The sequence below is a fragment of the Macaca thibetana genome, chromosome 9 (assembly GCF_024542745.1).
Source record: "Macaca thibetana thibetana isolate TM-01 chromosome 9, ASM2454274v1, whole genome shotgun sequence".
NCBI classification, from domain to species: domain Eukaryota; kingdom Metazoa; phylum Chordata; class Mammalia; order Primates; family Cercopithecidae; genus Macaca; species Macaca thibetana.
The window spans coordinates 114,726,878-114,871,056 of record NC_065586.1 but is presented as its reverse complement, the minus strand read 5'-3'; the positions used below and the strand labels follow the sequence as shown (position 1 = coordinate 114,871,056).

Here is a 144,179-nt window from a genome sequence, read left to right as displayed (position 1 = left end):
TGCCTGTCCCTCTATATGGAATGAAATTCTGAGAATAAAAGCCAGTACCAGAATTTTCAGAGTCCCTCTGTTGCTTAAGTTGTCCTTAGTTCATTGGACCCCTCCATGCATACAGTGGTGGTTGGGGTCTGATCACTTAGGTCTGAGAACCAGGTTTCTCATCATGGTGGCAGCTGTGTGCCTGGTAGGCCCTGCTTGATTGGGAAGAGGTCACCAATGGAGGTGGTTAGGAGTAAAAGACGCAGACCAGGAACTGGCTGCTTCCAGTGCTAGTACCTAGGAGGAGAGCCAGGCTGTGCTCCAGCTTGGGCTCAATGAGAACTAATTGATGCCAGTTGCAGTCCCTGGGACCCAGGTGGTGCCCATTATGCAAAGGAACAAAGCCAGCTCAGTAGAGAGTCTGCGCTAGGCAGGGCTTGTGCAGCCAATAGCTTTCCCTGGTAGCAGTCTGTGTGCGGCCTTCTGTCTGTCCGTCCTGACCTGCATTCATCTTCAGATAGACAGAAGCAGCACAGATTGGATTGGCCTGGTAGGGTCTACACACAGGGTGCACGCTGGGCCACTTGGGCTTTGTTTACGGCAGGCTCCAGTCTGAAGGGAGCAGGTCTGGCAGCTTCTAGGAGAGGACTCTCATGTAACTGGCTAGTGTGCTCAGAGCTTTACATGAGGTTATTCTTTCAGTCCTTGACGGGAACGAGCTCCCAGTTCCAAGTGTTCCCATGCTGTTATTCTCCATTACAGTATACTATTTGCTATGATGATTTTGTGTATTTATTTGCTTTCTTTATCATCTCTTCCCCATTGGGCTTCAAGTTCCATGAAGGTCAAAGTCTTACCTTTTTCTCCATATCTTCAGCATAACATCATGCAAATAGCAGATGTATAATAAAAATTTGTTGTTTTTTTTTTTTTTTTTGAGATGGAGTCTCATTCTGTCACCCAGGCTGGAGTGCAGTGGTACAATCTCGGCTTACTACGAACTCCACCTCCCGATTTCAAGCTATTCTCCTGCCTCAGCTTCCAGAGTAGCTGGGATTACAGGCGCATGCCACCAAGCTCAGCTAATTTTTGTATTTTTAGTATAGATGGGATATCACCATGTTGGCCAGGCTGGACTTGAACTCCTGACTTCAAGTGATCTGCCTGCCTCGGTCTCCCAAAGTGCTGGGATTATAGGCTTGAGCTATCACGCCTGGCCTTGTTTGATAAATTCTTGAAGAAAGACATTTTAATTTTTTATTTAATAAAAGCAAAACTGAAGTTTAGCAATGTTGGGTAACTTACTCGTGGTTACACAGCTAGTAAATCTTAGGAACTAAATTCTAACTTGGGTTCAACTGACTGTGAAACCTGTGAGATTTTCTAAAGCATGAGGTAGGTACCACCTGTGGTAGGAGAGAGAATTTAAGTCCTGCACAAGCACATTTAAAAAAATATTAAATTATAATGCATAAGTCATTTCCTTTCCATTTATCTTTCAGTTCTGATTATTTCAAGAAAATAATTTTTCCAAAAAGGAGCAGGCCTCGAGCTCAGAGCCAGGCTAGAAGAATGAGGTTTGGCTGTGAGAGGCAGAAAGCTTGAAAAGAGTGGTGTAAGAAGATAAAGTATGTTTCTTTCTCGTGTAAATGAACCAGAGGCAGGCAGCCTAGGGTTGTAAAAGCAGTTCTATGATTGTCAGCAATGTACTTCATTGCTCTGGCATCCGCATTAGAATCTACTCTATAGCCCGAGATGGTTGCTGCAGCTCCTGCCATCATGTCTACTAGCCATCAGGAAGAAGGGGAAATTCCTGCCTTGTTCTTTCAGGACCACTTCCTGGAAGTCATATGCAACAATTCAGTTTATAGTCCTTTAGCCACTAGGAGAATTGAAAAAGGAAGGAATGGAGGGAGGAGGAAACAATAATTATGTTCCCATCACTGTATTAGGAGCCTGGCTTTCATAAGGCCCATGGGCTTGTTGCACTTGGCAGAGTCTGTAAGCTGGAAGCTTTGATCAGAAGATCAAGAAGTGCTTGGTTGTTGGACAGTCTGTACGCTGGGACTTGCCCTGTGGTTCTGGGTCCGAGACTGATGAGGAGAGGAAGTCACTGTACTGGGCCTTGTGAGGGAGGAGCAATTTCCTTTTCTCCCCAGGATTTATATGTGGGAGGAGGGGCTGTTCCCCTTATTATGCCTCTAAGCCCAGTGAAGGGGGAAGATTGCCAAAGAATCCCTATAGAGTTCAGGGGTACCCTCAGGGGGCAGAGCCTGGTACTCCATCCCAGTCAGATAATGCCCAGGCCCTGGACTTGCTGATCTCTGAATGCGCCGACCTCTGGATGGGCCTCATTGAGCAGGGGAGAAGAGGGCAGACAGTAGGCTGGGGCAGACACTTGTCCACCCATGTGTGGCCCTGAACACCCATATGTGTGAGTTTCCCAGGCGTCCAAGGTACATGGTGGAAGGTTACATCCACCAGCAAGAGGCTATGGGTGTAACTGCCAGTGAAGATAGCTCAGGTGTGTGGTGGAATAGAGCTAGATTGCTCATGTTAGGGAATTAGGCAATGGAAGGCCCCCCTTGGATCTAGGTGAACTCATGTCTGCATCCCGTAAGGCACCAGCCTCTGGAAGCTGCCCCCAGTAAGGGTTAGCCCTGTAAGCAACACCCACCAACCCTGAGGAGACTGCTGTCCTTTATCCTGAATTTCTGGCTCCCAGCTCCTACTCCTAAAAAGCCGGAGAAGAGAAGGGGAGGGTTGTCCCAGAGACAGACCAAGCTTCCCTCCACCCCTAGGTCATAGAGGAGGAAGACGGGAAGGCAGATTGCTTGACCTCGTGCAAAACCCTGTAGCTGCGAGCCCATCTGTGGTGGGGAGGGGGGTCACCTTGGAGTCAGATAAGAGATTAGAGTTCTAAACCAGACGGGGCTGAGCTTCAATAAGGAAAGGGATCCGAAAGTTCTGAAATCTGCCCAAGATCTTGTGAAGTGATGGGAAAGGAAGGGTTAACAGAGACTGGTTCATTCTTTGATTTGCCAAATGTACTTGCCACATACTATGCGCTAGGCACTGCCAAGGGCACAGGTCTCTGCCCTCATCAAGCAGCAAGAGAGACAGATGATGAAAAATAAACACACACTCCAGGGTCAGGGAGTGAAAAGTGCAATGAGGGACTAGGAAGGGCATGGAGGGAGACAGCCACCTTCCCAGGAAGGGGTACTGAACAAGGACTTGAGTGAAGGGGGAATTCCTGTGACTGCTTGCGGAAAGACCCAACTAAGGTGGACATTTGCACTTTCTCCCTTTTCCCACTGGAGGTGGCCCACCCAGCCTGGTAGAGTCTCCCTGAGTGTGTCAAAACCGGCTGGTAATAAGGATCTCAGATTCCCAAACCCAACCCTGGGATTCTGACCCAGTTGCATAGGGGGAAGAGGCAGGAACCTTTCCCCAAACTGCTCATCTGAGTCTGATCATCTGAAAGTCCAAGAACCACTGATTGACTCAATCATCACATCTGCTACTCACTAAGCCCCTTCTAGACTGAGGAGGGAGTTGGAACCATTGGTACCGGGAGCTCTTACTGTGTATCAGGTACTCTATTAAGCACTTTATCTGCATTATCTTTAAAAAAAAAAATCATTGTGACAACAATGAGTACTAGTCTACCCATTTTATTTTTATTTTTTAAAAACACAATTAGTACATTGATTATTCTATGCATTTTGTAGCTGAGGAAACCGAGGCTCAGAGACATTAAATAACTTGCTTGAGATCACAAGGTGACATGGTGGAGCCAGGTTCTGACCTGGGCATCAAACTGTGGCCCAAAGATGAGACAGAGATGCACTAAGGAAGGAACCAGCCACACAAGGCAATAAATTCCAGGTGACAAATAGGACAACTTAAGATTCCAGAGGACAGAAAGAAGCCAGTGAGGTCTGGATGTTCAGATGTGAGGGCGGGGCCATCTCCAGTGGGGAGTGGAGTACAGGAAAGCAGAAGCAGGCAGAAGATGATGGTCTAGATCCAGAGTGTGTGGAACAGTTGCAGGAGAGAAGCAGAGACCAGAGACCATGTGGGCCCTGGATGGGGAGGTGGAGATAGTGAAACTGACCCAATGTCCCATGATCTTTTATTTTATTTTTTATTTTTATTTTTTAATACATAGAAATGGACCCTTTTGGTCTTAAAGCTCGAAACTTACATTTGTTTTATCTGAGTTCCTTCCTGAGGAAATGACCTTCAGGCCTCTCAAAAAAGGTATCAGGCCAGGCACGGTGGCTCACACCTGTAATCCCAGCACTTTGGGAGGCCGAGGTAGGTGGATCACTTGAGGTCAGGAGTTCAAGACCAGCCTGGCCAACATGGTGAAACCCCGTCTCTACAAAAAATACAAAAAAATTAGCCAGGCTTGGTGGCGGGCGCCTGTAACCCAAGCTACTCGGGAGGCTGAGGCAGGAGACTTGCTTAAATCCAGGAGGCGGAGGTTACAGCGAGCTAAGATTGTGCCACTGCACTCCAGCCTGTGCAAAAAGTTCAAAAAAAAAAAGAAAGTAATCAAGAACTGAAACTCATCAGATCACCCTATCCAGACAAAAAGACTCCAGGCCCTTCATTCATCATGATTGGTTCCTTCCCCACCTACTTCCTGTTTTCTTACACAATGTTACATTTATTCCTCACTGTATAAACCCCTAGTTTTGGTTGGTCAGGGAGACGGATTTGAGCCTGAGCTCCTATCTCCTTGGCTGCAGCACCCGATTAAAGCCTTATTCTGTCATCCGAATGATTGACTTTCTGTGTGGCAAGCAGCAGGACCTAGACTGAGCCCCTGATGTTTCTGTAACAGTAGTACTTGCTTTGGCTCCCTATGGTAAGAGACAAGGATCCCTGTCCTAGGGTGGAGAGATAAATGGAGGCTGGGGACCAGAATTTTCCTGGAAACTAATAGGAGACACCTAACCAGAGGTTTCATGTTCAACGTAGCTAAAGATAGGAACTCAATGCAAAAACCAAAATGGTGAAAGTTCTCTGCCTCTATCTTTGTGGCACCTCCATGGACTGGTACTCAGGGACATGCGTCTTCTCTGCCCCCCACCTCCCTTTGCTATGCCTCTGATCATTTGCAGGAGGCTTGGAGGTATTTTGTTTTTCTGCCTCCAGCATTCATGAGATCTCGGTAGTCTTATAATAAACCCTGCCTTCTGCTTCAGTTAGTTTAAATGGTTTCTGATCCTTGCAACCGACATATCCCTGTCTAGAATAGAAATAATGGGGAAAAAAAGAATAGAATAGAAATGACAAATATGGTTTCTGATATAGGCAAGTTGAGATGCAGGAATGGACCATACATGTGGAACTCTACCAGGAAGCTAGGGATTGAGTGATGGTTCTTGAGTGATGCATTAGTTAAGATAACACCAGGTGCTGTGGCAGAGAAAGCCTGAAAACCTCAGTCGCTTAACACAAGGTGATTTCTTGTTTGTACCACAAACGTGGCTATTTGTGTTCAGGCAGCCTTCACCCAGGAAGCACATCCTTCCTTCTTGTGGCTCCTCCCTCCCGTATATAACCTTGGAGTCCTCTGCGGTCAACTATGCCTAGGCCAGGCCTGTGGGAAGCATCCTGCCCAAATGTGACAAAGATCCCCTCCACTCACTTGCCATTGGCAAAAACAGGTTTTCAGTCACATGATCCCACCAAAATCCAAGGGAGCTGATGCCATGGAAAATAATATGGCTATTCCTCAAAAAGTTCAATAGAATTACCATCTTGACCCAGCAATTCTATTGCTGGAAAATTCTATTTCTAGGTTTCCATCCCCAAGAATTGAAGACAGGTGTTCAAACAAGTACTTGTACACCAGTGTGTGTAACATTATTCACAACAGCTCATAGGTGAAAAGAGCTCAAGTGTCCATCAGTGATGAATGGATAGACAAATTGTGGTCTACCCATGCAATGGAATATTATTTAGCCATAAAAAGGAATGAAGTGCTGATATATGCTACAACGTGGATAAACCTGGAAAATATATTAAATAAAAGAAATCAGGCACGAAAGGCCACATATTGAATGATTCCTTTTATAAGAAATATCCAGAATAGGTCAATCCATACAGATAGCAGTTTGGTGGTTGTTAGGGGCTGGGGAGAAGGAGGACTAGGGAGTAATTACTTAGTAGGTATAGGCTTTTCAAATCTTGGAGTGATTGAAGGTGTTTTGGAAGTTGATATAGGGAGTGGCTGCACAACACTGAATATACTAAATGCCACTGGTTGGCCCACTTTAAAATGGCTAATTTCATGTTATGTGAATTTCATCAGAATTTTTTTTATTTTTATTTTTATTTTTTATTTTTATTTGTATATTTTTTGAGACGGAGTCTCACTCTGTGCCAGGCAGTGGCACAATCTCAGCTCACTGCAACCTCCGCCTCCCAGGTTCAAGCGATTCTCCTGCCTCAGCCTCCCAACTGGCCGGGATTACAGGCACCTGCCACCACGCTTGGCTAATTTTTTGTGTTTTTTTTTTTCTTTTGAGACAGAGTTTCAATCTTGTTGCCCAGGCTGGAGTGCAACAGCGCAATCTCAGCTCACCACAACCTCCCCCTCCCAGGTTCAGGCAATTCTCCTGCCTCAGCCTCCTGAATAGCTAGGAATACAGGCATGCGCCACCATGCTTGGCTAATTATTGCATTTTTAGTAGAGACAGGGTTTCTCCATGTTGGTCAGGCTGGTCTCGCACTCCTGACCTCAGGTGATCTGCCCTCCTTGGCCTCCCAGAATGCTGGGATTACAGGCGTGAGTCACCATGCCCAGCAATTTTTTTGTATTTTTAGTAGAGACGGGGTTTTGCCATGTTGACCAGGCTGGTCTCGAATTCCTGACCTCAGATGATCCACCTGCCTTGGCATCCCAAAGTGCTGGGATTACAGGCGTGAGCCACTGCACCCGGCCCATCTGAATTTCTAAAAAGGTAGCAAGAGGGCTGGAAAATGTTGTCCCTGGCTGGACAGCTGCTGCTTCCTAATGATGACCCCACAATCCAGAAGAGGGTCACGTATCTTTGGTGACCAGCTAAATATCTGTGTGCACATATTTGCCTCACACTGTCCCCAGAATACACACCTTCTCCCCAAAGGAAATATCTCAAAGACCTCTTAGGTCATATCCAGCTCAAAGCTGAGGATGTGCAGTCCTCTGTTGAGTTTGGATGCAGCTTCTCTTGCTTTGGTGACACATAAACTAAAAGCACAAGTTATCCAAATGACTCCCCACTGCCCCCACCTCAACACCCAGCATACGGAGGCAGAGTAGAAACAGCATGATGGCCCAGTGCAGTGGTTCATGCCTGTAATCCCTGAGCTTTGGGAGGCAGAGGCAGGTGGATCACCTGAGGTCAGGAGTTTGAGACCAGCCTGGCCAACACGATGAAACCCTGTCTCTACTAAAAATTCCAAAAATTAGCTGGGCGTGGTGGTGGGCACCTGTAATCCCAGCTACTCGGGAGGCTGAGGCAGAAGAATTGCTTGAACCTGGGAGTCAGAGGTTGCAGTGAGCCGAAACCATACCACTGCACTCCAGCCTAGGCAACATGAGCAAAACTCTGTCTCAAAAAAAAAAAAAAAAAAAAAAAAAAAAAAAGAAGAAGAAGAAAGAAAGGAAGGGAGGAAGGAAGGAAGAAAGGAACAGCCAGCATGACTACTGGCCGGGCGCAGTGGCTCACGCCTGTAATCCCAACACTTTGGGAAACTGAGGCAGATGGCTCACTTGAAGTCAGGAGTTCAAGACCAGCCTGGCCAACATGAAGAAACTCTGTCTCTACTAAAAATACAAAAATTAGCCAGGTGTGGTGGTGCACACCTGTAGTCCCAGCTACTTGGGAGGCTGAGGCATGAGAATTGCTTGAAAGGGAGACGGAGGTTGCAGTGAGCCAAGATCGCGTCACTGCACTCCAACTCCAGCCTGGGGGACAGAGTGAGACTCCATCTCAGAAAAAACAAAACAAAACAAAACAAAAAGGAACAGTGCAACTACACTACACACTTGAATTCAGAAAGGAAAGAATGGCAGACAGCAGCCACTGGCTATGGCAACTGTGAGATCCTGCAAAGGCAGGCACTGGGGAGGTGAGACCACTGATGGAATCCCTCCATTAAACCCCATTCTGATTCCTAGAAGAAGCACCCGAATCCATTGTTCTTGGTGGCCCTGACCCCACCCTTTGGGAGATTCCTCCTTGATCATTATTTCTTGGGCCACATCTAAAGTTAGTACTGGGGAGTTTGCCCCTCTTAGAGAGTGCACAGTGTGTGTAAGCCAACTTCCTGCCTGTGCAATCCATGGGGCCCAAGGATTGTTTAATGCTTGAACAGTCAAAACCTTTCCTAGTTTCGACTTGTCTTTTCTTTGGCAATGAAATGCCCTAAAAAATGTAGTGGGCTTCTTACCACACACAAAACGTACATACTGTATTATTTTAGTTATGTTCAAGAATGAGCAAAATTAATCAATGGTGACATTTTGTGCAATGCCAAGCACTTTCCCAGAAAGAATCCCTTTGATTGGAATCTTATAGATAGAAGAGAGAGGCCGGGCACGGTGGCTCACGCCTGTAATCTCAGCACTTTGGGAGGCTTAGGCAGGTGGATCATGTGAGGTCAGGAGTTGGAGACCAGCCTCACCAAAATGATGAAATCCCATCTCTGCTAAAAATACAAAAAATTAGCCTGGCGTGGTGGTGGGTGCCTGTAATGCCAGCTACTCAGGAGGCTGAGGCAGGAGAATCGCTTGAACCTGGGAGGTGGACATTGCAGTGAGCTGAGGTTGCGCCATTCCACTTCAGCCTGGGCAATAAGAGTGAAACTCTGTCTCGAAAAAAAAAAAAAAAAAAAAAAAAGAGAGATTCAGAGGGACTAAGTGACTTGCCTAAAGTCACAGAGCCAGTTTGAGCAGAGGCAGAACTGGAACCCACATCTCCATATTTACAGCCCAGGGAGTTCTTTCACTCTTGGCTGTAGCAAGGAGTGTACAGACACAGCAGTTACCAAATACAGCTTTTTCTTTTGGTGCTTTTAATTAGCACATATGAAATACGCTGCCAATCTAATTTAATTATAATTAGGTAACCAGAAGGCTGATTATGTTGTAAATTTAGATTAAAGAGCTGTTGTTTTCAATTAGGCTTGATTGTAAAGTGCTTTGACACTTCTCCCGGCCTCAAGGAAAGTTCATAATTTCCCACTTACTTTGATTTTGCCCAGGTTTGGGGTGGTAATAACTGGACTCAAGTTCCCAGGGCATCCCTAGTCTGGTACAGATTTAGACCTGGTACATATCTTGGTGGCAAGGGCCCCCAGATGCTGCTGGGCTGTTTGGTCAGGTGTTTTCAGCTGCCTGTTATGGAAGATCCAACTGAAAATGGCTCAGTCCTCAAGAGGACCTAACATCTAATGTAAGAAGCGTGGAGATAAGGGAGTTCCAGGGTTGGTTAATCTGCTTTCAAAATGTCCTTAAGGACCTAGACTCATTCCATCTTCCTGCTCTACCAACTTCGGCATGTTGGCTTCTATCCTCAGTCTAGTCCCTGACTGGTGGTATGATGGTTCTTGCAGCTCCAAACTTTCCCATCCCCCCAAGAAGAGAACATTCCTTCTTGTATCCCTTCAGCTTCTGGTAGACTTCTCATGACTCTTTGGCCACGATTGCAGCACAGACCTGTTCTTAAGTCAATCACTCTGCCTAAGGAATCACCATGACTGGCTTGAGCAAATCAAGATTCATCTTGTAGAGTCTTTCCTGGTGATCATGGTTGCCTGATGCCTGCCAGCACATCCGTAGAGGCCACAGGGGCAGGGAGTGGCTGTTGCTAGGCTGCCAACTGTCCATACCTGGAACTAGTGTGGCCACAACCTCAGCAGGTCTGGGTGAGCCCAGCCCAAGTCTGCAATACAATCAGAGAAATCCAGCTGCAAATAATTGCTTCTTGACTCTGCATCAGATATCTGCCATCTCTATGTTTCATAGGGCTGTTGGCAGAAAAGTCAAACTCTGTAAAATACTTGAAGAGATTTATTCTGAGCCAGGTGTAAGGACCATGACTCATAACACAGTCTTACAGGTCCTGAGAACATGTGTCCAAAGTAGTTGGGTTCTAGCTTGGTTTTATACCTTTTAGGGAGACATAAGACATCATCAATCAATATATCTAAGGTATACATTGGTTCTGCCTGGAAAGGTGGGACAACTCAAAGTTGGGGGCTTACATGTCACAGATGGATTCAAAGATTTTCTGATTGGCTTGAGAGAGCTATGCTATTATCTAAATACTTGGAATCAATAGAAAGTAGTGTCTGCGTTAAGATAAAGGGTTGTGAGACCAAGGTTCTTATTATGTAGATGAAATCTCATAGGTGGCAGCCCTTAGAGGGAATAAATGACAAGTGTTTTCTATTCAGACCCTTAAAAGGTGCTGGACTCTCAGCCAATCTCTTCAGGATCAGAAGAAGACCTGAAAAGGGAAAGGGATTCTCTATAGAAAGTAAATTTTTCCCACAAGAGAGATATTTGCAGGGCCATATCAGATTATGTCAAATAAATATATTTTGGGGTAAAATACTTGGAATTTTTTCAGGGCCTGCTATCTGTCATGTGATGCTGTAGTAGAGTCAGGTTGGGATTCGGTATCTTATTGCTACCAAGAGTCTGTTCTGACTGTCTTCAGATCGCCCTTTTAATGTTAATGCTGGTCAGTTGTGCCTGATATGCCAAGGGGAGGAGAGTATAATGAGGCACGTTCAACTCCCTCTTCCCATCACGGCCTGAACTAGTTTTTCAGGTTTCTTTGAAATCCCCTTGGCTGAGAGGAGGGGTTCATTCAATTTGGTTGTGGGGCTTAGAATTTTATTTTCGGTTTACAGGGCTAAGCTTTAGCATTGCTTTTAGGTAGTGTTGGCAGCATAAGCCATAGATAGGTGGGGAAAAAGAATGGTAAAAAGAGGAGAAAGAGAGGACCTTCTAAAGATGAAGAAGGAGGTTAGCTGATGGGAAGAAGAGAAGTACAAATGGCTAGGGAGGGGCCAAGCCCTCCCACCCACACCTGCATTGTCTCTGGGGAATATTGGGAGAGGTGCCTCTTGGAAAGAGGGTATCAGGAAGAAGGAGACAGGCCCTCAGCACCTCAGGGAACCCTCCCAGCAGTTCTCAGAGGTAAGTATTATCTGTCTGACCTAAATGCTATTGTCCTATTGCCCCAGGCTGCCTCCGGAACTGACCATCCTCCTGCTGGCCAGCCACCTGCGTTTCTCCAGGGCATGTGTGTCCCTCTGGGCCATCTGTGGACACCTCCAGAATGGGGGGTGGGGGACACCTACTTACATTCCAGCTCCTAACCTCTGACTGTGGGACTTTCCTTATGGTCTCTTAGCCTCGGCTTCCTCAGCTGTAAAAACTCTACCTCATAGGGTTCTAGTGAGGATTAAATAAGATAATCCATAGAAAATGCTTAGCACAGTGTCTGGCATGCAGTTGTTAGGAATAAATTTTCGGTGCCACCAAAGAAATAGCGCTCAAACATAAATTTAATTTTCTTAGCAAAACAATTTTTACTTCTATAGAAGGGTGCGACTTGTGGATGGAGCAACGGCGAGAGCATGCCTGAACAAGGGAGGGGAAGGGGTTCTTATTCCTGATGCAGGTAGCCCCTCCTGCTGTGTCATTCCCCTCTTGGCTAGGGTTGGACTACAGAGTCTAAGCTAATTCTGATTGGCTATTTTAAAGAGAGTAGGGGTACAAATCAGAGTGGAGGGGTGAGTAGCTTCGATGGGAAAGATGGTTATGGAACAGGTAACTAAAGGTGACTTAGGTCAGAGCAGGTGACCAGGCCGGGCACGGTGGCTCACGCCTGTAATTCCAGCACTTTGGGAGGCTGAGGCAGGCAGAGCATGAGGTCAGGAGATCGAGACCATCCTGACTAACATGGTGAAACACTGTCTCTAAAAATACAAAAAATTAGCCGGGCCTAGTGGTGGGCCCCTGTAGTCCCAGCTACTCGGGAGGCTGAGGCAGGAGAATGGCGTGAACCTGGGAGGCGGAGCTTGCAGTGAGCCAAGATCGCACCACTGCGCTCCAGCCTGGGCGACAGAGCGAGACTCGTCTCAAAAAACAAACAAAAAAAACCAGGTGACCAGTATGAGTCAGGACAGAGCAGGTGACCAGAGGAACAGATGTGAACTACTGATTAAAACTGGTGGAAAAGGTTGTTTACTGAAACTATGAGGAAGTTAAACTTTAAAATGAAGGACAAAGAATAGGGGAGCTGAACATACTAATACATTGGTTCCTCGGAGAGGATCTCAGAACTCATTGTACTTAACAATCTACAGGCTAAAACCTTTGAAGAGGAATTTATTATATCCTACATAGTTAACATGCAGTGAATGTTTGCCATTGTTATTATCATTGTTAGTAGTAGCCTTAATATTACTAATATAGTCATGCACCACATAAAGGATGTTTTGGTCCACAACAGACTACATGCATAACGGGAGTCCCAAAAGATTATAATGGAGCTGAAAAATTCCTGTCACCTACTGATGTCTTAGTGATTCTGACCCTGTGTAGGCCCAGCTAATTCTTAGTTTTTAACAAAAAAGTTTAAAAAGTAAAAAATAATTTTCAAAATAGAAAAAAGCTTTCTTGTATGATATAAAGAAAAATTTTTTTTGTTTTTTTTTTTTGTTTTTTTTTTTGAGACAGAGTCGCGCTCTGTCATCCAGGCTGGAGTGCAGTGGCGTGATCTCAGCTCACTGCAAGCTCCGCCTCCCGGGATCACGCCATTCTCCTGCCTCAGCCTCCCAAGTAGCTGGGACTACAGGCACCTGCCACCACGCCTGGCTAGTTTTTTGTATTTTTTAGTACACACGGTGTTTCACCATGTTGGTCTCTTAGCCAGGATGGTCTCGATCTCCTGACCTCGTGATCCGCCCGCCTTGGCCTCCGACAGTGCTGGGATTACAGGCGTGAGCCACTGCGCCCAGCTGAAGGAAAATATTTTTGTATAGCTGGACGACGTGTGTTTTAAGCTAAGTGTTATTACAAAAGAGTCAAAAAGTTAAAAAATTAAAAAGCTTAGAAAGTAGAAAAGTTAAAGTAAGCTAAGGTTAACTTATTGAAGATAGAAATGTTTGAAAATAAATTTAGTGTAGTGTAAGTGTACTGTATAAAGTCTACAGTAGTGCACAGCAATGTCCTAGGTCTTCACAGTCGCTCACCATGCATTCACCGACTCACCCAGAGCAACTTCCAGTCTTGTAAGCTCCATTCACGGTAAGTGCCCTATGCAAGTATACCATTTTTATCTTTGATACCATATTTTTTGCTGTACCTTTTCAATGTTTAGGTATGTTTAGATTCACAACACGTTCCAATTGCCTATAGGACTCGGTACAGTCACATGCTGTACAGGTTTGTAGCCTGGGAGCAACAGGCTGTGCCACATAGCCTAGGTGTGTAGTAGGCTGTGCCATTGAGGTTTGTATAAATACGCTCTATGATGTTCCCACAACAACAAAATTGCCTAACAACTCCTTTCTCAGAATGCATTATCATCAGTAAGCAACGCATGCCTGTATTATTAGGCATGGTGCTCTGGGCCACATGGAAAAGCTGTATAATGCTGTGGCCATCCTCACCCTCAGGCTCCTCAGTGTTGGTTTTAAGGGTAGTTCTTGTCTAAAGGAAAGGCAGCCCAGGCTGGATGAAGAAGCCACTGGTATGGGCCAGGCACCCAGTAGCTTTACAACAGCTATCGGATGCCTTCCCTGCCTTAGCATTATACAACCAAGTCAATGACCTTCCCATTTTCAAACCTTAAGGATGATGCTTAAACTCTCACCTCGGAGATATTGTGCCCCAGGAAAGAATTTTCTGTTTTGAATCTCTGATGACTGCACAGGAAGGCCTCTGTTTCCTTACAAAACATGCCTCTCAAAATATTGGGACAACTGAACGGTTCTCATAAAGCTAAAAATAGTATAAAATTCTCAATGACAACTGTCCTTTCCAATAGTCCTTGACAGTACTTTGTTGCCTTTGAACTTAATTTTGTTCTTTACTTTGCAATGAAACACATGAATGACTGGCTGAAGTCCCATGAATGGACGGATAGAGATTAGAATGCCTGCTTGCCTCCTCCCAATGGTTTCTATCTGTGTCTAAATCGGATTAACTTTGTAGATTTTTTTCTTAATCACTGGTATCAGATCATCCAGTTTTCCATTTTCTACTCATTTTTATAAAGTAATGAGGCAAAGCATGCAATTTTTATAAACATATAATATTGACCAGATACATAGAGGGTTGCTGCCAAAACTGACCTGTAGGCTAGCAGGAGGCACCTCCGTGCCAAAGCTGATGTTTGGGTTTAGAATATGAAAGGTGATTTGAGGTATGGTGTATGAAAGAGCTGATTGTGTGTGAAACAAGTGAAGTGGAGACTCGTTTGTATCTGCTGCCTCTTAAATATGACAAGATAGATACCAACTCCTCCTGGATGATTAGTGTGGCCTTCAAAAGACACGCTGGCCTCTACCCAGGGTTAATCCGTTGAGAGTGTTGGTGCCAAGATCGAAGAACCAGGTGTCTTGTTGCTCACAGTTGCCAACCTCAGATCTGCCCCTGGCACCTGGCAGTGATGGCTGACAGTGGAGATCCAGTCCTGCATTTCGGTGCCAGGAAGGGCCTCCCTTGCAGGCCACAGCTGAACTGTGTTAGGCCCAGGTACCCTCTTCCTCTAAGACTCCATTGGGATTGGACACCCTGGACCACTCAATGTTGTTTCATCACCCAAAGTACAAGCAATGACTTTTAATAAACTTCTGAGTTCCTTTTTTTTTTTTTCTGAGATGAACTTTCCCTCTTGTCACCTAGGCTGGAGTGCAATGGCGCGATCTCGGCTCACTGCAACCTCTGCCTCCCGGGTTCAAGCGATTCTCCTGCCTCAGCTTCCCAAGTAGCTGGGATTATAGGCATGTGCCACCACACCTAGCTGATTTTTGTATTTTTGGTAGAGACAGGGTTTCACCATGTTGGTCAGGCTGGTCTTGAACTCCTGACCTCAGGTGATCCACCTGCCTCGGCCTCCCAAAGTGCTGGAATTACAGGCATGAGCCACTGTGCCTGGCAGCACATTCTTTGATGTATTTTTTGCTTGAAATATTCCCTCCAGGTTCTTGCCTTAACCTGAGCTATTCTCCGAGCACTGCCTCCCTTGTGACCTCTGAAGGGCACACTGTTTTCTCATGTCCTATATTCCTCTGATAGTGAGGTGGTGTTGATGTCTTCCTTGTTCCCACACTGCTTCCATTTCAGTCCTTCCCTTCCCTCTTGTGAGCGCCGCTGAGGCTCTCACCATGGACGTTTTCCACCTCACCTCCTCATAGAAACGATTTCCTGCTCATTATCAACCGCCCCCCCCCCCCACTCTTGTTTTTTCTATCCAGATAGAGTCTCACTCGTCTCCTGGGCTAGAGTGCAGTGGTGCGATCTCAGCTCACTGCAACCTCTGCCTCCAGAATTCAAGCGATTCTCCTGCCTCAGCCTCACGAGTAGCTGGAATGACAGGCGTGCGCCATCACCCCCAGCTAGTTTTGTATTTTTTGGTAGACACGGGGTTTCGCCATGTTGGCCAGGCTGGTCTTGAACTCCTCACATCAAGTGATCTGCTCACCTTGCCCTCCCAAAGTGCTGGGATTACGGGCGTGAGCCACCGTGCCCAGCCAACCTCCTCTCTTTTGTTCCTGGGTGGATTTAATCTCCATGCCAACTCCTGCCATCATTCATTCTCTTGAGGGAAACGTCAACATCCCCACAGATGGCTCTTCCAGGCCTCTAGCCTCTTACCTCCCTGGCCTCCTCACCAGGCCTAATTCTAACTTTTGCGTCACAAGTGCAAATGGACTCATTTGTATGTCTAAATATTTAAATGTTATACATACAGCTAACAAACTGCTAAGTAACATACTTCCTATCTTCCTTCCTTGACAAACATACCTTCAGATGATAACAAAATAAAAAATACATGTAAAGTTATGGTAAAATAACAAGGATGACTGAATGGAACTATTATTGTGTATCTCTGGGTGTTCTTTTCATGGACTGGCAACATGTGGATGAGTAATAAAAAAATACATAATTCATAAATTATATGTATTTTATGAAAGTTAATTTTCTTGCCATCTTTTAAGTAAATTACCAATTATGTTGTTATAATCAAGACTTTTATGTAATTTGTGTTCTATTGAGAGTAATGACAAATTAGGCAACCTTTCTGGGGATATTATGGTTCTTAGGGTGTTTTTCATTAATTTGAAAATGCAGAAACTATGTTCTGCTGAGGTCAGAGCAACTGGAATTATCAATTAAGTTCTTAAAGCCATACTTAGATGGGAAATGAACTATAAATTTAATATATCATGCTCAAACATTTTAATGGGGTTAGGCTGTATATAATCAATTACTGTCACAGAAAATAGTACAAAATATTTTAATTTCATTATACAAGTTTCTTTTTTTTTTTTTGAGATGGAGTCTCACTCTGTCCCCCAGGTTGGAGTGCATTGGCATGATCTTGGCTCACTGCAAGCTCCGCCTCCCAGGTTCACACCATTCTCCTGCCTCAGCCTCCTGAGTAGCTGGGACTACAGGTGCTGGCCACCACACCTGGCTAATTTTTTATATTTTTAGTAAAGACAGGGTTTCACCATATTAGCCAGGATGGTCTCGATCTCCTGACCTTGTGATCCACCTGCCTCGGCCTCCCAAAGTATTGGGATTACAGGTGTGAGCCACTGTGCCTGGCCTCATTATGTAAATTTCTATCACTAATATGAGTTTCACTGTCTCCAAGCAACATCAAGATCAATACAGTACTTTTAAGTATTTTCCTTTCAAATTCTTTAATGCTGGGATATAATAAGAAAATTGACAACAGCAGCATGTTATTCAATTTATTAAAATCTTTTTCCAGATGGTATCATGATCTAAAATGGCCAAAAATATTCTCCAAAGAAATTAAAGGAAATTTTTTGAAAATCGTACATTAATTTTCTTCATGGTCATACAAACATGTTTGTTTCCTTTTAAATTTTCTTTAAAAATTAAAAAAATTATGCCAGGTGCGGTGGCTCACGCCTGTAATCCCAGCACTTTGGGAGGCCGAGGCGGGCGGATCACAAGGTCAGGAGATTGAGACCACGGTGAAACCCCGTTTCTACTAAAAATACAAAAAATTAGCCGGGCGCGGTGGCGGGCGCCTGTAGTCCCAGCTACTCAGGAGGCTGAGGCAGGAGAATGGCGTGAACCCGGGAGGCGGAGCTTGCAGTGAGCCGAGATTGCGCCACTGCACTCCAGCCTGGGCGACAGAGCGAGACTCTGTCTCAAAAAAAAAAAAAAAAAAAAAAAAAAAATTAAAAAAATTATTCAAGAAGTAAATTCAAGAAGTAAAATAGACAACTCTAGTTTTTTCTTGTAAGTGACAGTTCACACCAACTGTGGTTGTGCAACTGTGGATAGTGCAAATACAAAAGTAATTTCATTTTCCACTAAAGACCACAATTCACTCATACTTGAACATCATTTATTGTTTCACTGAACTCTTCCAGTGTGTCTCATCTATCTTGTCTAACTTAAACTGCTTTAATGCAGCGAGTAGCTCCAGGACCCTGCATGAGAACACAAAAATGGTCACTTGGTGCAACTGAGAAATAAGATTTTGCTTTGCAAGAATCTACTGCATCAATGCCAACTGAAAAGGATTTGAAAAGTTAGTTTTCTGTCTCTGTTAAGTGCTTCTGTTGTTCAGATCCTCTCTGCACTCTGAAGCAGTTTCTTTCGTTCATATGACACCATCCAGAAACCTTCAAGGCCTCCAGATGTGGTTGCTTTCTGATTTGAGGACCAAGAGTGCAGAGAAGCACTTAATGGGAGCTGCATTGTGTGAGGCATGGGAGTGAATGTGTGGGGTGTGGTTATGCTGCACCAGCTCTGAGCACTGAATACCGATGCCTGTATGCCCTTGGTGAATTTACTGTGTGTAGCATACAAAGGGCACATACAGAGCTCTTTAAAATGTGGGGCCCATGGCAGCGGCCCCTTTTGAGGTGAGGTCTCCTCCCACCCAGGGACTTTTGCTTCCACTCCATCTTGGCCAACCACTCCCATGGTCCCACTATACCTGTCTGTGTTTCTGGTTGCAAACAACAGAAACCAATGCCAGTTAACTAAAGTAGAAGAGGAATTTATTGCAAGGACATCGAGTCTGAGGAAACTGGCCTAGAACACAGACAGAAAGCAAGGAAAGCTGGGCAGTTGAGAATACAGCTGAGGTCATGCCAGAGGGGAAGCTTGGTTAACACATTGCCTCTAGTCCCACCCTTACTGTGAAACCTGAACTCTGCAGATATCATGAATCATTTCCAGTGATTCCCGTGGTTTTGTATTACTCTCTTCAGACTCAGATACCTTGGCAGAGGGATCTGGTTGGCTGAGTACAGCATGTGTGCCCTTGCTCTTGATGGTAGCGTATGGGGAGAGGGAATGTCTGGCACCCTTTGGCTTCCTGGACCACAGTAGGTGGGGACTTGCCTAAGCAAACAAATGTGAATGTGTACAAATAGGAAGGAAATCAGGCACTTGACAGACAAAAACAAAGGTCAATGTCTGCTATTCCCACAGTAGGTCTTGTCACCAGCAGCAACCGCAATACCTTTGAAATCATGAATTCAGCCTAACTTTGGGTTATGACCCAACCTGCTAGTTTCTTGCTTAAGGACAGATGTCCCTTGCAATAGCTCTTCAACCTCACGGACACCTCTCATCCATGAAAAACTCTACCTTCTCTCTACCCATCTGCTCCATCTATCTTCACTTTCTTATTCAGCTTGGAGTCCATGGCTGATTCATCATTTCCATTGCTCATTGAACTTTGCTTCCCTTGCATGCATCTAATAAATTCCCAGCTTTGAATAGAATGTGATGCTCTATCCCGGTGTATATCAGAACGAGCCATCCTTGAAACCTTTCCCTGGCCCTCAATGTTGAATCTACCATCAAGAACTGTCCATTCTAATGCCAAAATCTGTAGCCTCCTGGTTCTCTCTATATCCACTGCCATCCTTCTAGTCCAAGCCACCATCATCTCTTGCCTGAAGTATTGCCACAATTCCCCAGTTAGTCTCTGTTTTCACTCTTTCCTTTCCTACAGACCATTCCCCTCAAGGCAGTTAGATGTCCTTATCAAATGTAGGTCACTTCCTATGCCACTTCTCTACCTCTTTTCCATTCAAACAGAAACACTAAATCCTCAACAGGCCTTACAAGGACCTGCATGACCCAGCCGTGTCCTTTCTGCCTACGCCATTCCTATCCACTCCCCTTCAGGCTACTGCAGTCTCATTGCCTTTCTTTCAGTTCAGAGATGATGTCAAACATTTTCCTTATGTTCTCCCTTCTGCCTGGAATGTTCTCTTCCTAACTCATTGTCTGGCTCTCTTCTACCCATCCTTTCATCTTAGCAGAAATATTCTTTTTCAGAGAGGTTCTCCTTGATCCTCCAAAGTAAAAGAATTCTCTCTGTAATGCCCAGTCATGGCATTCTTTCGTAGCGCTTGTCATGCCTTGGCTCATATGGTTGTTTAGTGCTTGATACCTCCATGGAATGGAAACTCCATGAGGAAGAGTGCTTTTTGTCTGTTTACTTTTTTTTTTTTGAGACAGGTCTCACTCTGTCACCCAGGCTGGAGTGCAGTGGTGTGATCTTGGCTCACTGCAGCCTCCGCCTCTGAGCTCAAGTGATCCTCCCACCTCAGCCTCCTGAGTAGCTGGGACTACAGGAGCACTCCACCATGCCCAGGTAATTTTTGTATTTTTCAGAGAGACAGGGTTTCACCATGTTGCCCAAGCTGGTCTTGAACTCCTGGGCTCAAGTGATCCTCCTGCCTCGGGCTCTCAAAGTGTTGAGTTTACAGGCGTAAGCCATGCACCCAGCAATCCATGTACTCTTATAGCCCCTGCACAGTACCTGAACACAGAAATATTGGTGAATGACTGAGTGAAAGGGATAGGCCTGCAACGAGGTGTCGACATAACTCCCCGTCCCCTGCCTGCTTGTTTTCTCCCGACCTCCTTCAGCCTCAAGTAATTTCCTTCAGCTCCTAAACTCATCAGGGTTATGAGAGAATCTGCATCGTTTTCTCTGTTTCCCTGCTAGGATGGAATTCAGAATTCAGATGTTAAGACGTAAAAGGAAGGAATAAAATTGAACATGGAAAGAAATACTGAATACAGAATACTCCCCCGAGTGGCTACACATCCTCACTGTAATCCTTAATCTCAGTGTGCAACTGTTGAGGCTTGAGTTATTTACACGGCTCTAATCCTCTTACCTTCCAATCAAGATCATTCCAATAGCTCTGCAGTTAGACTTCCAACTGCATTATGCATTCACAAATTATTTCTTTGTCATGCTGTATTGGTACAATTCTAATCTCCTAGGGATTAAACACAAGTATTCATTCTTCTTTATCCTAATATAGTTTATCTCCATCAAAGTTGAGTTTTTCAGTTTTCCATGCTAATTCCTTTGTGTAATTAATAGTCAATTTAAAATGAATAGCAATTAAGAGAAATCATCTATATGTCTGTATGTTGTCTACTACAGTCTTTTCTGATTCAATGAGTTCTTGACTGCTTAGAAGAGGCATGTATAATTTTTGGATTTTTCACATATATTTTTACTCCTCTTCTTTCCTCTTATTCACTTCGGAGCAATTTCATCCTTCACTAACAATGCCACAAATGCCAGGTTGGAAGGGTAGATGAAAATAAATAAAAATTGCAATAATACTTTCTCTTAGGGACAAATGTATCGCATAGTACATGCTGTGCTGTCAGAGTTGACTAAAGGACAAAAGTCTTTTCAGCCAGTCACCACGGGCCACACCCATAATCCCAGCACTTTCAGAGGACAAGGTGAGCCCAGGAGTTTGAGACCAGCCTGGGCAACGTGATGAAGCTTCATCTCTACAAAAATTAACTGGGCCTGGTGGTGCACACCTATAGTCTCAGCTACTTGAAAGGCTGAGGTGGGGGTACCTCTTGAGCCTGGGGGGTCAAAACTGCAGTGAGCCATGATGATGCAACTGCACTCCAGCCTGGGCAACAGAGCAAGATCTTATCTCAAAAAGAAAAACGTCTTTTGATATAAAATATGATTTCAAGTAGATTTAAGCTAGTCATACACTTATTCATTAAAAAGTATGGAACAATTACAAATAAGTATTGTGTGGGAAAGTGACAATGTATTTAAAGTCATACAAAGACTAATCCTGAGTCATCAAGTCTCTGTAGCACCCCACCCCCATGTTTTAACTATTTGAGACAATTGGCCACATATGCATTTCATAATTAAAGAAACATGGATTATGTCTTTCTTTTTTATTTTTATTTATTTATTTATTTTTAAGATGGAGTCTCACTCTGTCTCCCAGGCTGGAGTGCAGTGGCATGATCTCAGCTCACTGCAACCTCTGTCTCCCAGGTTCAACTGATTCTTCTGCCTCAGCCTCCTGAGTAGCTGGGACTACAGGAATGTGCCACCACGTCCAGCTAATTTTTGTATTTTTAGTAGAGACAGGGTTTCACCATGTTGGCCAGGCTGGTCTTGAACTCCTGATCTCAGGTGATCCACCCGCCTTGGCCTCCCAAAGTGCTGGGATTACAGACATGAGCCACTGTGCCTGGCCGGCTATGTCTTTGTTGATTCTAATCAGTACATACATAATTTTGCATAGATATATTGATTAGGGAGGCATTTATGAAGGGCAGGTAGTGGAGAGGCTGGGGTAAGGTTAGGTAAGAGGAGTTCTAGGAGATTCCATACTTCAGCCTATAATGGACATTGTAGCCTACCCAGCACTTATTTAAACCTTCCAGATTGACTCCAATATTTGTTCTTCTATCCACTCCTTCCCCTCTCAGCCAATGTACTTAGGGAGAAGCTGATCCCATGCTGAGTTCCAGGAATGGGCCTTATTTTCCAGGAATGAATCCATATGCTTTCCAGTAAAGGGCTCTGGAATCCAGGTCTAAGTGCCATGTGATTGGTTTAGGAATGGACCATTGACACACTGTGAGGAAGTTTGCTGAGGGCTTCTGGGAATTTGCTCATAATAGAAAGCTACTAGAATTTACAGGCCCTTTTCATCTTGACCTTCTTGTACATGGACATGAGGCCAGGGGCTGTGGCAGGCATTTTGTAGGCAGTCTAAAGGTGAAGCCTGCACAAGAGAGACCGGGACAAAGAACACCACAGAGAAGCAGAGCTCAGTAATTGCTGAGCCCTGCCTCACCTCTGCCATTCCTAGACCTTCTCAGTCTCTTAGCCAATGAACAACCTTGATTTTAAAGCAATTTTTATTTGAGTTTTCACTTCTGGAAGCCAAAACAAACATTTTAATCTATGGAATCCCAATTTATACTTCCTTAACATTTTTGTTTATTTGTTAATCTTTAAGTTTCAGAATTATTTTCTGATTATAAAAATAATACATACTTATTGTAGAGAACCAAGAAAACATTGAAAGATACAAAGAAGATTAAGACCATCCAAAATCTCATTATCCCTAGATAACTGCTATTGAGTTTTGAGTTAGTTTCCTCTTTATGTATCCAAACTGACACAGAAATTGTACACATATATTTATCCTGCTTTAATGAAATTCACAGCCTAGTGGGAAATAGAAACAAACAAACAAAAATTAAACTAATAGATGAATATCTGTGACTATGGAAGGTCATAGTGGCTATTAACCTGTGTTCACTGTTTTTGGGTCAATGTTGCCAATAACGTTATACCCCATCTCCACAACCCAGAACAAATCAAAGATTTTATGTTAATAACTATTAAAGTATAATATGCTCTTAAGTATAACAATGTCTTACAATGCCACAAAATCAACCAGTTACCAATATGTTCATTTGGTTTCCTTTCAGTAGGATTTCTTATAGAAAATTGTCCCCTGTCAGTGACTGGTTTCGCTCAACTGTCATTAGGTCTTGTCACAGTAGTTTAATTACAGCAAAAATGAGTGTCTTATATTGATCATTTTGACAGCACACATATAAAAGGTTTAGTATTCATCAGTGTGCTGGGTAAAAACCCTTGGAGCAGGGCCCTCAAGAGGATGTAAGTTATATTGCTATGATAGTACCAAGCTTAAAAAAACCGACATCAATTCTCAGTTCTGGAATCTAGAAGTCTGAAATCAAGGTGTTGGCAGGATGACACGCCCTCCAGAGGCTCAAGAGGACAATTTGTCTCTTCCAGCGTTTGGGTGGCTGCCAGCATTCCCTGACTTGTGAATGCCATCACACCAATCTCTGCTTCTGTGGTTACATTACCTCCTCCTCTTCTCTGCATCTTCTCCTCTTCTACCTCTCTTTTATAAGGACTCTGTCATTGGATTGATGGCCCACTTGGATAATCCAGGATGATCTTCTCAAGAACTTTGATTACATCTGCAAATGCCGTTTTTCCAAATAAGGTCATACTGACAAGTTCTAGGGATTAGGATATGGACATACCTTGTGGGAGACCATATTCAATTCACTGCAATTAGAGAGGGAGTGAAAAATCACCTACTCTGATGGTAGACTTCTCTGTCTTCTTATACTTCTGTTCATTTTTGCTTAATATATTTTGTGGCTATATGGTGGCTATGATATAAATCCTTAGATATGTAAAGACTTGCTTTATGACACGGTATGTTAGAGACACTTTTTTGACTCTACCCTGTATATTGGACTTTTTTTTTTTTTTAATGTAAAGACCCTTTATCTCATCGCACGCACCCACCCATCTACCTAGAAAGTGTCTGTTGATGATAAATCATCAGTTGTCTGAAACAGAATGTGCCTTCCTTCTCCCTTTCTTTTGCCACACATGTAATTCTAAGGTTTTATGTTTTCCCCTTCAGCATACCACTTAATTCTCTTTTCCCTTTTTTTTTTTTTTGGAGACAGTCTCACTCTGTCACCCAGGCTGGAGTGCAGTGGCGCGATCTCGGCTCACTGCAGCCTCGACCTCCAGGACTCAAGTGATCTACCTCAGCCTCTGGAGTAGCTGGGACCACAGGCACACGCCACCATGCCCTGCTAATTTTTTTTTAGATACTGGGTCTTGTTATGTTGGTCTGGCTGGTCTCGAATTCCTGGGCCCAAGCGGGCCTCCCCTCTCGGTCTCCTAAAGTGGTAGAATCACAGGCCTGACCCACTGTGCCCAGCCCGTTTTTTTTTTTGTTTTTGTTTTTTTTTTTTTGAGTGGAGTCTCGCTCTGTCGCCCAGGCTGGAGTGCAGTGGCACGATCTCTGCTCACTGCAACCTCTACCTCCCGAGTTCCAGCAATTCTCCTGCCTTAGCCTCCCGGGTAGCTGGGACTACAGGCACATGCCACCATGCCAGGCTAATTTTTGTATTTTTAGTAGAAACGGGGTTTCACCGTGTTAGCCAGGATAGTCTCGATCTCCTGACCTCGTGATCCACCCACCTCGGCATTCCAAAGTACTGGGATTACAGGCGTGAGCCACCGCGCCCGGCGGAAGCCGGCATTTTTAAAAGTTGGATTGTTGGTCTCAGTGCATACAAGCGTAAAGGAATTTTAAAAACAAGCATGAGTAACTCCAACGCATTTCTTTTTTGGGCCATCCTGCTATGTGTGATTCGGTTTTTAGTCTGGGTTTTGTGTTTGTGTCGCGACAGCTGGGGACCAACCCAAGGAGCAGTCGGACCACAGGCCGCCCAGGGCGGTCTCATCCGCTTATAACCTGCGACCCCGGGGTCTCTTGTGGCCCCGTATCTCCGTCCCAAGCAAAAGCCGGGGCACTCAGACACTCAGAGGTGCGAAGGCCCGGTAGATTTCGAGGACGCGAGAAAAACACCTCCGGTAAGTCTGGCCAGTCCACAGCTACTGCCAAGACCGCTCCGCGCGCCCTCAGGAGCCGGCCGGCTCCTCGTAGTCATGGTAACCAGATTGCGACCGCGCGTGCGCAAGACAAACACCTTTGTCACGTGAGGCCTGGCCGGGGGCGGGGCCGGCGAACGCCCGTCAGGACCCGTCGCGCCTCCCTTGTCAGTTCCCTGCCAGCCGAGGCGGGGCGAACCTCTGCCCTGTTGCGTGGGAGTGACTCACAGCTCCCGCCCCTTTTGGCTCCGCTTTCTTGCGGCCAGTCCCTCGCACCACGTGCCCTCCTGGCCGCGCCCCCAGCTGCCCTTTCCAACTGCCTGTTGGAAGCCGCTGTAAAATGTCGTGAGGAGCGCCGCTGCTTTACGGCTGCCTCTCCCAGACTAGAGCCCCGGAGCGCCCACCGCCGTCAGCCGCGTCTCCAAGCTAGTCGGCCCCGTGGAGAGCAAGAGACCCTGCGCACCGCAGCCCTCTCCGCTGCGCCCATTCCTGCCCCCGGCGATGTGAGCTCGGGGAGGCAGCGGTGCCCGCTGGCCCGGGGTTGAGACGGGCGGCAGGTGCCTGTGAGGCGGGCGGGTGCCGGGGGCCAGCAGGATGGAGGAAAGCATGGAAGAGGAGGAGGGGGGCAGCTACGAGGCGATGATGGACGACCAGAACCACAACAACTGGGAGGCTGCGGTGGACGGCTTCCGGCAGCCCCTGCCACCCCCACCGCCCCCCTCTTCGATCCCGGCCCCTGCCCGAGAGCCTCCAGGGGGGCAGCTGCTGGCGGTGCCCGCGGTCTCCGTGGACAGGAAAGGCCCCAAGGAGGGGCTCCCGATGGGGCCGCCGCCACCGCCTGAGGCTAATGGGGTGATCATGATGTTGAAGAGCTGCGACGCGGCCGCCGCCGTGGCCAAGGCGGCCCCCGCCCCCACCGCCAGCTCCACCATCAACATCAACACCTCCACCTCCAAGTTCTGTGAGTCCAGCCTTTCCCAGCAGCCTTGGCTTTTCTCCACCTCACTCGGACGCCGTATCCACCCCCTCTTGGAGAAAGCCCCGCTTCCTTTGTTTCAGGCCTCGGTCTTTCCTCTTCTCCCGTCCCCCTTCGCCTCCGTGCCTCCCTCCCCCTCACCGTCCCCTCCCCCTCATTTGGTGTCTGCGGCCAGCGCCTGAGCGGCCCTGGCTTCTTGTATTACCTGGTCTAGAGAGGCAGCCTGGTACACACGGAGCCCCAAGTTCTACCAACGCGGTCCCTATCACAACTGGCAGTCTCTCAACATTGGGAACCGCTTTTCGCACCCGTCTTCTCTTGAAGTTTCACCCTCAAAGTGAGGGGAAAAGAAGGCTGCCTGAGTCTCGTTAGGGAAAGGCCTTCAGTCTTTTGCAGCCAGAGAGAAAAAAGAAACCTGGCAACTTGTGTTCTTGTGCTTTTGGCTAGGCCGTGTTAAACAAGTCAGGACTTTGAAAGTTGACCTATATCTACACCTCGTTCCTCCTCTTCTGTGTTACACCTTTGCATCCTGCTAGGGTAATGTGTGAGTTACTTTCCTACGCGGTGGCAGCTCCGACATTGTTTTGAAGCTAATAATGCATAAAATCACTCTTCAGAGCTTACACTCATAAGAATAAGCCTTTCAGGATGGGTTATGTCTTGTGTCCAAACCCAAGATTAGGTTGCATGTTGAACTTTATGTTAGTGATCTGTCTTAACGCTCAATTGCAAGCAGAAAGATTTAAGACCAAAATCTGTTTTGTAATCCGAAACTGCCTCTGACCAGGATGTATGTATGCTTCCATAGCTAGGAAAAGAATGTGCTTTTACTTTGGGGGGGGGGTGTGTGTGTGGTGTGGTGGTGGTGGTGGTGATAGGATGTTGAAAATGAGTTGTGACCATCACAGCCAGGTTTTTCTCTCCTATTATTAACTGCAAGTTTTGAATGGCATCTGGTAAGCAACTGGAGAGTTCATTTCTAGCTACTAATTTTATCAAGCTGTACTTGTCCAGTTAGCTGTGCAGAGAAAATATTTGCCTTGATGCAGATAGTCGGAATCTTACACACTGTGTGTGGGAACAGCGTGTAATTTTATTTGCCTCAAGATACTGCCTTAGTCAAAGACATTGATATGTAGGTTTGGTAAAATTTATATACGCTTTGTCTCCTTATTCATGATAATCATGTTTGTATTGTATAGTTTGTGTGTTGAAGGCTGTGTTGTGGAACCAGACCTTCTGTAGAGTGGCAGAATGACTTCACCTGAGTCATGAAGGAAGCTTGCTTTAGTAAAGTTCATTTGAAGAGTTCAAAAAAAAAAAAAAAGCATAAAGTTAGGAACAGAAATCAGTAAAATTGAGAACAAAAGGATTTGTCACACCAAAAGATTATTTTTGTGAAAAGTTTAGTAAGCTAGGCAGACCTCTGATAAAATCGACAAGAAAAAAAGATGCCAATAAATGAAAAATGGAAAATAACTACGAATATTAGATAAAAAAAGAACGTCGTGAACTTAGGCTGGTAAATTTGAAAGCCTAAATGACAGAATTCTTAGAAAACTATTAAATGTGAAAATTGGTATCAGAAGAAATATCTTGAACTAATAAACTGAAATGGTAAAGATCTCCCTTTTTAGAAGCTCTGGATCCAGATACTCTGATGAGTTCCATCAGACTTTAACACTTAATTCTTTTTGCAAGTTGTCCTGGAAAATGGTGAGAAAAAACACCAAGTTCATTTTATGAGGCTTGTGAAATCTTGATTCTAAAACAGATAAGGACGTGTAAGAAGAGAAAATTATAGGTCTGTTTTACTTAGATAGAAATGAAAATACTGCAAAAAAAATACTAGCTCATCAAATCCAACAGTGTGTTAACAGTCGTGATCCATAGAGTTAATCCTAGAGATGTAAGCGTGATTTAACGTCTACTTTGTCGCTCTGGAAGTACAACTATTCCACTGAAATCAGGGAACCCCTTTTAATGGCAGTATTGCCCATCTTTAACCCAGAATTACAAGGGACAACCACCACAGCATTTTTTTCAGTAATTATATTTAATTATTTATATATTTTTCAGTTGGTGAAGGACCTTCTCAGAGCACAGTTTAGGGAGTAAGAGTGGGTTAGAACATGACAAATTCATACTCCTTTCTTCATATGTCTGGACTCATTTCTCCACCTACTAAGGCATTTCTATTCTGACCACCTCTTCCTGACTCTTCTTCCTTTTCCTCTCCTCTTTTTCCTTTGTGTCCATTTTCTTCCTCCACACCTCTTCTCCTTCTCTTCCGTTCAATAGAGTGTACCCATTTTAGGTGTGCAGTCTAATGCATTTTAACCCATGTTACCGTCTGGCGTGGAGTTTGATTTTACCCTACTAATAGCTAAAAGGTAGCCTATTACAGTTAAAGGTTGACTATCCCTCATCCGAAATGCTTGGGACCACAAGTGTTTGGGATTTCAGATTTTTTTGGATTTTGGAATATTTGCATTATACTAAATGATTGAGCATCCCAAATTCAAAATCCAAAATTTTCCAATGGACATTTCCTTTAAGCGTCATATTGGTGCTCAAAAAGTTTCAGATTTTGGATTTTTGGATTTAGAATTCTCTACTTGTATTACTGGGCGCTGCTGACATAAGCTGGGGGACTCCTGGGTGAGAGATGAAGGAATTTATTTTTCTTACCGTAGCACACAGCATGAGAATAGCTATATTTGCATAGGTTCTCCCTTGCCCCAAGTCCCAAGAGGGTGACATGCTATGGCCAAGATGGATGCTCTCTCAGTGGTTTTGTGTTGCAGCTGAAGAACATCAAACTTGGGGAATCCACTACTTTTATAGAAAGCAGTAGCAAATCTGCTCTTTGTCTAGGGGGAGATGTTATCTCGTCTTTCAAGGTTACCAGGTACAGAATGGCCCAGGTTCAAGAGTGATTGGTCATGGCCTTGCATTCCTGGCATACTCAGTAAGACATGTGGGAGTGCGTGTGGCCCACGGAGGACTGTCCAGTGGTAACCACCACAACAACCAGGATAACAGTTCTGTCACCCTGAAATACTTCCCTATGTCTCTCTCTCTCTCTTTTTTTTTTTTCTTTTGAGACAGCATATCACTCTGTCGCCCAGGCTGGAGTGCTGTGGCACAATCTTGGCTCACTGCAATCTCCGGCTCCCGGGTTCAAGTGATTCTCCCACCTCAGCCTCCCGAGCAGCTGGGATTACAGGCACACAGCACCATGCCTAGCTAATTTTTGTGTTTTTAGTAGGGATGGGGTTTCACCATGTTGACCAGGCTAGTCTCGAACTCCTGGCCTCAAGTGATCCACATGACTCGGACTCCCAGAGTGCTGGGATTACAGTTGTAAACTACCATGCTCCGCCTTCGCTGTGTCTCTTTGCAGTCAGTTAACCCTGCCTGCTTCCCCCAGCCCCAAGCATTCCTACTGATCTGCTTTGTGTCACTGTAGGATTTCATATAAATGAAATCATACAATGTGTATTGTTTTGTGCTTGACTTGTTCCTTCTTATTCTGTTCTTGAGATTCTTCCATGTTCTCACATATGTCAGTAACTTATTCTTTTTTCTGGCTGAGGAGTAGTATTTTTTTTTTTTGGATATCCCAAAGTAGGTTTTTTTCTTTTTTTTTGATTTACCAAAAAATCATTAATTTGTTGGTCATTAGTTTGATCATTTAGGTGGTCTCTGGTTTTGGCTGTTATGAACACAGCTGCTGTAAACAACCATGTACAAGGTTTGATGTGGGTAAAGGTTTCATACAAGTGGAATTCCTTGCTTATATGTTATTAACATAAACTTTATGAGAAACTGCCAAACAATTCTTTAGGGTGGTAGCACCATTTTACACTCCCATCAGCTGTATATGACAGCTCCAGTTGCTCCACTTACTTAATTGGCACTTGTGCTGGTTAGGTTCTGCATTCTTGGTATTGACAGTCTTTTAAAGTTTAGCCTTTCTAGAGCATTGGTCCCCACCAGGGACCAGTTTCGTGGAAGAGACGATTTTTCTGTGGACTGGGGGATGGTTTGGGGATGAAACTGTTCCACCTCGGATCATCATATCTTAGAGTCTCATAAGGTGCGTGCAACCTAGATCCCTTGCGTTATAGGGTTGGCGCTCCTTTGAGAATTTAATTCCTGCACTGATCTGACAGGAGGCGGAGCCCAGGTGGTAATGCTCACCGGCCCACAGCTCACCTCCTGCTGTGTGGCCTGGTTCCTTCCAGGCCACCGACCGGTTCCCACGACCTGGGGTTGGGGACCCCTGTTCTAGAGGATAAGTGTAGTATCTCTTTGTGTGTTTACTTTGCATTTCTCTTTTACATGTGCCGTTGTTTTTTTCATGTGATCATTTGCTTGCGTTATAATTTTGTTTGTGAGCATCGGCTCACATCTTTTGTTGTTTGTCTTAATGTATGTAAAGAATTCACTGTAAGTTTTGGATACAAGTTTTGTCAGGCATGTATTATTACTGTTTTCTCTCTCTGGCTTGTCTTTTTTTTTCCTTAATGGTGTCCTCTGAAGAGTAGCTGTTTTTTAATTTTGATGATGTCTAAACTGTCAATTTTTTCTTCTCTGGCTGTTGCTTTTTGTATCCTAAGAAATATTTGTCTGCCCCAAAGTCAAGATATTTTCTGTATTTTTTCAAGCAGTTTTATGGTTTTAGCTTTTATGTTTAGGTCTGTGATCTGAATTACGAGTTGATATCTTTATAGTGTGAGATAAGGATTGAGGCTCCTTTTTTACATATGGATATCTAATTGTGTTGGTACTATTTGTTGAAAAGACTATCCTTTTCTTACTGAGGCAACTTTGTCCGAAGTAACTGATCATGTATGTATGGGCGTCAGTTCTGTTTCATTAATCTTACTTAGTCCATCATATTTAGGATTGTTGAATATCTTCTTGATGAATTGACTGTTTATCATGATGGAATGTCTGTCTTTATCCTTGTTAATATTCCTTACCCTAAAGACTACTTTTACTTGTAGGCATTCTAGGTTTTTTTTAAAGGATTGTTGTTTGCATAGTGTATTTACCATCATTTTACTTTTATTTGTGTAAAGTACATTTCTTGTAGACAGCATATGGTTAGATCTTGCTTTTTTAAAATCCAGTCTGACAACCTCTGCTACCATTGTGTTTAATGTAGTTACCAATATGGTAGGGTTTAAATCATACTGTCTTGCACTTTTGTTTACTCTTTGTCCATCTGTTATTTTAAAAATCTTCCTCTTTTCCTGTCTTTTTTTTTTTTTTTGGAGATGGAGTCTCACTCTGTGGCCAGGCTGGAGTGCAGTGGCACGATCTCAGTTCACTGCAACCTCTGCCTCCCTGGTTCAAGTGATTCTCCTGCCTCGGCCTCCCGAGTAGCTGGGATTACAGCCCTGCACCAACACACCCGGCTAATTTTTGTATTTTTAGTAGAGATGAGGTTTCGCCATGTTGGCCAGGCTGGTCTTGAATTCCTGACCTCAGGTGATCTGCGCACTTTGGCCTCCCAAAGTGCTAGGATTACAGGCGTGAGCCACTGTGCCCAGCCCTTTTCCTGTCTTCTTTTTTGTTATTTTTATGATTCAGTTTTGTCTCCAGTTTGGCTTATTAGGATGGTTGTTTTGCTCTTTGGGGGTTACTCTAGGATTTATGATTATGAAAGTTTTACTTATAACAGTCTACCTTTAAATAGTGTTAGACTACTTACAATATAAAAACCTAATAGCGGTATACTTCCATTTATCCACTCTCGTCCTTTATGCTATTGTTGTACATTTTACTTTAATATATGTCATAATTCCCCAAACACACTGTCATTAATTTTGCTCAAAACAGTCATTTATCTTTTTTTAAAAGTTGGAATAAGCCAGGCATGGTGGCTCATGCCTGTAATCTCAGCACTGTGGGAGGCTGAGGTGGGTGAATCACGAGGTCAGGAGTTCAAGACCAGCCTGGCCAACGTGGTGAAACCCCGTCTGTACTAAAAATACAAAAATTTGCTGGTTATAGTGGTGCGCGCCTATAATCCCAGCTACTCAGGAGACTGAGGCAGGAGAATTGCTTGAACACAGGAGGTGATGGTTGCAGTGAGCTGAGATTGCACCATTGCATTCCAACCTGGGCAGCATGACGAGAATCTGTTCCCATCCCGGCCCCCCAAAAAAAGTTGGAATGAAATTTATGTAACACACAATTAATTATTTTAAAGTGAACAATTCAGTGGTATTTAGTACATGCCCAGTGTTGTGCAACTACCTCTGTCTATCTAGTTCCAAAACATTTTCATCAACCCAAAATAACATTCCATGCCCGTTAAGCAATTAGTTCCATTTCCTCACTTCTCCCTGCCCCTGGCATCCACCAGTTTGCTTTCTGTCTCTATGGGTTTACCTATTCCAGATCATTGTGTGTGTGTTTTGTTTTTGTTTTTGTTTTGAGACGGAATTTCGCTCTTGTTGCCCAGGGTGGAGTGCAGTGGTGTGATCTCGGCTCACCGCAACCTCCACCTCCCGGGCTCAAGTGATTCTCCTGCCCCAGCCTCCTGAGTAGCTGGGACTACAGGCATGCACCACCATGTCCGGCTAACTTTGTATTTTTAGTAGAGATGGGATTTCTGCCATGTTGGCAACGCTGGTCTCGAACTCCTGACCTCAAGTAATCCGCCCGCCTCAGCCTCCCGAAGTGCTAGGATTACAGGCATGAGCCACCTTGCCCAGCCTCCAGATATTTCATATGAATGGAATCATACTGAGATTTCTTTGAAATAACAATAAACTGGAGTGTAAATCTTTTGTATTTACCCAGATAGTTGCCATATCTGTCCCTCTTCTTTCCTTTGTGTAGATGGAAGTTTCCACCTCTTATTTTTCTTCCCTCTTTAGGGAAGAAAATATTTTTATAATGTAGTTATATTATACATTTTTTTCTTATATTTTTAATATTTTTTATAATGTAGTTCTTTAATATTTCTTATAATGTAGTTCTGTTGGCCTTCAATTTATTCAGCTTTTGTCTGCAGAAATCTCTATTTTATCTTCATTTTCTAAGGATATTTGCTGGATGTAGAATTCTAGCTATACAGCTTTTTTTTTTTCTTCTATAAGCACTTTAAAGATGTCAAGATGTCTTTCCATTGTCTTCTGACCTGCATTGTTTCTTTTTTCTTTTCTTTTCTTTTTTTTTTTTTTTTTTTGAGACGGAATGTAGCTCTCATTGCCCAGGCTGGAGTGCAGTGGCACGATCTCAGCTCACTGCAACCTCCACCTCCCCGGCTGAAGCGATTCTCCTTCCTCAGCCTCCTGAGTAGCTAGGACTACAGGCACACGCCACCATGCCCAGTTAATTTTTTGTATGTTTAGTAGAGATGGGGTTTCACCGTGTTAGCCAGGATGGTTCGATCTCCTGACCTCGTAATCCACCCGCCTCAGCCTCCCAAAGTGCTGGGATTATAGGCGTGAGCCACGGTGCCTGGCCACTATCACAGTTTAAAAAATTTTTTTTATTTTGAGACAGAGACTCACTCTATCTCCCAGGCTGGAGTGCAGTGGTGTGATCTTGGCTCACTGTAGCCTCTGCCTCCTGGGTTCAAGAAAATCTGGTGCCTCAGCTTCCTGAATAGCTGGGATTACAGTCATGTGCCACCATGCCCTGCTAATGTTTGTATTTTTAGTAGAGACAGGGTTTCACCATGTTGGCCAGGCTGGTCTCAAACTCCTGATCTCAGGTGAGCCACTGCACCCGGCCTTATTGTTTCTTTAATAAATGTCTGTATAGTCTTATCTTTGTTTCTCTCTATTTATGTCCCTTTTTTCTCTGGGTACTTTAAAAATTTTTACTTAATCTTAAGTTTTCAGCAATTTTTTATGTTCTTTTTTGATGTTTATTTTTTGAATTTGTGGGGTTTTAGAATTTGTCAAATTTGGAAAATTATTCATTATTTTTTGTCAGAACCCCCCTGCCACTAGTTACACATATGTTATATCACTTATTATTGTACCATGTGTCACTGAGGTTCTTTCTGTTCATTTTCGTAAAGATTTTTATTTTTATTTTTTTTACTCTCTGTGCTTTAGTTTGGATAAATTTTAATGCTATGTCTTCACGCTGACTGATGTTTTCTTTTTCAGTATCTAATCTGCTGTTAATCCTGCTCTTAATCAGTGAGAGCTCCAAGTGTTTTTAATGCAGGCTGACAGTCCAGGTTTCAGTTAACCAAGCAAACTGTTAGAACTGTACCCAGCTTCTTGAAGTAGTATAGTGAAAAAAGAATCTTTAGTGAGTGCATTCCTTTTAATGACTTGTCTCATCTAAAGTTCTGTCTTCATTATTCAGCACCTTCCGAATCCATTCCCACATGTATTCCCAGATTTCTGCTGTATAATGTATTAAAGTCTTATAGTTCTTTTGGAATGTAAGCTGTCTCCTATTTATTGAGGGTTGGTACTTATTCCCTTGGGAAATCTGATTCTAGTTAGAGATCTAGAGACAGTGAGTTCTGCTTAGAGAGAGAATCTTTTTTGTGAGGTTTCAGGTAATAATATGGCAAGGTCTTCAATCAAGTAAAGTTAGTCTCATGTTGGGAAGGAGGGGTGTGTAAGCAGGGTTTCATGAGGTCAGGGTTTTCAGATTGATCGTACTCCACCAAACTGGCCCCGTTTGTGCTGGGATTACAGGAGTGAACCACTGTTCCCGGCCAAACTTCAGGATCTTATTGGAGATCTTGTCTTGCTATTTTTTGACCTGCATCATATAAAATGATGTTGATGAAACTGTAAGAGAAAGCCATTTTAATGTTTACTTAAGGCCCAGTCCCAAATCTCTAAAGAAATTGAATACTGTTTATTTACTGTAAACTCTGTAAACCGTAGACCGTATGTATTCACATTGTAAACTGTTAAGCACTATGTAAAAGTTGATTGTTGATATCCTTTTATGGTATGTCTTGACAGGGCAAACTGGCCTTCATTTTTCTTCCTGCTTCTGTGGACATTTGGTTATTAACCTCTATAGATAAAGTTGAATAGATCTGTAATATGTAGTTGCAGGTATGCTGATTCATCATCTGAATGGCATTTTATTAAGTGTTTATTGTATGCCAAAGTAATATTTTAGCCTCTGGTAATGAAGAGACACAGTTTAATGTGGGAGATGACAGAAAGATAATTATGATACATTATGATTAAATGCTATAAAAGAGTTATGTATTTGGTAGCATTCAGGAAAGAGAGTCTTTATAAAAATGAATAGAAGTTGGCCAGGAGGATGGGGGTGGGGATGGGGAAGCTGGACTGGAAGAGACTTCCTTGCAGAGGGGCAGCCTGTGCCAAAGACCCAGAATTGAAATTATTTTTGGAATACAGAGTATGAGGAGAGAGTGGCACAAATTAAACATGGATAGATAGAAAAGGCTAGATAGTGAAGGACCGTGTTAGAGGAAGGATTTTCTTCTGTAGTAATGGGAGGTTTCAAGGGAGAAATTTGCTTTAGTGTGTTAATTTAGAGCGGAGAGAGAATGAAGGCCTAGAGGCTAGTTAGGGGTGTTAAAATTTCTGTAGTCTAGACAAAGATGAAGACTTGAACGAATAAAATTTTACAAGACAGGAGGTTTAGGTTTCAATTTGGAGATATTTAGGGACTAGAATCTACAAAATTTGGGGGGTGAGGGAAGGAAGATGAAGATTAAAGATTGCTGGTTTGGATGACGGGTAGCTGTCAGTGCCTTTGACCCAGATGTGAAGGAGTAAAGGTGTGAAGTGAGGGTTTGTGTGTGTGTGTGTGTGTGTGTGTGTGTCTGTCTCTTTTAAGGTGTCTATGGAACAGTCAGATAGAGAGGTCCAGAGGCAGTTGGTAAATTCTGAGTTTTCTCATTTCCTTTGCCTTAGAATATTGGAGATACTATGAAACAAAATTTATCCTGAAACAAAAATTTAATTTCAATAGATTTTGCTTTTCCATTTCTGAGGATTTGAGATTCACCAGACTCTTTGTACTTAAAAAACAAAAACAGTACTTTGCTCTTATTAAAATAATACAGGTTTATAATTTTAAAACTCAAATTATGCAAAAAGACACATAATGAAAATCAGTGGTTCCTTTCCCTACCCCTTCCCATTCCTAGACCTGTTACTCAAAGTCAGTCATTTAATTACGATTCATTTAGCTGTTTCTTCTGGTATTAGCCACGCATTTCAATGTGGTGATATTGTTACTGCTTAATTTATCATTCTTATATTGTCTATTGACTTCCAGGATTTAATTCTTTTATACCTCTAACATACCTTACCTTTCTAGTTCTTTTACTATCACAGTTTTGTTTTGTTTTGTTTTGTTTTTTTTGAGATGGAGTCTTGCACTGTCATCCAGGCTGGAGTGCAGTGGCATGATCTTGTCTTATTGCAAGCTCTGCCTCCCAGGTTCACCCCATTCTCCTGCCTCAGCCTCCTGAGTAGCTGGGACTACAGGCACCTGCCACTACACCCAGCTAATTTTTTGTATTTTTGGTAGAGATGGAGTGCAGTGGTGTGATCTCGGCTCACTGTAGCCTCTGCCACCTGGGTTCAAGAAAATCTGGTGCCTCAGCTTCCTGAGTAGCTGGGATTACAATCATGTGCCACCATGCCCGGCTAGTTTTTGCATTTTTATTAGAGATGGAGTTTTGCCATGTTAGCCAGGCTGGTCTTGAACTCCTGGTCTCAAGCCATCTGCCTGCATTGGCTTCCCAAAGTGCTGGAATTACAGATGTGAGCCATGGCACCCGGCCACAATTTGTGGTTTAATCAGTAAGCCATATTTACATTATATAGCTATGTAAATATTTACTGAAGGGCCTAAAGTGTACTCAGTTTACATTTTATTTTACATAGAATGTTGTTAGTTGCCTGATTTGTATTGGCATAATTATTGTTGAACTTAGTCTTTTTTTTTTTTTTTTTTAAGATGGAGTCTTGCTCTGTCACCCAGGCTGGAGTGCAGTGGTGTGATCTCAGATCACTGCAACCTCCGCCTCCCAGGTTCAAGCGATCCTCCCACCTCAGTCTCCTCAGTAGCTGGGATTACAGGTGCATACCACCACACCCAGCTAATTTTTTTGTATTTTTAGTAAAGACGGGGTTTCACCATTTTGGCCAGGCTGGTCTCGAACTCCTGACCTCAGGTGATCCACCTGCCTCAGCTTCCCAAAGCGCTGGGATTACAGGCATGAGCCACCGCACCCAACTGAACTTAACTCTTAAAACTTCTCAACAGCTTCGTTTGATTCACCATGTACCTGGCACTGGTGTTTTTGAAATGCTCGAACAAATCAGCTTTTTTGTCTGTCTGTGAAGCTTAGTCCTCTTGTTTCTGTTTATTGCTTAGGGCCAGTGCATAGTTGCCACTCAGGGACTTCCCGGATACTTGGAATGATTGCTTCTTCGTCTTCATTTTTATTGATGAATTTCCAAGTATGTGTATAGAGCATATCTTCTAGTCATTTCCTGAGAGTGTGTGGATAAAGTTTCAGGTCTTGGCATATCTAAAAATGCTGTTTTCACACTTGATTGATAGTTTGGGTATAGAATTCTTAACAGAAAATAACTTTTCCTTGGCATCTTAAAAGTATTGCTTCATTAACTTTAAGCACGCATATTACAATGGAGAAGTCAGGTGCCATTCGTTTTTTCCCCTTGAGAAAATTTCTGAGATTTAAAAAATATTAATGTGTTAATATTTCTCTCCCTTTACGTTTTCTTTATTCTGTTTTCTCTGGAATTATTGGTAGTCAAATGTTGAATTTCTGTTTTGATCTTCTAAGTCTGTTAACCACATTTTGCTACATCCCCTTTCTCATAAAGCTGTGGGAGATTTTCTTGGTGTTGTATTTTTAACACTGACTTTTTTTTTTTTTTTTTTGAGACGGGGTCTCCCTCTGTCGCCCTGGATGGAGTGCGGTGGAGCAATCTCGGCTCACTGCAAGCTCCGCCTCCTGAGTTCACGCCATTCTCCTGCCTCAGCCTCCCGAGGAGCTGGGACTACAAGCGCTCGCCACCATACCCGGCTAATTTTTTTTGTATTTTTAGTAGAGATGGGGTTTCACTGAGTTAGCCAGGATGGTCTCGATCTCCTGATCTCGTGATCCACACGCCTTGGCCTCCCAAAGTGCTGGGATTACAGGCGTGAGCCACCGCGCTCAGCCTTTTTTTTTTTTTTTTTTTTTTTTAAGAGCACTTGGGGCTGGGCACGGTGGCTCACGCCTCTAATCCCAGCACTTTGGGAGGCCGAGGTGGGTGGATCACAAGGTCAGGAGATGGAGACCATCCTGGCTAACATGGTGAAACCCCGTCTCTACTAAAATTACAAAAAATTATCCAGTTGTGGTGGCACGTGGCTGTACTCCCAGCTACTCTGGAGGCTGAGGCAGGAGAATGGCGTGAACCCGGGAGGCGGAGCTTGCAGTGAGCGGAGATCGCGCCACTGCACTCCAGTCTGGGCGACAGAGCGAGACTCTGTCTCAAAAAAAAAAAAAAAAAAAAAGCGCTTGGATTGCTTGTTTTTTATGACACGGTTTTTAATTTTTATCTTACCTTTCTGAATGTAGTAATTATAGTTTTTAAACAAGTTCTATTCTCTGGATTATCTTTGTTTTTAGCTTTTCAAATTTTGTTTTGATCTCTTGTCCGAGACTTTCTACAAATCTTTCGTGATTCTTAGTTGTCTATTCATATTTAAAAGTGAAAAAAGATAATTGCTAGCTCTGTGTTTATAATGAGCCTTGTCAGGTTGAAGTGTTGGGCTTCATGTTTGTTAGGCTGATTGAATGCAGGGCTGCTATTTTGTTGAGGAACTGCCAAATACTAGTATGTGAATGTCTTTTCTCTGGGACTGTTTAGTTTCTCTAGAGAAGGATCTTCCACTCTGAGAGAATGGCAGAGTGGATAGGTGGAGGGGGAAGCAAAGCATCTTTTTCCTGGCGCATAGCATTCTGGAATGAAAGGAGTGGGGCTAGATGTTTGAGCATTTCTTATGCTGATTTCTGCTTAATCTGCCAGCTCTGTGCTTCTCATTCCCTCACAGTCCTGACCCGCATGTTTCTAGGTCTCAGAGTCCTAACCCTTTGTCTCTCAGTTTCTCCACAGAATAATCCTCCTCTTTTCTTTTTACTATTTAGTCTGCAAACTTTTCTACTGCATCTGCCACCCATTTCCAAAAATGCCTTTTCATAGTATTCCATCTTCAAGTCCTGACCTTTTCAGGGGCCTACAGGGCAAGGTTTGTTTATCCACCATTGGTGTCCACCTCAGCACCTGCCTCAGGCTACTGCTTCAAGGTTCAGACTCTACTGGGCTTTTAATGCCAAAGAGAGATTGACTTACTTAAATCTTGGAAGACACCATTAAATTTTAAAACTGTGGTAAACCTGCAATTAGCATAGTTTACACCTATGTAATCTCAGTTGGGCAAATACTTTTCTGTTTTGAATTTTGAGTACTTTGAATTTTATGAGATTTTGGATTAGGTGGAGTTGGAGCCAAATTGGATGTCTTGATAGCTCTTGAACTTTTTGTATGTGTATGTATGTCGTAACATGTCCGTTTTAGGAACTGTGTCACAGGCTCCTATGGATGTTGTAATGGTAGAACCAGTGTTGTACAGTAACTATTCTAAAGGAACATAGATCTCAATCTGCTGGTAGGCTACAACAGCTAGGCCTTTTTTTTTTTTTTTTTTTTTTTTAGATAGTAGTGATGAAGGAAGTTTCTAGTATTTTATTACATTTCCTCTAATTGAAAATTGTGTAGATTTCTAAGCAGTAAAACGGTAACCGTGTGTTTGCTTTACAAGTTTTACAGTGTTTTGGGGGACGAGGCACTTCATTTGAAGCAAGGCAAAGGAGGTTTTATACAGCTTGTATGTTACAAGGCTTATCTGGACCAAAATGTTGTCTTGTTATGGGGTGGGGGGCACAGAACCCTTAAAGAGTATGTTAATGGGAACTTAGATGAAATGAAAATAAGACATCAGTGTCATCTGGTTGTTTACGTGAATGTAACCATACAATGAGGAATGACTAACTCTTGATCACAGTAGACATTTTAAATTGTCCATAGTGTTTAAACTGAATTATATAAACCATAAACCCTAAAGCTTAGAAACTTCCCAAACAAATACCTGAAGCACACAACTTTCAAAAGGCTTTAACTTACTTTAGAAACAATTGCTGCCCTCTTGTACTGGCAAATCAAAATATACCTGAGTAGATGGTACAAGTTTTTTTCCCCTCCTAATAAGGAAAAGGATAAAGTACAGTTATGCTTTGCTTAACAACAGGGATACATTCTGAGAATTGTTTTGTTAGGCGATTTTGCATACTGTGGGAACATCATGGGGTATACTTACACAAACCTAGGTAGTATAGCCCACTACAACTTTAGGCTATATAGGATATAGTCTATCGCTTTTAGGCTACAAACCTGTACGATGTGTACAGCATGCTACTGTACTGAATACTGTATGCAACTGTAACATAATGGTATTTGTATATTTAAACATAGAAAAGGTACAGTAAAAACATGGTATAAAAGGTAAAAAAATGGTACACTTATATATGGCACCTATCATGATTGGAGCTTGCAAGACTGGAAGTTGTGTGGGTGAGTGGGATGAGTGAATGTGAAGCCCTTTCTGTATATTGCTCTAGACTTTTTAAAAACACTGTACACTTAGGTTTTACTAAATTTACTAAATTTATGTAAAAATTGCTCTGGCCAGATGCTATAGCTCACGTCTGTCATCCCAGCACTTTGGGAGGCTGAGGCAGGCAGATCACTTGAGCCCAGGAGTTTGAGACCACCCTGGGGAACATGGCAAAACCTCATCTCTATCAAAAAAAAAAAAAAAAAAACAGAAATTAGCTGGGTGTGGTGGCACTTGCCTGTAGTCCCAGCTACTCTGGAGGTTGAGATGGGAGGATCACTTGAGCCCCAGAGGCAGAGGTTGCAGTGAGCTGAGATTGCGCCACTGTACTCCAGCCTGGGCGACAGAGTGAGAGAAGCTGTCTCAAAAAATATATATATAATAATAATATAATAATAATAAATCAACCTTAGCTTCCTGTAACTGTTTTACTTTATAAACCTTTTAAGTTTTAAACTTTTTGGCTCCTCTGTAATAACACTTAGCTTAAAACATAAACACAGTACAACTATACAAAAATATTTTCTTATCCTGATAAAGTTTTTTCTGTTTAAAAATATTTCTGTATGATTTTTACTTCTTACACTTTTTATGACCATTCCTCTCCTGTATCTACAAGGTCTTCCCTTCCATTCCTCAGGTTATGTTCTTGGCCTTCAACTGCTCTGAGTCCGAATCTTGGAAGAGTTCAGTCGTCCCCCTGTGCTGGAGGGAGCAGAACATTTTGCTGGAACATTCAGCCAGATTTATTGGATTGTTATTGACAGATAAGCATAATCTAGTGACAAAAAGTCCTATTTTTCTTTTAGATAGCATACATTAACTAGCTGGAGTTAAATAGGTAACAAAGGGCTCTTTTCTCCTTGTCCGTTCTGATTATCTAGTTGCAGTTAATTATAATTAATCTAAAAAGTCATTTATAATTTAGCCTTTTAAATTTGGCTTAATTATTTATTTTATAATTGCAGTTACTACATTCTTAAAGATTCTGTTCTAAATGAAGGTGACTTTTGGTGGGGAGAAAGGATATGGAAGAGTTTTAGTGAATCTTTGGTAGGAAGACAGTTCCTAGCTACCTTTTTAACATTTTGTTTGATATATTCACACCTTTATTTGACTCTTCAAGTTGTTGAGAACAGGCAAACCATATATTAGCAATTGAGGAAAGAGGAACACCTAAGTGAACCCTGGCTGTCCTGAGCTGCTGAAGCATTAGAATGTTTTTCAGACTTTAACAGGCGTTAAGAATTATCTGGAGGGCTTGTTAAACAGCTTCCTGGGTTCCACCCACCCGTAGAATTTCTGATACAGCAGATCTGTGTTGGGCCTGACCGTCTGCATTTGCAGCAAGTTTCCAGGTGATGCTGCTGCTGCTGCTCTGGATCTACACTTTGGAAGCACTGATAGAAAGTAATGATCAGTCTCTACAGTAGACCTAGTATGAATTCATAATGCTTACTATAATTTCTGAATTTATTCTTCCCTTATAAAACAAACAAACCTTAAAAGGATTATATAGTAGGGCTAACCTGGTTTGCTTTAGCCTGTGTGAAATCACATGTGATTTAAGCTTTAATTCCAAAACAGCTAATAAGCAGTGCATCTTGTACTGTTTTTCTGTTCAGCATTTATTTTGCCTCACTAAGTTAATTCACTTTACAGATGTTATTGAGTACCTACCAGGTGTCATATCCTGTTTAGAGTTGGGGTTCTAGCAGTGAATTCCTTCTCCATGGGGCTTACGTCTAGTTTGAGGGAGATTGACAATAAATAATATGTCAACTTATTTGGATTAAAAAAGTGTAAGAGTTGAACATATTTATTCCTGCCTGGTATGAATTATAGACCTCTAATGGTTTCCTGTTTATCAGCAACCCGATAATATTTCCTGAATGAAGGTTCCAGCTATTCCATATGTTTTAGACTTGGTTTCATTTTATCTTAGTAAAGGTCAGTTAAACTACTTTCTCAGTGGAATTTAGACTGTGTGAGCTTGTTATTTTATAAATATGTGTTTCTAGGTTTAAGCCTTGTGGCATGATGTTTTTACATTTTTTTTTAGTAAGTGTTTTAAAATTTCTTGAACTTCAATGCCTCTAGAGGGCAACACACATTCTGCTGTTCAATAAAGCCCTCACCACTTTTGTTATTCTTGCACCAGGCCTGCTTTACTTGTTTATGTTATTAGCATGGCTCTTGTAGGTGTTTGTGCCTGTAGTGCCTTCTTTAAATAGCTTAAAAAGTAGTTCATTATTTTCAAGCTGAAAATCTAACCTAGATGAAATTTAGTAATTTAGTGGTAACTTAATTTTGTTTAGATTTCATACTTTCATTTTGGCTCTTACTTGCTGATAATGCTCATTACATACAGAAAAGGAATTTAGTTAATTATCTAAAAAGTAAAATTCAAGGAATTCTTTAGTTCATTGGATGTCTGTATATACTCTTTAGCCACATATAATATACATTGAAAAGACTGGCACAATACACTGGCACAGCCACAATATACTGGTGGTGAGATTATGAGTGATTTTTTATTTCCTCCTTTTGCTTATGTATTTTCTAATAACAGGCTTAATACTGAACTATAGAAATCAAGAAATAAAAAGTTGAAAAGTATTGTCTAAATAGGCAGCCCTGCAGATCTCCTAAGATCTCATCATGCTGCTCTGATCTTAGCATTCCCATTTTAAAGTAGTAAATCAGCTGTCTTCTACACATAGCATGAATTTTGGCTACTCTTTTGTGTTTTGTTTCATTTTTGAGACAGTCTTGCTTTGTTGCCCAGACTGAGTACAGGGGTGTGAGTGAACATGGCTTGCTGCAACCTTGGTCTTTGGGCTTAAAAGATCCTCCTACCTCAGCCTCCCGAGTAGCTGAGACCACAGGCGTGCGTCACCACGCTCAGCTAATTTTTTTTTTAATTAAATTTTTGTAGAGGTGAGGTCTCACCATATTGCCCAGTGTAGTCTTGAACTTCTGGGCACAGTCGTTGCTCTCGGCTCGGCCTCCCAAACTGCTGGGATTACACACATGAGCCATCGCATCTGGCCTTCTCTTTCTTTTGGTCAGTGTAAACTTTTCTGTGGGCAAAGTTGAAAGTAATTACATATCTCTAATATAAGGATCTAGTTTTTAAGTTCAAGATTACACACACACTCTGAGACTGTATGTGTCAGATGTTAAACTGAACAAATAGCTAGGAGTTTTTGTTTTTTAAACCAAGGATTGGGTTGAGATAAGCAAGTAAATAAGTATCTTAAAGTTTCCTGCATTGTCATTTTAAGTGTTCACTGCAGATTGTTATGAAGAACCTTCCTGGGAAGAAATGTTAGCTAGCATGTAAGGTCACTGAATTGGCTTTCTATTAGTTATTCAGGTAACATAGATATGTATTGTATATAATAATATGTGTGGAAATAGAAACAGCTTTTTTTTTTAATGTGTGGAAATAGGGTTTTAGATTCTCTACTGTGACACATGCCTTTTTCAATTTGGTTTTAAAGTCTCTTTTCAAAGATATGTAAAAGCATCAGCAGTCACTGTTTCTGTAGTGAGTCCCCATTTTGTACTTAGAACTACAGGACTTTACATTTTGGTTTCTTTTTCCCCGTTTCTTCATATCTTTGACTTGGTGATTTGCGAAAGTGCGAAGCCTGTGCTTGAGAAGTAGGAGTGCTCCCAGATGGAGCCATAGCATGTGGTTTATTGAACTAAGCATTTTAGGAGCCCAGGAGATTGGTATATTAATTACTGGCATTACTACTCATAGTTTTCTTTTTGAGCATGTTATCTAAGCTTCAACTCTCAACTTTTGGTGTAGAGAGGTATTTCATGTGGTTTAGGTGGTACACTGATAAGGGATTCTCTAACTCAAAATCACATAGAATGTAATTTCTTTTTCAGTTTTTTTGAATCCTAAGGATTACAGAAATACAAAGGTCATATTCTAGAGCTAGTGTGTAACACTTTTCAGTATCAAGTGCAAGAGGGTGACCCTGGGAAGCAGCTCTAGGGGGATTGGGGAAGTGAGACAGGGAAGGTAAGGAAGCCAGTAAGGTAAAGTCACCACTGCAGGCAGCTGGAGTTTAGTACCAGTGAGGAGCTCTGGGAGTCAGTGTAGCACAGGGGCCTGAGAGTCATCTCACCCAAAAGGAGAGGGAGCTACTGGGGTAATGACACTGAATCTTCAGTAGTCATTGGTTGAAGTCTGCTCTGGGGTTGTTAATTCGCCCACAATTTCTTACCTGCTCCTTCTGCAAGCAGAGCAAGCTCTGGCAGCTGGACAAAACACTGAGAGAAGTAGCTTTAGGGTATGGATGGGGTAAATGGGTGGGTGGGGCACCAACAGTATCTGCTGTGCCCCCTGGACAGCTAAGCTTTTTGTGCAGTCTTCCTCATTTTAGTAAACGACAACCCCATCCTTCGGTGCTCAAGCGAAAAGCTTTGGAGGAGCCACTGTTGACCTTACTTTCACATCTCACATCTAATCTAACAGTGAATCTTGTTGACTCTATTTTTAAAATATCTTCAAAATCTGACCTCTCCTTATTGTCCTCAGTGCCACCCTCTGGCCCAATCCCATATCAGCTCATAGCCTCCAAACTGAGTTTACTCTCAGCACAGCTGCTGGAATGATCCATATAAAACCTAACCCAGATCATGTCACTCCTCTGCTCAAAATCCTCCAGAGAGGCCTCCATCTTAGAGTAAAAGTCAAAGTCTTTACAATGGCCCATAAGGACCTACATGGTCTGGCCTCTTCCTACTGCATGTTTGCGCACATGCATGTACAATTCTTTTTGTCTTTAGCTTTACATTAGTCAAAACACTCCTTTATTCACCATTCCCTTCAGTGTGGGTTATGTGATTCATTTGTAATTAGGTTCGTTTTGTTGTGTTTTGCATTCTGTCTTTACCACTACAGCTTTGTTGGTTTTTTTAAAATTTGCATAGTCATTTGATATACAGTTCTGTTGGTGTTGACAAATGCGTGAAGTGGTGTATCCCCCACCACAGTTCCATGCAAGACAGTTAATTGCCATAAAAATTCCTTCATGCTACTGCTTTATAGATAATCCTTCTCCCCACCTTCCAGCCCCTGTCGACCACTGATCTGTTTTCTTCCCTGTGGTTTTGCCTTTAGTAGTATCATGTAAGTGGAACTCTTAGACTATGTAGCCCTTGGGTCTGGCTTCTTTGACTTAGCAAAATGCATTTAAGATTATGCCATGCTGTTTTGTGAACATTCCTCAGTAGTTCATTCCTCAGATGTCCTATGAAATAAAATTAAATAACAGAAGTGAATCGATTTAAAGAAAGTATTGAACAAAAGTGATATAGATGGTACATAGAAAAAAATCTGGAACCTGGATGACGAAGGTGTGGAAATCGATAATGTGATAAAAAGACGCTGGGAAGGCTTTGTTTTACCTGGTATCTCTGACAGTAATGAGTCTTGTGTTCTTGAGTCACTTAACCTCTCTGCTTCCTAGTCTGGTAAAATAATGAAATACCTGGTCTCGTTGTTGTTACTCCTGAGGTAACTGTGGTTCATGACACAGAATATAGGTAGGTTCTTCTGGTAGCTCTTTTTAAAATATTAACATTTCAGTGCCGTGAAGCAACTGTTACCTGGATTTCAAAGCTGTTAGGATCCACTGTACAAATGCTTTGTGAAACCTGTAGTGTGGGAGTAAGAGCCTGTCTGTAGGAGTGAAGTAAGCCTCAGCACAGGGTGCCAGTTCACTGACTTCTTTTCTGTTGGGCTTATCCAGTTTAAGATAGTAGCAGCCTGAGTTGGAGCTGTAGTAATGATGAAGAGGTGCTGGTGGTATTGTAAATCTCAGCAAGTTTTCCAGCAACCTCTTTGTGACTGCAGCATTTGGACCTTAATCCTCATAGTCCTGTCCTTAGGTACATTTCCTCAAGGATGTCTACAAAGATTGATTGTTGGTGTTCACAGTTTCTCTGAATTTTCCTGTGGTTCATTGATAGGTCATTTTGTCACATAATTGACTGTGTATCTGAGGGTCAGAGCATGTTTGAGACTGCTCCGCTGATGACAGAGGCTTACAGGAAACCCAGAAGGAAACCAGTGATGCTTGCTTGTTGGGTTGTTATTTTTAAAGATGGACAGGTTCATACTAATTCCTCTTAAACTCATGATTAATGGCTGCTTAACATCCTTGACCAGGTTGCTTTTTTTGTTTTTAATTGAAATAGGAGAGTCAGGTGATAGAGTGTCAGTGTAAAAGCAGAAGAGTAAGTGAGAGGAATTTGAGAGTGCAAAATGGCTGTGATTTGTGTTTGCTGCACATATAGCATGTAGTAATATTTATTTTACTTTTTACTTTTAGTAATGAATGTTATAACTATTGAAGATTATAAGAGCACATACTGGCCAAAATTGGATGGTGCCATAGATCAACTTTTAACTCAGAGTCCTGGTGACTATATCCCCATATCCTATGAACAGATATACAGGTAAGTCAAGATTTAATTTGCTTTGGTTTGAAAGGGTGTACCGAGGTTCAGGGCACTTGAATTATTCTGCACACAAATATGTAATGTAGAAAACGAAAGATGAGGCTCTGTGAGTGTTTTATGTATTCCACACTTACGGATTGGAGAGTTTGGTTTATACTTTTTGATTGAAAAGTGGTTTTCAAATTATGACAGAGTAAGCCTGCCACCTCCACCATACAAAATGCAGACACTGTGGAAGTCAGCAATAAAAGCAAGAATGACGGAAGTATCTGGCATAAAAATTGTATTTTTAGTCTCAGAGGGAGACCTTAGTTTAATCTGTTGGTGTTTATTGACATGCAGTTCTAACTCTCTTCGGTTATTTTGTTTCCCAGCTTTTGGTAAATGGAAGCAGCAAATTAGGAAGTGGGGTGGGATATGAGATCAGCACAGTGAAAGGAGGAAGTGGCAAGTATGTTGTTCCACACAGCTGATGTACAAAGACGTTGTATTGCAAACACTTCCGTGAGTTAGAAACCTCTCTTTACTGATTATCAATCACTCTCTCTTCCTTATTTTGACATTCATTTAAAGAGAGAGAGAACCTGGTTTATAAGTAGTTATCATATTCAGACCTTAGATTCTCACCTAATGTTAGATTATCTAGTACTGATTAAATGTGTAATACACTACTTAGAAGAGCATATTGACAGCAGATGGTACTATCTTTTCCATCCGAACACTGATGGGGGAGGATGAATTTTTTATTTAAAAGTTGTGATTGGTTACTTTTTGAAGGTGTGAATTATTGGATCTGTGGCTATATATCAAAAGTGTGCTTTAAAAACTTGGTCTGAGTTAAGTGCGTTATGATTAACTTGGTTTGTGGGGGTTTTTGTTTGTTTTACAGTTGTGTGTATAAATGTGTATGCCAGCAGCACTCGGAACAGATGTATAGTGATCTGATTAAAAAGATAACTAATCACTTAGAGAGAGTCTCGAAGGAGCTGCAGGTAAAGAACTGATTGTATTGATTTTTGCTTCCTTGGGTTTTCCTGACTGGTTGCAGTTAGCTTGTCTAATACACATTTGGAAGCTTGTTAATTTGATTATGATATAAATTTATAAATGTTTTCTAGATGAATGTTGATCAAATCATGTAATTTTTGGAATAGATTATTAATTTGAAAATTTGGTATAAATTGTGGAAATTTTTGGATTAAATATATTTCAGAACTTAACTGATTCCATTGATTACCATGTCAACATTTCTTTTGTTTAAAACCTTATGTTTTTCAGTTAATGTCAATATTTGGTGACTTTTATGATACAAAACAAAATATGTGTATGTTTTAACTTTTTTTGGAACTCGTATTATCATCTTCGAAGAGTGGTTTGCCTGCTAATTTATAATGCCTTTCAATATGAACAACTGAAGTAAACACTTTATTGATAAACCTCCTGTAAATAGGCATCATCTCAGCTCTAAAGTCTGGGGCAGGTTGCAGAAAGTCTTCTGTTTAAGGGAGCACTTAGCTTGATCCTCCCCCTCCCCACTTCAGTAAACCTTCAGTGCTTGAAGATCAGGTATTATTAAGTTGGTGCAAAAGTAATTGTGGTTTTTGCCATTGAAAATAATGACAGAAACCTCCGTTACTTTTGCACCAACCAAATAATCTTTATACCAGGGCTTGATCCCACTTTGCTTTTGGTATGGAAGTAGAACAATGTCTAGAAAAATCGCTCAGCAATCCCAGCACTTTGGGAGGCCGAGACGGGCAGATCACAAAATCAGGAGATGGACACCATCCTGGCCAACATGGTGAAACCCCGTCTCTACTAAAATACAAAAAAATTAGCTGGGCGTGGTTGCACACTCCTGTAGTCCCAGCTACTCAGGAGGCTGAGGCAGGGGAATCGCTTGAAACCAGGAGGCAGAGGTTGCAGTTAGCCGAGATTGCGTCACTGCACTCCAGCCTGGCGACAGAGTGAGACTCCGTCTCAAAAAAAAAAAAAAAAAAAAAAAAGTCACTCAGCGATAGATTACCAGGGTCTACACCACAATTAGGAAGCACCCCAGCAGTTTTGAAATAACCACAGTTTATAGCATATGCTGGGTTGGGCTTTGGGCTTTGAATATTGTTCTTCACAACTTGTGGTCTGAGACAGTTTAGTCTTTTTTGTCTTTTTTCCCCCAAACAGTTGTTGTACTAAGTAGCATTTTGTTTTCTTTTTCAAATGATAGAGCTGTGTTTTGTCATAGTCAAATGTATACTTTTCTCGTTGTTAGTATAAATTTCTTTCTTCATATTTTTGCCGCCAACTATAACATCTTTATTCATTTAACACATGTATTTAGTGCCTAGGCATTGTGTATAAATTGTTGATGAAACCCTAGGTCTATGCTTTATAGCTTTTGAGTGATTTGCTTTCTAATTCTTCACTCCACCATCTACCTGAATTCCCACCTGAATCCAATTTATGAACTTCTGGTCTCGCTGTGGACTCTGTCCACTTCTGTTCACTTGCCAGTACCCTAGTCAGGTTCATCATCATTTCTCAAGTGTTTTACTGAAGTAAATGCTTATCTCAACTGCCATACTTTATTGATATACCTTAACTAGTTTTTGATTGATGAATATTTAGGTTACTTCCAGTCTTTGGCTATTACTAACAGTGCTGAAGTGAATAGTCAGTCTTGTAAGTAATGTCGTTTACTAAGTCCATATTGTGGTTCACAGAAGTTGTATCAAGTTGCATTCTCATCAGTTCTGTGTGTATCACAGTGTCTATTTTCCCTCACCCTACTAATACAGACTATTATGAAACTAAATAATTTTTAGTCTTATATTAATATAGGAATGATTCTTATTAATGATTAAAACGTAAGTCAGGGTGATATTTCTTTTGATGTTAGTGTTTTTTTAGTTTTTTTGAGATGGGGTCTCACTCTGTCTCCCGGGCTGGAGTGCAGTGGCACAGTCATGGCTTACTGCAGCTTTCACCTCCCTGGGCTCAGGTGATCAGCCTCCCCCGTAGCTGACACTACAGGTATGTGCCACCATGCCTGGCAAAATCTTTGTGTTTCTTGCCTTAGAGATGGGGTTTTGCCATGCTGCTCATGCTGGCCTCAAACTCCTGGACTCAAGCGATCTGCCAACCTCAGCCTCCCAAAGTGCTAGGATTACAGGTGTGAACCACTGTGCCCAGCCTGATGTTAATGTTTTTAAAAGGGGTAATATTTAGTTTGTTTTTAGAATCAATACATGTCCCACTTTGAGTTCAGCAATATGCTCTTATGAAAAGTCTAGCTTCAAAGTGATTCCTTTTATAAGATTATAAAGTCTGTAACCATTATTAAATAGCAGTGGGGAGTAGTTTAAAACATGGGGATCCGGGGCTCTGTTTTCAGCTCTGTCACTCAGCATTTGTGTGTTTGCCTCTTTATTAAACATGCTAATATATATCATCTTATACATTTTCTTGACACTGAAATGAAGTAGATTTACTAAAATATCTTGTTCCTTCACACTAAGGTGTAAGGTATTTTCTCGACATTAAAAGGAAGTAGATTTACTAAAATATCTAGTTCTTTACACTAAAGTGTAAGGTATTTTTTTCTTCTGCTTCCTGCCTGGCAAATGCTTCTTCATTCTTTTCTCAGGCTTAAACTCATTTGTGTCCATCTATGTAAAGCCTTCCTGGAACTCCTGCACTCCTCTTTAAACAGAACAGACTATTGGCATTTCTTCTGTGGATCCATAGCAGCTCAGCAATAAGAACTCTATTAGGGCAGTGATTGTGTTATTGTTTCTGCTTCCCTATCTGGCTACTTCACAGGCCCTCCCTTGACGGGGATGGACTCTGTCTTGTTTGTCTTTTTATCCTTAGTGTCTGCCACAATTACAACTCAGCAAATGTGTTTTGGCTGAATGCTGAGTAACTAAATATGAGCTGTGCTAATGGAAAGAGTAGCATAATTAGCTTCAGATGACCGCTACTCCTATGCTCTTTAGATTTGTGGGCATTTTATTTATTTGTTCAGTGTGATGTGTGTGGCCTGATGTAATCTTTATTTTATAGAGACCTTAAGGCAGTTTTCATGGGGGACAGATCAAGAGACTGTGCCAGGCTTTATGAGCCAGAAACATTTTATTTGGATGGAGCATTTTGTTTGCAGCTGTGGTTTTCATAATGAAATATTGTTGTTATGAGCCAAAACAAGTGTGTGGGAGGAGTTGCATTTGACAGATAATCAGAAATTTAGTGCTGGAGTTGATAAATCAATGATTTGGACCTAGAGGGTGTCAGCCTCAGTCAAGGGCATCTTAAAATAGCTGTGGGTTTGTATAGTTTATATGTCAGAGGGATTTATTTATTTTTATCCCAAAGCATATCCTGTTGGGGAGGTTGAAGAGTATATAAAATAATGTTCCCATATTCTCCAGTTATTTTTAGTGATGACTTCAAAACTAGAGAACATGGTTTTTAGAGATTTTAGAATAATTTGTTGAATATAAATGTTTTTTACGTGACAGCATAATCTAACTTGCTGCCTCTTTTTTTTTTTGAACACATTTCTTTCATTTTGGAAATAATGACATTTCTACTTCAGGCACTTTAAAAAGTTTTTTGTTGTTGTTGCTGTTAAACTAATAAAACAAATAGCTAAGTCCCCTTAGTATTCTCCTTACTATTATATTTCACTATGTGTATATCTATACATGTTAACTTACTGCTGGATTATTTGAAATTGTGACAGTATATTTTGCTTTAATGTTTTTAAACCATGCTCTTCTCTTGTCCTTACTAACTCCCCTCTTCTTATTTATTTATTTGTCAGATAGTGTCTCAGTCTGTTACCTAGACTGGAGTGCAGTGGTGTAATCCTGACTCACTGCAGCCTTGACCTCCTGGGCTCAAATGATCCTCTGGCCTCAGCACTCCCACATAGCTGGGACTACAGGCGTGCACCTCCATGCCTGGCTAATTTTTGTGTTTCTTGTAGAGGTGGGGTTTTACCATGTTGCCCAGGCTGGTATTCAACTTCTGGACTCAAGTGATCATCCTGCCTTGGCCTCCCAAAGTGCTGTGATTACAGGCATGGGCCGCCACTCCCGGCTGTTCTTTCTTTAAATGTGATAATGAAATTTTATTTTTATTTTTATTTTTCTGTATCTCTAGAACGTCAAAATGTAAATTTCCAATTCTGGTATTTTCCTATATCAGTGAATGGAAATAGATGACTATAGAGAGTAAATTGGTTTACCAATTCAGTAAATAATATTCTGAATAGTTTTGGAAAATTCTATGGAAACATTTAGAAATTACCATATTTTTGGTGAGAGACCTGGACCAGGACCCTCAGACTAGGACCTACACTTGCCTGTTGGATTTGAATTTCATCTTACAGATACCTCATACTGAGGTCCAAATCTAAATTCCTCTTCATTCAAATTAGTTTCTTTCTGAGGCTTGATATTTCATATTCCTCTTAGCTTTTTCTCTCGTATTTCTGGGTGCTTAAGGTGGATGGAATACTATAAATCTCTTGCTCTGTCCTCTTTCATTCCCGTTGTTGTCTTCCTCTTCCACGTCATCATTGGCTCATGCCTGCACTAGTGGAGTATTTTTTTAATTGGTTGTCTTCCTGCAGTCTCTTCTTTTGGCTGAACAATCTAAAAACTCTAATTTGATGGATATACTTTCTTGTTCAAAAATCTAAAATACTATTTACTGCTTTCCTTAATTAAGTAAACACAGCTGATTTTTTGGTCAGTGTAAAAAAACTGAGTGGTTTTACTGGTTGCAGGGGTTCCTAGTGGTAACGCTAATGTATCATATTTAAGTATGACTCTATTATTGGTGGACATAAAATTGGTAAGACTAGATAGTGTGGACCGTCCCCCCGCTGAGAGCAATTACAAAAATTAGACCACAGAACTAACAAAAAAAGTGAATTATAGCGCCAGGATCTAAGAGAAGAAGGAAACTCAGAGGAACCTAACATTTGAGCCATTTATCTACTGGGGTCACCTGTTTATTCTGGAAAAGGAGGCTAATGAGCTGAGAAATTTAATAGAGCTTTGACTCACTTGTGGGGGTTGGGTAATAAATTGGAGTGTAAGGCCCATTAAACCTGAAGTACCACATCCCAGGAGTAGCAAGAATAAAAAAAAAAAAGACTAGCCTTCTTAATCTCTAAAGCCTGATTCCTGATTGGATTAAGATGGTCTTGATTTGTCCAGGCACAGTCGCTCATGTCTGTAATCCTAGCACTTTGGGAGGCCAAGGAGGGCGGATCACAAGATCCGCAAGGTTCAAGACCAACCTGGCCAAGATGGTGAAACCCTGTCCCTACTAAAAATACAAAAAAATTAGCTGGTCGTGGTGGTGGGCGCCTGTAATCCCAGCTACTCAGAAGGCTGAGACAGAGAATTGCTTGAACCCCGGAGGCGGAGGTTGCAGTGAGCCGAGATCGCGCCACTGCACTCCAGCCTGGGCGACAGAGCGAGACACCATCTCCAATAAAAAAAAGAAAAAAAAGATGGTCTTGATTTGCTAGAGCCTCGATTAAGCTTACTAGTAGCAAAAGTAAATTCTGGAGAGATACCATTATCCTAGGCATCAAATTGTTTCTATAGTTTTTCATAAGCAGAATCTGGCACTTAATCCGAAATAACTAGTCACAGTAGGAGATGAGGCGATCATCAAACCAGGCGAAATTGTGAAGTACGTTTTTAGGCAAGAATTGGGAGAATTCATCACCAATAGTTTCTTAAAGAAATAAAAGTGTTTTTCAGGTAGAAAGAAAATGTTTCCAGATGAAAACTTGAAGATTCACGTAGGAATGAAGAAGGGAAAACATAAATATGCAAGTGTAGATCAATAATAATGATAACGTCTTCTAGGGTATAAGAATATATATATGTAAAATCAAAACTCGCACCAATAATGTGTAAGGTTGAAGTGTGGGGAGTGAAGGTTTAAAATGTTCTGAAACGCTTGCATTGTTCGGGAAATGGTAAAACACTACTTTCTTTTAGACTATGATAAGGCAAGGATGCAGTCTGTAGTAAAAGAACATAGTTAACAAGACATAGAGGAGAAAAAAATGGAATAATTTTAAAATAAATCAAGAAAGGATTTTTAAAAAGCACAGAGAACAGATGAGATAAATAGAAAAAGAGTAGGATAATAAAACTTCAACATGTCTATTATTATATGAAATGTTAAAGACTAAGTGCTGCATTAAAAAAAAGAAGACAATTTCAGACTGGTACTGTTCCTTGTGGAGCAGGGATACCCCGTGGACAGTGTGTCTAGAGTAGCAGCTCAGAGGCAGTTCTGCACTCATACCCACTTTTAACTATTGCAAATTAAGGGCAGTATGCAGAGATTTCTAGAACGAGGGGGAGGGTGGTAACTTCTGGGTTGGGTTGTTGCCATGGAAATGGGTGGTAACTTCTGGGTGTTGCCATGGCAGTGGTCAACTGACATGGCACACTGGTGGGCATGTCTTATGGGGAGGTGCTTCTGCCCTGACCTGTTTTTAGCTTGTCCTCCGTTTGGTCCTGATACCCAAGCCCCACCTCTGGAGTAGAGTTCTTCCTCCTATTATGAAGTTGAGAACTTTCACCTTTTCATTTAAAGGAAGCACTTACGGCTTCTCTTTGGCATATCTGAATTGCCAACATCATTTCTCTTGCTCTTTGGAGTCATTATTAAGTAAAGTAAGGGTTGTTTGAGCATGTGCTGTGATAATCGTGACAGTTGAACTAATAACTGAGATGGCTGAGGGACTGACGGATAGTGTCAACAGTGTGGATATGCTGGACAAAGTGCTGATAGATATCTCAGGTGGGATGGAGCTGGATGGTGTAAGATTTCATCATGTTACTCAGAAGACCATGCAGTTTAAAACTTAAGAATTGTGGCTAGGTGCAGTGGCTCACACGTGTAATCCCAACACTTTGGGAGGCCAAGGCGGGCAGATTACCTGAGGTCGGGAGATCGAGACCAGCCTGAGAAACATGGAGAAACCCCATCTCTACTAAAAAAAAAATACAAAATTAGCCGGGTGTGGTGGCAGGCGCCTGTAGTCCCAGCTACTTAGGAGGCTGAGACAGGAGAATCGCTTGAACCTGGGAGGCGGAGGTTGCAGTGAGCCGAGATCGCACCATTGCACTCTAGCCTGGGTGACGAGCGAAACTCTGTCTCAAGAAAAAAAAAAAAGAATTGTTTGTTTCTGGAGTTTTCTGTTTAATATTTTCAGACTGTGGTTGACAGGGTAACTTAAATCTCAGAAAGGGAAACTGGATAAGGTGGGGGACTACTGTAATGGATAGATGGATATATAATCTTTTAAAACTGTCTTAAATGACACTTCCTCATTTCATTTTTTCTATGTGTATTTCTGAATCCAGAATCCATTGAAACAATTGTGAGGCATTTTCTCCTCAATTAGTGTCGATACATTTATTGTGTATGCTAATGTGTTATCTAAAAGAGTAAAAGAGAGTATATTTTCACCAAACAAAAATATTCTGACATTTTGATATAGTAGTTTTGTACTCAGTGACCCATTAACAGTTCTTTTGTCAGTGCTTTGGAACTCACACTGTACGTTAGCCCCAGTAAACAGTGTTGACACAGAGATTTGTTTCGTAGGCCAGGATGGTAACATTCAAATGGGAGGATTAGCGCACATACTACTAACCTACATTCAGGGTCCTATTGGGGAGAGACCACAGAGACAAAGGTGCTGGGAAATGTAGTTTTTGTCTCAAATAAGGTTGAATTTATAGTAGTTTAAATATTTAACTTTTAATTAAAAGTAAGTTAACTGATTACATTTAAACCATTTTAATAAAATTAGAGTAATATTGATGTCTAACTATATGTTGGTTTTAAGCAAAATAAGTTGACTGTCAAATAAATTAATAATGGAAATTCATAGAAACTAAACCGTAATCAGCCAACAGTACTTAACTTTGATTCACTATTTGTAGACTCCAATTTGCATATAAAATCTTTACTGCCAGATTGCCAATAAACTGAGTGGTTAAAATCCCTTGGTGGTTAAAATGAGAGCAAGGATTGCTTTGCTATTTATTTTTTGTCCAGTGGGTGGCAGCATAACTCAACTAGTTATCTTGTGTATGGTCTTTTGAAATTTTTTATGCGTTTTAAAGGTTTTAATTTCTAAATCTCTTGTATTACAAAGTGTATTCTAAGAAAACTTTCCTCCCCCACATACTCTATTTGTTCCTTGCTAAAGTAAGATTTTAGATAATAAGAAAATTGATATCTTCATAGGTTTCAAATAAAATAAATATCATTGCAACTGGTAAATAGCCCTTTACATGTGTGTTCTACTGAAAATGTTTCTAAGTTATGTGGAAATCTGTTTTTTTCATCTCTACTAGAACTTAAAGCAGTTGTTGTGGCAAACCCAAGAATTTGCCAGGGAGATGCCCTAACCCTCGATCATTTGATAGACTCTCATTCAGACCATGATTCTAATAAGTTTACTGTCTTCCTTTGAAAGCAAGGATTTTGTTTGCATTTTCATGTGCTTTCATAGGACTTAACATAATACCAGGCCCAAAATAGAGATCCAGTAAAAAGTACTTGGTATAAGTTGGTTACAAAAACATACGCTGGCTTTACCACTGACATTACTAGAGGCATGTATTTGTTCCAGGTGGAACATCATCCCGAACTTGGAAAATGAGGAGAGTAAAATCACATAAATAATAGCTATTTGCATTTGTTTATTATCATGGTGTACAGAGTACAATTATGGATTGTATTCTTTTTAAAATATACTGTCTTTGAGACTGAACTGTGTAACTTAAGTTAGAAAAGATAAGGAAAAAGGTTTCCTTTCCAAAATAATAGCAAATAGGTGTAAGTACTGTAAGTAAGTTAGTGTTTGCTAAGTGTTACATAGAGATAAAGTGTGTGGGGAAGGGAGAAGTCAGCCTAGCTTTATCTGGCTTCTTTGAATATTTCTCCATTTAGTAATACTTGAACCTTTTATAGCTGCTCAGTGTCACCTAGCTAGTTACTTTAAAAGCTAGGATTAGAATACAGATTGTTTCATGTAGATAAGCTAAATGAACCCAGGATCACAGAAGCCGGATTTAATTCAGTTTATTAAGTCCAAATAGTATTTGGAAAATGAAGGAAGTGTTATTTTAGAAATAAATCATGAAAAAAATTTCATATAATGATAGTAGCAGTTAACGTTGAGAAGTAAAAGATCTAAGTGAAAAGAGAAATATCTTCTTAGATTCAGTTGACTTTATTGTAGCTTTCAATTGAAAACCATGCTTATAGTTTATATGAGAAGTGTCTGATACGTAATAGCTTTTAAATAGCTCCTGAAGATCATTACCTTCTATATCACTATTTTTTGGATATTATTCTAATATGGAAATATCTGCACAGCAAGAATGAGAATGGAGTGTCAGATGTATTTGTATATTTGGAAAGAAATTCCTTTTTTTTTTTTTTTTTTTTTGAGACGGAGTTTCGCTCTTATTGCCCAGGCTGGAGTGCAATGGCGCCGTCTCCGCTCACCGCAACCTCCGCCTCCCAGATTCAAGCGATTCTCCTGCCTTGGCCCCCCGAGTAGCTGGTATTACAGGCATGTGCCACCACTCCCGGCTAATTTTGTAGTTTTAGTAGAGACGGGGTTTCTCCATGTTGGTCAGGCTGGTCTTGAACTCCTGACCTCAGGTGATCTGCCTGCCTTGGCTTCCCAAAGTGCTGGGATTACAGGTGTGGCCACCGTGCTCGGCCAAGAAATTCCGTTTTTATGAAGCGCCTTTGTCAGCTTCCAGTATGTAACAGCTGTTGCTTCTAGAGCCTTGACACAGCTGTCCGTGGTAGTATATCGTATTGCTCTGGAAAGTCATGGAATAAGCTAGACTAAAAGCATATTACCCATTAGTAGTTTTTGCTATAGTCATCTAAAGGCAGATTTTTAGAAAAATTCCCAATTTGATTGAGAAAATAGTATTACGGATCCTTGAGATGGCATCCAGGTGCATTTGTATGGGATACAAAACTGCTAAAATTGTACTTATTTAGGAATAAATGTTAAAGGACTTTGAATAAACTATTTGAGAATTTTGAACATTTCCATTTGACTCTTTTAAAAATAGTTTCCATTTCCCTGCTGAAATTCTCCCATCTTTTTGTGCATGTTATCTGCCTTTTCTACTAGGTCATTGCATATATTAATCATAGTTATTTTAAAGTGTCTGTATGATAGCTCCTTCATGTGGGCCCTCTCTGTGTCTGTGCATGTTGAATGTTTAATTCTTGACAGTGGGCTGTGTTTTTGCTCTTTTGGTCTTAGTTTTTTATTGAATGTTGGACATTGTATATAAAAAGAACAGTTTAGCTTAGAACTATTAAAATAAAAAGAACCAGTTTAGCTTAAAAAGAACAGTTTCTGTTTGGAAATGGGTATGCCTCGGCTGGGCGCGGTGGCTCACACCTGTAATCCCAGCACTTTGGGAGGCCGAGGCGGGCAGATCATGAGGTCAGGAGATTGAGACCATCCTGGCTAATACAGTGAAACCCCATCTCTACTAAAAAAAAAAATAGAAAAACTTAGCCGGGCGTGGTGGCAGGCACCTTAGTCCCAGCTACTCAGGAGGTTGAGGCAGGAGAATGGCTTGAACCCGGGAGGCGGAGCTTGCAGTGAGCAGAGATCGCACCACTGCACTTTAGGCTGGGTGACAGAGCGAGACTCTGTCTCAAAACAAACAAACAAACAAAAAAAACGAAATGGGCATGGCTCTCTTCTGTCAGTATGAGGAGTTGAGTTAATCTTGTCAGTAGTTGATAGTTTGAGTTTTCTTGTTGCTTTAGGCTTCATGTTCCTCTAGTGGTGGACTGTGGCTACCCTGTTCTTTATGTGATTCAGGAGTGTTTTCAGTGCTTTGCTCCTGCCCTCAGCTCCTACCAGGCCCTGTCTCACTGGGAGGGGTAGGGGGATGTCTGTCTTTGCTCTATTGTCCCTCTCCCAGCTTCCCCTAGCTGCTGTTACTTGGTACGCGGCTTGGGGTGGGAGTGCAGGGCAGGTTTGCGTGTGTGGGTTTTTGTTTGGGAATTTGTTTTGTTTTGTTTTCTTGCTCCTGCCTCAGTCATCGGTAGTCCCTGTGCCCCTAAGCCTCGGAGGTGGGGCTTTCTCAGTGTTCCCATACACCTTCTCCCCACCCCAGTTGCGGATAGCCCTTACGTCTTGTCAGGTGAGGGGTTGTCAGCTTGTTCAGTTAAGGGTCAGATAGTAAATATCTTCACGGGCCGTGTGGCCTTTGTCCAGCTCCTGCGTTCAGCTCTGCTGGTGCAAATGACAGCAGCCACACAGATTACATAATGAAGGAGCATTGCTGTGTTCCAAAATAACTGTACTTAATAAAAGTGGGGGGTAGACAAGATTTGGCCCACAGGCTCTAGTTTGTTGATCTCTGGTCTAGTGTGCAGGTGAGTTCCCTCCCCCACTCTCCCCTCCCTTGTCCTGCCTGGCACACACCCTGTGGCAACCACATTTTACCTTGTGTCTTTGGGGAACCTTGGGAGTAAGCAAGTTTCTTGCGCTTCCATCAGCAGCAGTGTATTTTTGCTTCATAATAGTGTGGAAACCTGGGCATGAGTGGATTTTCTACCATCCTGAAAATGGTTGCTGACCTTTGTCAGCAGGGCTGGAGGATCACCTGCCTGTCTTCCAGTGGTAGATAGTTTTTGCCTAAGGTCAAAGAAGGGTCAGCAGGGTGCAGGGTTTCTTACCCCTTCCCTTCAGCAAATGGCTTTCCTTTGAATCTGGGTAGGTTCTAGGGCGCAGGCAGTTTTTGTTCATGTCTTCCATTGGCAGTTAATCACCATCTTTTTTGTCAGGGGGGACCCCATGATGTGTTCATTGGCTTCTTTAGGTATTCCTGCTTCATCCTCAAGTCTTACTAAGCCCGGCACATCTTGTCATGGAGGATGGCCTCTCGGATTTCTTTCCCTGCCCCCAGTCCTTCTCTTGATGACCCAGTGGAAACCCATGGAAAAGAGTTGGAGAGGAGGCGCTGACTGCCCTTGTGTTGAAGCTCCCAGGGATTCTGCACTGTTAGTTCACACTTGGCCTTTAATGATTCATTACAGTTTCTGTTGTTTGCTTACATGCTTTTATGACTACCATCACCAACAGAGAAATAGTCCATCTGTCCTTTATGTTCTTTAGAGGAGCTTGTTGCTCTGAAATTCTTCTCACCTAGTTGGACATTGCAAGTGTAAGTTAAAGACACCTTAGGTGTCTGATGAGCTCAAAAAATTATGATTATTTTGGTTAACCAGCTTTTTCTTATCATAAGAACGGGAGTGATGTTCTTTCACAGCTTTCTGCTTTCTAAGCTGAGGTGGAACTTGAGTTGTATTTTAATAACTTTATACTCCCTGAATTTGATACTGGTCAAGAAGCCGTTAACTTTTAAGAGAAAAATTTACCTATAGTCTAACAATAATGTTAAAATGTTAGTGTATCCTATTTTTACTGATTTCAGTGCAGTTTGCAGCTAAATTGTCCTGCAGTAAATGCCTGTGTTACATGGGTGATTACTGCTCAGTTTTCTCTTGAATCCTGCAGACTTCCTTCCTGTAGAGCTCCTCTCATTTCTTGGAAGAGGCTTAAGATGTAGAGGTTCCTAAATGCTTAACAGGTGGGCCAGCTGTGTAGACTTCCCTGAAGTTCTCACTAAAAATACACACCTCCGGAAAGTTTCTGCATCAAGACTTTGGAGTGTGGCAAAGGAATCTGCATCATTACCAGTCCCTTCAAGTGATTCGGAGAGAAGCATTCTTTGAGGTCCATTGGCCTATGGAAATGTATCATTGTACCTGAACCTGGTCTCTCTCTCAAGCAGGGAGTGCAGTAAGATTGTGGGCTGGGCGCGGTGGCTCACGCCTGTAATCCCAGCACTTTGGGAGGCCGAGGCGGGCGGATCATGAGGTCTGGGGATCGAGACCATCCTGGCTAACATGGTGAAACACCGTCTCTACTAAAAATACAAAAAATTAGCCGGGTGTGGTGGCGGGCACCTGTAGTCCCAGCTACCCAGGAGGCTGAGGCAGGAGAATGGCGAGAACCCAGGAGGTGGAGCTTGTGGTGAGCCGAGATCACCCCACTGCACTCCAGCCTGGGCCACAGAGTGAGACTCTGTCTCCAAAAAAAAAAAAAAAAAAAAAAAAAAGTAAGATTATGTTGTTGCTGATGCTGCTCATACATTTGCACAGCTAGAGTGCTGGTCTGGATTAGAAGTATCCATGCAGACCTGGATAACATAAACAGCAAAGCATTGCCTAAATATCCAGTGACAAGGAACTGATGAAATAGACAATGATGTGTCCAAACAGTTGTTAAAATTAGGTTATAGAAAGAAATTTGACCTGGGAGAGATGGTGATGATCTATAGCTGGGCGATAAAATCAGGTTACAGGCTGTGCACGGTGGGTCACGCCTGTAATCCCAGCACTTTGGGAGGCCGAGGCAGGCGGATCACCATCCCAGCTAACACAGTGAAACCCCGTCTCTACTAAAAAAAAAAAATACAAAAAAATTAGCCAGGTATGGTGGCAGGCGCCTGTAGTCCCAGCTACTCGGGAGGCTGAGGCAGGAGAATGGCGTGAACCTGGGAGGTGAAGCTTGCAGTGAGCCGAGATCGTGCCACTGTACTCCAGCCTGGGCGACAGAGCGAGACTCCGTCTCTAAAAATAATAAAAATAAAATCAGGTTACAAAATAAGCCATAGTTGTTTAGAAACAGACACATGCACACAGGAAGAAAAAAAAAGAACAAAGGGACCAAAATGGTAATAATTTTCTACCAATGTTGGTAGTGGTTATTTTTGTATAGTTGCATTTTAAATTTTTAAAAATTTCAAGGAACATATATTACTTCCACAAAGATACATGTTTTGTCATGTTTATTAGGGCCTTCTCTTCCTCCCCTTCTTCCTGTCTACTTCATTCCAGCATGCAAAAGTCACTTATTTATTTGAAGACAACCAGAATGCTTTTGTGAAGATAAAAGCACATATTCTTAATTTTTTTCATGTTTCATTTTGGTTGGATGGGGACGAGGATGGGGGTAGGCAGAGGAGGAGGGATATAAATATGAAATTGTAGAACTCGTTTGTATTTTACATCTGCATTGTCCAGTTAGTCATGTATGACTATTACAATTAAAATGAAGTAAATATTTGGTTCCTTAGTTTAATTAAACACATTCCAAGGATCAATAACCACACGTGGCCAGTGGTTACCATATTGAACAGTGCAGATACAGAACATTCCCATCATCAAAGAAAGTTCCTTTGGGCAGTACTGACCCACATGATAGTATATTTAAGTCTGTTGACTAGTAAAATTGTTTAAACAAATCATCCTCTTCTAAAATTATTACTATACATCAGATTAGGGTGACTGACCAACCAACCTTTCTTGTTTAGCTTTGAAAATTAAAGATGACAAGCTTTCTTTCCCCTTCCCTTCTGTGAAGGTGTGGTATGTATATCAAATCTGTCTTTTCCCTTCTTGCTGTAAGGCATTTTTCACACTAGGACCATGTATGTATATGTATATATTTTTAGCGTATTTCACAGTGGTGTTTGACTATTTAAACTAGACACTGAAATTATTTTTTATATAATTATGCATAAGACTATTATCTAGTTCTACCTTTTTTAATTTAAAAGTTGTTTTGAAATTATTGTAACATCTATATGAAGTTACTCAGTGCAACAATCTGGTAACAAAGGATTAGCACCAAGCTATCAGTATGACATCTGATTAAATAAATAGTACATTCAAGCATCTTACAGAAATAGATATTCTTCTTAGTGTGTGTGTTTTGAGGACCTTGGAGGGTCCCCAGAAGCCTTTCAGAGGGGTCTATGAATAATGATGGATAGATGCTGGTGCCTTAGCATGAATCTTCATTTCCACATGCTTGTGAGGGGGAGGAAGCCGTTTTCATTAAGAATGTCCCAGATGAAACAGAGAAAATTATTAATTTTATTAAATTCTGACTTTATACTTTAAAAAATATTTTATGTAAAGAAATGGGACACTGCGTACCAGAGTACAATGGCGGTTTTGAGAAAAAGTGCTTGTGTGATTGTATGAATTTTGAACTAACCCTGCCTTTCCCCATAGAACACTATTTTCACTTGAAAAATGGCTGACAGACTATGGTTAGACTTTGGCATTTAACAGACATTTTCTCAGAAATTAGTGAACTAAGATTGTCACTTCAACGAAAATGACTGACAGTATTTGTTGCCAATAATGAAATTTGAGCTTTGAAGTGAAAATTAAAATTTTGGAAAATTTGTATCTACCACTGTGACCTTGATAGCTTCCCAATACTTAAAAAGACTTCTGATGAGATAAGTGTTGATACTGTCTCATCAGAGATGTATTTTTTGATATTGTCTAATGAAATCAACATTGGGAAGATCTACATAACTCAGAGAATCAGTATTTTCCAAATGACCAATGTGTGATGTTATAAAGTATATATGGAAAAGATCCATTCAAAGTAGAAGATAGACCAGTGGCTTTTAATGGAATAGACTAAAACAAATTCATTGACTGTTTCAGAAAATAACACATCACAACTGATTCCATTGCAGAAGCAGATATGAGAATCCAGCTGCTGTCTTCTATTAAGCTAGGCTCTAAAGAGACTTGCAAAAATGTAAAAACAGTGACACGCCTCTTACTAAATTTTGTTTTGGTAAATAGTTATTTTTCATAAAAATAAGATGGTGATGAGTTTGTTATTGTCATTTTAGAATGAAATAATCTGTATTTTTAGAACCTAGTTTTAATTTTTATTATGGTAAATACTCATAGATACAACCTGCATATAAACAAAAAGCAGATTTTTGGAATCTTGAGTTGTTTTTAGGAGTGTAAAGGTTTCCAGAGACCAAAATGTTAGCAAGAACCACTGGAATAAAACTGACTACAAGATCCATTGTTAGGGAAAGTACAGATGTGTGTGATTATACCTTAGCATTTGTGTGTAAAGAGCTATAAATGGAACATTTATTTTCTAGTATAGGCATAAAGTTCTTCTGGAAGGATATAAAAAGTATTGGTTGGTTCAGGGAGGAAGGAATGAAAGGAAAACTTACTCTAAACCCATTTGAACTCATTTGAATTTTCAACCAGATGAATGCATTACTCATTGTTTTAAAAATATTCTCACACAGCTATATTACAAAACTCAGGGAATCTAGATCTGTTACGAAAAATTGGAGCAAGTTTGGAGTAATAGTGATGTTGGTGGCAGTCCATCTGGAGTGGCTACTGTCATCACGCCGCTGTAGTAGGGAGGTGGCACGGGTGGGGCTACACGCTCCATGGACCCGGCAGGAGCTAGGGACAAGCAGGAGCTTTGCCTCTTCTGAGTTGGGTGAGCACACTGGGTGCTGCTGCAGCCACCCAATCCACAGCTGTGGACTCAGACATCCCTGCATTCTTGGGGGCCCAGGAAGGACCCCCTGCCCTCGAACGCTCAAAAGAGTCTGCTCCCACTGCCTGGCTTCTCCCTGCTGTTGGCACCCACTCTGATCTTGGAGCAAAGTTGGGGGTGAGCCCAGGTGCTGTCGCAGCCTGGCCAGGTGTGCACATGCTCAGGGCAGTGCAAACACACTAGCCCCCTGCTGCCTCAGTCCCCTTTGGACTTTGGGCACCGACAAGTATAGAAAGGAAGCCGAGGGGTGCCGAGCTCAGCTTGGCGCTGGCCTGCAAGCGCCCCTTGGCACCTACAGCGTGGGCTCCTTGAATGGCAGCAGTAGGCAGACAGGTTCCCCAGTGAGGCCCCCACCTTCAAGTCAAGGAGGGCCTGAAGGCTGGGGCCAGGCTGCCAGTCTTACAGACTGGAGTGGGAACTTGTGGTGGCTTTTCCAGGCCTGCCTGTGGCTGGCCATGGACCAGTGGGCACGTACTTCCTCCCTTCTGGGCCCATAAAAGCCCTGGGCTTACCCAGAGCTGAACAGTTGTTGAGATGACCAGCTGTAGAGAGGAGCCACTCACTTTAGGGCCTGTTTTCTGCTGAGAGCTGTGCAGACAATGGGACGACCAGCTGCAGAGAGGAGCTACCCTTTCTGCTAGGAGCTGAACACTTGTCCAGACACCCAGGCTGTGGAAAGGAGCTGCTCCCTGCAGGTTTCCTTTGAGCTGTTCTGTTGCTCAGTGAAGCTCCTCTTTGTCTTGCTCCTCCACTTGTCTGCGGATCTTTTCTTCTGGTCGCAGGACAGGAACTCGGGGCCCACTGAATGGTGAAGCTGAAGAGCTGTAACACAAACAGGGCTGAGACATGCCCCTTGCTCGCCACATTGTGGGCGAAGAGAAGGAAAGAAGAGTTGTGACCCTTCGGGAAACCCAGACCTGGGAGCTCCCTGAGCCAGGGTTGTCACTCCCTCTTTGGGGCCCTTTGGTTCTTGGAGTTTTCAAGCTTCCAGGCACCACCATATTTCCCAGTGCCATCTGTGGAAGCTGCTTGTGGTATGCCTGGTCCGGCCACAGCCTCTCAGAGCCGGCACCTGTGCCAGCACCTGGAGCTGCTTGCCCTGCTGCAGCAGCCAGCATGTCTGACTGTGTGCAGTGGCCGGACCCCATGCTCACTCACACACCCCTTGCCATTCCACACCTGACTTGCCTTTGGCAGGCGTGGGACCCAGGCCAGTAGTGTGAGCCGAGCGCAGCCTGCCAGGTCGAGTGGGCAAAATGAGCCCAGTGGGTCTCAGCAAAACTCAGGTAAAGACGGGGGTTTCTGGCCAGAAAAACGACACCCCAAAGATCCTGTAACAATGGTTATTATTTTTCTGGCAGTTTTTTCTTGTTTTCTTTGGGGAAAAAGCAAAGCTTGCTTGTTTAGGGGTAAAAACTTGAATGTCCAAGCCAAATACTGTCATGTTGAAATAAGGTAAATCAAATAGGTAACAGTTTCCCCAATGGGGCCTAGAGTGTAGGATAAAGTGATCTTTTGTAAAAAGAGAACATTATTTTAATGCAACAGCTTTTAAGATTTTTTTCACATAATACTTCTAAAATGTATTTCTTTGCCGAAATAATCATTTTTAGAGTTCTTCGAAGCAGTTTAGAGGAAGATGTTACATATGATTCTGTTCACGAGTTATAGGTAAAAGTTTGCCTATAACATAGATCCATTTTCCCCAAGTTCTTTAGTTAACAAAGAATGCTTTTAAAAATGTTATTAGGCCAGGTGCGGTGGCTCATGGCTGTAATCCCAGCACTTCGGGAGGTCGAAGTGGGCGGATCACTTGAGGTCAGGAGTCGACACCAGCCTGGCCAACATGGTGAAACCCCATCTCTCCTAAAAATACAAAAATTAGCTGGGTGTGGTTGCCCACACCTGTAATCCCAGCTACTCAGGAGGCTGAGACAGAGGAATCACTTGAACCCGGGAGACGGAGGTTGCAGTGAGCCGAGATGATGCCATTGCACTCCAGCCTGGGTGACAGAGCAAGACTCCATCTCAAAAACAAAAATGTTGTTGGATTTTTTTTGAAGCATTAGACAAATGGGTAGTTAATTCAGAAAGGAGTTTGCTTCCTAGTTGCATATACATGTGTAATACTTGACATTTTCAAAACACCCACTATTTTATTTGATTTTCATCACATCTTGGAAGTACCACAGCTAGTATTTTTCCTATCTTGAATGTATAGATATAGATATTGAGGGCAAAATGAATTTCTTAATGTCATACAGCCTTGTTGAGTAGGAATTTAGATTTAAATAATGCTAAATTAGATTGAGAGTCAAAGTTGAGATTTAAACGAGACTCTTTCCTTGCAAAACAATGCATTCTGTATCTGCTATGTTCCATTCACTGTGGTCAGCACTGGAGATACACAGATAAGACACAAATATTGCCCTCCGGGGGCTTGAAGGTAGTGACAGAGACTACCCAGTGAGGGAAGTGAGTGTAGTGGTGCCCCACGGAAGGGCCATGTAGTTAGATATTTTTGAAGGAATGACTAGAAGTTAGCCAGCTTAGTGGGTGTGGATAGAGATGGTCAGGTAGAAAGAAGAGTCAGGGAGGCCTTGTGTCTTTTGGGGAGTGCTAGTATTCCCATTGTCAGTCCTGTTCTTTGCCGTGCAACCAGAGGTAGACAGTTGTGCCCTATATTGAGAAGTTTGTAAAAAGGTTTCAGGGTAGGCCGGGCACGGTGGCTCAAGCCTGTAATCCCAGCACTTTGGGAGGCCGAGACAGGCGGATCGCGAGGTCAGGAGATCGAGACCATCCTGGCTAACACGGTGAAACCCCGTCTCTACTAAAAAATACAAAAAACTAGCCGGGCGAGGTGGCGGGCACCTGTAGTCCCAGCTACTCGGGAGGCTGAGGCAGGAGAATGGCGTAAACCTGGGAGGCGGAGCTTGCAGTGAGCTGAGATCCGGCCACTGCACTCCAGCCTGGGCGACAGAGCGAGACTCCGTCTCAAAAAAAAAAAAAAAAAATAAATAAAAAAAAAAAAAGGTTTCAGGGTGCCAAAAGAGAATTTAAGTAGATGCAGAAGACCTTGGATTGATCATGGTTTGACTCGTAGTTCTTGGGTTTATTCACTGTAGAATTATAGATGACTATTTCTGAGCCCCAGTCACCTCATCTGTAAAATGGAAATAACATTCAATTTATAGGCAGTTAGAAGGACTAAGAAAAAGCAGTGGGCTGGGTGTGATGGCTCACACCTGTAATCCCAGCCCTTTGGGAGGCTGAGGCTTGAGCCCAGGAATTTAAGACCAGTCTGGGCGATATAGCAAGACCCCATCTCTACCAAAACAAACAAACAGACAAACAAACAAATTAGGCAGGCCTAGTGCTGCATACCTGTAGTCCCAGCTACTTGGGAGGTGGCTGAGGTGGGAGGATAGATCAATTGAGCCTGGGAGGTGGAGGCTGCAGTGAGCTGCACTCCAGCCTGGAAGACAGAGCAAGACCTGTCTCAAAATGTACAAAAAAAAAAAAAAAAAAAATTAAAAAAGGAAATGTAAATAAAAACACCTAGCGTGCACCAAACCTGTAAGTACTCAGTAATGGGAGATGAATTAGGAGAAGTAAAGACAATTCTTTACATGTATATAAGCTTCTAAGTAGAACTGAAATATGAGTTGAATCTTCTTTGAAAATAGTATCAAAATATTTGAACATTTCTGAAACAGCTTAGCTGAAGTGGTCTTATAATTTCATGTTTTAAAATTTAATATTTAGGAATCCTTCCATATGGCATTTCTTAATATCCTTATTTGAAAGCAAGACTTTTTGTGTAAGATGTGATTGATAGGCTGTGGGACTAACACAAGTTAGTTCTTGTGTAGAATCAGTTTTGTTTGCATTCTGTTGTGTACCATGCTCATCCCCCAACACTCTGACCCAGAAATGAATTCTTAATTGGAAGACCTGGATCTGTCATTTGCTGATGGTCTAATCTTAGACAAATTAGTGGCCATTTAGGTGTTTCTTTAGTGTTAAAATGGGACCTAATTAACTTAGCTTTACAGAATAGAATGAAATCATGCATGGATGCACTTTTGTAAAACAGTGTCTTCGACTGGGCTGCCACAACAAAATACAGTTGACCCTTGAACAACACGGGTTTGACCCATGTAGGTCCACTTATCCATGGATTTTCTCCCACCCCTGTGACACAGCAAGGCCAACCCTTTTCCCACTGTGGAGATGAGGATGAAAATCTTTATGATGATATACTTCCACTTAATGAATAGATACATTTTTTCTTCTTGATGATTTTGTTAATATTTTTTCTCCAGCTTACTTTATTGTAAGACTACAGTATAAATGATACATATAATATACAAAATATGTGTTAATTGACGGTTTATGTTACCAGTGAGACTTCTGGTCAACAGTAGTCTGGTAAATTTGGGGGGGATATGAAAAAGTAATACACAGATTTTTGACTGTGTTTGGGTGTTGGCTCCCCTAACTCTCCGGTTTTTCAAGGGTCAGCTGTACTATGCACTGGGTGGCTTAAACAAAGAAATTTGTTTCTCATGGTTCTGGAGGCTAGGAAGTCCAAGACAAAGGTGCTTCCTATTTGGTTCCGGGTGAGGGCCCTCTTCCTGGCTTGTAAATGGCTGCCTTCTCACTGCAGTCCTCACATGGCCTTTTTTTCTGAGCCCTGTGGGAGGAGTGAGAACCTGAGTGTTCTGGTGTTTCTTCATCTAAGGACACTAATCCTATAGGATCAGGGCTCTACCCTCGTGACTTCATGTAGCCTTAATTACTTCCTTATTCCTAGTATGGCAGTATGAGGGGTTTAGGGCTTCAACATAGGAATTTTAGAGGAACACCGTCTATATTCTACTCAGTTTATAACATATGAAAAAGTTGGAAGTGTTCTCTTTTGATGGTTTTATGATTTGGTATTTTGTAAAAGTGAGTTAATAGAGGAATGTATTGTATTTTACTACTCTACAGAGCTGAAGATGTATATGTGTCATTTGTATCCATGCTTTCTAACTAATATTTATAATGAGTTACAGAAGTGGTTTACAACCAAGTTAGCATAGAAATCAGAATATTTCTGTGCTTAAGGTAATTGTAAATTTCATTAGCCATTCTAGTAGTACATGAAGCCTATACCACTTAGTTGAATATCCTCCCAACTTATTCCAGGTTCAAATATAGTTTGGTTTCTATATAGAATATCCATGTAATTCAGTAATAGTTTTAAAAAATCATGTTATTTATCTTTGAGTGCATCTTTTTTTTTTTTTTTTTGAGACAAAGTTTTGCTCTATTGCCCAGGCTGTAGTGCAGTGGTGTGATCTCGGCTCACTGCAACCTCCACCTCCAGGTTCAAGTGATTCTCCTGCCTGAGGCTCCCAAGTGGCTGGGATTACAGGCACCTGCCACTCCACCTGGCTAATTTTTGTAGTTTTAGTAGAGACAGGGTTTCACCGTGTTGGCCAGGCTGGTCTTGAATTCCTGACCTCAAGTGATCCACCCACCTTGGCCTCACAAAATGCTGGGATTACAGGTGTGAGCCACCACCCCCGGCCTGAGTGCACCTTTTTATTCAGTAAAAGAAGAAGCCTTTTAATTAACATTTGAGGTTACACAGCTTTTAAAGATGGCTAAACCTCAGTTTTACATAGATTTTGGAACAAAGGTAGAAGTCTTACCTTCAGAGTGTACGTGTCTTCCTCTTTTTTTTTTTTTTTGGTGAATCTCTATGAATTTTGAATTCCTTCTATTTGTATTTCAGATTGTGGTGGAAGGTCTTTCCCAGGTTTCCCAGATTGATCACACTTCTGTTCTTTCTCACAGGCCAGCCCTCCAGATCTCTATATTGAAAGATTTAATATAGCTCTTGGACAATATATGGGAGCATTGCAGAGCATTGTGCCTCTTTTCATATATATGGTAAGTTAGAGAGCTCCTTCCTCCTTCCCAAATACCTAGGTGTATTGGTCAGAGCACAAATAGATGCAAAGAGTTAAGCATGTTCTGTTTTTCTTTTAGTACATTTGTGTTAGAAATGGAAATTTAATTATTTCAGTAATGTTTGATAGTTGTTGACATAGAAGAACTTTTTTTTCTGCTTTGAAATTCCGTTAAGTAACAATTGCCGAATAGACAAGTAGGCATTAAGATAAGCAGTCAACCACATGAGTACTTACTTTATTTCTGCTATGTGGAAGGCACTGTGTTTGGTTCTACAAATATAGATATGTAAGATTTCTTGTCCTCAGAAAGTAAAATGCCAAGTAAGTTCTTCCATAAAAAATAGAACAGTAAAACATTGCTGCCATTCTGATGATCTGTTTTATTTGGAGAGTTATGCTATGAGTATAAGCTGTAGACTGTGACTTTGTTGATCAGCTTCCTCCCTGTTTTAAATATCCAGAGTCATAGAGTCTTAATGTTAGTGCTCCTGTTGCATGGAGGAGCCCTTAGAAACCATGATCCCCATTCTTTATTAGACTAGGGAATGAGATGTTCAGGTTGATCCTACTTTTTGTAGCATGTAGGTTGCTGTATGTGGATGGCAATCTTACGAATGACTTACTCTCCATAAAATGCACTTAACAAAAACAAAACAAAAGTACACCTACCTCTAATTTAGAAGGCACTTCCCAAAAGACGATGTAGTACCTCATGATTTTCATTTACACTTACTTCTTGGTTACTGACAACAATTTTAATAGTACTAGTTTTCTAGTCGGTATAATGCCAAAGAAACTGGTTTTTGCCTTTTACCAAGAAAGGAATGTATAAAAAGTCTTTTCTTTTGGTTTAAGTGCCAGAACTCCTTTATGAATCATGAAACTAAGGAAAAATATTATTGATAACACTAGGAATAAGTGCCTCTAGGTTAGCAGAATTAACTTACTGGGGAGAGTGTAAGCCTGGGAGGGTAGCTAAATTGTATCATTTTGGTGAAATCCTATCATGGGCTATTCATCAGGAGTGTGTGTTAGGTAAATGTCCTGTACTGACAGAGCAAACATTTTATTTCCGTGCCAGCCGACTGCTTATTCTTGCTGTTTTAAAGTTTTCAGTGGAGACCAGGTATGGAAGCGGAGCTGAAAGACAGGGCCTATTTGTGGATAAAGGAGTTTAGGGTGGGTGAATAGATTTCTTGACTTGCATGTCTGCCATTTTAATGGCATTTACCAGTAAGCATGTTGGCTCGGTAGCATTAGTAATAAAAACAAAAGTCTAATTTATAATTTTGAATCAAAAGGTAAATAGCTGGTTTATTAAAAGAATAGGTTAAGACAGAAAGGTGATTTATGCTTTTCTGTATTGCCATTGTTGCTTTCTTAAACTTTATGGTGGGATCCTGGGGTTTAAGAAGTCTTGTGTCAGTTAAGAGTAAATGAACTTCAAACTTACTGTTTCAGCTAGCAGAATTCAAATAAGGGATCTTAGATTGTAAAGTGTAACTACAACTTTTCTTATAGATTAAGAGCTTGAATTTGCTTTGTAGTTACTTTTGAAAATTTGTTATTTAAATTGCTTTTATTGTCCAGAAGATAGAAATTATTTGAACTTTGGTACTGCTTTGTTAGAAAAGTATATTAAAGAAAATAGTTTGAAATGTTAACCTACTAGTGCCATAATAAGCAAAGTTTCTTTTGCTGACACAGAAATTTTTAAAAACATTTGTCAAAATTAATGTCTTTGTTAGAAGTCTGTCTATATGAATATCAAGAAATTGTCATTAAACTAGAAGATTAATTGTAACTAAGGTCTTGTTGAAAGGCACAGAGATCAAATAAAGACATTTATTTTTGCTTACAATTTTGGAATTTAACATTATTGTACCTGAGACAAAGTTAAAAAGAGGTGGACTAATTGGAGTTTCTAAGTACTTCTGAAGTTTTCATACTATTTATTTTTATTGGTTTCTAGTTACTTACAAAGAGTAGAAAGGGTACATTAAAACGCTGGGCATTCAGATCTTAAATGTCAATAGGACAATATACCAGGAGAGAAAAGCATTATGAACATGTTACAGTGCTGCAGAGGTTTTGTTTATGGCCAGTCTTGGGGGCCAGTTTATGGCCAGATTCTGGGGGGCTTGCTCCCAACAGATTGTCATTGGTGGCAGGGATAGATAGATCAAGGGAACAGAGCCCAGAAATAAGCTGAAGTAAATGTAGAAGTTTAATAAGAAAGGTGACATTTCAGATCAGTAAGGAAGGAGTAGATTTTTCCATACCTAATGTTAGGAATTTTTTTTGTTTTTCCCTGTAGAGATGGGATCTTGGTATGTTATCCAGGCTGGTCTCTAACATCCGTCCACCTATAAGACTTCCACATATAAGAATTACGCAGGTTTATTGTCATCAGTAGGGACTATTATTTAAATAATTTATGGAAGACAGAAAAATATGCAATTATAAGTAACACAACTCTGTTTTTTTAAGAGAAAAATCTTCCAATATACAACATTAAATGAAAAATGAAAAAGCAAGATACAATGCAGTGTTTAATATTTTCTCACTAGTATTTTTTTTTTTTAGGGAGAAAAAAGCATATCCACATATATGCAAGGAACATCCTAGAAAGAATATACAGAAGTTTTCCCAGTGTAGAATGAATGGGACCTTTTGGGATTGGGTCAGAAGGTCTGCATTGAGAGACTTTTTATTGCATACTGTTTTGCATGCTTTCTATTTTTTAACCATGTGCATCTTTTTATATATTTTTTAAAAAGACGGAAAAAAACTTGTGTAAGAATTAAATGGCTAGACTTAGTGGCTCACATCTGTGATCCCAGCTACTCAGGTGGCTGAAGTGGGAGGCCAGGCATTTGAGACCAGCCTGGGCAGTAGAGTGAAACCCTATCTCCAAAAAGAAATCTTTTTAAATTAAATTGAGAGAATCAGTGAGCGACTTAACATTCCTCTATGTGTTTTCTACTCTTCTGCATTAACACTTAAATATGAAAAACTTTTTTTGCTGGGCGTGGTAGCTCACGCCTGGAATCCCAGCACTTTGGGAGGCAGAGGTGGGCGGATCACCTGAGGTCAGGAGTTTGAGACCAGCCTGACCAATATGATTGCATTCCAGCTTGGGCAACAAGAGTAAAACTCTGTCTCAATAAAAAACAAACAAAAAAAAGCAACTTTGTTTTGGACTTGCCAGTAATTCTAGTCAAGATTTCAGCTGCAAGAAACAGAAAACATGATTCAAAGTGATTTAAATAATGAAGAGTATTATCTCTTGTAATAAAACTCCAGAAATGAGGCTGTGTCCAAGGTTGGTTGAATCTGTGGTTCAACAGTATTACTAAGGACTTGGTTTTTGGTCTCTCTGCTGTCCATAACATCTGTTTTATCCTCTTCCCTGTCACGGGTGTCCGTGTGAAGAGGCCACCAAAAGGCTTTTGTGTGAGCAATAAAGCTTTTTAATCACCTGGGTGCAGGTGGGCTGAGTCAGCAAAGGGAGATAGGGGTGGGGCAGTTTTATAGGATTTGTGTAGGTAGTGGAAAATTACAGTCAAAGAGGTTGTTGTCTGGTGGGCAGGGGTCACAAGGTGCTCAGACCGGGAGCTCAGAGGGAGCTTCTGAGACTCATTGTCCAGGAGAAGGAATTTCACAAGATAATGTCCTCAGTTAAGGCAGGAACCAGCCATTTTCACTTCTTTTGTGATTCTTCAGTTGCTTCAGGCCATCTGGATGTATAGGTGCAGGCTTGGGCTCAGAGGCCTGACATTCCCCTCATGGTTATAAGATGACTGCAAGAGATTTTTCCCTCATGCCAAGGTTTCTCTAAGGCTGCTTGGGCTGCCTTGAGTGTCTACCTCTGAACCAAAGGTGGTCCCCAGGGAATGCCAGAAGCTGAATGACTTTCATCAGTGAAATTGAGTGTGTGCTGGGGAGTCAGCCAGTGCACGTCCACAGCCTGCTTTCAACCCAGATCATTGATAAATGGGGTAATTTTCATTAGTGTTTCTCCATGTTGTCTTTTGATGATATATTTTTAAAGGGTGTTCCACACAGTGTGGTTCTGCAATGTTTGTGCATCCCTGTCTAGTTAATGTTGGATATCTCCCAGTGTTCTTTCGGAGATGTATGGTTGAAAATGTTTTTTCATGTTTTCAACCTGTGCCAGAAAGACAAGTAACTAACAGCTGCAGGGCTTTTGTTGTTGGATGTTGAGTTTTTCTGTTTTAATTGATGCCTTTATGCATTGTTTTCTAAAATATTTAGTGCTCCAGTTCATTAGACTAACCATTTCCCCAATTAATACACAAAAAAGATTTCATTTTATTTTTCAGAATAAGTTTTACATCGAAACCAAGCTTAACAGAGACTTAAAAGATGACCTTATAAAGCTGTTTACGGAACATGTTGCAGAAAAGCACATTTACAGCCTAATGCGTAAGTAATTCAGCTTATAGGGGTGAGATAACACTAGCAATGATCTTTCCTTTTTCTTTTTGGTCTGAGAGCACTGTCATGTAAATCCCAATATTAACATCTTCTGAACCAGATAGGAAGTGTTGAAGCCCACCCGAGACACTGCGGAATTAAAAATGGGACTTGAAGGTCACCCGGTGAGCTGTGAGCACCTTTACCAGGTCATTGGACAGTGCCCTTGTGTCTGCCCTGATAACTTGTTGCCCGCCCCTTTTTTTCTCTGACAGTGGGGAAAGTATTATTAGGAAGTTCACTTCTAAGTTTACTACCAGTAACTCTAGAAGGAATACAGTGTTGTTTCTCTGAAATGGTAGTACAGAATCCTCTGATTTTTACTCTTTAGTGCAGAAACCCTTCTCTAGTCTGGTTCTGTCATTTATTTTCTATTTTAGGCAAACTTCTTTGCCTCTTGTGGCCCTGAGTTTTCTCTCCTGTGAATTAGGATTTGTAAAATATTTCATGTGCCTGTGTAGATTATTAAGAATATTAAGCTCAGTTAGTTTCTCCTCTCCCCATTCTTGAGTCCTCTTCCCCTCGCAGTAGGTAGCATCTCATCCTGCCTTTCCTGAAAGAATATACTTCTCCAGGTAGAGTTAGGAAGTCCCTGTAACCTAATGTCTCGGCATCCTTTTAAAGCTCATATCTTGTATGACACATCAAGTCATTTTTTCGAATGTGGCACATATTTGGGTTGGCAGGATGTATTTTTGCTTTCCTGTGAACCATAATTAGTGTCTGCCACATTGAACTTTTACTAGAATTTACAAAAGAATTGTTTCAAGCTTGACCATAAACTTTTTTTTTTCCCGTTTTTAATGTTAAGTGAAAGAATTATCGAGCGTGGGGCTAGTTTAGAAAGGTAGGGTTTTTTCAAAGAATAGTGTAGTTGAAGATAATATACATTTCATTATTATGTTCCCAAGAGATTCCAGAAACAGAAAAGAGGCCTAGAGTCTTGGGAATATGACTTGCATTTTTTTTTTGTAAGGCTGGGAGATGTTTATAAACATCTTTAAACATTGTCTCATGAGGTATTCCAGGTATTATAACCACTTAAGTATTTCCTGATACTGACATTGTCTTTTTGCTTTCATGACAAGATAGAGCATTTTGAAATCTTGTTAAAATTCTGTAGAGAAATGCTACCATTTGGTAGAAAAAGCCTGTCTACTTTGTAAATATATTTTTATATTTGCCAGTAATTTGGAAACTAATTTTATTGGATGTATGCAAAGAGAATATTCAAGAAAGAATATAGTAGTCCAGATCTGGTGAGAGAAAACATAATCATATTGTCTGGTTTTCAATAAAAATTACACTTAAAGGTGGATATATCTTTTTATTTCCAATTAAACAGAAAGGTCCTTAAGCTTTTGTAAATTGGACAAAACTGAGTTTGTCAGATATTTATTGCACAATTATCAGGCATTGTACTTAGAGAAATGACTGGCCTCATTGGTTTGAGCTTCAGAACAACAAGGGACAATGTTTAACTGTATTATGTGGATGATCATCGAAGGTTTTTAAACACACACAGGCACTGCTTATATTTGGTAGGACCTATACTTTAAAAATATTTAATTCTCCTAACCCTATAGAATAGGTGTAATCATTACCCTCATTTTAGAAATGGAGAAACGGAAACAAAGAGAGGTTAAAGTTTCAACCAGAAAAGCACAGCTATTAATATCGTTTCCACTTATACATTTTTATATTACCCCTTTACTGCAGCAAAACAAATAACTACATTCAATTTCTGTAATTTTCTACAATCTGATCAATAATTTCCTTCCCGTGGCTTCAGATAGATCTGGAAAGCTAGTGTTCACATTTATTATTGTTGTGTACCAAATCATCCAAAAACACAGTGCCTTGAAACACCAACAGTCTTTTATTTTGCTCTGCAATTTGGGAGGGCTTGGTGGGGTAGCTTATGTCTGCTCTGCTCAGCATTGTCTGTTGTGGCTTAACTGGGGGCTGGGGCTTTCAGTGTGACTCATTCACATGGCTGGTAAGTTGGTGCTAGCTTTTGGTTCCTCTGTGTTTCCTTCATGAGTGAGTATCTCAAGATACAGGAAATAGAAACTGCTGGTTTCTTAGATCCTGGGCTCAGAAGCTGGCACAGTGCCACTTTTGCTGTATTCTGCTGGGCAAGTGGTCACAGAGCCAAAATTCCAGGAGAGAGGAATATATCCTACCTCTTGATAAAAGGCATGTCAGAAGAATTTGGGAGCCATGTCTTAAAACCAATACAAAAATGTAAAACAAATACTGTCTCTGTTAATAAAGAATCAGTTATTGAATGCCCATATCATTCATTATTGGTATGTTTCATGAATGAAAACAGTAACTTCTTACTGGGGATAAAACTAATTTTCTGTCGGCTCCATGGTATAATCATTTTTTACATATTTGCTTATAAAATAAAGTGGCTTCTATTTCTGGCTGATAGTAAAATTGTTTTCCTTTGAAATTATTTGAATTAAACTCTGAAAGCTGCAGAACTACTAGGATCTATTGTTAATCAAGGTTATTTACATAGTGTGTGAGTGATTCTGAGCAAATGTAACAATAAATGTGTAGCATGGGGTTAATGGTAGAAATTTCCTGGGAAAATATAGTACGTTGACTTTTACAGCAGCAGATTTCGAGTTCAGTTTGCATAGTGTTCTAAATAGTTACGTTTTAGTTAATTTTCTTAGGCAATTCTGCCTTTTAGTTCAAACCATTGTAGTTTGAAATTTTTTTGAAGCCAAGAGTATTTTCAGTTTTAAGAATTGCTTTTCAAATTAATAAAGGAGAGAATCTCCTAAGCAAGTGTGTAGCACTGAGGAATACTTGAAAGAGCAGAGGAGCTTCGTTCTGGTCCCAATTCAGGGTGTGTGACTTTCTCAGCAAGGCACTTAACCTGTCTAGACTTTACGATTAGAACTTATCTATTCTAGTGTTTAAACTATATGGCTTATTGATATCTGTGTGATGATTGTTGCATATAAGCAAGCATTTCGGTGTTGGTATGGTGGATTACAGAATTTAGAGTGAAACGTTCTTGAACCTCTTTTGCCTCTAGCTAACTCTGTGACTTCAGGTGAACTATTCAGTGAGGGGTTTTTGTTTTGGCCTTAGTTTCCTTACCTGTTAAAAATAAAAAGGTAAATGATCGAACTTGTGAGAATTAAATATATGTAAAGTACCTAGCACTTGCTAAATGCTCAGTACTCTTTCCTCTCTCAAGTTACCACCCCCAAACTCCCATTTCTTTTTCCTTAAAAGGGGAGATTAAAAGATTTTCTAGTTAAACACTTTTCCTATAGAGTGACACCTTAACTCTAATAATCTTTTGTTATTAAATGTAATCATTTTAAAATTTATTTCAAATATTTATGTACATTTTATGTGTGTATCTTTGTATTTATCATTTCTTCATAGCTATCAAATTTGACATAGGTGATTACAGTAATGGTAGGAATGGTTTGCAAATGTATATACTTGGCCACATAATCAATATGTTGTTGAATATGAAGAGTTAGTAGGATCATGCCTAATTGGAGGCCAAAATGGTGAAAAGGTTAGGAAGATGGATTAATAAAGAGAGAGAGTGCTTGGATTTTGGATACATGTTGAAATTAGAATCTTATGAGTAGAAAAAACTCTGAAAACCTAACACTTAGAATTTAAATTTTTAAACATTGCATTTTAAAGCAACATGATTTTCTGAAATGCTTAGCATTTGCCTACACCAAGCTTGTCCAGCCCATGGCCTGCAGGCCCCACGTGGCCCAGTAAGGCTTTGAATGCTGCCCAACACAAATTTGTAAACTTTTTTTTTTTTTTGAGATGGCATCTTGCTCTATCACCCAGGCCGGAGTGCAGTGGCGTGATCTCGGCTCACTGCAGCCCCCGCCTCCTGGGTTCAAGCAGTTCTCTGCCTCAGACTCCTGAGTAGCTGGGATACAGGCGCCCACTGCCACGCCTGGCTAATTTTTTTGTATTTTTGGTAGAGATGGGGTTTCGCCAGCCTGGTCTTGAACTCCTGACCTCATGATCCACCCTCCTCAGCCTCCCAAAGTGTAAGGGATTACAGGTGTGAGCCACCACTCCCAGCCCATAAATTTTCTTAAAATGAGTTTTTTTTGCAATTTTTTAAAGCCCATCAGCTGTTGTTAGTGTATTTTATGTGTGGCCCAAGACAGTTCTTCCATTGTGGGCCAGGGGAGCCAAAAGATTGGACACCCCTGGTGGTCTATGCCGTTCAAACTTGTAACTGTCTACTGATGATAAAATCGGAAGGATAAACTTAACAGTCCATCTCTGATGGCCTTCATCATATATATGCAGACATAACTCAAATTGTATGTTTGAGACTATAAAATCCTCATTGGCCTAGTAAGATGGCATTTCTCTTTTTAGAAAGGCATGAACAGAACAAAATCAGTTTATATGTGATGTTACAAGCCTGGCTTAGGGTAAAATCATACCAAGTTTGTTGTTGTTATTAGCAAATGTAGGTCTTTGAGATAAATTAAAAATGAATCATTTTAGGTCAGTAGTATCTGTTGTGTTCACTAATCAATGGAATTTGTATTTGTTAGTGATCTAATCTAGAGGAATTGTTAGTTGTATTTGTTAGTGATCTAATCTAGAGGAATTATTCCTCCTCATTAAAAACTTTTTAAAAATGTTTGTGTGGCAGTAGATAACCTAAAAGAAAACTGTCTCTGTTGTCATGTTCAGAGTCAGGGTCACCAAAGACATGAAAAATGAGAAAGATGAGCCATCATCATCCCTCGCCCTTAGCTCTTGTAAGAAAATAGTAGATGTAGCTATAGCGTTTGGGCAAATTAATTTCTGTCTCTGATCACAGTTACCAAATAATTACTAATGGTGATTTGGGGGAAGGAGAAATGATTGAGGGAGGTTATTGTATGATACTTTATTCTCCAAATGTAATGGAAGCATTTTCAACTCAACTCAGTTATAATGTATCATTCATGATAGGTTATACTAGTGCTTTTAGAAAGCTTTATTTACTTTTCAGAACCTCCATGAATTGATTCATTTCCATTAGTGTGTCAGCAGACCTTCACGTATTTTAGCTACTGCACTGGATTGAAAAAATAAAATCCTTAGTATATAAACGTTTGATTGGTTTATTTGACTGTTCATTTCTTACAATTGTTTATGTTTCAGGAGTTTTTGGGAAAACAGTAATAGAGAAATCTTGACAATCAATACGTGTTACATTCTTTTTAACCTGTTTTCTCTTATTTCAGCTTTACTTTTAGAAGCCCAATCAACACCGTTTCAGGTCACACCTTCAACTATGGCAAATATTGTGAAAGGCCTGTATACCCTCAGACCAGGTAAACATTTCTCATTTCTGTTGGAGTTGGAACTGTTTGTTACAGCCTTTTCCAAGAGGGCAGTGGTTCTGTATGTGTTTTGTGAGGCCTAATGGTACTTGCATTTGCTGGAGCAAAAAAATTGAATAGACATTCATCATTGTAAAATATAAACTCAGAGCTCAGTTGGAATGTTCTCTGCTAGTGGAAACCAACTAGTTTGTCTTTTTGGAGAACCTGTGAGGGAAATACAAGAAATAAATTGTAGAATACAATTTATTTTATGGATAAAATTGAACCTCATATTTGGTCTTAATTTCTCCTTTACTTCCTACCTCACGCTGCACAGACATCCACATTCACAAGTCCATATTCTTAGGCCTGTTAAGTAACTTGCAAAGTTACAGTCATTTTGTAAAGATGTTCTGGGGAGAGAAATAGAACTAATCACAAGAACTGAAGGAAATACCAAAGATAACTATAGTCAAAAGCATGGTTTTAAAATTAATGTGTCTGTCTTAGAATAAAACACTATAAATTTAAAGGAATCCCAAGGAGCTTTTGTATATATCTTTCTATAAGCGAGAACCTCAAACTTGTCAGAATTGTCTGGCAACTTATAAATGTCCATGGGAGAGAGATTATAGAAGTTATCAAGATAGAACATTGTTCTACAATCTATAAACACAAGGGATGCTTTTTAGACAGTAATTACCTTTTTGTGAAATTCTTTTATTGTTTGAGGATTAAATGAAATAAAACATGATATAAAGAGCTTAACGCACAGTACCTGATAACGTAATAAGCATGCAACCATTCACTGCTGTTATTACTATCCATTTGAGTTTAATGGTTATTTTAGTTAATTGATGGCTTGTTTGCTTCATTAATTTAAACGACCTGTCAGAATTTAGCAAGCTAAAATGGAAACCAAGTGAAAACTGGGTACTAGTAGACTGATTTTAGAAATACCTTCTTAGGCCGAGTGCGGTGGCTCACACCTGTAATCCCAGCACTTTGGGAGACTGAGGTGGGCAGATCATAGGTCAGGAGATCCAGACCATCCTGGCTAACATGGTGAAACCCTGTCTCTACTAAAAATACAAAAAAATTAGCCTGGCATAGTGGTGGGCGCGTTTAGTCCCAGCTACTCGGAAGGCAGGAAAATGGCGTGAACCCAGGAGGTGAAGCTTCCAGCCTGGGTGATAGAGCGAGACCCTGTCTTAAAAAACAAAAAACAAAAAACAACCTTCTTAGGCTACTTTAAATGATTAATGACTTCTAGAGTATTCAAATTTATTGTTAAATTTGGATCTAGGTTTTGAGCTCTACTCTGATTTTTGACAGAAATTACTTGTATAAAGTAGTAAAGATATTTTATTGCATGTGTCCAATAAACTGATATTTTTCTGTATCTAGTTTCTCAGAATTTTACAGCAGTGTGATGAAGATGGCTCCTGAAATAGTGTGTGTGTGTACGTGTACTAGGTTATGAATGATTTTTTTTCTTTTGAAAGCATCTAAGTACAGTATGATAAATTCTGCCTCCCAAGTAGGCAGCTTTATAAGCTCTGGCTTTTATAAGTAACAAAATTGCAAAATAAAGTTAATCACTAAAGGTAGAAAAGTATTGTGGGTACATGTTTATCTAAATGCTATTTTATCCAGGTTCAAACTCTTGTAATAGGGTTTATACTACTTGTAAGGAGAATTCTATATTTGAGAATTGTCCTTTTGAAAAGGTAAATTTTATCACATACTAACCTTTTGCTGCCCTGCACATTTTCTGAGATACTTGAAAACATATTTTGACATTTACATGTTTTGCCAGTACCCATTATGTTCCTGCTTTATTAAAGCCATTTTATTCACCTGACAGATTAAGATTAGAATATTTTAAAAGTTGAATTTTGAAAGGAAAAGTTTGTTCCACTGCAGTAGTTCTTAAGAGCTGGTCTTTGTATGACTGCATCTGAGTCACTTATGAAGGCTTTTTAAAGTCTAGATTCCTGGGCTGTAATCCTTGGAGATTCTGATGACTTACCATTTTGGCATCCAGTCTTTAGAAATAGTTGCAACAATCCTATTCTGCCCTTTTTCAGTTAATACACACACTTTGTTTCTTCATCTTTATTTTGTAGCAGATGGGTTTGACTTTGCCAGCTCTGACTGATTAGTGATTCCCCGTAGCACTGTATTGAGACTCTTGGTGAAGCCATATTTGAGCTGGACTGGAAGGAGGGAAACATTTTGCCACGAGTTTCTCCCAAGGGGTGACTGAATGAATTGGTCTTTGTATCATTTGCAGTGTTTATTTGCCAATTTTAATTAGCCATTCTGCTGTTAGACATTTTGTTAACTTCCACTTTTTTACTTAACACAGACCAAATGTTCCACAGCATCAAACGTGGCTTTTTCTAATTTATAATCATTTACTCAGATTGTTGTTTTTAAAATGGGTTTACTAGATTCAAGATACTGATATTTTTATAGTTTTTGAGATGTATAGCCAAAATGTTTTCCAAGAGGAGAAATGTGAACAGGCTAGATTAAAACAATTCAAAATGAATAATAGCGTTAATTGAGGACCACCACCAAGGAAGGGAAATAATGGTTTCCCCATGCCCTTGATACAGGTGGGTGTTAATTCTCTTTAATGTTCACTGAATAAAAGGGAGAGAGCATGTTTATTTTAGCTTTAATTTTTTTTTGAATATTAACAGGGCTATTTATTCTGTTTATATTATTCTTATAGGTTCTTTCACTCATTTACCTGGTCTTACTGATTTGTACATATTCGTCATAATAAAGATAGTAATTCGTCTTTGTCATATCTGGTACAGGTGTTTACCTGTAACTTCTTTGCCTTATTTTCTATAGTCTCCTGATCTTTTAAAAAATGATTTGATAACCACTTAATTTTTTTTTTTTTTTTACTGTTGTGTATATATATTTGCTGTAATTTAACAGGGGTCAAAAAATATTTTCAGAGTACTAACCAGTTACCTCCAGCCCATTTTAAACGTTCAGTCCCCCCTACCTTTTGAGCTGCCTCTTTTTTTAAATATATCTACTTACTATTTGTACTGTTCTATTCTTGGGCTATATATTATATATTGTTTTAATTAATGGCTAATAAGGCTGATATTTCCACCAAGCCCCCTCCCACTCAGAATTGTGTGGTAATCACATTCATGTTTTCTTCCATACTTCAGATTTGTTCAAAAATTCCCTAGGGATTTTCACTAAATTCTGTTAAATCAGTAAAATATAAAAATGGCTTTCTTCATACTGTAAATTTTTTTTTTTTTTTTTTTTTTTTTGAGATGGAGTCTTGTTCTGTGGGCCAGGCTGGAGTGCAGTGGTGCCATCTCCGCTCACTGCAAGCTCCGCCTCCCGGGTTCACACCATTCTCCTGCCTCAGCCTCCCGAGTAGCTGGGACTACAGGTGCCGCCTACCACGCCTAGCTAATTTATTGTATTTTTAGTAGAGACGGGGTTTCACCGTGTTAACCAGGATGGTCTTGATCTCCTGACCTCGTGATCCGCTCGCCTTGGCCTCCCAAAGTGCTGGGATTGCAGGCCTGAGCCACCGCGCCTGGCCTATAAAATTCTTTTTAGAAGGGAAATTTTACTTCTATATGTTTTTTACCAGAATGGGATTGCACTAATTTTTTTCCCCTGCTTTAAATTTGGCTTACTATGTATTTTAAAAAAAAACTTTACCTTTTCCATTTAATTTGATGTATTTATATGCTTTCCTTAATGAATTGTTTCCTTTCCTCACAGAGTGGGTTCAGATGGCTCCAACTCTATTTTCTAAATTTATTCCAAACATTCTCCCTCCGGCGGTGGAATCTGAACTTTCTGAATATGCTGCTCAAGATCAGAAATTTCAAAGAGAACTTATACAGAATGGTTTTACAAGGCAAGTTTTTTTTCTTTAGTGGTCAAATATGTCCATTTCCCTAGGCCAGTTTGGCTTGACATGGGATAAATGGTAAGGTTCTGAGAATGGGAGGTAACTGGCCAAGAGTCTTGCTGCTGCAAGAAGACATTAATTAGCTCCTTGTCTGTAGAAATGTTGAAGCCGGGTTTTGATTTTGTGGAAGCTGCTCTTCATTACATACATTTTTTTTGTTTTGCTTTTGTTTTGTTTTTGAGACGGAGTCTTGCTCTGTTGTCCAGACTGGAGTGCAGTGGCACAATCTCGGCTTACCGCAACTCCACTCCTGGGTTCAAGCAGTTCTCCTGCCTCAGCCTTCCAAGTAGCTGGGATTACAGGCGTGCACCACCACGCCTGGCTAATTGTTTTGTATTTTTAGTAGAGATGAGGTTTCACCATGTTGGCCAGGCTGGTTTCGAACTCCTGACCTCAAGTGATCTGCCCACCTCGGCCTCTCAGAGTGCTGGGATTATAGGCATGAGCTGCCAGGCCCAGCCCATACCTTTTGAAGAAGGGATTTCTCACTGGGTGAGCAGTTAGGTGGGCAAGCTCCAAGAGCTCTTTTAACTTTGATTTTCTTGTATTAGTCCTGTGCATATAGAAAAACATTATAGAACTTCTCTGATCTGTTATAATGTACTTTTATGGCTAACCTAGCAAAGAGCTTTAAATTCTGTATTTTGGCCGGGCGCAGTGGCTCAAGCCTGTAATCCCAGCACTTTGGGAGGCCGAGATGGGTGGATCACGAGGTCAGGAGATCGAGACCATCCTGGCTAACACGGTGAAACCCCGTCTCTACTAAGAAATACAAAAAACTAGCCGGGCGAGGTGGCGGGCGCCTGTAGTCCCAGCTACTCGGGAGGCTGAGGCAGGAGAATGGCGTGAACCCGGGAGGCGGAGCTTGCAGTGAGCTGAGATCCGGCCACTGCACTCCAGCCTGGGCTACAGAGCAAGACTCCGTCTCAAAAAAAATAAAAAAATAAAATAAAATAAATTCTGTATTTCACACTTCCCTCTTGCCCTAAATTCTAGTGGTTTCTTCTTAAAAAATAGGGCATCTCTTTATTTGCCTGTCTTGGTTTTGATAATTTTCCTAAAGTTTTTGCACTTCATTATCGTGGTCATATCCCAGAAAATCTTGCAGAGTGCATTTTTCAACTAAAATACATTATTGTAAAATTTTTGTGATTCCCTATGAGAAAATAGCCTATATCAGCAAATCATTGAAGGGCACAGTCATATCGTGCATTTTTATAATCCTTACTCTTAGCACTGCTCTGTGTCCTCTCTCATTTGGCTTCCTGATAGGAAGAAAGTTGTGGAAAGGAACACGCTTGAGGTATCTTAGGCATAGTCATGTCTACAAAAAGTAGGTTGAGTGTTGACTCACTTATCTGGCTAGAGCTGGGGCTGGGCATTTTTTCAAAGGGTCTGAGGCCAAACTGAATTTCAGAAAAACAAGCCTTGACTAGGGTCACTGTTATGAAGTCTCAGATTAGGGACAAAAGCAGGTAATTTGTTGGTCCCTGGACTGGTATTTCCGTTTTCTGTCCTGGTAACATCTGTACTGGTGTGGTGGTGGGGGCAGTGAGTAATCCACTGATCATTTACCCCATCATTGACAGCTTAACACTGGAAGGGATCAGTGAAGTTGTGGAGATGGGCCTGGGAGACCTGGGGCTTTCTGTGGCCAGGGGAAGGAAGGGCCAGTGGGAAATGCTGAAATGTAGTTTTTCTCTGTAGTGTCAAGGGATTAGGTATTTCCTCACATTAATTGTAATAAGTTCCAGCAGAAAGAGGGTGGTATTATTTTCATACACAGAATGAGGCCATTTATAAAAAGTATACATTGAGAAGTTTTGCCTCCCACCTGTCTCCCTACGCATTCCACCCCATCAAGTAACCATTTTTGTTTGTGATTCCTTCATTTTTTAAAATATAAATACAAGCAAACACAATATATGCTCATATTTGTTTCTTATACATTCCATCATATGTATAGACTAAAACCTAACCAGTCCCCAGTAGATGGCCACATGAGTTATTTCTAGTCTTTTGTTATAATGGACAGTGCTGCAGTGAATCACCTTGTATATGCATTATTTTGTACTTGTTACAGGTATATCTGGAGGGTGAATTCTCAGAAGTGGGATGGCTGGGTTAACAATAAATGCAGTTGTAATTTTGATTAATATTGCCAGATTGCCCTCCACAGGGGATTTATGCCAATTTGCATATCCACCAGCAAAGGTGGAAAGTCCCTATTCTTTATGGCCTTGTGTGTACAGTATGTTGTTACACGTTTGTATTTTTGCCAACCTAGTAGGTGAAAAATAATTACTCAGAAGTGGTTTAATTTGCATTTCTTATATGAGTAAGGTTGAGCATATTTTCATATGTTTGCATTTGTTTTTCTGCAAACTACCTGTTTAAAGTTCTTTGCCTGTTTTTCTCTTTCTTAGTCTTGATTTCTAGGAAATCTCTATAGTGAAGACATTGATTCTCTGTCCAAGATATGACATGTTTTTCTCAATTTGTTTTTGCTTATGGTGGTTTTGTTTTGCTATGCAGAAGTCATGCAGAAGTATCTGATTTTTTTTTGGCCATATCTATATTTTGAATTATAGTTAATAGTTTTTCCTTAAATTTTTTTGAGTAGCTAGCCCTACAGGCACACCACCCCCCTTGGCTAACTTTTAATTTTTTGTAGAGACAGGGTCCTCCTATGTTGCCCAGACTGATCTTGAATTCCTGGGCTCAAGGGTTCCTCTCGCCTCAGCTTCCGAAAGCACTGAGATTACAGGCATGAGCCACCGTGCCCGGCCAATTTTTTTTTTTAGTTTGTTTTGAGGTGTAGTCTCTGTTGCCCAGGCTGGAGTGCAGTGGCGTGATCTTGGCTCACTGCAACATCTGCTTCCTGGGTTCAAGTGATTCTCCTGCCTCAGCCTCCTGAGTAGCTGGGATTACAGGTTTGCACCACCACACCCAGCTAATTTTTGTATTTTTAGTAGAGATGGGGTTTCACCATATTGGCCAGGCTAGTCTCAAACTCCTGACCTCAAGTGATACACTTGGCCTCCCAAAGTGCTGGGATTACAGGTGTGAGCCACTGCACCTGGCCCAACATTCTTAAATAAATGCAAAATAATCTGAGTATGATGTTTAGGGTTTTTTCTAGGCTTACCATAATTTTGAAGTCTTTATACTTTCATACGTTCATGTTTTATTTAAACATTTGCTCTTAATTTAGGATGAGTTTATACCTTTAAAAAAAAGACAGCCTTCTGAAAACTTTTTTGTGAAGCAGTACAGGAATATAACTCTTGTGAATTTTGAGCATATTGAGTTTGCCTTCCAGAGCAATGTGTGGAATTGCTTAAACATGCCCATTTTTCTAATCCTAATTTTGGTACTGGAATAAGAGAACAGAGTGCAGGACTGCTTGGTTTATGGTAGCTCTTATGTCAGATTTGCTTGGGATGAGATGAGTAACTGCCTCTGTAAATAACCTCAGGCTGCATTGCCTCTGCACGTGAAGGACTAACGTGGCACTATTCAGCCAATGGCCAGTTTGGTTATATTCAGGGAAATGTCTTGGGTTTTTGGTATAAATAGGAATTTTTGTTTCTCAGAATTATTTTATAAAACTTCTGGCTGGATTTAAGTATTAGGCGGTATTCCAAGGGGTGATAAAATGTTTTTACAAACTTAATGGGACTATTTTTATAATTAACACTTTATTATACATGTACTATGAGGATTAAACTCTGCCTCATAAATTATTCTGACAGGTGCTTTGCACAGAGTAAGCCTGCCAAAGTGGACATTCTTGTATCTAATTCCGAGCTTACTCATGCTGACCAGGAAGGATGTGCACATGCCACCTTTGACAGCTCTGGTGGAGAGCCTGCCTCTGCTCTTGTGCATGGACCTTCATGCCTTCTTTGATTAGGAATAATATTTTGGAAGAAGTGGTGTACACTGATAACCCCCAAAAAGGAGAATATAGTACAGCCTGTCTTAAGAATTCTGTTTCTGCCTCTTCTTATCTGAGAAGTCATTTTATGGTTTATGCCTAACCAACCATGATTCCTGTTCAGTGTTATGGGCACTTTTTCATGTAAGATGAACTTAAGTGATGTAGTGATCCTGAGTAGGTAACAAACAGCTTTAATGTGGATAGCACAGAGTAAGTCTTTGAATTGTTTTAAAATAATGTGAATGTTGTCAAATACATCCTTTTTTGCAGTTAGTGAACAGATTATCATTTGAGCTGGAATTTTTGTGAATTGTAATTGTTAGGTGCATGGAAATATAGGGTAGGCTAGAATTAACATATAAGCTAAAAGCAACAGCTTTTTATATCTTACCTACATAATTGAATTGATTGGCAAGGGGTAGAAGTTTGGTATCTGTTGTCAAAGGTAACACTACAGAAGATAACTACTAGATCTAAGTAACCAAGGTAAGAACATAGGTCTTTTAGCTGAGCAGTTGATGCCGAAATTTGGGCTTTTTTGTTTTGTAGTTAGGGTCTGGTTTATGAGAGAGCATTCTGGACTTAATCTCTTCAGCAGCCTCTTGCATAAATCACATTGATATTCCTTTTCCTGCCTCCAGTTGTTTTCACGTCTGTATTTTTCTCCTGTTATATTTACATGTTCAGTTATTTAACCTTTGAGGAATGCAAATGAAGGTTGTGTCTGAAAGTCAAGGTTCCAGATATAAAATTCTGTCTTCCTTTTTAATCATTAACTTGTTTCAGAATATTTGGTGAATGCAGCGGTGATACTAGTGTAAATAACAATGGAAGACACTTGGCTTTGGCTAGGTGTAGTGTTAACAACAGGTGCTTAAAAAGTGGCCTGAGGGCCGGCCTGTTAGAGCTCCTTTGGCTGTGGAAGCTAGTTTGTGCTGAATGTGGTGCCTAGAGAAAAACCCTTCAGAGGTCATATGGTGTGTTCTCTCTCTGCCAGTCAGTTGAGGCTCCTTACCCAGCTTAGCAAGAGGTTTCTGCCCTGGTCCTAAACATAACCAGAGAAAGTAAATGGGAAACTTTATCTGAAAGATTATTCAAAAGCAGGAAATAAATCACCTTGGTTAGCATGTTAATAATTTGAGACTATAAGTTACTCACTACTTTATCAATTCAACAAATATTTATTGTCTATACTCTTCTAAGCAGTGGAGTGAACAAGACAGGCCAAGTTCCTGTTTTCATGGAACTTATGTTCTGATGTTGTGAGGCAAATAACAAACATGTAAAAAAAATAATATTGAGTAATAAGTCCTATGAGTAGACAGTAAGTAGTAAAGTGCTGATGTGCAAGGGACAGCCAGTGAGCCAGGATGGCTGATGTGTAGTGAACCGAGGCCGAGAGTGGAGGAAAGTGAGGTGGGAGAGTAAGCTGGAGAGTGAGTTGGAATTAATTTTTAACTGTAGTGGGAAGCCACTGAAGTGCTTTCATGAGAGGCGTGAACTAGTCTCTCTTCTACATGAGATCACTGGCTCTTGTCTGGGTTGATAAATAAGGCTTGTGTACTTGTGTAGGGAAGAGAAGACTGTGGCTTGGCTTGGGATCATAGCAGTGGAGTTGATGAGGAATGATTGGTTTTGGGACAGAATGCCCCAGAGTGAGGGAAAGAGAGGATGACCAAGGATTTTGGGCTGAGTGATTGAGCTGGCAGATTGAGGGAGGAATGGAGATGGATTGGAGTGAGCATTGTATTCTGGTCATGGTAAACTTGCCAGTGTATGTAAATCATCCAAATGGACATGGTGATGAGGCAGTTGGACCTGCAGATCTCAAGGGTAGAGAGGAAGGCAGAGCTGGAGATGTAGATATGGGAGCCTCTGGCCTGTGGAGAGAGTGTATGATCACCATCCTAGACTAAGAAGAATGCACATGGAGAAGAAAAGATGACCAGCGACAGAGCGCTGGGTAGAGCCAGCAAAGGAGACCTGAAAAGGATGGCAGACAGGGTGAAATAAGGTCAGGAACGTGTGCTGTGGCATTACTGAAGCCTAAAAAGAAAAACCTCGTGTTTCAGGAAGAAATCAACTTACAAATGCTGAGGAAGAAAGGCCAGTAGTGATGATTATTACTCATTACCTAAGCATCTGAGTCATTTCTGTTATTGTCTGAGAAGCTGGAGAGACAAAAAAATAGGTTTTTTAGGTAGCTTAGGGCCTAGTCAGAACCTCTATTTTAACTCTAAAGTGGAACTAGAACTTCCATAAGTGTTTGAGGATGAGCTGGTTAATACAGGTAAAGGCTCATATTCTTCCATCTGCAGAAAGCATAGTGAGGTACGTCAGGATTCTAAGATGTTTAATATGTATTTTTAAATAGGTTGTTTGGTTAGAACTGAAATGTCTGCTATACTTTTATTATCAAATATGTTGATCCATTCTTCCTGTTTTGATGTGAAGTCAGTTTTGTTGAGAACCTCTATTTATTTAACTCCAAAGTGAAACTAGAACTTCCATAGGTGTTCGATGATGAGCTGGTTGATACAGGTAAAGGCTCATTTTCTTCCATCTCCAGAAAGCGTAGTGAGGTACATCAAGATTCTAAGATGTTTAATATGTATTTTTAAATAGGTTGTTTGGTTAGAACTGAAATGTCTGCTGTACTTTTATTTTCAAATATGTTGATCCATTCCTCTTGTTTTGATGTGAAGTCAGTTTTGTTGACTGCCTCTTCTTTTCTTATCCCCAGAGGTGACCAGTCCCGGAAGAGAGCTGGGGATGAGTTGGCTTATAGTAAGTAATGATATTCCTTCCCATCTTGATGGTTTTGTGATGTAAAGCAGCCATATTAATGCACTGTGATAACAGTGCATTGAATTTGATGATACCCATGTTGTTCTCATAAGGCACTGCTTGTAATCAGGGTGCTTTGCATGCTGTGGCAGCTCCAGCTGGTAGTGATGGTTCTCAGGGAGTTGGCAAGAGGCCACCAAGTTCTTTAGTTTCTACTGGGGTGACATTGTAGCCCAGTCTTAGTGCCTTAGGATCTCAGTCCCCTTTTACTTCCCTCCACACCACATGGTTTTGAGGATTTTTTTTTAAAGCCTTTTTTGGGGAGTTGGGAGAGGAGTGAGAAATGTGTTGAATAAACAAGATTCCTGCCACTATCAAATGCTGTCTGCTCTTCATACTTTTTCCTGTTCTGATGTTTTTTCAGACAGTTCGTCAGCGTGTGCAAGTTCCAGGGGGTACAGATAGTGAATGTGCTTTCCTTCCTGAAAAGAGGACACACTGGAGCTGCAGAGACTGTATTCAGAGCACAGTGGGGGCTGCAGACACTCAGGAGCTCTGTCACAAAGCTGTTCGTGGAAGAGGATGTTGGACTTCTTGGTTTGTAATTTTAAAACAAAAACTAAACAAAAAACAAAAAAAGTTGCTGCTAGACTTGGGGGTGATTTTGAAATGGGACAATCTTTTAATGAGTTTATCTACAGATTCTGTGAGGAAAAAGCATCTCAGAAAGTGACCATTTCTAAGTGAAATCTGACAGCCAAAATCAGCAGCTTCCTCCAAAAATAGAAGAGCAGAAGAATTTTTTTTTTAAGCACTTGTTTTGTTCATTTGTGGACTTGGCATTTTGGTGTATTGGTTTCACATGTCAGGATCTCTTTTGCTTTAAAACCAAGCAGATCATTACAATACAGTATTTTTTCACCCATAACCAAAACAACCCCTTTTAAAAGAGTTGGTCTTTGTTTAGCATTAGAAAGTCTTAATAAAGGAAAATGCTAACTCTTCTTTTGCTAGAACTTTCCCCCATCAGTTCACAACTTTTTTCTACTCTGTGCCTTGAGCTTTGTGCACTTTGCAACTGTGTGACCATGTTGTCAAACTCCTCCTGGAGAAGTGTATGGTATCTAAACTCACCCACCCAGATGGCAGGTGTGGCCCTGTAGCAGGATGCTAATTAAGTGGGAAAATATACACCTGTTGCACATTGGTCAGATTTTCCCCTGGTTCACCAGAGCATATTCATGTTAATGTTGGGGACCAACTCTCATAGAGCATTTCCATTCCCTGTGCCACTTAACACGATGTCACCAGCTGCTGTAGTATTGGCAGTACTCTAGTTTAGGGATGGGCGGTATTTTAGCTCTGAAGTTCCCCTTAGTATTATTGAGAGCTACTTCCTGTAATGCTCTAGGAAGCAGATAGTTATTAAGTCCAAATACACCCAGTGGTGTGGGGTTCCTGATCACTTCATTTTAAATGAGTGAGATAATTACTTAAAAAAAGTCTGTCATTTGAACGTTATATTTGAGTGTGATAGGGAAGAAGTAGCACTGCTGTCTTAAGGCTCCCTTCTAGCTGTGGCAAAGCTATATTTCTGTTACTCTACATCCACAGTGCTTTTTAGTCCTTCATAAAAGGTGGTTGTTGTAAGCCCAAGAAAATAGATGCAGCAAGAGAAAAATACTTCTCTTCTCAATTTTGCTTGAATCTTAATTGAGCATAGGCTTCTCTACTAGGCAACATCAGACTAATAATATTTACCTCTTCAGAGAACTTGAGGGGAAAAGAAACATCCCAGGGATATTGTTGCATGTCTGCTCTGCAGGTTTTTCATAAAGCTGCCTCTGCCAATTCAGTTTGTTATTTTTGTGGGGGAGTGGTGTGAATGGGAGAGTTAGAAGTGAGATATTGGGAGCAAGTAAGTCACCCAATAATAGAAGTCCTTGATTTGCAAACTGTTATGCAGAGAAGTAAAGATAAAGGTTGTCAGATTTATTTTTTAAAGTACTTAACCAGAGCTGGTGGATTTTGTGGACTTTAATTTGACTCAGTTCACTCTGAGCATCCTGGATTGCATCGATGAACACTGAATTACTGTAAGAACGTAGACAGGCTCTCACTATGACCTGGACAGTTTACTACACCGGTAACATTCTAATATCAAGGAGAATTCCATTCATCATGGAACATTCACATTTTACTTTTCTCAATGGAATGCTTGCTGCAGGCTTACAAATCACACCTAGAACTGAAGTCTGAGTGGTGTTAATGATTTTTCTGAAAGGAATAAAATTGGAATGTTTCTTTAAATGTGGACAATTTCTTCAGTATCCTAATAATATACCCAAATGCTTTTTCTGGGAGAGAGCATTCTTTTACAAAAGAACTTTCCCTATAAAAGCATCACAGTATAATGTGAATTGGCATTAAAATCTTTGGATGCTTTTGCATTATTAAGTTCATGGAGAAATATTTTGTATTTTACTATGTATGTATTAATAAAAAGTGGGCAAAGTAAAGTCTGCAAAATTTAGCTTCTCTAAATTTTTGCTCAGTGTCTGCAGCTGGCTATGGGTCAGGGCTTAGTACAACAAAACCTTGCCTGGAAGGCACTCTAGAAAGGTTGTACATAGTCTCCCAGTCTGCATGTCCTGGCTGTTAATCATCTTGGCCCCTTGAGGCACATCGCAGTATGAAGTACCTGTTTAAGTTGAAATAGACTTGGTTATTTATTGGGACTCTTAAAAATTCTGAGTTTGCAATATGAGAGGAAATAAGATTTCCTACCCCTTCCTCTCATTTTATATTGACTATTTGCCAGAAAGTATTTTCTTCTGTTTTCTTGTATTTTGCTTTTGAGATGGAGTCTCACTCTGTCACCCAGGCTGGAGTGCCGTGGTGTGATCTTGGCTCACTGCAACCTCTGCCTCCCGGGTTCAAGTGATTCTCCTGCCTCAGCCTCCTGAGTAGCTGGGATTACAGGCATGTGCCACCACGCCCGGCTACTTTTTGTATTTTGTTTTCAGTAGAGATGGGGTTTCACCATGTTGGTCAGGCTGGTCTCAAACTCCTGACCTCAAGTGATCCACCCGCCTCGGCCTCCCAAAGGGCTGGGGTTACAGGTGTGAGCCACTGTGCCTGGCCTTTTGTTTTGTATTCTTGCCAGTACAGTATATGGTTTTTCTACCCCAATTACATACTGGCTTTTGTACCAACATCACTAAAGGCCCAGATCATTGAAGATAGAAAACTGTACATGCAGGCTGATTATCTGGTTAGTCAATGGCCAATTTGCTTAAACTGTCTAGTATGTATGTGCAGCCTGAAACTAGCTCCTTAAAAGGAAAGCCAGGTCAGTCATCTTGAAAAAATGACATGTAAAAGTAAATTGTTTTGAGAGACGGTACATATTTTAAAGATTGGCCTTAAGCTTCAGTAACATTTTCATTTTGTGACCTTTTGTTGTCACAGCTGTACCCTAACCTGACAGGAATTACTAGTGTTTTTTTTGTGGGGCAGAAAGCAAAACCTGGTGTTGTGACTATTATCCTAATAGTTCTTAGGCAAGGTTAGTAAGAAGCAACACAAACCCAGATGCATGCATTGTGCATTATTTTGTAGACAAGTTACTTTCCTTCTGTCCCTTTAACAAATTTGTAGCAATTACCCTCCCTTTCTTTGGGGTCTAGAGTGAAAGCTAATTTGTGGGTAGATGAGATTGCAGAAGAATGGATGTCCATGGCTGTGAACACTGCACATCCATCTCCAGTGCTCACACCTGTGCAGCTACCACTCCCTGGCTGCATGCCATGCTGTCGGGTTGCAGATTTGCACACATAAATTCCTCAGGAAGAGTTTGCATGAGCATCACCTCGCAATATTCTGTACTGACCAAACAAGGGATTTGAATGTTTTTCAGCACAAAAGGATGACTTCCGAGTGGTGGTCTGTACACATACTAGCAAAGGTAATGGTGATCTAGCAAACAAAATTGGTTTCTGCAGTTGGAAGTGAGCAGGAGCACTTGTATTATAGTATTTAAATAATCCTGGTTAATCTCTTTTTAAGCAGAGTAACCCTTCCAGATTGTCTTTTTATTATTGAGGCTGGCTTTATTTTCTTCTTTTTCCCCCTTTTTTATAGCAGTTAATTATTTTTGTGATTATTATACAAGAAGGATTGCCTTTGAGTTAAAATGTTATTGTTTCATAAGCAGCTATTAAAATAACTGAGCATTGTTTTATGAAATACACTAATCTGAGATACTGAAAAGCTTTGCAACTAAAAAGCAAAACAACCTACATTAGTCATCTAGCTATTGTTTGGATGTTTTGAGTTGATTTTTTTATGGTGCCTCTTTTAGCTTGGAATATTATGTTTACTTTAATTCAAGTCTAGGCCTTTTAAAGGGTCCTTAAAAATAAAGTTCGGAATGTCAATCTCTTTGACACCTATTACAGGTTTATAGGACCTTTTTGGTTGTGATTACTGTTTTCAATACAATTGTGTAAATGAAGTTCACTTTTGTCAGAAGTTAAAATGGAGGTCATAGGAGTTCATGGAGAAATAGCTCTCCTATTTCTTTCATTACCCCCATTGAAATTCACCCCAGTTTCTGGCCACAAGAATATGAGAAAGGAACCCTGTTCTTTTCCAAGGGAAATTATCCTTCTCTGTCCCCACTGTTGATTAACTGAAGTCCCAGACACCTTCCTTCCTCCACTGGCCAAGACCCACCTTGAACCTCTTTTCAGAGCCCAGTGGCATGAATACATGTACTGTTTCTGCTTCTGTTGACGGAGTGGCTATGGGAGTATTAAAGGAAATGCTAATTCGAGCTTCATTCTTAGGGGAACCTACTATATATTGCATCCCTGCTGGTTGGAAATTATCTTCATCTCTGGACTGCATTGTTTAGAAAAATGTAATGGCTTACGATTCTGAGAACTTTATAGTGTGGCTCTGGGGTTAAGAATTCTGTGGTTTGAAAAAAAATAAATATTTTGTATTGATTCTTACATGTCATTTCAATGTTGTGACTATGTACTAAATGCAGTAAGACTGTGGGTGTTCTCTTAGAAGAGTGCGTTTTGTTAAACAGATGGCAGATCACTCTCATTAGTCCTGTTTGTCAATATTACAGCCACGCACTTCAGGATAACTTAATCAAATGAGAAGTCATGGGAAGCTATGGCTAGTAACAGGAATGCTTAAGAAAAATTTGGAGGGCAAGCACAGGCAAGAGGCTTTTGCCACTCACTAGCACAGCCAGAGCAAGGATAAAGCAATGAAGTCTTGTGCCTAGTGGTGCTTGTTTGTCAGAAGCCATAGTGAGCTCAGCACAGGGCGTTCTGTACATCATCTCATTAATCCAAGAAAAACAGAGTGGCGGAGGAAACTCCTACTGACCTGGGATACAAAGCCACTGACTTTGGCTCTTGATCTTTTGGTGGGTTCTGAATCACTCCTGTATTAGGGCGTATACTATCACTCTAAAACATTGTGGTGAATGAAATAAATCTTGTACAGATGTCCTTGGCCTTGTTATGTTATGTTATAAATCCTGTACAGATGTCCTTGGCCTTAATACCTGGTTCACTGGAACTTTGTTATAATATAGAACATTTGATTTTGCTTATAGCATATTAATATTGCCTCCTAAGTGACAGCCACACTGAGCACACGTCTGTTACCACAGTTACTTAGCCTGCAGGGTGAGTGTTGATCTTGACTTCTGTAACCAGTGCTAAAAAACAGTGTGTAACAAAATACATATGATCATATCTATTCTATATTCATATATAGTATGGATACGGATATCAGTATATTTATAATTTTTGTGTTTTAAACCCTAGTTTCTTCTGTGGCCCTTTAACCAACTTTTGGACTTAGGTTGTTTTTTTGTTTGCATTTATTGGTACTATGGTTTTTTATAACCCTTTGTGTTTTCTTGCTGTGAAATTAGTGTCATTCCCTAGGTTATTTGTAACCTTATCTACCATTTGGTTATCACATATGGCAGAATTCAGCGACTCTGACAATTTCCATTTTCACTCCCCTGCCCCACAGTTAAGTAGGGTGCCACTTAACCTCCCTCCCCTTTAGCAGGTTTGTTTTTTACTAAGTACAAACCTTTTCTACTAGAACCAGCTGTGTGTGTGTGTGTGTGTGTGTGTGTGTGTGTGTGTGTGTGTGTGTGAATTTTATTTCTTCTTTTGGTCTGTTTCTCAATAATCCAAAATTCTAAAATACCTTGAATATCAAAAAGCATGATAGTAGAATGAATATCACACATAATAGAGCCTGAGAGCAACTAGCTTAACTGGTTGTAATCTTGAGTAGGTTTTTTTTTTTAATCTGTTTTCCTTTATTAAGCCTTCTCCCTCCCTAAATTGTTAAGCCAGAAGAGCATAATAATTCAAAACTTTCTAGTAATGTACCTTCATGTCTAATAGTGTACCTCGAAATATATAAAGAAAAAGTGGCTCACACCTGTAATCCCACCACTTTGAGAGGCTGAGGTGGGAAGATTGCTTGAAGCCAGGATTTGAGACCAGCCTGGGCAACAAAGACCCCATAAAAATTCTCTAAAAAAGAATTTTTAAAATTAGGGCCAGACATGGTGGCTCATGCCCATAATTCCAGCACTTTAGGAGGCTGAGGTGGGCATATCATTTGAGGTCAGGAGTTCAAGACCAGCCCGGTCAACATGGTGAAACTCCATCTTTACTGAAAATACAAAAATCAGTGGGGCGTGGTGGTGCATGCCTGTAATCGCAGCTACTTGGGAGGCTGAGGCAGGAAAATCGCCTGAACCCGGGAGGCAGAGGTTTCAGTGAGCCGAGATCGCGCCATTGCACTCCAGCGTGAGCGACAAGAGTAAAATTATCTGAAGTGCAAAAAAAAAAAAAAAGTTGAGCCTGGCACAGTGGCCCCTCACCCGTAATCTCAGTACTTCGGGAGGCTGAGGCAGGTGGATCACTTGAGGCCAGGAGCTCAAGACCAGCCTGGCTAACATGGAGAAACTCTGTCTCTACTAAAAATAAAAAATAAAAAAAAACTAGCTGGGCATGGTGGCACACACCGGTAGTCCCAGCTGCTCGGGTGACTGAGGCACGAGAATCACTTGAACCCAGGAGGTGAAGGTTGCAGTGGGCTAAGATTGCACCACTGGACTCCAGCCTGGGCAACAGAGTGAGACTGTCAAAAAAAAAAAAAAAAAAAAAAAAAAAGTTGGGCATGGTGGTACCTGTTTTTAGTCCTAGCTACTTGGAAGGCTAAGGTGTGAGGCAGGAGGATTGCTTGAACCCAGGAGTTTGAGGCTGCATTGAGCTATGATGATACCACTGCATTTCAGCTAGGATAACCGAGTGAGACCCTGTCTATAAAAAAATATAAAAAGTTAAAAGAAAAAAAGACTACAAAAAGGAAAAATGAACACAACTACAAGGAGAAAATAGATCAATCTACCAGCATAAGGGGCATTTTCAACAGACCCCTCTCAGTAATTAATAGATCTTGCAAAGACCAAATCAGGAAGACTATTAAGGACGTACAAGATTTAAATAGTACAGCTAATCAGTTTGATCTGACAGATAAATACACACACATGTGTAAAACATGTTGTACCTTTCAGTAGGAAAATAAACATTTTTTGCAAACCAAATCTAACAGTGTATTCAAAATGTAACAAATGATGACTGAAATGGATTGGTCTCAGGAATACAAGGTTGGTTTTTTAATGTAATTAAGAAATGCTGTTTATAAAAAGTACCTAAGAAATTTTAAAATGAGAAAATGATGAAAAAAACTTAATGGACCTAAATAAATGTAGAGAATATAAGGGGTAACACTCAATATTATCTAAATCTCAACTTTTTCTCCAAATTGCAATTCCAAAAAAGTTCCCAGTGATTTTCACTGTGGAACCTGACAAGTTGATTCTTCGATATAAATGGAAGAGCAAAGGGCCAAGGATATCCAAGACCTTTCTGAATGGATTGTGAGGGGAACGAGCACTACAAGATTTTAACACTTACTGCCAAAGATGGTGATTAAAACAATGACTTTGGAGTAGGGGAGAATTTCATCAAGATAGAAAATGCAAACTATCAATTAAAAGATAAGTACTTTGGCTACATTGATCATACGTACTTAATACCAAACATACTGTAGAGTGAAAAGAGAAGCCAAATCTGGAATAAGATATAAATATTGATAATATATACATAACTGCTAAAGAGCACCTGAATGCAAATCAGCAATGAAAACAACTCAGGAGAGACAGACCCCAAACACTAGCAGGCATTTCACAGAAGAAACAGAAATGGCCCATAAATGTAAAAAGATGTTCAGCCTCATTAGACATCAGAAAATGCACATTCAAACCACAGATACCATTTCCTTGCTGACAACTTGGCAGAAATTATGAGAAGTCTGAAAATAACAGTCTGAGAGATTATGACAACAAACCATCTGTTGTTGGCGTGTAAATCTATACTTTGGAGAACAGTATTGTCTAATGAAATTGAACATAGGCATCTCTTATAGCCCACTATTTATACTTAGAAAAACTCATGTGCATGTGTACCAGGAAACATATGCAGGAATGTTTATAACAGCATTATGTGTAATAATTACAGGGAATGAAGGAGGGAGCCAAATGCCCATCTAGCATACAGTGAATAAATGAAGTGTATGCTAGATACAAGTGTATGCTAGATAGTGGAATTCTCTAGAGTAGTCAAGGCATCATACCACTGTGGGCTTCAACATGGATGCATCTCAGAAATCATATCGAGTGAAGTCAGAATAGAGCCAGCATGGGTACCTTCAGAATCAGGAAAAACTGTGTTGTTTAGGGAGTCATACACAAGTAGCAAAGCTATAAAGGAAAGACAGTTATGAACATTCAGGAACGTAGTTTCCTCGGGAGGGTGGTGGAGGGGAATGAGAACGGAGGGGAGAACGGGGGCTTGTAAGCGCTTAATACGAACGTTTGGACCATTCCAAACATGCCAGTTCTCTGAGTTAATGTATATTCAGTGCAAAGCCAATTCAGATAACCAACGGTATTTATTTATATAATCTAAAAAACTCATGGAAGTATAAACAGATGAAAATAGGAAAATCCCCACTGAATGTGAAAAAAATGGAAGGAACTTGCTGTACCAAAAAATACATCCCGTTCTAAGTGCAATTAAGTTAAAACAGTTATGCCAGTGTAAACAAACAAGTCAATGGAAATAGTTTAGAAAACAGAAAATAACTCAAATTTAGAATTTAGAGTACACTAAAGGCGGCTTTTTGAAATCATGCTGTGGTCAATTATTTAATGAAAGGTGCTGGTATAATTAGAGAACATTAAACTGATTCCTGTCATACCATTCACCAAGAGAAATTCCAGATTGTGAACTAAAAAAAAATGTTGTAGGCCGGGCGCGGTGGCTCACGCCTGTAATCCCAGCACTTTGGGAGGCCGAGACGGGCGGATCACGAGGTTGGGAGATCGAGACCACCCTGGCTAACACGGTGAAACCCCGCTCTACTGAAAATACAAAAATTAGCCAGGCGCGGTGGCGGGCGCCTGTAGTCCCGGCTACTCAGGAGGCTGAGGCAGGAGAATGGCGTGAACCCCGGAGGCGGAGCTTGCAGTGAGTAGAGATCACACCACTGCATTCCAGCCTGGGCGACAGAGCGAGACTGTCTCAAAAAAAAAAAAAAAAATTGTTGTAAAAACTAGAAACTTTTTTTTCTTGGGATTGGAGAAGTTTTTTCTAAGGATACAAGCAATGAAACAGAAAACCCTATGTAAACTCACTCACCTGCCTTTAATGCCATAGTGTGCACACCCCAGCGTGTGTGTTTATGTGTATACATAGACATACATATTTTAAAATGTTTAAATTTGAACATATGTTACTAATACATATAAAACAAAAGTAGAAAATCAAAAAGATGAGGTAAAAATGTTTTGAAATATTGTTTGTGGTATTTGTGGTTAATAAACCTTTACTCTTTCTAAAAAAAAAAAAATTTTCTTTTAGAGAGAGTCATGATTAAAAATGCTTGTCATTTTCGAAACTCCTAGTTTTAACACTTCATAAAAACGACTTAATGTTCTTAAGGTAAGTTTATTTTGATGCTTGGTTTTAATGACTATTGTAGCTGAATAAGTCACTTCATTAATTTAGATCTGTGGATCCAAATATGGCTGTGCTTACTGAAAATATTTTTGAGTTCCATCCACCAATTTTGCAAAAGTGTTTGTTGAAATTTTTATAATAAATTTTCATCTTTTCCAATGTCAGTAACTTGTTTATGCTGAATAATTAGGAGCGTTGCATTTTTATTTTTGCTAAAAATGGGTTCAAAACCTGCTGCAACTTATTTTTGAATTTCATTTCCCAAGTTTAAGTGCACACTTTGAAGAGTTTTTATAGGTGACAATTTTTGGCAACACATTTTCATGAATTCTTGCTTGGTCATCATTAGTATTATGTTATCTTTACCTAGAAGGGTCAGATTAAATCTGTCCATTTAAAAAAATACCTTCTAGATTGCATATTGCTTACAGACACTTGTCACCACAGGAAAGATTGGCACATTCAAGCCTTTTTATCAATTAAAAAATATATACCATATTTAAGAATTTTGCTATGAGATAACCAGCAAATTTAGGGGTTTAATTTCCTCATCTCATTATAAACTGTTGTCAAGATGCTCTTGTGTAAGATAATAAAAATCTACGTCCAGTTGACTGATGGTGCACACAGACAATATTCTGGAAGAGAGTGGTGTCCCTGTTGCTCCCTCTGCGATAAGGAGCTCTCAGCACTTCTTTGAGGATTCCTCACTGACTGGCATGTGCTGCCTGGCCACTACCATGCAGCCTGTGTGTCTGTTATGTATTGGTAAGGCTTCTTTACTCTTAAAAACTTACGTTTTCTTCCTGTACCTCAGTGGATCACCTTGTTCACTTTGGAGATCACGGACTTAAACAATGGGAGAGACTTATATCACCTCACAGAAGTCCCAAGGTTGGGCAGTTCCAGGGCTAATACAATTAATTGATATCCAGGACTTGGATTTCTTCCCACTTTCTGCTCTGCCAGCCTCATTATGTTCACTTTGTCTTCAGTGTTGCTTCCTTCAAGATCTTTACTTGACTGCTGCAGTTGTCAGAATGACAACAAACAGTTGAAGCAGAGAGCCTCTGTTCCCCAGCGTGGCTCTTTTAAGAGCAGTGAAACTTCCCTGAAGCACAGCAGCCCAGTTCCCTTCAGTTTTCATTGAGGGGAATTGGGATAACTCAGGAGAATGGGACCACCGTGGTAGACTTAGACTAAACAGATCTACCCTCCTGGGGCTGGGGCTTGGGACCTGGCTCTAGCTCACATTGGGTTAAGGAGGTGGGGCTGTCTGGATAAAGCCGGGTCTCAGGACGGTGAAGGGGAAGGATGGCTGCTAGTAACTCTTGGCTGCATGAGTCCACTCCATGGGTCTATGACAGCTGCCCATTGGGAGCCTTTGGGAGATGGGAAAACCAAACTCTGACTCCACATCAACTTTGTTTTTACACAACACCAGTCTTTCTGTCTGCTCTTCAGGATGAACCAGTGTGCTTTGGTTTGACAGTCATGGTAGATCATTTCTCCTAGAATCTATAAACACAGAATCCAGTCACCCTCCTGACTAGAATAGCCAGGGAGCTATGATTAAAGAAGACAAAGAGCTTACGCTAGCATAGGCGAAAGAAAAAGTCCCTGTCTGAAAAGGATAATTTTTTCTTGGGTATGTCCAGATTCACCCGTAACAAAGCTAAGCAGGATGGTGGTCTGTAACGAGGTGTTGGGAACCAAAAATAGGGCCTTGCCTGTTGAGATAGTGTTTGGTGAACAATCTTGTCCCTAAGACAGCTCAGACAGCATTGGGGAAAGGGAATAGATGTCATCTGAGCACATGTGACACAGTGACAGCTGCTCTTCACTGGATACCTGTCTGCATGGGAGGTGCTTCACTTACGTCTTAGGAACAATCCAGTGAGGCAGTGACCAGCACCACTCTACGGATGTATGGTTAGCAGTTCTGACACGACCCCAGTGACTGCCACTCCCACATTCACACCCTTATGTAGTCCCCTCACCTTGAGTGTGGGCTGGACCCAGCAACTTGCTTCTAATAAAAAGAATGTGGCCCAAGTGATGGACTGTCACTTCTGTGATTAGGTTACAGAAGACTCGTCATTTTGCCGATGTTCTCTCCTCAGCCTTCACTTGACAGGGCCACTGGGCAAGGAACTGAGGGTGTCATCCAGCCAACAGCTACCAAGGAACTGAGGCCTTCAGTCTAACATCCTGAGAGGATCTAAATCCTGCTGACAGCCTGAGTGAACTTGGAATAGATGTTGGTCTGGTTGAAGCTTGAGATGATTGTGACCCTGGCTGACACCTTGATCACAGCCTTGCAACAAACCCTGAAACAGAATTTAGCTAAGCTGTGCCCAGATTCCTGACCCAGGGAAACTCAGAAATAATTGTGTGGTGTTTTAAGCTACTAAATTTTGGGGGTAATTTGTTAACACAGCAATACAATTATTACAAGGTGAGACAGCCCAGATGTCAGACTTAAATTTAACCTGCCCCAAATCACACAATGGAAGATTTGAACCCCCATCTACAAGGTGATTTGTTTTACTGCTCAGTCCTCCCTCCTGGCATCCTCCAGTACAGGTCAACACTGGGCTGTGGGCCTCCGTTAGACCTAGCAGGGCTGTTCTTAAGACCCTACTAATCATACCTTCCCTGGCAATGGTGGTGAAGCCATCCGTGATCATAATAACCTCAGAGGAGAGAGCCTTTTCAGCCAGGGCTCCATGAATAAAGCTTTGCAGAAAAGGGTGTTTGAATAATTTTTGTCACTTTTCCCAAGGATAGTAAACAGCTTCTAGATGCACAGGAGTGAAATTACATATAATGGATGCCTTAGGGCACCAGGGCTATTTAACTGGGCAGGCCACGTCAGGCCAGGGCCCAGGAGAGCCCTCGTGGGTAGGAGACATGAAGGTACCTGAAGACTCAGAGGTGAAGGGAACAAGCAAATGGCAGAGCTGGGATATTGATCAGGACTTCGGAGAGGCAGCACAGTGCAATTGAAAGACCAGATGCTTCAGACCTGATACCTCTGGGGCCAGCTGGTTCCAGGCCCTGGTGAGTTGTGTCTCCCTGGGCAGGTCACTCAGCTCTCTGAGCTTCAGTTTACTCCCCTGTGAAACCATAGTACTCACACTTTCACTGGCGCTTTCAGTTTTTCCCTGGCTAGATGTTTCGCAGCCTTCAGATCTCAGAATAACAGCAGCTACCACTACTGTAACTACTCCCACTGAGTAGTTCCCAGGGGCTTACTGTGCGCCTGGCACCGTACAGAGCACTCGATGCCTCTGTCGTCTCAACTCACAACAGCCTCATTTTCCACTGAGAAAGCTGGAACTCAACAGACATCAACAATCGCTGGTCCTGGACAATTGCTCACTGTCAGTGGTCGATGTAAAGGCTTCAGGACGTAACCATAGCACACGGCCTGGCACAGAGCATGTGCCCAGTGAGTGCCCAATTCCTCCCTATGGCAGATCACAGTGTGCTGCAATGTGGCTCAGCTGTCTGGATGGCAGAAGAGTCCAAGGGCTGTAATAACTCGGCCTCCTTATGCCCAAACAGTGTCATCCTCAGCACAGCCTGTGGACTGTCTGAGGATCTCTGCTGAGGGTGTCTGTGGGCTGTTAGCAGCATTCTCTGTTGGGCAGTGCTCCCTACACTCTGGGTAGCCTCTGGGCCTGCGGACAGCCCAGTCTAGTGCCCCAGCATTTGGAAAGTGCAAGGTCAGATTTTTGGGACACATTGTGGGGAGAGGGACCCAACAGGGCTGTTAAGAGCATGATCTCTCAGCAGGACCATTGACTCCAGAAAACACAGTTGAGTGGTGTATTAGTCTGTTTTCACTGCCGCCCGAGACTGGGCAATTTACAAAAGAAGCTTAATTGGTCTTAAAGTTCACATGGATGGGGAAGTCTCACTATCATGGTAAAAGGCAAGGAGGAGCACATCAACATCTTACACGGATAGCAGCAGGCAAAGAGTTTGTGCAGGGAAATTCCCATTTTTAAAACCATCAGATCTCGGGAGACACATTCACTATCAGAAGAACAGCACAGGAAAGACCCGCTTCCCTAATTCACCTTCCACTGGGTCCCTCCCACAACATGGGGAAATTCAAGATTAGATTTGGGTGGGGACACAGCCAGACCATATCAAGTGGCTAATCATCATATGCTGTTCAGAGAGAAGGAGACTCAGGCCAAGGTCAAATATACTAGAGGAGGCTGAATGCTATTGCAGGGAGAGCTCATCCTGGAATCTGGATCAGACAGAATTTTGACTCCACCATTATTAAGTCACTGAGCCACTCTGACCTCCAGTCTCATCTATAAAACAAACTGGCCCATGGTAGTGAACACTCTTTTTTCGGCCTGCTCAGCTGCCATTTGCACTTCTTTATATAATTTTCTTGGGTGAACTGCTTCTCTCTGTTCAACATAGTCCTGGGCGGGGGTGGGTGGGGGGACATCCGGTGAAGGCGTCCTGCCTTCCTCAGCCAGCAGATGGGAATGTACCTGAGCCAATCGGGCCCCTCTCCTGGAGCTGGAATTATGTATGGGGCAATTTGAAATGCAAAAGGCAGGAGCCGGCCCTTCCCAAGAGGAGAGACACCTGCAGCCGGTGCTGGGGCTCTCTGATCCTTGCCCTCCCAAAGGCTGCAGTGCCTCAATGGCCTTTCCTTTTCACTGTAAGGGGTGAGGGTCAGTGTTTGCCGCTCGCAGCCCACATGCCCTAAGACCCCCAGGGGATCCGTGTGTGTTCTTGCTTTCCGTGTAGTCGCTTCCTCGTAAGTGAAGTCTTTGTTAGCTGCTTTGAGCATTTCTAAAACAAAGTGGTAAACAAATACATTTATGAGATGGTGGCTTGCCAGTTTCTTCCCTCTGCATTTTCTCTTTGGAAAAAACGGGGGAGACTATCTAGGCTGATCCCCAATCTAGAGTTCCTGGGGTGGAGTGCTGAGGGACAGTCCCCAAGAGCCTGTGATGGTTAATATTGTCAACTTGATTGGAGTGAAGATTGAAAGTATTGTTCCTGGGGGTGTCTGTGGGGGAGTTGTCAAAAGAGATTAACATTTGAGTCAGTGGACTGGGAGAGGCAGACCCACCCTCAGTCTGGGTGGGCACCACCTAATCAGCTGACAGCGTGGCTAGAATAAAGCAGGCAGAAAATGTTGGAGGACTAGACTGGCAGCGTCTTCTGGCCTTCATCTTTCTCCCATTCTGGATGCTGCCTTCCCTCGAACATCAGACTGCAAGTACTTCAGTTTTTAGACTCTTGAACTTACACCAGTGGTTTGCCAGGGGCTCTCAGGCCTTCAGCCACTGACTGAAGGCTGCACTGTCGGCTTCGCTACTTGTGAGGTTTTGGGACTTGGACTGGCTTTCTTGCTCCTCAGCTTGCAGACGGCCTATTGTGGGACTTCACCTTGTGATGGTGTGAGTCAATACTCCTTAGTAAACTCCCTTTCATATATTCATCTATCCTTTTAGTCCTGTCTCTCTAGAGAACCCTAACTAATACAGAGTCCTTGATCCCTGATGAGCCACCAGCAGAGAAACCCAAGTGTCCTCTTACAGTGACTGGACTCCCGGGAGTCCTTGCCCAGCTCCAAAGTGAGCTGCATGAGCAGGCTCTGGTGAATGAATGCCTCTGCACGGTTGCTGGCACATCTCTCAAAGCCCTGGTCCAAACCTTTTAATGGACTGCAAAACACTGCTGGCTGCGTCTCTCCCCCAGCTGACCATTTGTAAATTGCTTTCGCCCTGATGCCTGATGGGGTGAAAAATGCATTTCCCATATCCAGGCTGCAGCAGGTGGATTTCTGCCACCACCACAGCAGGAGCTCACAGGGCCAGCCTGGCCAGCCTGTGAGAGAGGACTGGTGTCATTCTAGGAGGGGGTGGGCAGGTGACGGGCCCTGTTCGGGGACCCTTGCCCACGCACCACAGGTTCTAATGGCTGGAATGGGCAGGGGCGAGGGTGGTCCTCTGATCACTGGTCACAGGATCTGCTGGAAGGAACCCTCCACTCCTACCCTGCCTCACTGGGTCTTGAGCAGGACACCGAATCTCAGGCCTAAGTTTTTGTTTTCTAAATGAGGTCCCCACTGAGCGGGTCCTTGCTTTGTGCCTGGCATCTTATTTCTCATGGCCCAGGGGGCAGTGCTGCTGCCAGGTTTGTTGCTGTGTCGTACCAGGGCTGTCTGACTCCAGGGGGACATCGGGTACACTGGTGGTACTGCTAGGCCAGTCTCCCTATTGTCCTCAGGACCATCCCCTCTGACATTGCTGCTCTGCCAGCCTGGGCCCAGCCAGCAGCTGTTGGAGCAGCACCATGGCATCTGCCTTCTTGGAGGGCTGCCGCCTCTCTGTCCCCTTCCTCTGAGTGAGATGGGTGAGAGCTGAATGTTGTCATGTCATCTTCCCGGGGTTTAGCGTGGGTGCTGGTTAGGAGCACAGGCCTCTAAAACTCTGCCTCTGCCTACAGAAGTCTCCATCCCCCAACCCATAACCTGGGGATGCCCTCTACTAGAAATGGGTTAGCACTAACATTACAGAGAATGATAGTAGCTACGATTATTTAGATGACTTTTCTCTTTAAAGGAAAACAGTTACCACTTAGTAAGTATTGAAAAAAACGGCAGTAATTATTATCATACTGTCTAGCCAAAGCCTGTTCAAGTTCCCTTTTAACTTTCTCTTCTTTGGGCCAAAATTAGATTTGTGTTTTCTTTTAACTCAATAAACAGTCACTGAGCAGCCTCCACGTATTAGATTAGACGATCTCCATGGTAATCCGGAGCGCCTGCATCTGATTAAATCTGTACCCAGGCCTCCGTCCAAGGCTGCGATCCCTGAAAGGAAGTCCTTGTGGAAAAACAGTAGCTTTCAATTACCAAGTGTTGCTGTCGTCAGGCTTGCTTAAGCGCTTTATATACAAATTGGCATTTAATGACCAAAACAGTCCCGTGGCGGGGCTGCTAACATTTGCAATCCTGTTTTACAAATGGGATAAGTGGAGTTCAGAGAAATCCAGTAATTTATCCAGAGTCCCTCAGGTAGCAGGGGACAGAGCTGGGTCCACCTCGGGTCAGACCCCGAGGCCTTTTTCTCCCGGGCCACACTGCAGACCCCAGGGAGTGGCACAGTGGGAATGAAACTCTGAGCCACCTCTGCATTTTAGCCCGTTAAGGGGAAGTGAATATTTACTCCCAAAATGCTGCTCAGACTGGCTCATTTGGCAGCTTCCTCTGATGAGCTGAAATGCTGTTGCTCTGCGGCCACCCTGGGAGTCTCATTCTGGTCTAATGGGCTCTGATGGGCAGTTAAAGATGTGACAGATAAAGCAGAGAATGAGTTAGCACCTCACCACGATAGGGGCAGGCAGCCTCTTCCTAATCAGAGAGTCTTGTAGGGACTGGGAGCTACGTGATGGAACTGCTATGTCCCCAACCTGGGAGGGGTTGGGATGCTTAGGTCAGGGAGCAGAGTTGGAGCTAGAGTTCTACCCTTCTCTTCCTCATCTGCTCAGAAACGGAGTAATGAGAACATAAATTCAGCCCCAAGGAGTCAAGAAGGACCTGAGAGGCAAACACTGAACAGCTTGTGCCATCTCATGCCCCACCCCACAGCTACCCCAAAAAGTAGGTACCCTGATTATTCTGTTTTCAGACGAGGAGCTGAGGTTCAGAGAGGTACCCAGGGTTACACAGCCAGTAGGTGGCAGAACCAAGATGGCCAGACCCCAATCACAGCCCCACCTGAAACTAGACTCCAGCCCAGGAGCCTTGCTTCCTCCTGAAGACCCCACTGGACTGAGACCCCACCACCTGGTGTGCCACTACTGTGCTGGCTAAAAGGGCTGCCTGCTGGAAGTCCAGGTTCCCTGATGGGTAGCTGATCTCCATCTTGCTGCAGAAGTCTAGAGTCTCATGTAAGCCGCCTCCCACAAATCCAGGTCTGGCCAGTGCCCCTCACCCTGCAACAGCAGCAACTCTCAGCAACAGCAGCGTTTCCTAGAGCTGTGCCCCAGGTCCTGATGTTCCCTGGCTGGGGGCCCTTGGCCAACAGACTGCCCTTCTGTTTTCTCATTGGCAAGAAGAGGGCATCCCTGAACATCAGCGTGCTGAATTGTCACTAAGGGAGCTAGTTAGTAATGCAGCTTTTACCCTCCCCATCCCTCCCTACCTCCCTGAGATTCTGAGTCTGCAGGTCTGGAGCAGGGCCCAGAAACCTGCATTTCAGCCTCATGCTCCAGGGGACTTGGCTGTGCATGGTGGGTCCACCAAACGTGGGGACCTGTTGGCTAGATTAGGTCTTAGGTCCTAATTTCTATATTGTATGAAAGTTGTCAATCAAAATGGAATCTCTTGTGTTAAAAACACGAGAGCCAGGGAAGTTCATGAAGAAAGGGTTCTCACACTTGGATACCTCGGATACAAAAAGTATCAGAAAAGCCTGCAAACCCTTAACCTTGCACAAAGGCCATTGCAACCTTACACAACAAATACTTCTGCCCAGAAACCTTGGACTGGCGTCACCCCTGTTACTGATCTTAGTAGCCAAGGATAATTATTTCAAAACAATTATATAATCCTTCTCATTTTACCTTTAAAAACCTTTGTCTTCCGGCCGGATGCGGTGGCTCACACCTGTAATCCTAGCACTTTGGGAGGCTGAGGTGGGTGGGTCACGAGGTCAGGAGATCGAGACCATCCTGGCTAACACGGTGAAATCCCGTTTCTACTAAAAATATAAAAAATTAGTCGGGCGTGGTAGTGGATGCCTGTAGTCCCAGCTACAATGGCACAATCTCGGGTCACCACAACCTCCGCCTCCTGGGTTCAAGCGATTCTTCTGCCTCAGCCTCCCGAGTAGCTGGGATTACAGGCATGCACCACTACGCCATCTAATTTTGTATTTTTAGTAGAGACAGGGTTTATCCATGTTGGTCAGGCTGGTCTTGAACTCCTGACCTCAGGTGATCTGCCCGCCTCAGCCTCCCAAATTGCTGAGATTACAGGCGTGAGCCACCGCACCCGGTCCAAATAACCATTTTCTTTTGGAGAGGCTCTCTTTTTTATTTAGGTTGACAGTTGTCTAATTGGGGATAATTCTAAAGTCATCTTTCAACTTGTCTCATCTTAGGGCTAAAATTAAAATTCCAATTTAGTGGGGCCTTGTATTTAATTCTGCTGCTACTCTCTGAGCTCCTGTGATGGCACGGGACCTGGAGTGGGAGCTGCTGGGACACACAGTCAGTGGTCCTTGTCCTCCTGGAGGTTCACGTAATAGAGTACTTGGTGGCAGCTCGGAGGAATGGAGCCTTCGATGTAGGTCCAGAGGTCCGGGACACTGGTCTTTTCTGGAATTCACGCTGCCTTTCCCCATGAGTGCTCTCAGCCTCCCGGATGGATCCTGTCCAGGGCACCCTCCTCTCTGGCCGCAGCTCAGACAGGGACGTCACATCTCAGTGGCTGATTAGTCCTGGGAAACCTGCCGTCCGCTGGCCCAGTCAGGGTGGAGAGATTACCTAGCTAGCTGGCCATGTGGTGGGGGCTTTGGAATGGAGCCCCTAGAGCCCTCTGCAATCAAGGTCTCAGATTAATGGACATAAACAAGATCACTGATTTCCTCAAATAAGTGGATTGTGAATGGCTCCTCTGGTAAACAGGCCTGGTCCCATTCATCGTCAAGGGAGGAAGATTCAGTTTGGTGGGATCAGGGTCTTGCCCGGATATTTTACAATCTGTGAGAACAGGGTGTGGCATGAGGAGGAGTGTCACTTACAGGCTCCACTGGCCCCTTGTATGAGAGGCTAGGCCCTAAGCAGAAGTAAGGTAGATCTGGGGTAGATACTTAGGCTATGAGTGGGCAACGCAGGCCCCTAAGTTCCAGGGCAGTGGGCTGAACAGGAGGGCAGGGCTCATCACCAGGGGACTTGAATGCCAGAAGCAGTGACTCTCAGTCATGTGAGGACAATATGAGGATTGCCCGCAGACCACTGCCCAGAAGTGTCCTGCTCAGGTGGTTTGAGGGCCTGGTGTGGACGAGGGCCCTGGCTGGAAGTCAGGAGTCTTTGGGCGGGGCTCGGGACCTTTCTGGGTGAGTACCCCACATGCTACCCTCTACACAGCGTACTCCTGGGCAGGAATGCTGTTGGGCTTGACAGACTGTCTCTTATTGTCATCTACCTTTGACAAACGGTTCAGAGTCTCCTGGAGTGTAGGACACTCCAGATGTCAGCTTTATTTTTATTTTTACTTATTTTTTTGAGATGGAGTCTCGCTCTGCTGCCCAGGCTGGAGTGCAGTGGCACAATCTCAGCTCACTGCAACCTCCGCCTCCGGGGTTCAAGTGATTCTCTTTCCTCAGCCTCCTGAGTAGCTGGGACTACAGGCACCCACCACCATGCCTGGCAAATTTTTGTATATTTAGTAGAGATGGGGCATCAACCATGTTGTTCAGGCTGGTCTCGAACTCCTGACCTTATGATCTGCCCGCCTCGGCCTCCCAACATGCTAGGATTACAGGTATGAGCCACCATGCCCAGCCTATTTTTTTGAGATGGAGTCTTGCTTTTGTCACCCAGGCTGGAGTGCAATGGCACAATCTTGGCTCACTGCAACCTTCACCTCCCAGGTTCAAGCAATTCTCCTGCTTCAGCCTCCCGAGTAGCTAGGATTACAGGTGTCTGCCACCACACTCGGCTACTTCTTTTATTTTTAGTAGAGATGAGGTTTCGCTATGTTGGCCAGGCTGGTCTCGAACTCCTGACCTCGTGATCCACCCGCCTTGGCGGGTGCTGGGATTACAGGTATGAGCCACTGCGCCTGGCCAGCTTTATTGCCTCTAGAGCTGTGCTATCAAAATACAGTAGCCACATGTAGCTGTTGACAAATTCAAGAAAATTAAATAAAATTTAAAATTCAGTTCCTCAGTTGCACTAACCGCATTTCAAAATAATAGCCGTGTGTGGTCAGTGGCTACCATACTGGACAGTACAGCTCTAGAACATTCCCATTTCCACATCAATTTCTATTAGACAGTACAGCTCTAGAGCCTTGATCCAATGATTCTCTCTACTTTTCTGTATTAAGTTTTTCCACATTAGAAGAAAAAGAGCTTTGATCCATTATCAGGGAGAAGGCAGGACAAATGCAGTGAACATAATGTCTCCTAAAATGGTCAAAGGGTGCTCAGCCTCCATCAATATTAGAGAAATGCAAATTAACCATCCCAAGATACTATAGTTCACCTATATGAGTGGGAAAAAACAAAGTTTGATACACACTCTGTTGGAGGAGCTGTGGGTAGCCCACACCACCAGCTGCTCTGAGGTCTCTCCAGAGACACACCACTGACCTAGTACACAGAATGAAGGCAGACCAATGCCAAAGCAGTCGGGTGGGAACCAGTCTTCCCAAGTCAAGTGGAATCCTCCTCCTCATCCTCATGACAGCAGTCCTCTCTTGAGCATGATCTGAAGCTCTCTCTTTGCAGGCATGATCTCATTTCACCCTCCCAGTGGCTCTGTGAGGCTCAGCAAGGTTAGGCCCTGGTCCAATGTCACACAACCAGCAAGCAATGTGTTTAGATGCCAACCCATGTGCTCCCACTCTAGAGCTCACAGTCATTGAGTTAGTTGTTCGTGCAACAATTATTTTTTCAGTGTCTATTTTGTGCCAGGTACCATCCTTGCAACTTGGGGGGGGTCTCTAAAGCTTCCAAATGGAGATCCAGGGCTCCAGCATCAGTTGTACCCACCCTTCTGGTGCCAGTCCCCTGGGAGGCTGACAGTGTTGGCAGAGAGGTAAATGTCCTCAACTTCAGCTTGTGGAACATGAGGGATGAACGAACGATCTTCCAAACCCTCCTGTCAGGCCCAGGCATGTGAAATTGCAAGGGAAGAGCTCGTCACCACCTGCGGTTGCCCTGCGAGAAAGGCTGTCAGAGTCAGGAAAACCAGCAAGCAGGGCGGTGGTCTGGCTCCTGCAAAGAGGGCGTGGTTTCTCAGTCATGCCTGGTGAGGATTCTAGTTCTCCCTGGCATGATTCAGGCTCTTGCTAGTGGGGCTACCTGGGACTCACAGGGGCCTAATCTGACGCTTCCATCCTCCCCCCAGAACCCCAGAATCTGCTCCCTCTTGCCCAACTCAAACAGAGATGCAGAACACCCTCGCTGAGGTGCTGGGAGACAGGTGTTCCGCAGAGCAGGTTTTTCCAACTCAGGCTTCTCCCGTCCCTCCCTTTCCATTGAAGGATTCTCAGCTGCCATTCAGAACAGAGACTTATGAAGTCCGTAGCCACCAGGCACATGGAAATATTTAATTAAAATTACGTTTGACTTCATCAACCCCCACCCCACGCTCAGGACAAGTGAGCACAGGCAGTGTCTGGTCATTTCCATTTCCCCATCTCTTTTCCGGGAGACCTGTAGTCCAGAGAACAGGATCTCAAAGTGAGGTCTTTTCACATACTAATGGAGAAACTGAAGCTCAGAGCAGAAAAGTGACTAGCCCAGGATTACATAGCAGCCCAGTAAGAGAATCAGGCTTCTTGATTCCTTGTCTAGAATGATTCTCTGGAACCAAGGTAGAGATGATCTGGGGTTTGAGTTACTATCTGGACCAGGGAGAATCAGAGGTCTGCTGAGAAGTCTGCAGAATCTTGACACAGGAGAAAGTGGAGGAAATTGATCAATAGCAATCAGTTTCTACTGCTCAGCAATCAAAGGATAAGAGAGATCTTATCAACTGTCAGAAGATGAGGCCCCTGCCTGCAAATCTGTAGGTAGTTGAACACCACATCTCCAGTGCGGTTTGCTACATTATTTTTTAATTTAATCTTTTGTACAGAAATTATTCACATAGTTTCAAATTTTAGAAGTATAAAAAAGTACATAGGGAAAATTCTCACCCTACCTCTGTCTCTCATCCGCCCAGAATCTTACCTTTCTTTTGCCCACAGGTAACCAATCACGTTAAAGTTTCTTGTATCCTTCCAGATTATACTTATGTAAATACAATGTGCAAATACAAATGTAAATTCTAATTTATCCCCCTCTATGGACTGTCCTTCACTTTGCTTGGACATTTCTTCCCTGCAGTGCAGAGAGCATGTCATTCTTTTTCTCAGTTGCATAGTAGTCCATTGCACTGATGTATTCAACTAGTGCCCCATTAATGACCATTTAGGTGGTTTCTAATCTTTGGCCAGTCTAGGTATCCTGTAATAAAAATTTTGTGTATATGCCATGTGGAACATGAGCCAGTTGATCTCTAGGATTAATTCCCAAAAGTGGAATCTTAGAGTAAAATAACATATGGATCTAAGATTTGGCTTGTGATTGCCAAATTGCCCTCCTTAGAAGCAATATCAGTCAATTTAGACTCCCACTGCTATGTACAGTCTGCCCAAAACCCCACCAAGAGTGTGTGTTATTAAACTTTCAGGTTGGAGTAAAGTGGGAGGGAGAAATGGCGGATAGGAGGCAGGATTAACTGGCAGCTCCCACCCAGACAGACTGAGCAGTGTGTGGAGACTCACACCATGAACCTTTGCTCCAAGAACTACCACAGGAACATACCAGGAGGGCTGAGAGAATCCATAGTCTGCTTGCTTTCTCAGCTGAGAGGTTTGTGGCCTGGGGCAAGTTCCCATTGGCTTCCTGGAAATACAGTGCTGGTTAGGGGACAGAGTGGGAGTGAGACCAGCCTTTCAGGCTGCGGGCTGCGTGGGAGCTGGATGAGGCATGTGGCTGCTGGCTTTCCCCCGCTTCCCTGGCAACCTGTGTGATGCAGCAGAGGCAGCCATAATCACCTTGGGAACATCATTCCATTGGCCTAGAAACCACACTCCATCCGCCACAGCAGCCACAGCAAGCCCTGCCCAAGGAGGATCTGAGCTCAGACACACCTAACCCTGCCCCAACCTAATGGTCTTTCTCTACCTGCCCTGGTAGCCAAAGATAAAGGACATAAACTCTTGGGAGCTCTATGGCCTACTTCCTGAGAAACCTGAATACTTATCCAAAGGCGACCCTAGGGCAAGCTTGTATCCTCCCCATAAACCACGGCTGATGAGCTCTTGAATGCACCACCTCCTGGCTGGAGGCCAACCAACATAAAACCAGCACACTAAACAAAAAGAAAGGCAAGGATCTAAACAGAGTCTGCTTCACTACCTGGCTACCTCCACTGGAGCAAATGTTGGTATATCCATGGCTGAGAGACCTGAAGATGGATCACATCACAGGACTCTTTGCAGACACTCCCCAGTACTGGCCTAGAACCCAGTAGCTCTGCTGGGTGGCTCAACCCAGAAGAGAAATAATAATCACTGCAGTTTGGCTCTCAGGAAGCCCCGTCCCTAGGGGAAGGGGGAGAACACCACATCAAGTGAGCACCCTGTGGGACAAAAGAATCTGAACAGCAGCCCTTGAGTTCCAGATTTTCTCTCTGACATAGTCTTACCCAAATAAGAAGGAACCAGAAAAACAATTCTAGTAATATGAGAAAACAGTGTTCTTTTACACCCCCAGAAGATCACACTAGCTCACCAGCAGTGGATCCAAACCAAGAAATCTCTGAATTGCCAGAAAAAGAATTCAGAAGGTCGATTATTAAGCTAAACAAGGAGGCACCAGAGAAGGGTGAAGTCCAACTTAAATTAAAAAAAAAAATTATATAGACTATGAATGGAAAAATCTCCAGTGAAATAGATAGCGTAAACAAACAATCACAACTTCTGGAAATGAAGGACACCACTTAAAGAAATGTAAAATGCACTGGAAAGTCTCAGCAATAGAATCCAACAAGTAGAAGAAAGAACTTCAGAGCTCAAAGAAGACTTTCGAATTAACCCAATCAGACAAAAAGAAAAAAGAATAATTTAAAAAATGAACAAGGCCTCCAAGAAATTTGGGATTATGTTAAACAGTCAAACCTAAGAATATGTGGTATTCCTGAGGAAGAAGAGAAATCTGAAAGTTTGGAAATCATATTTGAGGGAATAATTGAGGAAACTTCCCTGGCCTTGTTAGAGATCTAGACATCCAAATACAGGAAGCTTAAAGTACACCTGGGAAATTCATTGCAAAAAGATCATCACCTAGGCACATAGTCATCAAGTCGAGACGACGGAAAGAATCTTAAGAGCTGTGAGGCAAAAGCATCAGGTAATTTATAAAGGAAAACCTATCAGATTACAGCAGACTTCACAGCAAAAACCCTACAAGCTAGAAGGGATTGGGGTCCTATCTTTAGCCTCCTGAAACAAAACAATTATCAGCCAATAATTTTGTATCCAGTGAAACTAAGCTTCATAAAGGAAGGAAAGATACAAGTGCTGACAGAATTTGCCACTACTAACCCAGCACTACAAGAACTGCTAAAAGGAGCTCTAATCTTGAAAGAAATCCTCAAAATCCACCAAAATAGAATCTCTTTAAAGCATAAATCTTACAGGCCCTATAAAACATAACAACAATAACAAAAAAAAATCCAAAGTATTCAGGCAACAGATAGCATGATGAATAGAAAAGTACCTCACATCTCAATAACAACATTGAATGTAAATGGTGTAAATGCTCCACTTAAAAGTTACAGAATGGCTGAATGGATGAGAATTCACCAAGTATCTGCTGTCTTCAAGAGACTCGCCTGACACATAAGGACTCACGTAAACTTATGATAAAGGGGTGGAAAAAGATACTCCATGCAAATGAACACCAAAAGTGAGCATAGCTATTCTTGTATCAGACAAAACAAACTTTAAAGCAACAGCAGTTAAAAAAAAACAAAGAACATTATATAATGATAAAAGGACTAGTCCAACAGGAAAATATAGTCCTAAGTATTTATGCACCTAACCCTGGAGCTCCCAAATTTTTAAAACAGTTACTAATAGACCTAAGAAATGAGATAGAAAGCAACACAGTAATAGTGGAGAACTTCAGTACCACACTGACCGCACCAGACAGGTCATGAAGATAGAAAGTCAACAAAGAAACAATGGACTTAAACCATACCCTAGAACAAATAGACTTAACAGATACTTACAGAACATTCTACCCGACAACTGCAGTATATACATTCTTTTCTGCAGCACATGGAACATTCTCCAAGACAGACCATATGATAGGCCACAAAACAAGTCTCAACACATTTAAGAAAATTGAAATTATATCAAGTACTCTTTCACACCACAGTGGAATTGGGAATCAATTCCAAAAGGAACCCTCAAAACCATGCAAATACATGGAAATTAAATAACCTGCACCTGAATGATCATTGTAGCAACAATGAAATGAAGATGGAAATTTAAAACTTCTTTGAACTGAACAGTAATAGTGACACAATCTATCAAAACTCTGGGATACAGCAAAAGCAGTGCTAAAAGGAAAGTTTATAGCATTAAATGCCCACATCAAAAAGTTTGAAAGAACACAAATAGACAATCTAAGGTCACACTTCAGGGAACTAGAGAAACAAAAACCAAACCCAAACCCAGCAGAAGAAAAGAAATAACTAAGAGCAGAACTAAATGAAATTAAAACAAACAGATTTTGGGATCATGGTGGATGGGAGGCAGGACTAGATTGCATCTCCGGACAGAGCAGCATGCGGAGGCTTGCACTGTGAATTTTCACTCTAGATTGACTGCAAGAACAAGCCAGCAATCCTGAGAGGACCCACAGACTCTCTGAAGGAAGCGGACTGCTCCTGCAGGACCCGTGGAGGCACCTCAAATCTGAGAGTGCCCCAACTGCGTAAGTGGGAAAGGGAGACCCTCCTCTCCCAAACAGAACCCCTCCACTGGAGAAGCCAAAGATCTGTTGGCAGGAGAAGTTTCCGACTTTACCTGGAGCTGAATCGAGTTAGAGAACTGAGCCAAGTGAAATACAGGGGTAGAGGAAGCCACAGAAGGGCCCTGGGAGCTTGCTGGGTCCCCAAGCAGCTCATTCCTGCTGGTGGATCCATCAGGAGGGTGGCCAGATGAGCAGGGGTTAAAACTCCACATGGAGAAGGAATTCTTTTTTTTTTTTTTTTTTTCTTAATTTTAATTTATTTCTACATTAAAATCTAAGTGAAAGGTTAAAATCTTTGGCCAAAGCGTAAAAGTTATGGATATTCTATTTTTATGATCAAATTTTAAGAATGCAGATAACATATAAATTGAATGTGGAATCACAGAAAAACACAAAGAACAAAATATTAATAAAGTCATAAAATTCTATTACTCAGAGACTGCATTCCTAATATCCTGACATAGATATTTCCATGTAAATAGCTCTTTGAAATGCCTATCTCTTAGTTATAAACTATTTAACTATTTTTTTAATTTTCTCTATGAAATATACAAACTAATGTTCATAGAAAGATACATTTCAGGAATAATAACCTACTTAAAAAAAAAAATCTGGCAATTCTCTGCTGCCATTGGTTGAATGAATGCATACCCAAATCAGCTCTGTTTGTATCAAATATTAGTGCTATTATATCATCATCAAAGTGAACTTTTTTATTAAGTTGTTGAAAACCACTGAGATTTGGGGGTTAATTTTTACTATAACTCACCTAATCTATCATTTTCTAACTGATATACTTTTCATACCACTCTGTATACAATGCTTTCTTTTGGCATCAAGCTGTATCTAGACAAACCGTTATTATTCACCCATGTACCCTTTTCCCATGGTTCCAAGCTTCTGAGATTTTTATATTACTCTTTCATTCTGGATAACTATTTACTGCTAACTTCGTCTGAGGTTAGTTGCAGATTATACTTCAGTTTATCATTTTTCTGGAGAAGGAATTCTTTGGCTGAACTTTGTAACCATTTCAACAGGGTAAGAAGTCTCCTGGCCAGAAGTCGGGGGAGGGTGTGAATCCTGCTTGCAGACTTCACAGGCAGGGGCAGAACTAAAGTCCTTTTCTTTCGCAGCTGGGAGGCAGAAAGCCATGGGCAAGTTTTCAAGCCCGTCTTGCCCTCTGCTTAGAAACAGACTCAGGGCTATTGCAGGCGGGGTCGGGGGTGGGGGTGGGGAGCATGGTGGGAGTGAGATGACCAGCCCTTCAGTTTGCATGGGAGCTGGGTAAGGCCTGTGACTACTGACTTTCCCCCACTTCCCTGACAACCTGCATCACTCAGCAGAGGCAGCCATAATCCTAAGGTACACAACTCCAGTGACCTGGGAATCTCACTCCCATCTCCCACAGCAGCTGCATCAAGACCTGCCCAAGGAGAGTCTGAACTTAGACAAGCCTATCCCCACCCCACCTGATGGTCCTTCCCTATCCATCTTGTTAGGGAAAGACAAAGGGCATATAATCTTGGGAGTTCTAAGGCCTCACCCACTGCCAGTCCCTCTCCACGCTACTACAGCTGATGCTTTCTGGAAAGCTTCACCTCCTGGCAGGAGGCCAATCAGCCCAAAACTAGAGCATTAAACCACCAAGGCTAAGGACCCTCATGGAGTCCAGTGCACTCTGTGCCACCTCCACCAGAACAGGCACTGGTGGCTGAGAGGCCCATAGACAGTTCACATCACAGGACTCTGTGCAGACAACCCCCAGTAGACTCGCTGGGTGGCTAGACCCAGAAGAGAGACAACAATCACTGCAGTTCAGCTCACAGGAAGCCACATCCACAGGAAAAGGGGGAGAGTCTACAGCAAAGGAACACTCCGTGGTACGAAAAATTCTGGCAGCCTTCAGCCCTAGACCTTCCCTCTGACAGAGCCTACCCAAATAAGAAGGAACCAGAAAACCAACCCTGATAATTCAACAAAATGAGGCTCGTCAATACCCCCTAAAAATCACATTAGTTCACCAGCGATGGATCCAAACCAAGAAGAAATCCCTGATTTACCTGAAAAAGAATTCTGGAGGTTAGTTACTGAGCTAATTAGGGAGGGACCAGAGAAAGGCAAAGCCCAATGCAAGGAAATCAAAAAAATGGTATAGGAAGTGAAGGGAGAAATATTCTAGGAAATAGGTAACTTAAAGAAAAAACAACAAAAAATTAAGGAAACTTTGGACACAATTTTTAGAAATGCAAAATGCTCTGGAAAGTCTCAGCAATAGAATTGAACAAGTAGAAGAAAGAAATTCAGAGCTCGAAGACAAGGTCTTCAAATTAACCCAATCCAAGACAAAGAAAATAAGAAAATATGAACAAAGCCTCCAAGAAGTCTGAAATTATGTTAAATAACCAAACCTAAGAGTAATCAACATCCCTGAGGAAAAAGACAATTCCAAAAACCTGGAAAACATATCTGGGAGAATAATCAAAGAAAACTTCCCTGGCCTTGCTAGAGACCTAGATGTGCAATACAAGAAGCACAAACAACACCTGGGAAATTCATTGCAAAAAGATCTTTGCCTAAGCACATTGTCATCAGGTTAAACAAAGTTAAGGCAAAGGAAATAATCTTAAGAGCTGTGAGACAGAAGCACCAGGTAACCTATAAAGGAAAATCTATCAGATTAACAGCATATTTCTCAGCAGAAACCCAGCGAGCTAGAAGGGATTGGGGCCCTATCTTTAGCCTCTTCAAACAAAACAATTATCAGTCAAGAATTTTGTATCCAGCAAAACTAAACATCATATATGAAGGAAATATACAGTCATTTTCAGACAAACAAATGCTGAGAGAATTTGCCATTACCAAGCCACCACTACAAGAACTGCTAAAAGGAACTCTAAATCCTGAAGCAAATCCTGGAAACACATCAAAACAGAGCATCTTTAAAGCATAAATCACACAGGACCTATAAAACAAAAATACAAATTAAAAAGCAAAAACAAAAAAAACCAAAGTACACAGGCAATAAAGAGCATGATGAATGCAACAGTACCTCACATTTCAATATGAACATTAAATGTAAATGGCCTAAATACAGAACCTCAGAATGGATAAGAACTCACCAACAAACTATCTGCTGCCTTCAGGAGACTCACCTAACACATAAGGACTCACATAAACTTAAAGTAAAGGGGTGGAAAAAGGCAATTCATGCAAATAGACAGCAAAAGCAAGCAGGGGTAGCTATTCTTATATCAGACAAAACAAACTTTAAAGCAACAGCAGTTAAAGGAGACAAAGAGGGACATTACGTAATGGTAAAAGGCCTTGTTCAACAGAAAAATTTCACAATCCTAAACATACATGCACCTAACACTGGAGCTCCCAAATTTATAAAACAATTACTAATAGACCTAAGAAATGAGATAGACAGCAACACAATAGTAGTGAGGGATTTCAATACTCCACTGACAGCACTAGACAGGTCATCAAGAGAGAAAGTCAACAGAGAAAAAATGGATTTAAAGTATACCTTGGAACAAATGAACTTTTTTTTTTTTTAATTTATTATTATTATACTTTAAGTTGTAGGGTACATGTGCATAACGTGCAGGTTTGTTACATATGTATACTTGTGCCATGTTGCTGTGCTGCACCCATCAACTCGTCATTTACATCAGGTATAACTCCCAATGCAATCCCCCCCCGCCCCCATGATAGGCCCTGGTGTGTGATGTTCCCCTTCCTGAGTCCGAGTGATCTCATTGTTCAGTTCCCACCTATGAGTGAGAACATGCGGTGTTTGGTTTTCTGTTCTTGTGATAGTTTGCTAAGAATGATGGATTCCAGCTGCATCCAAGTCCCTACAAAGGACTCAAACTCATCCTTTTTTATGGCTGCATAGTATTCCATGGTGTATATGTGCCACATTTTCTTAATCCAATCTGTCACTGATGGACATTTGGGTTGATTCCAAGTCTTAAAAATGGAACGCTTCACGAATTTGCGTGTCATCCTTGCGCAGGGGCCATGCTAATCTTCTCTGTATCGTTCCAATTTTAGTATATGTGCTGCCGAAGCGAGCACAACAAATGAACTTAACAGATATATCCAGAACATTTCACCCAACAACTGCAGAATGCACATTCTATTCAACAACACATGAACCTTCTCCAAGATAGACCGTATGATAGGCCATAAAATGAGCTCTAATAAATTTAAGAAAATTGAAATTATATCAAGCACTCTTTCAGACCACAGTGGAATAAAACCAGAAATCAACTCCAAAAGGAACCTTCAAAACCATGCAAATATATGGAAATTAAATAACGTGTTCCTGAATGAGCACTGGGTCAAAAATGAAATCAAGATGGAAATTAATTCTTCAAACTGAATGACAATAAAATACTAGCTAACCGAATCCAACAACGCATCAAAAAGATAATCCACCATGATCAAGTGGGTTTCATACCAGGAATGAAGGGATGGTTTAACATATGCAAGTCAATAAATGTGATGCACCACATAAACAGAATTAAAAACAAAAATCACATTATCATCTCTGTAGATGTAGAAAGAGCATTTGACAAAATCCAGCATCTCTTTGTGATTAAAAACCTCAGCAAAATTGGCATACAAGGGACATACCTTAAGGTAATAAAAGCCATCTATGACAAACCCACAACCAACATAATACTGAATGGGGAAAAGTTGAAAGAATTCCCTCTGAGAACGGGAACAAGACAAGGATGCCCACTCTCACCACTCCTCTTCAACACAGTGCTGGAAGTCCTAGCCACAGCAATCAGACAAGAGAAAGAAAGGGCATCCACATTGGTAAAGGGGAAGTCAAACTGTTCCTGTTTGTTGACAATATGCTTGTTTACCTTGAAAACCCTAAGGACTCCTCCAGAAAGCTCCTAGAACTGATAAAAGAATTCAGCAAAGTTTCTGGATACAAGATTAATGTACACAAATCAGTAGCTCTTCTATACACCAACAGCGACCACGTAGAGAATCAAATCAAGAACTCAACCCCTTTTACAATAGCTGCAAAATAACAACAACAACAACAAACCCACCAAAACCAAAACAAACAAACAAAAAAAAACTTAGGAATATACCTAACAAAGGAGTTGAAAGACCCTACAAACTATAAAACACTACTGAAAGAAATCATAGATGACACAAACAAATGGAAACACGTCCCATGCTCATGGATGGGTGGAATCAATATTGTGAAAATGACCATATTGCCAAAAGCAATATATAAATTCAACACAATCCCCATCAAAATACCACCATCATTCTTCACAGAGTTAGAAAAAGCAATTCAAAATTCATATGGAACCAAAAAAGAGCCCACATAGCCAAAGCAAGACTAAGCAAAACAAACAAATCTGGAGACATAATACTATCTGATTTAAAACTATAAGGCCATAGTCACCAAAACAGCATGGTACTGGTATAAAAATAGGCACATAGACCAATGGAACAGAATAGAGAACCCAGAAATAAACCCAAATACTTACAGCCAACTGATCTTCACAAAGCAAACAAAAACATAAAGTGGAGAAAGAACACCCTTTTCAACAAACGTTGCTCGGATAATTGGCTGGCCACATGTAGAAGAATGAAACTGGATCCTCATCTCTCACCTTATACAAAAATCAACTCAAGATAGATTAAGGACTTATACCTAAGACCTGAAACTATAAAAACTCTAGACGATAACATTGGAAAAACCTTTCTAGACATTGGCTTAAACAAGGATTTCATGACCAAGAACCCAAAAGCAAATGTAATAAAAACAAAGAAATAGGAGCTAATTAAACTAACAAGTTTTTGCACAGCAAAAGGAACAGTCAGCAGAGTAAACACAACCCACAGAATGGGAGCAAATCTTCACAATCTATACATCTGACAAAGGACTAATATCCAGAATCTACAACGAACTCAAATCATCAAGAAAAAACCAATCCTATAAAAAAGTGGGCTAAGGACATGAATAGACAATTCTCAAAAGAAGATATACAATGGCCGACAAACGTGAAAAAATGCTCAACATCACTAATGATCAGGGAAACGCAAATCAAAACCACAATGCGATACCAAGTTATTCCTGCAAGAATGGCCATAAGCTATCAAAAAACAGTAGATATTGGCATGGATGTGGTGATAGAGAACACTTCTACACTGCTGGTGGGAATGTAAACTAGTACAACTGCTATGAAAAACAGTGTAGAGATTCCTTGACGAACTAAAAGTAGAACTACCATTTGATCCAGCAATCGCACTACTGGGTATCTACCCAGAGGAAAAGAAGTTATTATTCGAAAAAGATACTTGCACACACGTGTTTATAGCAGCACAATTCACAACTGCAAAATCGTGGAACCAACCCAAATGCCCATCCATCAATGAGTGGATAAAGATTTTGGCATATATATACATGATGGAATACTACTCAGCCATAAAAAGGAATGAATTAACAGCATTTGCAGTTGACCTGGATGAGATTGGAGACTATTATTCTAAGTGAAATAACTGAGGAATAGAAAATCAAACAATGTATGTTCTCACTGATATGTGGGAGTTAAGCTATGAGGACACAAAGGAATAAGAATGATACAATTGACTTTGGGGACTTGGGAAGAGTGGGAGGGGGACAAGGGATAAAAAGACTACAAATATGGTGCAGTGCATACAGCTCAGGTGATGGGTGCACCAACGTCTCACAAATCACCACTAAAGAACTTACTCATGTAAACAAATACCACCTGTACCCCAATAACTTAAGGCAAAATAAAAATATAAAATTTTTTTAAAAAGAAAAGAATGTAGATACCTAGAACCCATCCTGCAAAATCTGATTTGTAGATCTAGTATGGGACAGGAATCTGCATTTTGTCAAACAAAAAATCATTTATTCACAAAAAGAGAAAAAAAATACAAAAGATAAATGAAACAAAACGCTGGTTGTTTGAAAAGATCAATACAATTGATAGATCATTAGCAAGATTAACCAAGAAAAGATAGAAGATCCAAATAAGCTCAATTAGAAACAAAATGGGCTCTTGGTGCGCATCCCACCTTCCAAGTGAAGATATGCCAGATGATTTGGTGGCTGGCAAGATGACCAAATAGGAACAGCTCTGGTCTGCAGCTCCCAGTGAGATCAACACAGAAGGTGGGTGATTTCTGCATTTCCAACTGAGGTACCCGGCTCATCTCATTGGGACTGGTTAGACAGTGGGTGCAGCCCATGGAAGGCGAGCCAAAGCAGGGTGGGGTGTTGCCTCACCCAGGAAGTGCACGGTCAGGAAACTCCCTTCCCTAGCCAAGGGAAGCCGTGAGGGACTGTGCCTTGAGAAATGGTGCGTTCCAGCCCAGATACTATGCTTTTCCCACTGCCTTCACAACCTGCAGACCAGGAGATTCCCTTGGGTGCCTATACCACCAGGGCCCCAAGTTTCAAGCACAAAACTGGGTGGCTGTTTGGGCAGACACCGAGCTAGCTGCAGGAATTTTTTTTTTTTTTTCCATACCCCAGTGGCACCTGGAATGCCAGTGAGATAGGCCATTCACTCCTCTGGAAATGGTGCTAAAGCCAGGAGAGCCACATGGTCTAGTTCAGTGGATTCCACCCCCATGGAGCCCAGCAAGCTAAGATCCACTGGCTTGAAATTCTCACTGCCAGCACAGCAGTCTGAAGTCGACCTGGGACACTCAAGCTTGGAAAGGGGAGGGGTGCCCACCACTACTGAGGCTTGAATAGGTGGTTTTCCCCTCACAGTGTAAACAGAACTGCTGGGAAGTTCAAACTGGGCAGAGCCCACCACAGTGCTGCAAAGCTGCTGCAGCCAGACTGCCTCACTAGATTCCTCCTGCCTGGGCAGGGCATCTGTGAAAGAAAGGCAGCAGCCCCAGTCAGGGACCTATAGATAAAACTCCCATCTCCCTGGGATAAAGCATCTGGGGGAACGGGCAGCTGTGGGCACAGCTTCAGCAGGCTTAAACATTCCTGCCTGCCAGCTCTGAAGAGAGCAGTGGATCTCCCAGCACAGCGCTCAAGCTCTGCTAAGGGACAGACTGCCTCCTCATGTGGGTCCCTAACCCCCGTGCCTTCTGACTGGGAGACACCTCCCAGCTGGGGTCAACAGACATCTCATACAGGAGATCTCCAGCTGGTATCTGGTGGGTGCCCCTCTGGGATGAAGCTTCCAGAGGAAAGAGCAGGCAGCAGTCTTTGCTGTTCTGCAGCCTCCGCTAGTGATATCCAGGCAAACAGGGTCTGGAGTGGACATCCAGCAAACTCCAGCAGACCTGCAGCAGAGGGGCCTATTAGAAGGAAAACTAACAAACAGAAAGGAATAGTATCAACATCAGTGAAAAGGACATCCACACAAAAATCCCATCCGAAGGTGACCAACATCAAAGACCAAAGTTAGATAAATCCACGAAGATGAGGAAAAACCAGCACCAAAAAGCTGAAAATTCCAAAAACCAGAACACCTCTTCTCCAAAGGATCGCGACTCCTCACCAGCAAGGGAACAAAACTGGATGGAGAATGAATTTGGTGAATTGACAGACGTAGGCTTCAGAAGGCTGGTAACAACAAACTCCTCTGAGCTAAAGGAGCATGTTCTAACCCAATGCAAGGAAGCTAAGAACTTTGAAAAAAGGTTAGAGGAATTGCTAACTAGAATAGCCAGTTTAGAGAAGAACATAAATGACCTGATGGAGCTGAAAAACATAGCACAAGAACTTCATGAAGCATACACAAGTATCAATAGCCAAATCGATAAAGTGGAAGGCAGGATATCAGAGATTGAAGATCAACATAATGAAATAAAATGTGAAGACAAGATTAGAGAAAAAAGAATGACAAGGAATGAACAAAGCCTTTAAGAAATATAGGACTATGTGAAAAGACCAACATTTGATTGGTGTACCTGAAAGTGACAGGGAGAATGGAACCAAGATGGAAAACACTCTTCAGAACTTCCCCAACCTAGCAATTCAGGCCAACATTGAAATTCAGGAAATAAAAAGATCACCACAAAGATACTTCTCGAGAAGAGCAACCCCAAGACACGTAATTGTCAGATTCACCAAGGTTGAAATGAAGAAAAAAATGTTAAGGGCAGCCAGAGAGAAAGGTCAGGTTACCCACAAAGGGAGGCCCATCAGACTAACAGCAGATCTCTCTGCCAAAACCCTACAAGCCAGAAGAGAGTGGGGGCAATCTTCAACATTCTTAAAGAAAAGAATTTTCAACCCAGAAGTTCATATCCAGTCAAACTAAGCTAATAAACAAAGGAGAAATAAAATCCTTTACAGACAAGCAAGTGCTGAGAGATTTTGTCACCACCAGGCCTTTCTTACAAGAGCTCCTGAAGGAAGCATTAAATATGGAAAGGAAAAACTGGTACCAGCCACTACAAAAACATACCAAATTGTAAAGACAATCAGCACTATGAAGAAATTGCATCAACTAATGGGCAAAATAACCAGCTAGCATCATAATGTCAGGATCAAATTCACACATAACAGTATTAACTTTAAATGTAAATGGGCTAAATGCCCCAATTAAAAGACATAGACTGGCAAATCCCATGAAGAGTCAAGACTCATCAGTGTGCTGTATTCAGGAGACCCATCTCACATGCAAACACACACACAGGCTCAAAATAAAGGGATGGAGGAATATTTACCAAGCAAATGGAAAGGAAAAAAAAGCAGGAGTTGCAATCCTAGTCTCTAATAAAACAAACTTTAAACCAACAAAGATTAAAAAAAGACAAAGAAGGGCATTACATAATGGTAAAGGGATCAATGCAACAAGAAGAGCTAACTATCCTAAATATATATGCACCCAGTACAGGAGCACCCAGATTTATAAAGCAAGTTCTTAGAGACCTACAAAGAGACAAACTCCCACACAATAATAGTGGGAGACTTTAACACCCCACTGTCAATATTAGATCAACGAGACAGAAAATTAACAAGAATATTCAGGACTTGAACTCAGCTCTTGACCAAGCAAACCTAATAGACATCTACAGAACTCTCCACCCCAAATCAACAGAATATACATTCTTTTCAGCACCATATCACACTTATTCTAAAATTGACCACATAATTGGAAGTAAAACACTCCTCAGCAAATGCAAAACAACGCAATCATAACAAACAATCTCTCAGACCACAGTGTGATCAAATTAGAACTCAGGATTAAGAAACCCACTCAAAAACCACACAATTACATGGAAACTGAACAATCTGTCCTGAATGACTACTGGGTTAATAACGAAATTAAGACAGAAATAAATAAGTTCTTTGAAACCAATGAGAACAAAGACACAACATACCAGAATTTCTGGGACACATTAAAACCCTAGAAGAAAACCTGTGCAATACCATTCAGGACATAAGGCACAGGCAAAAACTTCATGACTAAAACACCAAAAGCAATTGCAACAAAAGCCAAAATTGACAAATGGGATCTAATTAAACTAAAGTGCTTCTACATAGCAAAAGAAACTATCATCAGAGTGAACAGGCAACCTACAGAATGGAAGAAAATTTTTGCAATCTATCCATCTGACAAAGGGCTAATATCCAGAATCTACAAAGAATTTAAACAAATTTACAAGAAAAAAACAAACCCATCAAAAAGTGGGCAAAGGATATGAACAGACACTTCTCAAAAGAAGACATTTATGTGGCCAACAAACATTTGAAAAAAGGCTCATGACTGGTCAATAGAGAAATGCAAATCAAAACCACAATGAGATCTCACACCAGTTAGAATGGCGATCATTAAAAAGTCAGGAAACATCAGATGCTGGAGAGGATGTGGAGAAATAGGAATGCTTTTACACTATTGGTGGGAGTGTAAATTACTTCAACCAGTGTGGAAGACAGTATGGCAATTCCTCAAGGATTTAGAACCAGAAATGCCATTTGACCCAGCACTGACATTACTGGGTATAGACCCAAAGGATTATAAATCATTTTACTATAAAGACATGCACACACATGTTTATTGCAGCACTATTCACAATAGCAAAGACTTGAAACCAACACAAATGCCCATGATAGACTGGATAAAGAAAATATGGCACATATACATCATGGAATACCATGCAGCCATAAAAAGGGATACATTCATGTCCTTTGCAGGGATATGGATGAAGCTGGAAACCATCATTCTCAGCAAAGTAACACAGGAACAGAAAACCAAACACTGCTTGTTCTCACTCATAAGTGGGAGTTGAACAATGAGAACACATGGACACAGGGAGGGGAACATCACACACCAGGGCCTGTTGCAGGGTGGGGGCTAGGGGAGGGATAGCATTAGGAGAAATAAGTAATGCAGATGATGAGTTGATGGGTGCAGGAAACCACCATGGCACATGCATACCTATGTAACAAACCTGCACAATCTGCACATGTATCTCAGAACTTAAAGTATAATTTTAAAAAAGAAACAAAAGGGGAGATATTACAACCAATACCACAGAAATGCAAAAGATCAGTCAAGCCTACTATGAACACCTTTACATGCATTAACTACAAAACCTAGAGGAGATGGATAAATTCCTGGAAATATACAACTTTTGTAGATTAAACAGAAAGAAATAGAAACTCTGAACAGACCAGTAACAAGCAGTGAGATTGAAATAATTAAAATGTTACCAACAAAAAAAGCCCAGGACCAGATAGATTCACAGCTGAATTCTATCAGACATTCAAAGAAGAATCGGTACCAATCCTATTGACACTATTCCATGAGATAGAGAAAGAGGGAATCCTCCTTAAATCATTCCATGAAGCCAATATCACCCTAATACCAAAACCAGGAAAGGATATAACAACAACAAAAAACCACAGACTAATACCTGTATCACAGATGCAAAAATCATCAACAAAATACTAGTTAACCAACTTCAACAGCATATCAAAAGGATAATCCACCATGATCAAGTGGGTTTCATACCAGGGGTACGGGGATGATTTAACATCTGCACGTCAATAAATGTGATACACTATGTAAACAAAATTAAAAAGAAAAATCACATGATCTCAATAGATGCAGAAAAAGCATTTGACAAAATCCAGCATCCCTTTATGATTGAAACCCTCAGCAAAATTAGCATAAAAAGGACATAGCTTAAGGTAATAAAAGCCATCTATGACAAACCCACAACAAACATTATACTGAATAAAGGAAAGTTGAAAGCATTCCCACTGAGAACTGGAACAAGACAAGGACGCCCACTTTCACCACTTCTATTGAACATAGTACTGAAAGTCCTAGCCAGAACAGACAGACAAGAGAAAGAAAGGGCATCCAAGTGGGTAAAGACAAAGTAAAACTGTTGCTGTTTGCTGATGACATGATTGTATATCTAGAAAATCTAAAGACTCATCCAGAAAGCTCCTAAAACTGGTAAATGAATTCTGCAAAGTTTCAGAATACAAAATTAATATACACAAATCAGTAACTGTGCTTTATACCAACAGTGACCGAGCTGAGAATCAAATCAAGAACTCAACCCTTTTTACAATAGCTGCAAGAAAATAAAATATCTAGAAATATACTTAATCAAGTAGGTAAAAGACCTCTATAGGGAAAACTACAAAACATTGCTGAAAGAAATCGACACATGATGTTGTTCCATTGACACAAACAATGGAAACACATCCTATGCTCATGAATAGGTAGAATTAATATTGTGAAAATGACCATACTGCCAAAAAACATTCTACAAATTCAATGCAAATTCTCCTCAAAATAGCACCGTCATTCTTCACAGAACTAGAAAAAACAATCCTAAAATGCATACACAACCAAAAAAGAGTCCACATAGTCAAAGCAAGACTAAGCAAAAAGAACACATCTGGAGGTATCACGTTACCCGACTTCAAACTATACTATAAGGCCATAATCACCAAAACAGCATGGTACTGGTATAAAAATGGGCATAGACGCCAATGGAACAGAATAGAGAACCCAGTTATAAAGCTAAATACTTACAGTCAACTAATCTTCAACCAAGCAAACAAAAACAAAGTGGGGGAAAACACACTGTATTCCACAAATGGTGCTGGGATAATTGGCACGCCACATGTAGAAGAATGAAACTGGATCCTCATCTCTTACCTTATGCAAAAAGCAACTGAAGATGGATCAAAGACTTAAATCTAAGACCTGAAACCATAAAAATTCTAAAACATCAGAAAAACCCTTCTAGACATTGACTTAGGCAAAGACCTCATGACCAAGAACCCAAAAGCAAATACAACAAAACCAAAGATAAATAGATGGGACTTAATTAAACTAAAAACTTCTGCACAGCAAAAGAAACAATCAACAGAGTAAACAAACAACCCACAGAGTGGGAGAAAATCTTCACAATGTATACTTCCAACAAGGGACTAATATTCAGAATCTACAGGAACTCAAATCAGCAAGGAAAAAAAAAACAATCCCATCAAAAAGTGGGCTAAGGACATGAATAGACAGTTCTCAAAAGAAGATATACAAATGGCCAACAAACATGAAAAAACGCTCAGCATCACTAATGATCAGGGAAATGTAAATCAAAACCACAATATGATACTACCTTATTCCTGCAAGAATGGCAATTAAAAAACAAACAAAAAAATAGATGTTGACATAGATGTGGTGAAAAGGAACACTTTTACACTCTTGGTGGGAATGTAAACTAGTGTAACCACTATGGAAAACAGTGTGGAGCTTCCTTAAAGAACTGAATGTAGATCTATCATTTGATCCAGTAATCCCACTCCTGGGTATCTACACAGAGGAAAAGTCATTATATGAAAAAAGATACTTGCATACGCATGTTTATAGCAGCATAATTCACGCTTGCAAAAATATGGAACCAGTCCAAACGCCCATCAATTAGTGCATAAAATGTGAGATATATATAGATCTACTCAGCCATAAATACTACTCATGAAATACTACTCAGCCATAAAAAGGAATGAAATGACCGGGCGCTATGGCTCATGCTTGTAATCCCAGCACTTTGGGAAGCTGAGGTGGGCGGATCACGAGGTCACGAGATCGAGACCATCCTGGCTAACACTGTGAAACCCCATCTCTACTTAAAAAAATACAAAAAATTAGCCAGGCATGGTGGCATGTACCTGTAGTTCCAGCTACTGGGAGGCTGAGGCAGGAGAATGGCATGAATCTGGGAGGTGGAGCTTGCAGTGAGCCAAGATCGTGCCACTGTGCTCCAGCCTGGGTGACAGAGCGAGGCTCCATCTAAAAAAAAAAAAAAAAAAAAAAAAAAAAAAAAAAAAAATGAAGTGACATTTGCAGCAACCTGATTAGAACTGGAGACCATTATTCTAAGTGAAATAACTCAGGAATGGAAAACCAAATATTGTATGTTCTCACTCATAAGTGGGAGCTAAGCTATGAGGACTCAAAGGCATAAGAATGACACCGTGGACTTTGGCAACTCAGGGGAAAGAGTGGGAGGGGGTGAGGGATAAAAGACTACATGCTGGGTACAGTGTAAACTGCTTGGGTGATGGGTGCACCAAAATCTCAGAAATCCCCACTAAAGAACTTATCCCTGTAACCAACCACCACCTGTTCCCCAAAAACCTATTGAAATAAAAGAATAAGGTGGTACCCTTGCTATGCTAAAGAATAAATAATTTTATTCATTCTTACTTTTTAAACAATGAAAAAAAAACCTTTCAAGTTATTCCTAATCTATGTAGGCAAACTATGGTATCTCAGTACAATTAATTCGCATTTCTCCAACACTGAGGCTGAGCACCTTTTCCATGTTTAGGAGATATTATGCTTGCTGCATTTAATCCGCTCTGCCTTCTTCCTGATCATGGAAAAAATTAAAAATGCAGAAAAGTAGAGAGAATTGGATCAAGTCTCTGGAGCTATACTGTCTAATAGAAGTTGATGTGGAGATGGGAATATTCTAGATCTGTACCATCCAATACTGGCCACACATGGCTATTGAGGTCTTGATATGTGTTTCATGCAACTGAGGAACTGAATTCCCAGTTGCATTAACCACATTATGCAACTGGAGGTTCCCACACTCCAGGAGACTCTAAACTATTTGTCAAACGGAAATAACAGAGAGACTTTCTAAAAGTAAATGGTATTTATTTAGGAGTAGGGCATTGCAATGGGAATACATGTGCCATCGTAAACTGTACATATTCAGGGAGGCAAGACAAAGGATTTTAAAGGTATTAGGCTGGGGCAGAAGGAATTGTGGTTTTTGCTATTACTAATACAATGAGAAGGATTACATAATTGTTTTGAGATTGTTCTTGGCTACAAGGATCAATAACAAGGGTGACACCAGTCTGAGGCTGGACAGACACCGCTGCACAGATGTCCTGGCAGGAGCATTTTCTGTGTAAGGTTGTGATGGCCTTTGTGCAGGGTTGCAGTTTTTGTTATCGGGCATTTATGCACGAGAACTCTTCTCTTTATAGTCGTCCCCAGCTCTACTTGTCAGGGTTTTCTGTTTTATATATGTATTTTAAAAAGTGGCTTCATTTTGATTTGAACTTTTACATTCTTATTTTAAGGCCCTGTTGCACTGTTTGTGCCCAGTAAGGCTGAGGTCGTATCAGTTCAGTGGCTATGAACGAAATGGTAAGATGGTAATTCCAGTAGCTATGGTTCAAATTCAGGCCTATCACATTTCCAGGCTGTGTGACCTTGGGCAAGCTATTCAGCCACTCTGAGCAGCTTTTCTCATCTGTAAAATGGAGGTATTACTAGTATCGGCTCTTAAAGTGTTTTGTGTGTACGTGTGTGTGTTTTACTAAAAGGAATAATTTGGTAAAGTGCACTTGAATCCTGGAAGGGGCCAGGCCCATGGGCATACTCCAGGCTAGTGCTGACCACAGCTCAGTGAATGAGCACAAAAGGTTTTGCCTATGCTTCAGGACCCTTGTAGGCATTCCCTCACTTACTCCATACCACAACTCTAAGGCATAGCTACTGTCTTTAGCATCACTTGGCAGATGACACACATAGGCACACAGAGAGGTTAAGTAACTTGCCCTAGGTCACACAGCTAAGGAGTGGAAGTACTAGGCTTCACACCCAGATCTGGCCGATTTCTGAGCTGGCTCCGTTAACCAATATACCAGAGCGTCTCTGGTTGAGGGGCTGTAGTCTCAAAGGCAGTGGTTCTTAAAGTGTGGTCCGCAGACCAGCAACATCATGGTCATCTCAGAACTAATTAAAAATGCAAATGTTGGGGCCCCTCCCCAGAACAACTGAACGAGAAGCTCTGGGTGTGGGGCCAGCTGTCTATTTTTCTGTTAGAATCATTTTTAATATTGAAATACAAAAAGCAAGCACTGACTTCGGTGTTTATAAACACACACACAGGTCAAACAGCCAAAATGTGCAGAGGAAATGAGCTTCTGATCTGTCTTCCACAGTCTCCATTCCGCGGCTGGAGCTGCAGCCAGCCTCCCTCCTCTTACACATAGGGATTCATAGTGGCCACTTTCCATTACAGGTGTAATGCATTTTGTCTGTTTCACATTGAGGGCCTGTCTCTCCCCAACAGCTCCATTCTAAAAATAAACAAACAGAAAAGCAGCCATTCATGGTCAGGGCACATTCCTCCCACTGGCATCGGTTCCTACCCCACAAGGGGAAAGTGAGATCTTCCAGTTAGGAACAATTTGGTGAAAGGAGCGGCTACAGCTGGAATAACCGTCTACATGGCTGCACTGTGGTATCAGAGTGAAGAAAGAAGTCAGTCAGGACAGTGTGGAGGGCACAGTTACAAGCTGAGTCTTTCCATGAGACAATGTGGGGAAAATTCTCTCCACCAGGTTTAGATAGATCAATGTGTCAAAGTTAAAGAAAGAAATCCAAATAATCAGCAGTTCAAACACTATTGAATTTCAAACTTCTCCCACCGAGACAGCTCAAACAGTAGTAACAATCTAGATCTTTCCAGGAAGTGAAGGTAGAGCCCCTGGCATTCCTCCTGGGAGCCCTGTGTTAGGCCCTAGAAGTATCCGCTGCTGCTGCTGCAGTTGCTGCTGTTGCTCCGTTTGCAACTTCTCAGTCTCAAAGACAACAGGAAGAACCAGGATCATAAAGGAAGTGGTCCCAGTCCACAAGGCTACCCTCGAAAACCTGTACATTTTTTGAGCCACAAAGAGGAAGAGACCAAAAGTGGCTCCAGTCACAGACCTGACCCTCTCTGGAAACATCCCCATCAGGCCCCATAGTCTCTCCGACGGGGACTCTTCTAGCCCCTCGTCGTCATCCTCCTCCAGCTCCTCCTCAGTCTTCACCGCTTTGCCTTTCAGGAGCAATTCATCCGCGGAAGTTCGGAGACGGGGTTTCCCCTGCACCGACAGCGGCGACAGCGGCAACCATGTAGTCTGTATTTTAAAAAGCCCCCAGGTAATTCTGATGTAGGCTGGAGCTTGAGAAGCAGGTCCTGAAGGGCATTCAGAATCTTGGCTTTGAGTCCCAGCTGGTGGGATGGAGGCTCTAAGCTCCTACTCTTTCCCCTGGTCCTCATCACAGCCCCTTCTAGCCCCAGCAGCCTCCCTCTTGCCCCGGCTGCCCTGTGATCTCTGCTTGGACAGGGCTCTCCTGCTCAGACCAATTGCCCTGAGATGGTCCAAGAAGTAAGTGGTCAGTGAAGGGTGGCCCTGCCTCTGTCCCCCCTGGGTCGCTTCTGCAACTGTTACCCTCCCAGCAGTTAGCCCCATGCAAAGTGTGAACTGACACGCCACTCAGTTGCTTTGAAAGGGATGCATCTCCCTGGCTGTCAGCTTGTTGTGACTGTCAGCTTTAGGTGACAGAAATCAGGCTCCAGTGAGAGCATCTGCCAGAGCTTAGAGATTCAAGGCCCCCGAGGGAATGAAAGAAGAGGGAGAAGATGAAGACATTTAGACAAGCGTGGCTGCTGGCCCTCCCAGCAGTCAGGCCCTGCATCCACACTGACATTACCTGGGGAATTTCACAACACCTGGGCACCTGAATGGAGCTCACCCCAGGCCAACAGAGAACCCCCTGGAGTGGGGGCCTGAATGCTGACCATTTCTCAAGCGCTCCTGGGGTGATGCAAATACGATTGCTTTAACTTGGCACTTCTCAAACTTGAAGGACAGTAGGGATCTCTGGGGATCCTGTAAAAATGCAGGGCCTGATTCAGTGGGTCTGGGGTGGAGACCACATTTCTGCATTCTAACAAAACTCACCAATTACTTTGCCAAATGACCATTTTGTCTATGTAACCAGATTTCTTGTTTGATTTGGGAAGCACGATATTTAGTAGGTTATTAAAGGGAAATTCATGCTTAAGAAATTTTACTAGCAGAAAGTCAATTGCCAGCAATTCATCTGAGAATTTGAGTTTATGCTAACTTTTCATGTAAGATATTTATGTGAAAGTTTACCTATAAGATATTTCAATTCAGCCAGCCAGCCCTTAGCAGGGAGCATGACTACATAGGTCTTTGGGTGAGGCCCCAACCATCCCAGAACCTCCCAAATTCATCAGGCTCTGCCGTCACCTCCTGTACATTTGGAGGATCTGCTGCTAAAAGTATTTGAAAACTAGATCTTTGTATCCAAATGGTACATTTGACATTTGGGAAACGTGAGGCTCAGAGAAGTTAAGCACGTTGCCTGAGGTTGCACAGCCTAGGCCATCAGCCCAGAGGGATGCTGTAGACCCTGCGGTGCCAATTGAGGCAGACCCAGGCCCATGGCTCAGCAGCCCCTGATGCCCCCAGCTCACCTTCCTGGTGATGGGATTGCCCAGCTGACAGCCCAGAAGGTGCCCAGACTGAAGGCAGCGCCTGAGGAGTTTGGAGTCAGCACCCTCAATTCCCCTGCAACCCTAGTGCCATGGACTGTCTCCCTCTGAGGCTTGCCTGGTCCCATCTCCCTCCATCTTGGCAGTGGCAACAAAGGAGATTTAGCTGAGGGCTCCCAGCAGCCTCAGGGGTGAGCAGGGGCAGGCATGATCCCAGCCCAGCTGTGGGAGGCTAGGAACCTTTCTGGTGGGCACTCCGTCTTGGCATGAGGCCTCAAGGGATGCACAAAGACCCGTACCAGACAAGGCTAGCTGATGCTGCTGTGCCTCTGAGGGTTTACAGCATGGGTGGGGACTCCTCCCTGCCATGACCATTGACCCAATCAAAACATCAGATGCAGGTGGTACCAGAGCAATGTCCAGCTGCAGGTCCCACATGTTCCCACTCTAGTCCTGTGAGGCAGAACCCACATCCCTGACAGTTCTGCAGGCAAAGCAATTGAGGTACTGTCATGTTCCCACATCCCTACCCTGGGACATCTCGCTTTTCCCATTGTGGAGCTGGCATAGCATTAGGACCTACCACTCAGAGATAAACTGAGCATTCGGTGAGATGGTCCACAGAAAGGATGCAGTCTGATGGAGCCCTGCTGTTCCGTGATTCTTTGTCATTGTCATTGTCTTTGGGATGGGGAGGAATAGGAGATCTTAGAGGAGCATCCCTGGGGGAGGGAAGAAGAGCTGAGGAGAAGAGGTCCAGCTGCCTACCCCCAAGACCTACAGGGAGGAAGAAACAGAGGCAGGTCATCAATCTCCAGTTGGAAAGTGGTTGGGGCAGCTGCAAGAAGGATGAGGGACTCTGTCGGGGTCAGGGGAGGGTTGCCCAGCAGGGTGGCAGATGATCTGTCTCAAGGTTTTTCAAACAGCCCTGCCCGCCTGTCTCCAAAACCCCCTCATTTTGTAGAGACCCCTGTAGGTTTCTTGTACCCAGCCAGGGCCAGGTACAAGCACCAGCACTGTGAAAGCACGTGGTCTGAACAGGTCAGCAGACCTGCCTCAGCATTTGGCTGATTTTTGTCAACAGCTCTAGTGATTGGAGCTGTGCCTTTCTCGTCCTCTAATTGGAAGGGGGATTTTTCTATTTCTGAAAGGGCTGGGCCAGGCAGGAAGGTGGCAACGTGGACAGCACTCAGCCAGCCTGGGTGGCAGTGAAAATGTTTTCTCTGTCCTAATTTGAAAAACCAGCTGAAAAAACAGACCTCCCGGCTGACTCAGGGCCATTATCACTAATTACATTTATGAGGCACTAACGTCTGCCTAGAAAAGTTCCTATGGCAGCAACTCGAGAACGAGTTGCACGTTGAGGAAGGGAGAGAAGCGGTCTTGCTGCAGACCTGCTTGTCTCAGAGGCTACAGTTTTCTGGGAGGGGGCACAGGCCCAGGGGAAGGAAGCCCCTGACCACACTGCAAGGCGGGGCTGTGAGAGAGGGGTCTTATCCCAGGGTTGGGGGAACATGACAATGCCTTCATCCCTGCATAGCTGCCAGGGATGTGGATTCTGCTTTGTAGGATCTTTGGAGACTGGGCCTTCCTACTCCTGGTTCTCAGGATGCTGCTCTCATGAAGTTTCTTTTCTTCTCTTTTCTTTTCAAGATAGGATCTCACTCCATCACCCAGGCTGGAGTGCAGTAGTGTGATTTTTGGCTCACTGCAGCCTCAACCTCTAAGGCTCAAGAAATCTCTCACCTCAGCCTCCCAAGTAGCTGGGACTACAGGTGCATGCCATCATGCCTGGCTAATTTTTTGGTAATTTTTGTAGAGACAGGGTTTTGCCATGTTGCCCAGGCTGGTCTGGAACTCCTTGGCTCAAGTGATCCATGTGCCTTCGCCTCCTAAAATTCTGGGCTTACAGGCAAGAACCACTGTGCCCGGCCCTCAGGAAGTTTCTGTCCTAAGGCAGAACACATTGATTTGGACACACATTAAAAGGCTCAATTTCAGAAACATGTAGTATAAGCTGAATGTAGTTGTTAAAAAGAACAAGGGAGCACTTATAGGAAAGAACCCCAAAAGGTATCTACCATATACTACCAGGTGAAAAAGCAGTTTATAAAATAGTGTGTCGAGTATGTGTAGATCCGTTCCAGCTGCTATATACCCAAGACCGGATGGCTTAGACAGATATTTATTTTCTCATAGTTCTGAGGTTGGGAAGTCCAAGATCAAGGTGCCAGAGGGCTCTCTTTCTGGTGAGGGCTCTCTTTCTGGCTTGCAAACAGCCACCTTCTTGCTGTGTGTTCACATAGCCTTTTCCATGTGTGCAAAGTGAGACTGCTGGTGTCTCTTTTCTTATAGAGGCACCCGTTTTACAGGATTAGGGCTCTATTCAATGACCTTATGACCTCATTTAACCTGAATTGTCTTTCTACTTACCTCCATAAAAGTCCTATCTCCAAATGCAGTCACATTGGGGGTATTGGCTTCAACGTATGAATTTGAAAGGGAAGGGGGAAAGGACAGTTTGGTCCATAACAGAGTATGATCTTGTTTGGGTAAAAAGGTGTATATATATATATGTAACAGATTTGTCATTGTTGCTTTTTATAACAACTGTGTTTTCAGAAGGGTGGCTCTGGTCAGATGGGGCCTGCTCTGTTCTGCTGATCCCTGCAGGGAGCACCAGGTTGAGGGTGAAGCTGGAAGCATCAGCTCTCTTTGCCTGATGGGGAGTGGGCTGGCTTGGAGATGCCAGTGCAGTCTAGGAGTCAGGCAGGAGTGACCACAACATTGGCCGTAGGACCCCCATGTATTCAGGAAAGTCAAAATGCCTGAGAGACAGTGGCAAGACAGCTGAATTCTATGCATGGGGAATTAGCGGGAGAAGCAGGCACAGCACATGGGGCACAGGGTCCACAACTGAGGGGACCAGGGAGCAGAGGAGGCCCCTAGGAACCAGCAGGAACTGGGGACTGTAGTGGGCTATGAATTAGCAGTCTTACCAGTCACATCTGGATCTCTGAGGGGCAAAGGACCCCAGTATATATTAAGTATTTTAGTATTAGAAAAAGATCTAAGAGAAGGAAGACCATAAATATTTTAACAAGTGCTTTGATATGTGTGAGATGGTAGAGAGGGTGGACGAGATTGGAGTCAGAATTATTTCGTTCTTTGTAAGTTGATGTGTTATCTGATTTTTTATGAGCATGCATTTCTTATATAATCATAAAAACAATGGCCGGGTGCGGTGGCTTACTCCTATAATCCCAGGACTTTGGGAGGCTGAGGTGGGTGGATCACTTGAGGCCAGGAGTTTGAGACCAGCCTAGTCAACATGACAAAACCCCATCTCTACTAAAAATACAAAAATTAGCTGGGCATGGTGATGCGCACCTGTAGTCCCAGCGACTCCCAGGCTGAGTCGCGAAACCCAGAAGGCAACAGTTGCAGTGAGCTGAGATCATGCCACTGTACTCCAGCCTGGGTGACAGAGTGAGGCTGTCTCAAAACAGAAACAAAAAACAAAAAACCATAATGGCTCAATTTTCTTTTAATACATCAAGAACATAAGCTGAATTCAGCAATTAGCTATTGCTATTATCCGCATGTTTCTGTAGCCCTAAAATTAAAATGTTGAAAGCCTAACTCCCAAGGTGATGGCATGTACAGGTGGGACCTTTGGGAGGTGAATAGCTCATAAGGGTGGAGCCCTCATGAATGGCATTAATGCCCTGATCAAAGAGCTTGCTTGCTCCTTCCACCATGTGAGGACACAGAGAGAAGGTGCCATCTCTCACCCAGAAAGTCGGCCTTCCCCAGACACTGAATCTGCGGGCAGCTTGATCTTGAGCTTCCTAGTCTCTAGAACTGTGAGAAATAAACTTATTATTTATAAGCTGCCCAGTTTCTGGTATTTTATTATAGCAGTCTGAAAAAAAACAAGATTGCTATTAAGTGTCCACTATGTGCTAGACTCTGTTGTGGACACAGAGATAAACCAGACAGACGACCTTGCTTATAAGCTTAGATTCTAGTAGGAGAGGCAGACAGCAGGCAAGTGACTTCATGATATAATGCAACATAGAGACTAGTACTCTAAGGGAAAGAAAGCAGAGGAGCTGAGTGGGAGGAAGCAAACAGAAACAGAATAGAGACCTGGGAGCTCCAGGTGGAGGGAAGAGCCCGGCAAAGTCCTGAGGCTGGATTTTGCCGATTGGGGAGCAGCAGGGCCCTTGTGCAGCTGAAGCAGAGTGAGCAGAGGCAGAGTGGGTGCCTGGCGCTGGTGTTGCTGCTCACTCACCAACCAGCTTCTCAGCCCTGGGGCACAGTCCTCAGGGGATCGCTGTGCAAAGGTGGCCCCTGCTGAGAGGTGTTAGTGCTGCCTACCACAGGTTGGGGAGCTTGAACAACAGGTGTTTATTTTCTCATAGTTCTGGAGTCTGGAGGTCCAAGATCAAGGTTTCCAGTGAGAGCTCATTTTCTGACTTGCAGATAGCTGCCTTCTTACTGGGTGCTCATAGAACATTTCCTCAGTGTGTGTGTGTCTGTGCGTGCGCTGAGTGAGACAGAAATTTGGAGCTCTTGGTGTCTTTTCTTAAAACAAATCCCATCAGATCAGGGCCCTACCCTTATGCTTTTATTTTAATTACTCCCTTAGAGGTGCCATCTCCAAATATGACCACGCTGGGGGTTAGGGCTTCAATATATGAATCTGAAGGATTCTACTGTAATTTCCTATAATAGGAGCAAACCCTAGACCAGAGCCTTGGGCTCCAACCAGCTCCTCCATCAGTAAGTTGGGTCATTTGGGTAAAGTGAATCAGTTTTCCCTCCTATAGTCTGGGGGACATTGTACCTATGCCTCCATCTTCCAGGGCTGTTGCAGAGACGAAAAGGATGACCATGACTTTGTGAGAGAGCCTTGTATGCTGTGAGGTGCTCCACAGTGAGAGGCCTCATTGTAGGAAAGAAGGATTGGAAACAATACTATGGAATCCTTGGCCTCAGGGTCACCTTGGGTCAGGAGAGAATATTCACAGGGGGGCCTAGGGCTCAAGGTTTCAGGTACAGCATCTGCACAGACCACGGGCACAAACACCTAGAAGGCTGGGCTGGTCCCATCAGTCAGGGGAGTGGGTGTGAGTAGGACTAGAGGTTGCTCTGGGGACAAGGGACCCTGGAGTTGGCCAGGGAAGTCTGTGTTTTCTAAGTTTTGAAATTATCAGGACAAGTTGAAAATTAAACTTGTTCTTCTACCAGTCAATTAAAGAACTTAAAACACCAGCAAACCAAAGCAAGCCCAATTTAGCCACAGCCCAGCAGTTTCTGACCTAGGCTGTTGACATTGTTGGTGGGATGGGTGGGGGGAATGAGCTTGGGAAGGAAGAAGGGTCTGGAGAGAGATGGGGTGGGGTGGATCTGGTCAGGTGCTCCTGGCATCTAGCAGCTGGAGGCCCCAGATGCTGCTAAACATACTACAATGCACAGGACACCCCACAATAAAAAATTAACCAGCCCAAGATATCAGTAGTGCTGAGGGTAGGAAACCCTGGCATATGTTGGGCTGGATGATTCTTGCTTGTTCTGATTGCTTTGTGTATTGCAGGGTGTATGCCCACCCCACCCCCCACCCTCAAACACACATATGCCCTTAGCTCAGACCTAGTCAATAGGAGAGTGTCTCTTAATATCTATCCTGGTGCCACCTCTTCATCTGAAACATATTCAGGCCAGTTCCAAGCTGCCTGCTCTTGCTTCAGAAGGCTACTCTTGGATGGAAGAGTCTTGCTACGAGTCTTGCTGCCTTTCTGTTCCCCCTGCTGTTTGTTCCTAGTCTTCCTGAGGGAAAAGTGCAGCTGAAATATTGGCTGTTATCATGGTGAAAAGATTAGCAGGGGATTGTAGCTGAAATGTTTTAGCCCAGGTGTGATCAACTGGGCTCTTCAGGAGAGAAACAAGCTCATGTCATCTGTGCTGAATGCTCCCCATTTGGAACTCAGCTTCCTGTCCCCCTTCCCCTCCCGACTCGCCAGCAGGATGGACAGAGGGAGCCTTCTCTCTCTCTAAAAGGGAGAGCAGAAAGGCAGATGCACACAGGCCTGTCTGTCCCGGGTGCAGGGTCCTTAACAGCTTCCAGGGCTACTTCTCCATGAACCAGGGCTCTCAGGAGTGTGTCTGCCATTTATTATTTGATTAGTCTCTCCAAGGGCATCTTAATTCTTCCTTCCCAGGCACGTACTCCAGCCAGATGGTTTGAGAAATTACGTCTCCGGGCTTGCTATGATAAGGCAATTACTTGAGCAGCATCCCATAGCACAGCACCAAGTCCTGAGCTTCGTCATGGCCTTAATTTCCATCTGGGGTGAGAAAGCACTGAAATTTTGAAAAGCTGCAGTTTTCAGATGACCTGTGTACAGAGATAAAACTCAGGAGGGGCCTTGACTCTGTGGGTGATGTTTGTCCTGTTCACCCTTCTCAGGTCTTTGGAGATTTGGGAATGGTAAGTGGGACAAGCACGGGCTTTGGGGCCCAAGGAATGAAGCTGGAATCCCAGTTCTGTACTAAGTGTGTGGCCCTAGGAAAATTATTTAATCTCTCTGGGACTCAGTTTCCTTATCGGTAAAATGGGTGGGATTATAACCATCCTTAAAGTTTGGTGGACATTTGCCCTTTGTTGGCTGCTTAGCACCTCTTCTCCCTCTTTAACAGTTCCTTGATTTCCTTTTGGGGAATTACCTTCTCCACTGTGTACAATCCCAGAGGGACTTGTACAGGGTGGGCCAATCAGACTGGATCCAGGGATACCCCTAGAATGACCCATGCTCCTCATTCTGACAGGCAGGCCCTGGCAAGACTCCTGAGAGATGCTATTCCTTAGAACTTGGGATCTGCCCAGCTTCCAGGTCCTCTTCGGATCCATTTATCCAGTCTTGTCACTTCCATGAGCCTAACCAATAACCTTCTGATAGACTCCTTTTTGTTTACATTCCCCAGGGTTAGTCTCTCTTGCTTGTAACCAAGGAGCCCTAAGTCACCCACAGGCTTGTTGGGAGACAGCAGAGAGTGAATCTGTTGTGTGAGTGTGTGCCTGCCTCAGAGCCTGGTATACATGGGCATTCATCCAATGGGATTTCTCCCAATCTCTGCCCAGGAGATCAGAGTTTATGAAAGTGGAGGAGATAGCCTGAGACAAGCAACCAG

At 42.1% G+C, this 144,179-nt stretch overlaps 1 protein-coding gene, 1 long non-coding RNA gene, 1 other non-coding gene and 1 pseudogene across 3 annotated transcripts; 1 reads left to right on the top strand and 3 right to left on the bottom strand.

The window, feature by feature from the left end:
- Positions 1–25,113: 25,113 nt before the first annotated feature.
- CACUL1 (CDK2 associated cullin domain 1) lies at positions 25,114–96,723 on the top strand. The gene is made up of 9 exons (XM_050804017.1): positions 25,114–25,962; positions 47,025–47,151; positions 48,044–48,146; positions 70,523–70,618; positions 74,988–75,090; positions 80,403–80,492; positions 84,261–84,399; positions 91,140–91,183; positions 91,608–96,723. Exons 1-9 carry the CDS (start codon positions 25,596–25,598, stop codon positions 91,646–91,648), a joined length of 1,110 nt encoding a protein of 369 aa, XP_050659974.1. The 5' UTR covers positions 25,114–25,595; the 3' UTR covers positions 91,649–96,723.
- A 4,577-nt stretch (positions 96,724–101,300) lies between these two features.
- LOC126962703 (uncharacterized) lies at positions 101,301–115,106 on the bottom strand. Its single transcript, XR_007728782.1, has 2 exons — positions 114,924–115,106; positions 101,301–102,354 (listed from the first exon to the last, which is right to left on the bottom strand). It is a non-coding gene; the product is annotated as an uncharacterized LOC126962703 (long non-coding RNA).
- A 7,018-nt stretch (positions 115,107–122,124) lies between these two features.
- LOC126963529 (U6 spliceosomal RNA) lies at positions 122,125–122,231 on the bottom strand. Its single transcript, XR_007729145.1, has one exon. It is a non-coding gene; the product is annotated as a U6 spliceosomal RNA (small nuclear RNA).
- Positions 122,232–135,147: 12,916 nt separating this feature from the next.
- LOC126962691 (mitochondrial import receptor subunit TOM22 homolog) lies at positions 135,148–135,589 on the bottom strand (annotated as a pseudogene).
- Between the last annotated feature and the right edge of the window lie 8,590 nt (positions 135,590–144,179).

Bases quoted from the DNA above. Each gene is read 5' to 3' on its own strand.
- CACUL1 (XM_050804017.1), top strand. From the start codon at position 25,596: ATGGAGGAAAGCATGGAAGAGGAGGAGGGGGGCAGCTACGAGGCGATG. The intron at 70,619-74,987 runs GTAAGTTAGAGA...TTTATTTTTCAG, and splicing joins TGCCTCTTTTCATATATATG to AATAAGTTTTACATCGAAAC. The intron at 84,400-91,139 runs GCAAGTTTTTTT...TCTTATCCCCAG, and splicing joins ATACAGAATGGTTTTACAAG to AGGTGACCAGTCCCGGAAGA.